Raw genomic sequence first — 144,179 nt, 5'->3', positions numbered from 1 at the left:
ATAAAAGAGTCAGAGGAAGGGGTCGGACGCTGGTGGCATGTATATTTGGGAGATACAAAGCTAGTGTAGTCAAAAGATGGACTCACACTGTAGGCATTTTTCAAGCAAAGTGAAACTGATGATAAAGTTTCTATGTGTGCTTGGATACTATTGATTTATTAGAGATAAGCACGTCTTTGACTCTAGCATTTGGGAGGCAGAGGTAGGTAGATCTCTGTTATTTCAAGGTCACCCTTGTCTACAGAGTGAGTTTCAAAACAGCCAGTGGTACAAAGAGAAACCCTGTCTTAAAGAAAAACCAAACCAAAACCAAAACAAGCAAACAAAAACCCAAACAATAAAACAAAAAAGCAAAACAGAACAGTAAAGCCAACCAAACTATGGACCAGCCACAGCTGTCATATTTAACTATTGAAAACTGAATGTCTTTCCCGTGGATCAGAGATAAACAAATAATAATGTTTATTCTTGCAATTTCTATTCAGCATCTCACTAGAGAAATAACCATGAAATAAAATGAGAGAATGAAATAAAGTAACACAGATTGGAAATGAAGAAATAAGTGGTTGATAAAGTGATTATGTATATGTAAAAACTTGACAAATCTGCTTAAAAAAACTCTACTAGAACCAGTAAAAATAATTTAACAAGGTTCCAAGATATGACCAATCTGCAGAAATAAATGTAGTGTAAATAGAATTCTATGTAAGACAAAATTGGAAATATCATGCAAAATTGAGTGTTCTATAATTCAAATATGTTTTAGTTGATAATTTAATTTTAACTTTCAGTGTTTTTTTTTTGAAAAGCAGACATTTGAATTCATAAGATTAACCAAGAGCTGTTTGTTAGTTGTGTGTGTGATGTGTGGTGAAACTTTATGTTCTAACCGATCTCTTTCTACTCTAAAATATTAAAGAATTCTGTTCTGTGGGCTCTAGATGGTTCAGAGTTTAGATTTTGGGTTGAAGTCTTCCATGAATCTTGTTCTATTTTCTGTGCACGGTGCGAGGAAGGCCATCCCTGTATGAAGGCCTGATCACTCCAGCATCTTTCAAGAAGAGTATCTTCCCATCTTTAAATATTGACAACTTTGTTAAAAATCACTTTGATGTACGACTTTGGCTCTGTTTCTCATAACTGCATGTCCATAAATATGTTACCCAAGCATTATCGGTATTACTTTCCTAATAAGTCTTTTAAAGGGGCAACACAATGCCTCCGACTTGGCCATTCTAACTTGAGCTTGTTTTGTGCTGTGCTTGGTACTTGAGCTTCAGTAGACATTGCCCAGTCAGATTTCCACTTTTGTTTTTATTTTTCCATCTCCGTTTCTTACCTCACCCCCAATAACTGACTACATTCAATTATTGCTTTTTTTGTTTGAATGAAAACTGATCTTGGCAACTTAGTCTTGTGCAGGTGGCCATAGATACAGCGATTGCAATGTCAGCCGTGTCAGCATTTCCCAGAACCCTCACCTTCCTCGGGCTCTTACACTCCTTTTGCCTCTTCTTTCACAATATTCTCTACACCTTAGGTGTGGGTTGATGTAGATATCCATTCATGCCTGAGGACTCTGATGACTTTCTTACCACTTCAACCAATTAGGAGTCTTGCTTTGAATTGCTGACCACCACAGAGAACAACTTTTCTGGCCAAGGTCAAGGACAGCACTAACCTTTGGATATAAGCAAAAACATTTCAAAGGTGGTTTGACCATGTGTCAGTTTAGCAAAACAACAGTAGAAGAGCTTTCCCTTGGGTCTATCACACGCAGAGGCATAGACCATTGGCCAGGTTTACAGTACCAGGCATGTATTTCCTCCTGTGGAGCAGGCTCCAAATTCAATTCAAAAGCAGTTGGGTAGCTCCAGTCTTGCCACTATTGTACTACTGGGCATAGCGTACCTGACTGGTTAGTGTTAAAGCATAAAAGTTCACTGATGAGGAATACCATGAACTGTCCTCCCCACCGCCACCTTAGAAGCCTAAATAAGCACCTTCTAGCACCATGAATTGTAGCCAACATGAAGGAAGGAAATCTTTAGGTTAGTTTTACCTTGATTTCTCTATGTCTTGCAATCAGATGTATTGGATCTTCAGCTGTAGGATTTGGGAAACCCATGAACAAAAAAATACAGTAATAAACCCTCTCCTTAAAACCAGTAATAGCCCGTAGTGTGTTTTGGGGGTGTTGGGGGTTTGGGTGAGTTGGTGATTGGGAGATTCTGGTATTTTCTGACTAATAACTCATAGGGAGGAATCCCATATCTGGTACTAATTTTAGTTTAATAACTCATATATTCTAAAGGAAGACATATATGTGGGATATCCGTTCACACTCTGTACTTTGGTTACATTTTAAAATTAGTTCACAAAGTAATAGTTTTCCATAGTGTTTTTCATACATCCTTAGTTTTGGTTAACCTAGCCTAACCCCTCCTTTCACATATAAGTAATGTTTTCAGCAATAGTTTATGGAGAACAACCTATAATCTTGGCAACAGTCTAAGTTATTTGGGGATTTTCCTAGGGACCCTTTGGACAACAACTCAATTAGATATAACCTAATCCCAGGAATAGAAGCTTTGTTTTAGGACAAGAGATGAACAATTGGGAGTGTCTTTCCACTATTATTAGGCTATTTAGATGGCTTTCATATGTGTATATATTTTAGGAAGTCTCTACCATATTATGTTTCCATACCAACCCTCAAATTCCCTTTAATTTTCGCTGTCTCTTCCCTATTCTCTCCCACAACCTTTTCGCCTATCCCTTCAAACTTGATACTCCCATTTCAGATCCTCCACCTTTCTTTCCAGTTATCCAACCATAATTTTCTATTCTATTTGTCTTTCCTAATGGTATGTATCTGTCCACATCTAGTTCCTTACTCTATACTTAACCTCTGTGGTTCTATGGATTGTAGCTTGGTTAGCATTGATATAACAGCTAATAGCTGCGTATAAGTGAATATATATCATATTTTTCTTACCAGTCTGGGTTACCTCACTGAACATTATTTTTCCTAGTTCCATACATTTACCTGTACATTTCATAAAGTCATTTTTTAACAGCTGAGTAATATTCCATTGTGTAAATATATCACATTTTCATTATCCAGTCCTCTGTTGAGGGATGTCTATGTCGTTTCCAATTTCTGGTGGAACAGAACAGCAATTAATATGGTTTAGCAAGTGTCTCAGGTCGGACGAAGTTTCTTGAGTTTTTCTTTTTGTATATGTTTTTGATATAGCCCTGTATCAGATGTGGAGTTGGTAAACATTTTTCCCCATTCAGTAGGCTGCTGCTTTGTCCAAATGACAGCATCGTTTGCCACACAGAAGCTCCTCACTTTCACTAGGTCCCATTCATTAATTGTTAATCTTAATTCCTGTGGTAATGGTGCTCTGTAACCCAGTCACAAAAGAACACACATGGTAGGCACTGATAAGTGGATATTAGGCAAAAAGCTCTCAATACCCACAATACAACTCACAGATCATATGAAGTTCAAGAAGAAGGAAGACCAAAATGTGGCTGCTTCAGTATTACTTAGAAGGGGGAATAAAATAATCACAGGAGGTGGAGGGAGGGATGTGGTGGGGAGAGGGGAGGAGAAAAAGGGGGCAGGATCAGGTGTGGGAGGAGATAGGGAGATGTATAGAGGGTCAGGAAATTGGACAGAGTTGTGTAGCAGCGTGGGATGGGGAACTGGGGTAGCCACCAGAAATCCCCAGATGCCAGGGACCCAAGAGGCTCCCAGGACCCAGTTGGAATAAAATTAGCTGAAGTATGCAACAGTGGTAGAAAGGGAGAAAGGTAGAAAGGGATAGGGGAGAAAGAATCTGTAGAGATCATATCCAGAGGTTAGGCAGGGCCCCTGGTTGAGGGATGGGGCCATCCACCCCTCTCAAAAATTTTAACCTAGTATTGCTTGTCTAAAGGAAATGCAGAGACAAAGAGTGGAGCAGAGACTAAAGGAAAGGCCATCCAGAGACTGCCCCATCTGGAGATCCATCCCATATGCAGCCATCAAACCCAGTCACTATTGCTGATGCCAAGAAGTGCTTGCTGACAGGATTCTGATACTACTGTCTTCTGAGAGACTCTGCCAGAGTCTGACCAATACAGATGTGGATGCTCACAGACAACCATTGGACTGAGCATGGAGGCCCTAATGGATAGTTAGAAAAAGGACTGAAGGAGCTGAAGGGGTTTGCAATCCCATAGGAAGAACAACAATATTAACCAACCCTCCCTCCCCCAGAGCTTCCAAAGACTAAAACATCAACCAAAGAGTACACATGGAGGGACCCATGACTCTAGCTGCATATGTAGCAGACAATGGCCTTATTTGGCATCAATGGGAGAGGAGGCCCTTGCTCCTGTGAAGGCTTGATGCCCCAGCATAGGGGAATGCTAGGGTGGTGAGGTAGAAGTGGGTGCATGGGTGGGGGAGCACCTTCAGAGAAGCAGCAGGTTGGTGGGATGGGATAAGGAGCTTGCAGAGAGGAAACTGGGAAGGGGATAACATTTACATGTAAATAAATAAAATAACCAATAAAAAAAGAGGAAGTCTTCTCTGGTGCCTATGAGTCCAATGCTATACTCCATTTTCTCTTCTATCATGTTCAGTGTATTGGGTTTTATGTTGATCCATTTGAACTTGAGATATATGCAGGATGATAGTAAGTATGGATCTGTTTGCATTCTCCTACCTGAAGCCATCAAGTTTAGCCAGAACCATCTGCTATATTTTTCTCAGTGTGTATTTCTGGCCTCTTTATGAAAAAATCAAACATCCATAGGCATGTGGATTTATGCCTGGGTTTTCAATTTGATTCCAATGATCAGCATATCTGTTTTTTTTTTCAAATGTCATGTTGTTTTTCCTACTACAGCTTTGAAGTATGACTTGAAATTGGAGGTCGTGATATCTCCAACAGTTCCTAACATATTCAGGATTGTTTTAACTATCTTTTTTTTTTTTTTTTTTTGTGTGTGTGTTTCCATGTGAACATGAAATTGTCTTTTCAAGATCTGTGAAAAAAATGTATTGGAATTTTGAGGGAAATTGCATTGAACCTATAAATTTCTTTTGGTAGGATAGTCATATTTATCATTTATAATGTTATTTTATTAATACTTATCCAATATTATTAATATTGTTATATTAATCCTGCTGATCTATGAGCACAAGAGAGAGAGAGAGAGAGCTTTCTATCTTTTGATATCTTCTTCAATTTCTTTCTTCAAAGGCTTGAAGTTTTTATCATATAAGACTTTCCCTTGCTTCGTCAGAGTCCCTCCAAGATATTTTATATTATTTGAGGCTATTGCGATAGGTCTCATTTCCCTGATTATTTCTTAGACCATTTGTCATTTGTGTGTAGGAGGGTTGCTGATTTTGGTGAATTAATTTTGTATCCAGGTATTTGATGAAAGTATTTATTAACTGTAGGTGTTCCCCCACTGGGATTTTTAGGGTCACTTATGTATTCTATCATATCTGCAAATAAAGGTACTTTCAGTTCCTCCCTTCCTATTTGTATCCCCTTAATCTTTTTCAGTTGTCTTATTGCTCTAGCTAATACTTCAAGTACTACATTGGATATATATGGAGAGAGTGGACAACCTGTCTTGTTTCTGACTTTAGTGAAATCAATTTGAGTTTCTCTTCATTTAGATTGAGGTTGGCTATGGGCTTGCTGTAAATTGCCTTTAATAAGTTAAGATATTTCCCTTGTTATCCCTATTATCTCCAGAGCTTTTATTATGAAAGGGTGTTGGATTTTTTTCACAGACCCTTTTCTTCATCCAATGAGTTGCCATGTGGGTTTTGTCTTTCAAAGTTTTATATGGTGTGTCACATTTATCAATTTGCACATGTTGATTCATTTCTACATCTCTGGGATGAAGCCTACTCAATCATTGTCAATGACTTTTTAAATGTGTTCTTGGATTTGGTTTCCAAGCATTTTATTTTAATTTTCACATCTATATTCATAAGGGGAATTGATCTGTAATTCTCTTTCTTTGTTGAGTATTGATATGGTTTGGTATGAGGGTAACTGTGGCCCTATAAAATGAATTGGGCAATGTTCCTTCTATTTCTATTTTGTGTAATAATTTGTGGAGTATTGACATTACTTCTTTGAAAGTCTGGTAGAATTTTATGCTACAACCATTTTGGCTGGGAAACTTTTAATGACTGCTTCAATTTCACTAAGGTGTTATCTAGGTCTGTTTAAATTTCTTATCTGATCTTGATTTAACTTTGGTAGGTATATATCAAGATAATTTCCTATTTCTTTTAGATTTTCCAATTTGGCGGAGTAGAGGTTTTTTAAAGTATGCCCTTAAAATTCCCTGGATTCCTTCTGTGTCAGTTATTATGTCTCCCTTTTCATTTCTAAATTTCTTAATTTGGATCTTCTCCCTCAGCTCTTTAGGTAATTTGGCTAAGAGTTTGTCAACCATATTGATTATCAAATCATGAACTGTTCGTTTGATCAATTCTTTGTGTTATTGTTTTCTGTCGGTGTTTGTATTTTACTGATTTCAGCACTGAATTTGATTATTTCTTGTGTTAAGCTCCATGTGATTTCTTTTTCTTTTTTCTGTTTTTGTTCCAGAGCTTTCTTGTATTAAGTAACTAATAAGAAATCTCTTTGATATTTATGTAGGCACTTCAGCACTATCAAGTTTCCTCTCAGGACTTTATTTTGTCCTCTAAACTTGGGTATGAAGTGTTTCTTTTCATTAACTTCTAAAAGCTTTTTTTCCAAGACAGGGTTTCCCTATGTAGCCTTAGCTGTTCTGAAACTCAGTCTGTAGATCATGCTGGCCTTGAACTTACAGAGATCTGCTAGCCTCTGTCTCTTGAGTGTGGGGATTAAAGGTGTGCATCACTGCTGCCTGGTATAATTCTAAGATTTAGTTTTTCTTAACCTTTGTCTTCACTCAGCTTTATTTTCATGCTATAGTGAGTTAATCTGTATCTATGTGCTTATGACTCATTGTTTCTGTTGTCATTGATCCCTAAATCCATGGTGAACAGATAGGATTCTGTTGTTTTAATTTTCTTGTATCTGTTGAGACTTACTATGTGTTCATGCATGTGGTCAATTTTGAAGGAAGTTCCATGAGGTGCTTACAAGGTGTATTCTATGTTGAGTGAAATGTTCTTTAAATATCTAAATATCTGTTAGGTCCATTTGGTTTGACCAAATGATGTCATTTAGCTGCAGAATTTCTCTGTTTAGTTTTTGTCTGGATGACTTTTTTTTCCTTTGCAGGAGTAGGTTTTGAAGTCATCTACAATCGCTGTGTGAGGGTCAATACATGGTTTAGTTGCAGTAATGATTCTTTTAGAAACCCGAGTGCCCCTTTTTTGGTGCATAGATGTCTAGAACTGCAATGTACTCTTAGGAAGTTTTTCCTTTGTTGAGTATGTAGTGCTCTGCCTTATTTCTTCTGATTATTTTTGGTTTGAAGTTTATTTATTTTTTTTTTGGCTATTAAAATGGATACACAAGTTTGGTTTGTGGATCCATTTGCTTGGAATACCTTTTTCCATTCTTTTACCTTCAGGTGATATCTATCCTTGATGTTAAGATGTGCTCCTTGGATGTCACAGAAGGACAAATCTTGTTTTCTAATCCAATCTGTTAGTCTGTGTCTTTCTTATTGGGGAACTGAGGGTTATCAATGAATAGTGTTTGTTGATCCCTGTTATTTTTTGGTTATGATGTAGATTTTTTCCTATCTTTTGATTTGCATGTCTGAGATTTAGATTTTGTGATTTCTTGGGTATGTTTACCCTTTTCATGTTGAAAGTTTCCTTCTAATGTCTTCTGTATAGTTGCATTTGTCTATAAACATTACTTAAATTTTATCATTGAATTTTCTTTTCCATTTATTGTGATTAAAAGTTTTGCTGGGTATATAGTCTAGACTGGCAGTTGTGGTCTATTAAGATCTGGAGAACATGTTTTCAAGCCCTTAGAGCTTTAAACATCTCCACTGAAATATCAGGTGTTATTCCAGTAGGTGGTCCTTTACATGTTACTTGTCGCTATTAATATTTTTTCTTGTTTTGTTTATTTAATGTTCTTGCTATTTTGTGTTTTGGGGAATTTATTTTCTAGTTTAACCTAGTTAGTATTCTGTTTGCTTCTTGTACCTTTATAGGCATCGTCTTCTTTAAGGTTATGGAAATTTTCTTCTATGATTTCGTATTGTGATGCAATGTGAATTCATTACTACAAATGGAGATTCTACCTGCCTTGCAGCTCAATGGCTCTTCTTTGGATATCAAAACAATACATATAAAAGAAGGAGGTGGAGCTGGGATTCAATATGCCTTCTGGTCGGTCTTATATCTCTTATTCTTGTCATCTCTCGGTTTGATAAAGGGGTGTGTGAATATCTATCTTTTCCCATTGACTTTCATCAGACTGGCTTACATTCTTCTGCCCATGGTGCAGCTGATCTACGTATGAAGAGATAGATAGAAATCATTATACCAAATACACACTATCTGGGTACAATGCCTTATTTTGCATTGTGCTTCCAGATTTCTTGGGATGGGACATGTAACAGGATGGGAATATAAGCAGTACTCTCCTTTGACAAGTGAGATATCCCTAGTCTTGATCACTGGCTGCAGATTTAAAAAAAACTCACTCAACCAGATAACTACCTTTGTTGGTCAAATATTTATATGATAAACATTATGAAGGCTACCATCACTTATTAACCACCTTGCTATTTGAGCTTCTAAATGCTCAAATATTAATACTGTGTGTCACTGTTTGTAGCTGATAAACTGCCACCCTTAGATTCAACAATCTGCCCATTGTCAACAACTTTTGGCATTGGGACATACACACATCATGACTTGAAATCCTAGCTTTTTCTGTACTTTGATTGCCTTGTAGGATTCAGGTTTGCCAGTATGTTTTAATATAGTTTAGTTTTTAAGTTTCTTTCTTTTTTCATTAAAAAATTAAAAACCTAAAAATAAAGTATTTCTGGGCCTTTGACTTGGGTTTCTTCTCCCTCCTCTCTTTGACTGAAGTATACATTTTTTTCTAGCTTTTCTTCAGTGCTGAAACTTTTATCTTTCATTTCTAATATTCTCCTGGTGGGGCTTGCCTCTGTGGTTCCTAATTGAGTTCCTGATTGAGTTTCATTTCTAATTTTCTCTTAGTTTGGGCTTTCTTGACAGATTCTTTTTCTGCTTTCATTTCTTGCACAGTTTTCATCATTGCACTGTTTTTGTTTTCATAGATTTTATTAATGGATTTATTTTTATCCTCTGTAATGTCTTTGAAGATATTCATAATAGCTATTTTAAAGACAAGATTTCCTATTGATTTCCTGGCTGGCGTGTTTCCAGGGAAAGAGTGGTGTTGGTGACGAGACAAAGGGGTGGGATGAGCAAAGAAGGTGTGGGAGAAAATCTGTTTCCTCCTGTACTTACCATAACATTTATAATGCAGTAATCATTTTCATTTAAAACAATTATATTCCACATAATTAAAATTTTAAATGAAAAAAATAGTTTTAACATGATTTATGAAGGCTAAATTGTCTCAGAATCTTTAGTTTGCAAATATCTTAACTTTAAAGGTTTCTTTTACCGGGCATAGAATTGTCACTAGGACGTTTTCAGAATGTTTTTATTTATGGTGTGTGTGTGTGTGCACATGTGTTCATATATGTGTATATGCATATGTGTGCCTGTGAGTACTCGTGTGTATGTGTGTTGTGTGTGCATGCACGGGCGTGTGTTTTTCTCTCTGTGTACGCATGTGTGCCTATGAACAGAAGACAGAGTTACCTGGTGTCTTCTCCCATTGCTTTCACTTCTTTCCTGAGGCGGAATGCAGAGCTCACCGATTCCTGCTAGGCTAGCTACCCGTCTCATCCTAGACATCCCTGTCTCTGCCTTCTGAGTACTGGGATTACAAGTGGCTTCTAAACATCCAAATTCTGGGCCTAATACTTGCATAGCAATCATTTCACAAATGGAGCCACTGTACAAGAGCCACTCCATGCCCCTGTACCAGTTTTGGATCTTTTTATTTACTGGTTTGTCAGGATCTAAACATGTTTCATTAAGTCCAAATTCTCATCCTTTCTGAAGTCAATGGTAATTCTTTATTGCTATAGATTCATTTTCCATTTTAACTTTTAATTAAAATTAATTAATCTTAGTCACTTACACTTTCATACCTATAGATCATTCCTTTGTACCCTGCCTTATCTCCTTCCAATCCCTATCAACAGATCCCTTCTCTCTACACACATGGATGTCCCTTCCCACATCCATGTAGTTTTTAAATTATTCTGTGATGCACTGAATTTAACCAGAGCCACCTGTGCGGTCATTTGTTCAACGGTCGACATTTCAGTCAGGTGAGCTCACTGGTGGTTAGGGACCTGCCGATAATAACTCTCGTCTAGAATCAGCAGTGAAGGACAGGCCCACAGTATACCTCATCTAAACATGTTTTGCTGACTACAGATGGACCCATTCTTGTACAGACCTAGTGCAGTCAACTGCAGCTGATAGGAGTTCGTGATTGCGAGATTGTGTCTTGCCCAGAAGGTGGTATCCTGAAGCGCTTCTCCCTAACTCCTCACTTGAACTCTTTCTGCTTCCTCTTCTTCAGTATTCCAAAGCCTTGAGTAGGGTAGTAGAAATGCCTTTTTTAATGCCTAGTAGTCAACTATCATTTGTTGTCACCACCATAGCCATGAGCCTTAGTGTCTATTGTTAGAAAGAGAGAATTCTCTGATGAAGGCTAAGAGTAGCATTTGTTCGTAAGCATAAGCATAATCATAATGTTTAGTCTTTTACTATTTAAATTTAAGAGCAGTATTAAATTCCCTTCTCGGACCTGTGACAGCCTATCTAGGACTTTTTGATCAGATTTATAAGTACTCTACCGGGTTTCCCTCCTGTGGAGATCTCACATCTAACCAAAGAGCTTTTACCTGTGTAACATTCGTATCCCTAGCGCACAGGAGGATCCACCTGAGATGAGTCTCATGGTTTGTAGGATTCGCAGCTGGGTAAGAGTGATGATTGATGGGTTGTGTGTGTTTTGTTCTTCCTCTCACTTCCCCTGGGTAGCACACATAGTACTTTCTGGCCCAACAAAAGTCAAGAGTGGGGAGGAGACCTTCAGATCCCTTTAAGCTTGATGGCTTTAAATTTTGCAATCCAGGTGTGTGATGACAGCAAGAGGGTCTTAATACTTAGTTTTTCAACAATGAGATTGTAGTGAGTTTAGTGAGCTTTTAATCTGTTTGTTTGTTAACTGATGTTCCTGTCATTACACTTCTTGCTTTCATTTACAACTTTCAATGACTTCTGGGAAATTTTCAGGACTCCATGCGTATCCATCTATATGACCCTATTTCCTCATGTCTCTTTGAGGGATTTGAAATACCTATGTCAAATATTTCTCTAGAGGCTCCCAAGTCTCTGTTCATTGTTCCCTGACTTGGTTACCATGTGTCACCATGTTTCAGATCTTTGGTTTATATTGCCAAGTTTATCATTACTATTTCTTGAGTTTTCTTTTGAAAAAATGTTTATTCATATTCCCCCCCACCATCTCTCTCTCTCTCTCTCTCTCTCTCTCTCTCTCTCTCTCTCTCTCTCTCTCTCTCTCTCTCTCTGTGTATGCATGCCATGCTCATGCACCACCATGCTCTTTTCTATGTATGTAGAGGTCAAAAGACAACTTTTAGGAGTCAATTCTCTTTCTACCATATGGGCTCTAGGGACTGAACTCGAGTCATAAGATGTAGCTACAAAAGCCTTTACCCGCCAAACCACATGGCTGACCCCTCTTTGTGTGTTAGCTAATCTGATATATCCTTCCAGTAGAATTTTATTCTAGATGTGACCATCCTGGAATAAAATGGTAGCTGGAAATATCATTTGGCTCTTGATTTTTAATGCTGTCCACTTGTTTTCTCACTTATGCGAAAATGTACAGTGCTGCTATTTGTCTTGGTCTTTCTCTGTGTCTGCCCTTCAGAACTGTTCTTTCTTTTCTTGTGGATCATAACTTTATTTTCAAAGTGTCTGGTAATGTCTTACTTGACGCTGACAGTGTAAAATCTGCATCATTGTGTGTACACCTTTCATTGGCGTCCTTTCTGAAGTGGCTAAGCTTTAATTTGTAAGCATTTTAAGGGGCATGGAGAATAGATTGCTCTTTTTATGCCTGATTTTCATGTCTTGCTGGGGAAAGTGCAACGTAACTGTTAACCTAAACCGGCTTAGTTGATATGTCCCTCATGATATTTCAACTGGATGTCCAGTTCCAACAAACCATGGATGCCCTCCCTGCCAGTACTACACCTCTTCAGTGCAATGGGAACTCCAAAAGTTGCCATGTCTGTAGCTTCACAGTGATTGTTCTCCACTATACTATTAACGGTAACTTAAGCTTGTACCATGTAGCGTTTAGGAAAAGACTGAAGCACATAGACTCCAGAGACACTTTTTCTGTGAAGCACTCTCTTGTTCTTTAAACACCAGGTTTCTCAATATCTGTCCTCGAAATTTAGCAAGATAGCCAAGCTCAACATGCTTCTTCCTTGTTTGTGTTCATCTTCCAGGAGGTGCCTCTAGGAAAGCAAACTGAAGGGACTTCATGCTTTATTTAGGAACTATAAGTGTTTACTGCTAACTGTTGCTGTTTCTTGAAGAAGTTTATAGTCTTTGTGTGTCTATCTATGCACAGAACACACACGCGCACACACACATACAAACATATATCTTTTACTACTGTATTTTATGTATATGTAACATATATTTAAGTCTATATTTTTGCCTGACTTTTTGGGGGTGTTTATAATAGGAGGGTAATCATAGTGCCAGATAACTTAGAGAAGCAGAAATCCCTATTTTGATTTTCGCAGTTATTAGCATATTGTATATATTTTGTTTACCCAAATGCTAATCCATCCTATTCCATTATACTTGATCTTTTTCATACTATATCATGTCAAATGCTACAGATAAGCACCTAAAATACAATTGAAACACATTCAAATCATTAAAATATGTTTACATTACTGATATGAAAGAAATAGGGGTATTATTAAAATGAAAAAAAAAAAAGCCACAAGAATGCCAAACCATTTCTTCATGTTGAGGACTGGAAGAGACAGATACTGGGAGATGAAGAATGATCACTTTTGAGAATGGACCTCATATAAGCAAGGTAAACACTGTCAAAATTATCCTTGTCATATTCAAGCCTGTAGACATTGCTTGAAGGTAATATCTTGTGCTGTACCTACATTCCCTGGCTCTTTAAGCATTAATTCTTAACAAAATTTCCAGTTTTATAGCCCTCCAGAACAAAACCATTGATTATTATTCTAAAAGAATGTAGGTAATTATATATACTTTTGACACTTCCATCTCATTTCTGACAGCTACACCTTTCCTCTCTAGAAGGCTGGGGGCTGGAGTGGCAGGTGCCTTGCATGCCCTCAGCGTGACATCTATGTTCCTCTGTCTTACTCCCACTTCTATTTCTTTCTAATGTTGGGTAGTCTTTCTTCCCTGGCCTTTCTTGCTCTAGACACCTTAGAGTGGAGGAAGGGTTATAGTAGTCTTGATACATTTACATGGGAACAGAATTATGTTTCATTACGTCCTTCTTCCAAAGGCCTATCATGTCTGAGTCAATAAACCTCAGCTTGCTTATCCAAAGTTGAGAAAGACAGCTTTAGGGGCAGTTTGACAGTACCCAGAAGATTTCCGTTGTATTACAATGTGACTTCTTGGTGGACATTCTAATGTACTCTGTAATACTGTAAATTGACTTACAGTTTTCATTGAGATGTCTGAAGGCAAGATGAGATGTTCAGGGTGTATGTGCTTGCTTGTATATGTACAACACGTGTTTATTGGCTAATGACAATTGATTAAATGTTAACTTTTTTGATATCAACATCCTCACCCTCCTGCTAAATTCTGTGGCACAAACATCTTCAAAGTTGATCTTCAACAAAAACTAAATACTCTCTCCTAAGTTATATTTTTAAAATGTTGTTTTCAAAGATAAAGAGCCTACCAGTAATTATTTCTCCCCTAGTTATCGATACTTTAAGAATCAAATGAATCCTTTAAAATCACCAACAATTTTCATATGCATATCTACCTGTTAGTTTTCCCATCCAATTCAAAGGTCTTTAAAGACTACCTAAAACTTCTACATGAAAGAAATATTTTGGAAGAAGAAATGCAAATTTTTCTTGAGGAAGGGAACAGACGTGCATTGTGCATCTATTTTGATGTGTTTTTCCTTTGTAGTGGAGTGTATTTTCTTCATATGGTGGCAACAATTTTGATCTCATATGGTCCTCTAGAACTGTGCCATTTCCTGACCTGTGGGAATCTATTTTCTTTCACTTGAATATTGGAACTTGTACCATTTTTCAAATTGAAAAATCAGAAAGCAAAAGTGACTAAAATTATTTCTAAGACTAACTCATGACAGGTATTGTATCTTGTTGAATCACAGCCTTACTCTTGGAAACTAGCAACCACATTGTAAGGAAGCCTAGGACATGCCGGAATATAATAATGTAGATAAAGTATATGACAGTCCCACACAAGGCTTTCAACACAATATTCAGAATCAAGCATTTGGCATGAATCTGAGAAGCCTTTGGAGGAGTCTGGGTCCCAGCCAAAGATTTATCTCCAGGCTTAAATCTATTGGAATAGAGGAAATAATAAATGTGAATACATTTTGAGTTTACTCTGTTAAGGCTTAGTTGAGCCTTAACAGTTTTCATGGAATTTCCCCCAAACTGTGTATTTTGAAGGAAAATCAGTGTTATTCTTTATGGTATTAGGTTTAGGTGGCTTCATGAGAAACAGTAAATAGCTGTAAACACTTTGGTTCCAGGAGTGAAGTGCAGCCCAACCAGATTAATTAATTAATCTAGGTGGTGGTGGGTCTAGGATTGAGGCAGGTGACATGAGTAGTGTCTTTACAAGAGTGTTAACAAAACCCCATAGAGATTCAGGTACTATCAGAGCAAATTTGCCTGCTGTTAATGACTGAAAGGGATGAGTAAGATGCTATAGGAAGCAGGAGGGAAAGAACTCTCATACACACTGGCACAAAGTTTAGCAACAATATCTCCTGCAGTAAGGTGAAAATAGGAAATGTACCTATTTTCCCTGCTAAGGAGTATTGCAGAAAGAGGCTTGAAAGGGACTTGCCTACCGTCTGTTTCTAACTGCCTGGAGTAAAATCCAAGGAAGAGAGATGAGCTAAAGAAAGAAATGTTATATATAAAGTCTCCAGGGCTTGCTGGGTTGGAAAAGAAAACTGTATCTCATTCCCAGCCTCTCCAGATGGCAAATGATGCTAAATTAAGACGTGGCTTCTGAGCAGAGATCAAATCCAGGGTGCTGTCAAGAGAACATGAACGAAAGAGAAATACCTTTTGTTAAGGCTTCATAGAGTTCTGAGCTGGCGTGTTATAGGTCATTTTGAAGAGACAAAAAAAAAAATCACCAATTTTGAGATGTTCCTCCCAGATTCCTTCTGCGAAATAATAAGTTTTCTGAGAATCTTAGAGTGGTATTCTTAAAGAGAGCCCATGTTTTGTTTTGGTTTGTTTTTTTTAAAGGCTTAACTCAATGAGGCTTTTGCATGTGGCTTTTGTCTAATGGAATAGATTATAAATTGACTCATAAGAAATCCAAAAATGGTTAATGGAATTTCACCACCTAGTACTGACAAGAATAGAGATGGTGTCTCTGGCAGAGGGAAGCAGGCATGAGCATGATTCAACTACAAGAATGACCTACATCTACGGCATAGCAAGGAGGTGTTAGTGCATCGAGAGTCTGTAGAGCAATAGGCCACGGAGAAGTCCTTGGTTGTGAGTCTGAGACCTAATCGAGGAACTGGGAACAGCACGTGGCTTTATTTTAGAATGATTATGGACCAGTGCCTACTGTGTTTTATCTGTTGGCTCCTTTTCCAATGAGCACACTTCATGCCTCTCCACCTACCATACCATCACTTGTCAGGCATATGTGGAGTAGAGAAATCATCTTTTCAGTTCAGTATCTTTATATCAACAGGATTAGCACTCAGGGGGAAAACCTCAAGGAGCCTTGCTCTGAGGTAGTGGTCCTCAACCTTCCAAACATATTAATATAGTTCCTCTGTTGTGGTGACGCCCCCAACCATTAAATTATTTTTGTTGCTACTTCAGAACTCTAAATTTGTGTGGTTATGAATCATAATGTAAATCTTTGTGTTTTTCAATGACTTAGGCACCAGGGTCATATGATCCCCAAAGGGGGTTGACCTCACGGGTTGAGAACTGATGTTCTAAGGACTTCGTTGGATTTGGAGACTAAGGCCCTGAGCTGTAAAACTGAGCTTGATGAGATTGGAAAGTGCTCTGGATAGAAGAATGAGAGTAACTTAGTTGTGTAAAAACTGGGATTATGGCCTGAAAGTGAAATTGTGTCAGATTATTTCAGTTTTCTCCCAGCAGGTACCATAATGGTCTTATGTCAAATTTTCTGCTAGAGCCTTGACACATCTGTCCTAATAAACCCTTGTCCCATTTCCTGAAACAGGACAATTCTTTACAACTACTTCAAGAGTAGAATCCTGTCCAAACCATGTGATGTGGCTCTTGAGGTTAAATTCTAGAAAGAAACAGACTCTGCCCTTTCCCTTGAAATAGCTGCATCTGGAATTCAGGATCTGTAGTGTGTGTGGGTGTGTGTGTGCAAGAGATCAAGTGTAGATGTTTTGTTTGTGGGCACCAGCTAGGAATTCAGACAAGGACCAGAATCAATTACTGAGTATGTGACCAATACATAAGCCAGCTCACAGCCTTTTGGTAGAGCAGAGATGAGCTATCCCTAACACATTTTGGGTGTTTGAGGGATAATTGTCCCTTAGAGTCTCAGGCACTTGAATACTTGTCCCCTAGTTGGTAAAAAAAAAAATGGGAAGAATTAGGAGGTGTGGCCTTATTGGAAAAGGCATGTTGACTAGAGTCAGGCCTTGAAGAATTTGAATTTCCTCCTCTTTGTACTTTGTTCTTTTCAGATGAAATTGTGAGCCCTCAGTCTCTGCTCTAGTCATCTGTCTCTTACTGACTCCACTGCAACAATATAAAATTTATCCTTCCAGAAATGTAAGCCCGAATAAACTCTTTTCTCTATACATATCCTTGCTCTCAGTGTTTTATTACAGCAATAGAGAAGTCACTAATACAGATTACAGGTGTGGTGGTTTGAATGAAACAGACCCTGTAGGGTCATATATGTGAAAGCTTGCTCCCCAGTTGGTAAAATTGTTTTGAGAAGGATTAGGATTGTGCTTTTGTTGGAGGAAGTGGGTCCCTGGGTGTGGGCTTTGGGGTTTTAAAAGTTGACACCATTCCTAGTCTTTCTTTCTCTCTGCCTCATGCTGGTAGATTAGATGTAAGCTCTTAGCTATTGCTTCAGCACTATGCCTGTCTGCTTGCTGCCATTTACCCAACCAGGATGGTTATGGACTCTAATTCTTTGGGAGATCCAAATTAGTAAATCTATTTACTATCGAGGAGATAGGCTGTTAGTCATGTGATCTGTTAGAGGCAAAGCTGAGGTTAGACCACAGTGTATATGAGAATTGAGATATTTCCATTCTTCATGTTACTCTTTAATGAGGGCATTGGATGATTAGAAGGACACCTATTTTAACTAGAAAGTCTATCAAGACTTGAGACTTGAGAAAACTGAGCCCTGTAGAATAAGGTCAAGGCTTGCACCTTGCAAAGGTGGAGAACTGTCTTGAAAGTTTTCTCCTGACATCCACAAGTATGCAATGGTACCTGAACACACACACACACACACACACACACACACACACACACACACACACATCACATACATGCATACACACTAAAATAATTCTTAAATTCACTATAAGTGCTATTAATTTGCTTCCATTTGAAGAAGTGACTTCACTGGAGGTGACTTCACTGCAGGTGGCTTTACGTTCAAGCACAAGCATTTATCTGTGCTGGTCCATGAAGAGACATGATATAGAAGCTGCACAGAATAAAGCATAAAATTAGAAGGACTCTGGGAAAGCCGTTTGGTTCACTTGTTAAGAAACATGCATGGGCAATTTTCACAGCTCAGAATTATCAGGGAGAGGAAAAAGGGAACAGGAGTGGATACAGCTTGTGTTGTATCACACATTTTTATTCATTAATATTGTCCCCAAAATATATGAAATGAAATGTAAAATACATTGCAATTTAATAAAACCATAAACATGTTTTGTACAAACAATATTGAACAGCCCCCACCAGAATTTTTTCCCTCTATTTATAAGTAATCTACCGTTGGCTGACTCATGATATCCTCTTGTGAGCAATGAATCCACCTCCTGATGTTTCATGGACCAGCAGAGAGAAACACTCTGTGTTTGGGTGAGACAGTACCTGGAAGGAATCCACTTCTTCAAATAGCAATCAAATAATTATGTGTCTCTTCCTTTTGGTTGAGTTTCCTGTCTTAGGATACTTATTTCTCTAGCTTCTGTCTCCTTCCCCTTAACCACGAATCTCTGTACAGGAATCAGGACTTTCTTATGTCACCATATGGTGTCAGCACACGTCACTCTCAAACTTTCCACATTTGTTTGTATACCAGAATTTTCTGGAGAGCTTGGGAAAGTTAGATTTCATGGCCCATCCTGGGCTACTGAACAAAGTGCTTTTGATACTGTCCTTTCTTCTCATGCTCAATAATACTGCTCAATTTTTAAAAGTTTTTCTCCAATATTTTGGAATTATGCATTAATTGGTGTCAAATCACTCTTCCAAGAATTCTTTTGCCAAGATAATTTTCCAAAATGTCTACAGCCTAGATGTTGTCCCAGTATTAAGTAACTGTTAATGTACCACTATGGTTTGTGAGAATGCCACCAGTTATCTGTAGTATAGAATTTAGCGCTGTCACCATTGACCATTGAAGACTTTCCAATGTATCTTAAATGTTCTCTAATAAAATTTCATACAAGTACCCTAGGTGAGAATTTGTGGCTTCTTTGGAGACTTAACTGTGCCATGTGACACAATTTTTTTTCCAGAAATTCCTATGAGAGGATATTTTGCTGAAGTAGGCATGTGAGAGGGTATTTTGCTGAGAACAGACTTGTGGTGTTTTTTTTTTTTGAAGTCTGTCTTGTGAGAAGGCATGTGATATTTGCTAAAACAGACCCTTGAGAGGGCACATGATGCTTAGAAAGAATATAAATATAACGCCACAGACAAGACGAGGTGCTCTTGCATTGGTACGCCTTGCAATACTTAGCTGGTCTTTGCTGCTCTTTGCTTTTTGTGTCTTCATAGAGAGAAATGAGCCTTGTGGTATTCCAGCTGCTTCTTGCTGCTTCTGTGGACTTGTGCTGATGTGGAAGAGCCTCAAGGGTTCTTTTGGATGGAGACGCTACTACTGATTTATGTTTGCAGATTGGACGGACTGATGCTACTGATTGAGTTTGGTATTTTGGACTGGACTGCTGATAACTTGATAACGAAAACTGGAATCATCCCAAGGAACTACTTGTAAACACATTTACATTCTCCTTGTCCTATTAACCACCTTCTTCTGCTACCTATGGTCGGTGGGCTAGAAGGGAGGTTGAAGCATTTCAGAATCCTAATTAAGATAGGTTTTAAAATATCTAGGCCTACAAGTACCAATAGACTAACAGACCTTTCTGTTTTGCTCCATGTTGCCATAAAGCATTGCAGACTATATAGATCAAACAGTAAATTCTTATTTCTTATAGTTCCAGAGGCTGAGAAACCTAAGAAAAGGTTACCAGGAGGCACATTTTCCACTTTGACTCTTATTCCTGTTTTATATTAATTATAACAAAAGGCAAGAAGCAGAGGGAGATATGGGGAAAAGGTCGACACATGACACCTTCAGAAGACACAGTTTCTTAGATGTAAGAGTATGGGGACCATGACTGGGCCTTGAGGTGCAAGAAAGAACATTAGACAGAAATAATACAATCTACAGAGAACTGAACATGAACCTTAAGGGGAAGGAGGTGTCCCTTTAAAACCCGGAGAGACGATTCATTAATGACAAGGATAAGGGTGGTAGAGTGGGAGATTTTCTAGTTGCTCTGACAAGATCCTGTTAGCAGGGAATCCAGAGCATTTTCTTTGTCTTCTTTGAAGAACAGCCTTCCTTCAGCAAACCTCCCTGAGCAGATCTCCTCTAGGTGTCTCTGGACCAGACATGAGAACAAAGGAAAACATTTCTTTTAATAACGTCTTCGTGGTTGCTAGAAGTTTCACATCACACGATTTGGTTCAACAGAGCCTATGTGACAAAAAGCACAGAAGAGCAAGGCACTGTAAGTTTATGTCTGTTGATTCCCAACACAGGCTAATTCCTAGAGCTCTGTCCCATACAGATATGGGGTAGGTTTGATTCTTTCAGGATGTGAGATCTGAAGCCAGATCAGATACTGAGGCCTGGGATCTAACAGGTCACAGTCAGTTGCCTTCTTTTGCTATCTATCACCACAGTGCAGAGATAACATTACTGTCTCCTCTTCTCATGAAGACCTCATCCTATTATGGTGCTCCACCCTCAGGATCTCATGTGAATTGATATTGCTCAGCTAGGGAGATTGAGCATTTGAAACTGAAAGTCTGAGGCTAGCCTGAGCTAAATTGCAAGACCCTGCCCAAAGAAACAGAAGCAAAACTGGTAACGGAAAATGAACAAGCAAAAACTGATGTTGACAAAAATTTCACATGTAGAAAGAAATTGCTAGAGCAAATGATTTGATTCTCACCCTTTTCTCAGACAGACTGTTGAGCGCTCAAAGCCACTGTCTTTCTACATCTTTGTCTCTGTCTCTCTCTTCTTCACTTGTATTTCGAAAAGTAAATGTCTTTTAAATTAGAGGCATCCTATTTAAGATCTATAGTGAAATCATAAAATAAGAAATAAATATGAAAATAACCTTGTCATTTGATCCATAGTACAAGGAAAGAAAAATATACCAGATGAGGGATGACACAGGCAAAGTGTCTACCTGCAAAGGCCTTGCATTCTTTATGTAAAATAATTAACAGCTCAGTTATAAGAGGAGAAATGCTCTTTTCTTCTTTGGACCAAAGGCTGGAACATGAAGAAAAACTAACAGATAATATTCACAGCAGAGGATACTTAGAGTAGAGGTTTGAATGAAAATGTTCTCTATAGACTCTGACATTTGAATATTTGGTCCTTGGTTAGTGGCACTGTTAGGGAAGGCGTAGGAGGCATAGCCTTGCTAGAGGACATAAGTCACTGGGGATGGACTTTGAGAATTGCTATTTTGAGTTCATTCTCTCTATTTCCTACTTGTGGTTCAGTATGTGAACTCTCAGCAGATCCTGCTGCCATGCCTGGTGCTTAATGCCACACTCTTATCCCTCTGGAACCCTAAGCCATATAAGCCCTTCCTTTCATAAGCTGCTTTGTTCATGGGGTTTTAGCACAGTAATAGAAAAACAAAGAAATGGTGTTGGAAATGCAAGTGAAAACCAGAAGAATAAACTTATACACATTCAAGAAAGTATTAAAATTATGAAGACACTTTAATACTCCAAGATGCTGATAAAATACAGAACGGTTGGATCTCTTGTGCATTAATTGAAGGATACACAACAATTCAACCACTTTGAAAAACTTCTCGCTTATTTCTTATAGTAATATATTTATTTTTTGTCTGTGACCAATTAATTCCGTTCTTCTTGAATCATTTGGAAGGGTAAAAATATACTTCCGCATAATGATACCTTGATGTTTTCATGGATGTAGAGTGATAATTAGGATTCTCGCAAATGCCTATGGACTTAGAAATTGGTGACTTAATGCTTATACCGTAGAGCAAATACATGCAGTAAAGGGAGACATTCCACAAGAATTCTGTCCTACATTCCCCAGAAATCATGCTGAAAGCAAAAGCAAGACAGCAAAGAGTAGAGGTTCAAACTGGTCAGAAATAACTCATGGTTAAAAATAATAATTTATGGAAATAAAAGTCAGACCAATAATGCATAACTGGGTTATGGGATTTCCTAGATAAATATATTGGCTAGTTCCTATTCATGCCACATGTTATTTATATATTAGCAATAAATGTAAAACAAAAGATTGCATGGGGTGCATTCAAACGACAAGGATATATAGGCAAGAATCTTAGTGCACCAGGTTGCTAATATCTCCGGACAGGAACTTACCAGGTATTAGAAGAGTCTCAAAATTCAGAAGGAAAATGAGACCACTATATAGGCCTCATTTTCCTTCCATTAAGGAAAAAGCATTTTAAAGGTATATTTTGTTTTATTTTGAGTGCTGAACATTTGTCTAAATATATGTCTGTACTCTCTATGCATGTAGAGCCTTCGGAGGCCAGATGAAGACAATTGATGACCTGGAAGTAGAGTTCTACAGTTCTTAGCTGCTTGTAGGTGATAGGAAGGGACCTGGTCCTGTGCAACAGCAAGAGCTCACAACTACTGAACCATCTTGCTAGCTCCCATGAGACAACTCTTTTCTTTCTGTTTGTTTGCTTCTTGAGACAGGATCTCTCAATGCAGCCCTGGGTGTCCAGGAATTCCCTTTGTAGACCAGGTTATCTCCAAACTCATAGATATCTGCTTGCCTCTGCTCCACTGAGTGCCACGATTAAAGGTGTGCACCATCACACTTAGCTAGCCAAGACAACTTGTAAGAAATCCTGAGGACAGAATGGGTGAAGCAAATATCCAGAACTCAATTCTCTTCTTAGCATATACTTTTATTTTTCCATGTCTAGGAACAGACTCACAGCCATGTTACTTACTAGACAAGGACCTTACTATTGATTCAGATCTCAGATCTTTGCTTTTTTTGTATATAACTCCCCAAAGCATTATTTACTTATGATTCTGGTAGCTCGAATAAGAAAGTCTACACACTGAGAGAGACCTAAGTGAGTTGAAGACTTAGGAAAGTAAATGAATATAATTATTGAGTTATATTGAATATTATTATTATATTGCCTGGTTGCAAATTAGGATATGATGGAAGCCAGGTTGGTAGAATTTTGGTAGAATTTGTGAAACACGAGGCATGGAAAAATCAAAGGATTCATGGAGTTGGGCAGTAGAAGAAGTGTCTTGCCCGTGAGATTACAGAGGACTTTCAATTAGTGAGAGCAAAATGTCAAGTGCATATCCACGTGAATACATGTTAAGAAGACACAGAGTACAAAATGATTGAAGAAGTCAAACTCAAAGAACTAAATGACTTGAATGACTAAAGGATAAATCTACATGTATATTTATATTACTATTTAATATATTATATAATCTATAGAATTATTACATATATACTACATTATAATAAATAATTACTTATGAAAGGGGCTGAGGATGTAGGTGGAGTGTTTGCCCAGATTCTGCAACACTGGATTCAATCCCTTGTACTACAGAATCAACAGTGACTCAAAAAGAATTATGATGATAGCTCAGTAGTAAAAGTGAATGCCATGAAAGTATGGTGATCTGAGTTTAGTCCCCAACTCTCACTTAAAAAGTGAGGACTGCTGTCTTTCCTTGAAATTGCAGAACTGGGGAAATAGAAATACAGGTCCCTGGGACAATCTGGCCATTCAGTCTAGCCCAGGTCCCAGTGAGAAAGAGCCATTTCAAAGCCAAGTTGAGTATCAGTTGAAGAAGGTACCTAAAGTTGACCTCGGGCATCCACACATAATCATGCTTGTGTTTACGTACATACACACTGACATGCACATAAACCTGTGTACATATGCACCTAAATGACAGACAGAGCTGTGTTTTGAAATTTGGATAACAATGAAGGTTAGAGTTCCAGAGAGAGCCTTGAGGAACCCGAAAGAGAAGTGGAGAGAGGAGGCTGCTGTTAGTGGGAGCCACTCGTAGAAGTTAGTCTAGTTCTTCCTCCCAGCCCTGTGCACTCAGCAATTAGAATCAGAATCAATATACGGTCAACGAATACCTTGACCATATAGCTGGCTGTTCTCTGACTAGCTCGTAACTTAAAAACCCCATTTATTCTAATCTACATCCTGCCACATGGCTGGTTACCTGTACTTAAGTACCACACGTCATATCTTCCCTGGGGGAATCTCCAGCACCTGACACTCTCCCAAAATCTTTTCTGTCTCCTGGATGCTCCACTTCCTATTTCCTGCCTAAGCTACAGGCCATCAAATCTATTGTTGACAGGTGCCACATCCACACAGACACGAGATATTTTCTCTACAGCCGTCCTTGATGCCTTTATCTCTCTTCGCCCCTGCAGTCAACAAGTCTCTGAGTCCTGTCAATCTGTTCCTTTTCTCCTTTCTCAACATTAGTTCCACTTTAATTGCCAGCAAAGTTTTTTTTTTAAATCATCTCTCCCTGATTTAGAAAATTAGTTTTCTAATTGGTTACACAGTGTCTTTTCTTGTCAGTCTAGAGTCTTCACTGCTGCTACTGATTTTCCTCAGTAAATTTCACCACGTCTTTCAAGCCCACTTATCTTTTTTAAAGCCGCCACTTAAAAATATCTACAACCCCAGTGATCTGGCCTTGGCTCTCCCATTTCAGTTCCATCTAACAGTAGCTCCTACCCTTACATTGCTGTGTCCCAAACATAGAGCCTTCTCACTCACTCTTCAGGGCCATTGTCTGCATCGTGCACTTTCTCTGGAACAATCTCTCCTCTAATATCTCCTTCAGTTAAAGCTCAGATCAAAAATCACCAGCCTAAGGAAGCTAGGTCCATCACTTCCCAGACTGGGTTTGTATGTGCATGTGTCTACACAAACCCATACATAGTAGTTCTACATGAAAGAGATTTTAGATTGGCTTACACATGCAGGGGCTGAAGAGTCCCATAATAAATATCTATGGACTGGAGAGACAGAAAAAAATTAGGAGCTGCTCAGTCTAAGTTAGGCATCTTGGAAAAGAGGGTTCAATGATGGAGCAGTAGAGCATAAATACCCAGAAGCCCCCTGAAGATCTGTTAGTGCAAGCCAGGGAAAGAGATGAAGAGGCAGGAGTCTGATGGTCACCACTGGTGGCAGGAGCAGCAAAAGCAAGATCAAGAACAGATATCAGTTCAAGAAGAAGTAAGCAACATGTGGCTGAGAGCTTCTCTTTTCTTATTTTTGCTCCATATATATATATATATATATATATATATATATATGCATCCATCACTTATCTATCAACTATCTAGTTATCATCTATCTAATTACCTATCTATCATTTATCTATCCATTTAACTATTATCCCTATCTATCTATCTATCTATCTATCTATCTATCTATCTATCCATCTATCTATCCACTTATTTGCTATCATCATCACCCATCACCTGTCTATATAATTATCTATAACCCTCCTCTAGATTATATATATATTTTTTAGATTATATATTTAAGTGAAGAAAACACACAAGTTTATCTACAATATGGTACATGTGGTACTGTTAGTTACAAAATGAGATCTAAGAAAATCTACTTATCTTTGCTTGTCTGTGAAAAACAAACTGTGGGAGTGATTAAAGTATGAAGTGATGTGAGCTGGTTACTGACTGACAGGGATGGAAACAACGAGGAGAGAATACAGGACTAAAAATGGATAGAAGCGATGAAGTGGGACCCTTCTCTAATGCTGTGTGTCTTTCTTGTCATGATGAGAAGCATTTTACTTCTTATAAAATTGATACACAGGAGAAACCCAAGTAGAATGCAAACAATATCCAGTGATCAAGCTGCATTGGAAATGAATACCCTGGCCATAACAAATGGGTCAAAAAGAAAAGAATAAATACAAAAAGCAGTGGAAGAAAATATATTAAACTTGTGGTGAGTAACTTTTTATTGAAGTGGCCTGTTCTTAGGGGGAAAATACAACGGAGTAAACACTATTAGCTACCATAGCAGGGCACAGGGATCCGTTCACTATATAGTTCAACACCCAACCTAAAGAACTGCACTGTACACCCTTTCTGAGCAAAGATATTTCTCACTGGGGTGTGTGCTAACAATCTTGACATGGCTTCATATGTGTTCTAAGACTGCAAACAAATGTGTTGATAGTGGAAGCCAGCTTCTCCGTTCCTGAGAACACAGTAGCGATGTGTGAAAGCAGAAAACTTCACTGAATGCAATGGACTATTTTGAAGCCTCCCTGAAATTCTTGTACATTTGTTCTAGGTACATTTGTATGGATGAAGTCAACAGAAACATAGGCACAAAGCATGAGTGTTCGGTATGCATCTGTGCATTGATTTCCTGCTAGCTTTGTCACTTTGAAAGGCGTCTCAGATTTAAAGAATATATCCATAGTTTGGCTTCTATCTACCAATTTTCAGCATAGGTTTAAAACAAGGCCTGAACAGGTTTGAAACACACACACTCAACCCCACAAACAAACACACAAACAAACAAGCAACACAAGATAAACTTAGATTGAGTTATGGTGCCAGAGTACATACTCAAAATGATGACAGATGACAGCATATTAAAAGACTAGAACTTTATCTGAAGGACCTCTTGATGGTCAAAGCAGAAAAAGAGGGGATAACAACAACAACAACAACAACAACAACAACACAACAGTGGACTATTACTCATAGAAGGCAAATATGCATGAGTTTCTACTGACACAATAATATAATTGAATAAATAAGGAATCATGGGAGAAAGGACAGGAAAACTTTAGAATAACAGTAGGATTCCAAAGAATAAGTGTGGAAGGAGTGGCAGACATACAACATTGTCACTTGATGATGCCAGAGAATTAACTGTTTTAGGGAGTGCTAAAACATTGGTGAATGCTAAAACTAATGTGCAATAATGCAATTCAAAATAAAATGTGTGTGATCTCAGGCCAAGTAGTATATGGAGAAACTCGGCAGACACTGGCATGATCTTTTAGCATTTAGCATCATCAAGAATGTGCACACAGACACCCTATTTTTCTTGATGTGATGTATCAAGAAACTTGGCTGGTTTCTGTGTTGACCTTTCCACATATATGCAACTCTCATCAGACCGTGATAAATCGTTGGATAAACTCAAGTCAAAGAGTGTTTAACACAGTGACTGACTATGTTTTTCAAAATTGTCAAGGTCACAAAAGAACAAGCGTGCCTGAGGAACATTGTGTGTGTGTGTGTGTATGTGTGTACATGTGTTTTAGTAGTTCAACAGTCTGTGTAGACCAGATAATTGAACTCAGTGTGGAGGACAGGGAAGGGCCCAAATTATAGGCTACACTCTGGTTTTAGAGCAACAGATGGAACTGTTAATTGAACATGAGCTGGTGAGTAATCCGGGGGCCTTTATTGATCATAGAACTTAAGGGCGTCTCCCAGTACTCTATTTATTTGACATGGCATTTGTCAAGACATAATTTATGTCTGTTTTTCCTAGAATGTAAACCCCATGAACACAGGTAAGTGTCACATCTATCTTGTTTACAACACCGTGAAAGTGCTCAATACACTGCCTTGTACACACTAGTATTCAATAAACATGCTTTGAGAAATATGCCCTTAACCTTCTGCTGATCAAGTCTATGGGAGCAGCATTGTGCCTTGTCTTTGCTCTGAACAGCTGTGCTGCTTGGCTGCTCTGCCTGCAGGTGACTGAGAGCTCCATGTGTCTCTCTCCTCTAAGTTGAACACAAGGTCAATATTTTACTTTATTTATTTACTTTACATTCTGATTCCTGTTCCCTCCTCTCAGTCCCCCAATAGTCTCTGGCCCCTTCCCCAACCACTTCTCCTCAGTGAGAATGAACACCCTGGCTAAGTATTCCCCTATGCTGGCACATCAAGTCTCTGCAAGGTTAAGCACTGCTTCTCCCACTGAGGGTAGACAAGATAGCCAAGTTAGGGGAATGGATTCCAGAGACAGGCAACAGTGTTAGGGATAGCCCCCACCCTTGTTCAGGATCCACATGAAGACCAAGATGCCAATTTCCTACATATGGGGAGGGGGAGTAGGTACAGCTGGTGTATGACTTTTGGTTGGTGGTTCAGTCTCCAAGAGCCCTCAAGAGTCCAGGTTAATTAACTCTGTTGGTCTTTCTGTGGAGTTCTTATCCCATTGGGGGCCCTCAGTCCCTCCCCTAGTTCTTCCATTAGAGTCCCCAGGCTCCGTCCACTTTTTGGCTATGGGTCTCTGCATCTGTCTCAGTCAGCTGCTGGGTGGAGCCTCTCAGAGAACAGCCATGCTAGACTCCTGCCTGCAATCATAACAGTATCATCAGTGGTGTCAGGAATGGGTGCTTGACCCTGGGATGGGTCTCCAGTTGGGCTGGTGATTGGTTGGCCCATCCCCTCAGTCTCTGCCCCATTTCTTGTCCCTTCATTTTTTGCAGGCAGGCAAATTGATGAATATTGGCTTAAAAGTTTTGTGGGTAGGTTGGGGTTCCTATTGCACCACTGGGGTTCTTGCCTAGCTATTGGAAGTGGCCTCTTCAGGTTCTATATCCCCATTGTTGTGAGTCTGAGCTAAGGTCACCTCCATTGATTCTTGGGAGCCTCCCTTATCCTGGGTCTCTGGCACTTCCTCAAGATGGCCCCCACCTGCCCTCTCAACCTGACAGCTGCAGATTTCCATTCATTCTTAGGATTATCTGGCCATCTCCTCTGTCTCTCCCCCTACCTGATCCTGAAAACCCCCATTCCCCTTTCCATCCCACACAGGGCCCTCCCTCCATCTGCCTCCTACAACAATTTTATTCCCCCTTCTAAGTGAGATTCAAGCATCTTTGCTTGGGCCTTCCTTCTTGTTTAGCTTCTTTGGTTCTGTGGGTGTCCTGTACTTTATGTCTAATATTCACTCATGAGTGAGTAAATACCATGCATGCCCTTCTGGGTTTGAGTGAGGTCTGAGTTACCTCATTCAGGATGATATTCTCAAGTTCCACCCTTTTTTCTACAAAATACAAGTTATCTTTCTTTTTTAAATAGCCGAATAGTAATCCACTGTGTAGATGTGCCACATTTTCTTTCTCCATTCTTCAGTTGAGGGAAATCTAGGTTGATTCCAGTTTCTGGCTATTATGAGTAGATCTTCTAGGAACATAGTTGAGCAAGTGTCTTTGGGGTACAGGGGTGTCTTTTGGGTGTACACCCAGGAGTGTTATAGCTTGGTCTTGAGGTAGAATTATTTACAACTTTTTGAGAAATTACCAAATTGATTTCCAAAGTGGTTGTATAATTTTGAACTTCCACAAGCAATGGGGGAGAGTGTTTCCCTTGCTCCACATCGTTGCCAGCATGTACTATTCCTTAAAAGTTTGATCTTAGCCCTTCTGACTGGTGTAATGTGTTTTTTTTTCTTTTCACTTTGATTACATTGATAGACTTTTGTATATTGAGCTACCCCTGCCACCCTGAGATGAAGCCCACTTGATCATGCTGGATGATGTCTTCGATGTGTTCTTGGATTCCATTTACGAGAATTTTATTGAAAGTTTTGCTTCAATGTTCATGACAGAGATTGTTCTGAAATTCACTTAGCTAAATCTTTGTGTGGTTTACATATTACAAATGGTAGCCTTATAGAACTCAGTTTGGTGATGTTCCTGCAGTTATTGTGAAATAATTTTCTTCTATGATTTTGTTGAAAATAGTTTTTGGTCCTTGGAGCTGTGTCTCTTCACCTTCTTCTATTCCTATTAGAATGGAGCCAGAACTAGAGAGAGAGCTACTGCCCGGGTCAGAGAGAGAGAGCTCAGGAGAGAAGCACAGAGCTGTATGTGCACAGGAACTGGTTGTGACTTTTTTTAAACTGCAACACTGGTATTTGGAACATATATGTTCAGAATTGAGATAACTTGGTAGATTGTTCCTTTGATGAGTATAAAGTGTCCTTCCCTGTCTCTTTCGATTAATTTGGGTTGAAAGTCTATTTTATTAGATATTAGAATGGCTACCCTAGCTTGCTTCTTGGGTCTGTTTTCTGGGAAAACTTTTTCCAGCCATTTACTCTGAGTTATGCCTGTCTTTATTGCTGAGGTGAGTTTCATGTATGTAGAAGAATGATGGACCCTGTTTTTGCATCCATTCTTTTAACCTGAATCTTTTTATTGGTGAATTGAGTCTACTAATGTTGAGTCTATTAATGACCACTGATTGTTACTTCCTGTTATTTGGATGTTTTGGTATTGGTGGTGTTGGTGTTGGTCTCTCTCTCTCTCTCTCTCTCTCTCTCTCTCTCTGTGTGTGTTTGAATATATATTTGTATATATGTGGTTGTGTGTGTGTTTGTACATACATATATAAGTCAGAGAACTTACCTTTGCTACCCCTAAGTTCTAGAAACTTGGATTTCCATATCCAGATGCTCAGGATTCTAAGCTTTGACAAGTAATGTCTTGTTGGTCTGATCTAGAGCCTTATTGATCCAGATGTTCAATGCATCTTTCTTATATATTTGATCATTTGTTAATATTGCTACACACACACACAAACACACACACATCTTTGATTTATAATCTGGTATTGTTATTATTTTGTTTTCCCCCTCTTTCCCAGGCCTGGCCACTGTAAGGTCTTTTAGGCTGATGTCTTTTCATGGCGTGTTGCTCTGGCCAGCAGCAAACGTGACAGCCTCTGAGTTTCATTGTCAGGTCCCCTGGCTTTTGATGCCCTCACAGTTCTTTTGAACTCTTCCCGTGACTGAAGCTTACAGGCCTGGCAGCCTTGACTGTGATTATCTGGCTTGTCACACAGCCTCTTCTTCCTCAGGCTTTCTCTCAGTTTCAACTCCTGATTGCAACCATGTTCACAGTGGCCTATAGCAGAAGTGGAGGAATTCTTCCATCTTCTCCTGCTGCTACCAGAGCTGAAAGCTGATAGTCTTGTCTTCTTTGTAACCACTTCAGCCTGTTCTGCTTCTAAGTTCCACAAACAGGCAAATGGCCATTGAGAGAAGCCTTTATTAGGGCCTAAACGTACAATATTTGGAGTAATACAGAGAAGTGTAGCCTCTAAGACCAATGAAAAATGACGGTAGGATGTTTACATAACCAGAAGAGGGGAGTGGCTGTACATGGATTACAATTTCACTGGCTGTAGTAGAACATTTACTTCCACCAATACAATCCTTGTATCAGAACCAATCATAGGAGTAGGCATAGCCTTTTCTGCCAATCTGAGCTATGTTGCTGAGCCACTAAAAGCGAGTGCCGTTCTTTCTCTGACATAATGAAGGATTGTGAAATGGTCTGGTGCAACCGGACCAGGGCCTTCTGGAACCGCAGCAGCAGGAACTACCGGCAACAGGTTGATGAGGCTTGTGTTAGCTGGCACACTTAGGTTGGATTAAGACATGCTACCAAAATAATTAAGGCTTCCTCCTGGCATCCAGGAAGTGTTCAAAGCATTCCAGATGACATGATGACAATCCAGCCAGTGGTCAGAGAGGTTGGTCAATTATTACCTTCCTTCTCAAAGTGCCTGGGCCCAAACCATGGGTTCTGACAGTTGTCAAAATGTCATATCACTCTGGCTCCAACATTTTAGCTTATTTGAAGAAAGGGTGAATATCAAGGGTGCTCATAATAAGAACTCAACAATAATGGAAAGATTCTTAACAGAATGTAGTAGTGCTTTACTCCTAGATGTAGTCTTGGGGAGAGCTGCTTGCTCTGATTTTTCTCACAAAAGTATTTTAGGTCAATGATTTACAACTTGTGCTTACATTTTCTGTTGACATTGTTTTTGATGACTAGAGAGCTTATTTTTGCATTAATTTTTCATTAAAGGAAGTTTTCAGTTCCCTAATACAGAAATAATACAGTTGAAAGTAAATTTTCTTCCTTCTCCTTGGAGAGATGGGAGGAGATGTCTTAGGAGGGTGAAAATCCTCTCCAACTACCTGGCCCTCCCAGACAACACCCTATCTAACAGTGTATACAGCACTAACAAGGAACTTCTAGTTCATGGTTTGACATCTGTGTTGTCTTGTATTTTGTATCTACCTAGAATAGCATAAATGCTCAAAACCTTGTGGGACTCAAGGTCTGGTACAAAATGTCTCCCTAGTGGCCTACATCACAAGCTAGGGAAGAACCATTCATGAGCCCATGCTTGAGTTATATTTGGTAAGAGAGTGGGATTTGAGTTAGTGGTGAGCTCATGTCCTATCCAAGGGGGTTATGAAGGGGAAGCAGACAAGAAGCCAGCGGGAGTTGCTATGAGTTTCCAAGGGCAGAGAGATAGTCGCTGTACGGTAACTGTAGTGGTGGGATCGAAGCAGGACATGTGTCTACAATAACTCATGTTTGACAAAGGCAGCATACAGTCAGATTCCTAAATCAGTTCTCTACATACCTTCTGTAACAAGACAGAAATTGGCTACTTTCCAAGTTTCTTAAAGATGCTGTCCCCAAACAGAGTGTGCGCATGCTCTAAAGCAAACTTCTCCTTACATCTCCAAGTCCATGACCTACAGCTTCTGTTTTCAAGTTGATGACAGATTTACTCAGATTATTACAAGAAATTGAGGACTGTCCCGAGACCAGAAAAATGTTCTTTCCTTTGGTACAGAGTTGCAGCTTTCTGACTAGAGGTTGTAGCCAGCAGGCCCTTGGTGGGAGCGTCCTGCCCTCTGCTGGATGTGGCCAGCACAGTGAGCCTGCATTGCCTTATAAAGAATTAATTAAAGCAGGAAGCATTTAGGCTTATCTGAAAATAAATATTTGCTTGCATGCTGATGAGGTTTTAATTAAGCAGGGAATGCATTCTTTCAGTGACGTCTTCCTTCTCAGAGGATTGCCAGGCACCCGAGAAGAACAAATGCATCCCCCTGCATGATAAACACTCTATGGCATCATTTCTAAAGAAATGGACACAATCAAAACTGAATCTATAGTAGGTGTCAAAATGTTTTGATGTGATAGGAAAAAATCCCAGGAGGGCCTGGGCTGATAAACTAATTCTCTAAGGTGCTAAAGCTCTCTAGTCTGTCTGGAGTAAGAGGTAGAGCTGCTCTGGGGCCTCAAAAATCACCTTAGTATTTCCCTCTGCTCAGTGCTGGCGTGGAGCTTAAGCACTCCCACAATGCACTGTTCACACAGGGTGGTGAGTGCTTCACCTTAGCAACATTGTGGAATTAGTGATACCCTGAAATTTAGTTTGGGTAAAACAGAGTCTCTGATGCTAATATAAGCCTAGAGAATGAAACTACTTTCCTAGACATGTATAAGGCAAGAAGGATGCCCTACAAATAACTGTTTGGTAAAGACTGAGGAGACAGAAAGCCTTGCTGTTCAGTGTTGATTGTGGCGTGTTCCGCTCAATGCACACACATGTCTATACCTCTCGCTTTTATTAAACATTGGCGGAATCGATTACAACCATGATAGCTTTACAGCAGCCGGTCTCTTCCAAAACCTTTCCCCTTTCCTCCTAGATTCATTTCGAGCCTTATTTTTTTTCCTTTAAAATCACATGGAAGTGGTTTCAGCAGATGCTCTCAGAGCTTTGGGGCCCTTAGCGATGCCTCAGCTTCCAATCCTAGCTCTACAGCTTCAGTGCTTCAGTGCTGTGGCTGTAATGAGAGTGGACAGCATCATCCAGGTCCTGACGGCCACCTTAGAGGTGAAGAGCGACACAGTGACAGTGATGACGGTATGAATATGGTCATTCTTTAGGAACAGCAATGGATCTGCTTGTAACTTAATTTGTTTAATTGATTTTGTTGTCTTCCTTAGCAGCTCTCTCTAATGAAAGCTCTCTTAAACTCCCATCTGGATGTCCAACTGAGGAGTCAGGCCAAGTACCATCGATCACCTTGCCAGCCTCAGCCAGTGCTATATCGATACGTCCAACAAAGTTTTAACAGTAGTTGCTGAAGGCACAAAGAAATGATAGGATCTCAACGCCCAGAATATTGGGCACTCAGGTAGGTATCTTTCTAAATAAATAAAAATGCAATAGGCATCTTGTTCAGGGAGTAGGGAAGGAAATAAGCAGAACGCGTCTTCTCTCCTTTCCTTCGGAATTCTATGATTCACTATTTATGCATATGTATTTATTTATGCACAGTACAAATTTATGAGATGCAGTGTAGGACTGCAATATATCTTTACGATGTTTAATGATCTGCTTGGAGTGACTCACATGTTCATCAACTCATGTATTATTTCTTCGGGTGGGTACCATTCAGAATCCTTTCCGTTAGCTAGTTTGAATGCTGCAATTGGATGTCACCAACTGGTTAGCCTGCTGTGGTATCAAACATTTGAAGTTACGCCTCCTGTCCAACTGAACCCCTCTACCCATTTACTCCCTGCCTCTGTCTTGGACTTTCTCCAATTTTCAGGCTCTAGTATCCACTGATGATTTTTGTATTTTTGGTTTTTTGGTTTTTTTTTTTTCTCTTTTAGCTCAATTTGAGCTTGTACATATAAGCAAGAATACACTCATCCTCTATCTCTGGAGTATTTCTCCTAATATATGCGCCCCCACCCACCCAGTTTCATCAGTGTTTTTGCAAATTACAAAGCTTTGCTCTACTTCTTATCGAATAGCATCCATGGTGTATGCACACCACACTTTCTCCTTTCATTCATCTGTTGATGGCAACCGTGGCTGCTTCCATTTCTTGGCTCCTCGGCGTGCTGATTTCATTTCCTTATTTTCTTTGGAGCTGTACCCGCTAGTGCAGTCGCTGGGTCATGAGAGTGCTATTTCTGACTATTCTGACGAAGTTCCACAATGTTTTCCACAATAGCTGTACAAATTTACATCCCCATCAACAGTGTGGGAGAGTTCCCTTCTCTCCTCTTCCAGACCAGAATTTGTTTTTAAAATCTTTTTGGTATGTCAATTGAAATTGAATAATAATGGTTTCTATGTTAACCAAGTGTGTGTGTGTGTGTGTGTGTGTGTGTGTGTGTGTGTGTGTGTGTGTGTGTGTGTTTTTGTGTGTGTTAAATGATAGATTGCTATTTTACTCCCTTGGTATGTTATGCAGTCAAACAAGTGTTTACCAAGCAGAAAAGAAGATCAAAATCTTTTTGGTATTTCAATTGAACTTGAATAATGATGGTTTCTATATCAACAGTCTCTCTCTCTCTCTCTCTCTCTCTCTCTCTCTCTCTCTCTCTCTCTCTCTCTCTGTGTGTGTGTGTGTGTCTTAAACAACAGATTGATATTTTACTTCCCTGGTATGTTATCCAGTTAGGCAAGTGTTTACCAGGGAGAAAGATCAGTAGTAAATGGTACTGTACTTTCTTTTGGCTTTTAAAATGTGTATAAGTTTTTATCAGAGACTTGCCAGACTTGCAGCAGCCTCTGTGGTTGCTGCAAATTGGTCTGTGCTCTCGATTCCCTGAATACGAGAGAATCCTAGCCTTGTGTTGAACAGCACAAGACAGCAGGGTGAATCCCTTTTGATTCATTAGAAAGTCGTGTACCCTAAAAAGGAACCACCTACCCGCTTTGCTCTGCTCCTCTCACATCACCGCATCCTCTATGCGCAGCCCTTTGTCTGAGGAAGATTTAGAAATGGTCTCAATCATTTTCTATATCTAGCTTGCCATTTCATAAAATAAAACAGCTGGAAAAGTCCCGAGGACAAAGGCCAGACATCACCAGCCACGTTGACTCAACTAGTTCAACATAAATATAGATTATTTATATAAACAGTTCAGCGTAGCAACAGTGGCCTTCATCGTCTCTTATAGCAATTCCACAAGCATGGGAAGACACAAAGAGTAGCCACACTACTCTTTGTTTATGGCCTCTTGAAAGGAAGCACTTTGAATATCTATTTCTCAATTTCTGTAGCTGTAATAAGATTTATAGACAATCTAAATATTTTTTTCTTGTGCTTGCTCAGCGCTCAGCACATTAGGAACATTCTAAAGAATGGAGCACGTTGAATTGAGCAACTTGGCCTAAAATAAAATGGAAGTAAGTGTAATAAGTAGTTGTAGATTGGTACTGAGTGACTCACGCACAAAAGCAAAATAACCAGGAGCTCTATGAAAGCCCCACAGGGGTCCATTTACCTCCAGCACTCGGCACCCAGTAGGTGTTCAATAAATACTAAGAAGTAAGGAAACAATAGTGTGACCTTTTTAACGATTTGGCTTGCAGTCGTTATCTTAAGGGTGTATTCAAGTAACAGCTACCTCATGACTACTTAGCCTCATGAGTTAATGTTTACAAAGTGCTTTGAACTTCTTGGAAAAAAGAATGTTTTTGTTGGCACGGTGGCATGCTTGCCAAGGTACTTAAATTCTTCCAGCTTCAGATGCCAGGGCTGTGCCCTCCCTCCATGCAAGGCTGGGCTCTCCCATTATTCCAGTCTTTGCTGCCTTCTCTAGCCTGCTCCAGCACAGGTAGGGAAGGGCTGGGAATGGAACGAGCTTTGAACAGAGTTCTTTAAGGACTCCAGGGAAAGTAACAATAGGGTCTGTCTTAATTCTTCTTAGAGTAATTGGTGTCAAGACAGGTTCAGGAGCCTGGTCAGCCACGGGGGAATTATGGGGCACACGCGGTTCAAGGAGGCAGCATGAAACTCTACCGTAATGGCACTGAGAGGTGTAGGGACAGCCTGGAATATACGGTGCAGTTGTGTTTATGAATTTTAAGTGGATTATACACATACTTTGACTAGTGTGGGGCTTATAGTTCGGTTATAAAATACTCATAAGACAGATTTCCCTTATATGGGCAAGACATATCTATTATAATTTCTGGTAGTATTTTTTTCTTTTCCATGTTTCATGATTGCAAACAGCAGTGTTCAAGTCCACATGCGGACCGCCGGTGCTGGGCTGGTTTCTAACCCGTTTGGCACCGTCTCCAAACACACTGCCTTTAGGTTTAGGAATGTGGTGAATAAACAGGCAAACAGCGGTCTGAGGGGCGCACGCTGTGGTTTCGATGGAGAATGGACGTCCACTGGAGTGAAAAATTCAAACAAGTTTTTTTTTTAGCTTGCAGGTTACAACATATTAACTTTCAATTAATCACACACAATAAAGCTTTCAAAGTCATACAGTTAGCAGGCTGCAAATAAATGGAATGGCTCCCGTGGAAGAGCTTACGTTAAAGGTAGCAACAACGCCTATTTTCTGCACCGAGGCCACTTGTTTTCTAATGCACACCGTGAGGTTTTCTGTGTGGGTGGAAAATTTCCATAATACATATTTATACCATAGCTGCTGTCCATGTGGCACATTTGCTGCCTCAGAACTGTTTCTAGGGACTCGAAATGAATGTCATGTGGGCAAAACCCAACATGGTATTCTGTTAAAGAGATAGACCCCCCAAAAAACCATGCCTGTTCTGCTTCAAAGAAAAACCCAGGTATGCATGGCTATAACGGAATGCTAGGAAGTTAACTAGAAATAGGGCTTCGGATTTTCAAACAAAAATTATAGACAGAAACTTCCTTCTATCTCGGATGCGTTAATTATATAACTGAAAAAAAGACAAGCTGAGCAAAATTTGTAGTTAGAGGATAACACTCAGCTTTTGGCATTCTAAAAACTCGCAGTCCACACAAAAGCAAGCCATACGGAAAACACCTCATTGGGAGGGGCTCCAGATATGAAATGCTTTCTTCCCCCTCCCCTGGTTTCACCCGTGAATGAACTTCTCTTTTGGATAGGGCTGAGACTTCTCATATGCAACATTGAATTTTATATTTATTTATTTATTTCTGTCTATGTGTAACTTTCAGGGTCTGGTTTGAAAGAAATAGATGGGAGATCCTCTAGGGCCAGCTTGTGTTTGCTTTTCTGTCTCTAAGTGTCTTGTGGCTTTGCAGGGGGCTTCGAACTCCCATGAGTGGAGCATACAAGACCTCATTTGCTCTGGCTTGGAGAGCAGGAGATGTTCTCACTGACGTTTGCCGGCCGCAGCCCTATGGTAAGTTTGAGTGGGGAAAATGGGGGTTGATTTTCATCGTGCATTACTCTAGTTGACTTGAGGGAGGGTAGAAAGGGAACACATTTTAACCAACTGTTGTATATGAAAATAAATAAATTATTGCTTGAGTTTCTTTCATTCATGTGTTTAATGAGTAAGGTGATTATATCTTTGGGTTTCTTTTTTAAATATTTTGGACTTCTACACTTTATTTGAAGAATCTGTTTATATATCTGAACACATATACACATATGTATAAATGTAATAACATATGGCCAGTGGATTTGCTGGTGGATTTATTTTCCATCAAGGGAATGCTGAGCTTGTGACACGTAGATAATTTTTTTACTATTGTCAGAAAGGTATAATGAGGTCAAGACTGTAGCATCATTGCAAGAAGGGCAAGGATAAGAGACAGGTCTAGAAAGCCGATATAAACTCACATTTAAACTGACTACACACTAGACTGCCAACATGACATTCTGATGATTTAGACAGCACAAGGCAACTAGTGGTAATTTACTCTGTGTGCATATGTGCAGATGTATGTATGTATGTATGTATGTATGTATGTATGTATGTATGTGTGTAAATTGATGTTTCTTGTTCTTTCAGCTCTGTATCATCTGTAAGGAGCAGATAATTAAACATTTTAATTGACAGACTATCACTTTTGTGGCTGCTAAAAGAACAAGCCTGTGAATTTCTGACTGAGGTGGTCAGAGCTTAGGCAGGAACAACTGACAATCAAGTCAGCTAAAAGGTGAGCTTTGAGCCAGACACAAAGTATTCCCTTAAGCCCTGTTGTGTCTGCATTACACTTTAGGGTTAGACCACCAGGGGTCAGGCCATTGTGTCTAGAGAGCCTTTGGTAAGTACTCTTGGCTGTCTTAGAAGACACACCACAGTGGATCTCAAACTTTGATGTAGGCTCCTGGAGAGCATTTAAATAAGCATAGGGCTGAGATTCAGCCCTGGTAATTCTGAGTATTCAAGTCTGAGGTGGAGGATTTATGCTTTGGAGAATATTTTGTAATGGATATAGGCATTAGAGAAAATGTGCCTCTTTTTCATTGTTCTCTCTCTCTCTCTCTCTCTCTCTCTCTCTCTGTGTGTGTGTGTGTGTGTGTGTGTGTGTACTCATGCACATTGACATGTGTCTGGATGTACTTACATATATAGAAACACATGGAGGTAAAAGGTTTATGTGGGAATGTCTTTCTCAAAGACTTCTTCATGTTATTGTTTTTGAGACAAGGTCTTGAACTAAACCCGGACTTTCCATTTTGGATAGGCTGCCCTAAGGCCAGTGAGCTCTGGGGATCCACCTGTGTCTGTGCCCTAGCACTGGGGCCAGTGTTATATAATTATTGGGATCAGAACTCAGGTCCTTATACTTGCACAGTGATTACTTTATACACTGAGCTGCCTCTCCGCACTCTTTAGTTTCATTTGTCTGAGACAGACTCTCATTCAATAATACAGGCTGGTCTGCCCTTGCTGATCATCTTGCTCTTGCTGCCAGAGAACTGGAAATGAATGACCATGACTCAGACAGCCTTGCTTCGAAAGAAAGTTCCATAGATTCTCTAGCCATCACATGTTAGAGGAGGAATGTCAGGTGTATCCTGTGTGGCAGGAAAATGTCACCAACAGGGACGCTAACAACAACTGGGGGACTAGGTCTTAGGTCACGGGGGTCAAAGGTCAATGTGTGCTGGTTGGGCTTACACTGGGCAGCGGGGATGTAGGTCAGTGTTGGCATGCTTGTTTAGCACACTTGAGGTCCTGGGTTAGTTCTGCTACAAACCATGATTTAGATAGGCGGCACATTTCCTCACTGCTACATGCCACCTCCCTCTCCCCTCTAAGACTAATAGTGAGTAACCAAGACAGGACCAATAATTACGATTATAATTGATCCCACAATGGCGTGTCAGTCAATAGTTCAATTGACTTTCCCTGGGAAGATCATTATGAGAGCCACTAAAAGTGCAATGCGTCTGATTCTGTGATTTCTTCACACTTACCACTCACCATGGATGGAGGCGATGCATGGAGAGAAACGAGGTAAAATAAAGAAGGGTACAGGGATCAAGTTAAGTACTATGGAAGTGCTGTGCACAGGAGGGTGTAAGGAACCAGTTGGCCACCTCCCAAACGCCTGGTCCCACGTCTCTCTCCAAATCGCAGATCTGGAAGTAAAACAAACAACACTGATATATCTCACGTGCTCTTCTTAAAATGGAATTGGGGGAACTCATAAGATCTGAACAGGACCCCAACAAACTGATACATGCAGAACCCGGAGGACGATGGGGTGAAGTGTCATACTGTCTTAGCTTCTCATCACTCAGATTAATCTTTGGTCTCTTCCAATCTCCAGCTACTGCAACATGGCATATTTGGTAATATTCAACATCTTATTTTATTTTTTACCCCTGACAGAATAGTTTTTGAACTACTAGCTAGCTATTTTAAGAAATTCTATTTGAATCATTAATTTTTTAGTTTCTTTCTCCGCAAACAAATTTTTTTGACTTAAATATAGTTCTTAGACAGCGCATTGCCAGTTCTACTTTATCTCTGGATATTACTAGTATATTCTTATTTTTACAAAATCATGAAGTCATGAAGAAAAAAAGGGATTCAACAGTAGCCACCATTTTGAACTCCTGTCTTGTAGAGCCTGAAAATATAATGAAAAGGCAGTAAAGTAGAAATTCTATCTAGGTTTGACTCCCTGTTCATGGTCTATAGTGATGGATAAACAAGACAATGCCATTGCTGTTTGCCTCAGTTAACTTCATTAGTAAAAACAAGTTTATGCGATCATACCATATTGTGTTCTTAGCTTATAGTATTTCTGAGAGCATTTGAAAATCTAGACAGTGCTCTTCAATCACCCTGCGTCCCCACTCCTTACACCCCAGCCCTGTTAGATGCAAAGCTGTAAACTTCTAGGCAGTACATTTCCTCATGCCAAATCCCGCCTAGAAAATCAGAAACCTGCCTTAGGATTAGACATCATTGGGGTTTGCCAGAGTATTGCTGTGCTATGAATCATATTATTGAGCTCATTTGAATATATGTGTATTAATGTACAGTAGTATGTACACATATATATTAATATATATGTTTATTTTTCCTCTCTGACTCAAATTAGAGTCAACTTGAATCCATTGCTTTCTTATTCTATAACCTGTTTTCACTCCTATTTCTATAACCTGTGCACTGCAAGTCTGCTGTTCTGAGCCCAATCATTGTTAATTCTACACAGCTTGATTTTTGATTTAGAATTTCTGCTTCATCTTATCATCCCAGACCTGTTAATATGATCATATGTTATATGATGTTAATAGCTAAGGGACTGATTCCATTTTCACTTGTGATTCTTCAGTTGAAGGGATGGATATATCATGTTGTTTCTACTTTTATTAAGAAGTGTATTAAATAGTCAACTTGCTAGGAGTACAGGTATTGGAGGTAATGTCTTCTTTTCCAATCATTTAAATTTTGCCAAGTTTATCTTTACCTTGAGCAGATACTTGAAGTGTTGTATTTCTATAAAAAACAGAAACACACACAATTCACTATTATGAAAGTTTGAATCTCAGCCCATTTAAAGGTATCCACTCAAAAGTTGTGAGTCAAACACAAGCTTCTGGGTGGAAGGCAGCGGTGTGCACACCATCTGGAATACAAATATGTGGTTAGCTCAGGGCTCTCCTTCCCAAGTCTTTTTCTTCCCTCAGAGATGTGAAGGAGGATTGCCCAGGCTATTTTAGGTGCCTATGTGGAAGCCAGGACTGGCTTTTTCTCTTACAGGTTTAAGAATGCTTTTCTTATTGGCTCGGTGGTAAGAGGTTTGCCCTTAGGAGCAGATGGAAACCTTGAGCAGCACTTCCTTCCTGTCTGCACTGAGGCTGCCTTGTTCTTTCTTTCTCAGTCTTCTTTTAGACTTGACTAGCACAGTTTGGGGTGGTAGTTGAGAGCAGAAGAGCCATTGGTCTGTCCTTCGGTAAGCTTTGTAGAAGGTGCCTTTCTTCAGGTGCTCCCATTTGTCCATTATTTTAATCTTGATATCAGGAGTCTGTGTGCCCAAGTGAATTTATGAACTGGGTTGGGTAGGGGGTATTGACTGATATAAAATTGAACCTTTCTGATCTTTATAAGACACTGTCAAGAGAAGGACAAGGCAGATAAATATGGGTGTGCCTGTCTGTACTCCTAACATGTGGACCCAGAATCAGGAGAATTTAAATGTTGAACCATGCCTGGGCTACATAGTGAGAACCTGTTCCTAAAATAAAAAAGGAGGGAAAAGTCAGTTTACAAGTTGAAATCTACTCTGAGAACTCATAGAACTCAATTATAAGAATATAATTTGGTATCCCAGAGGATGAAAAACACATCCCCCAACAAGAGATTAATGGGAAACACTCAACATCCCACAATTGTCTTTAAACACTATGCCCCCCCCCCAGTTGTATAATCCCAAAACACTGATCCAAAACATCCTTATGCAGTGAGTTAGAACAACAGAAACCTTCATAGATTACTGGGGACAACTCAGAATAGCACAGCCACATTGGAGGAGTCTGGCAGCTTCTTGCAAAACTGGATATAGTCTCAGTATAAAATCTGGCAACTTGTTGCTTGGTGTTTTCCAAATCAGTTGAAAATCATGCCTTCCACACACTGACACATGTGTGTGCATGTTTGAGGAGTTCGTTCAGAATTGGAAAACACAGAAGAGACTAGACTATCCTTGAGCAAGTGAATGGATAGACAAATGATAGACACATTCAGGGACATATTATTTAGAGATGAAAAAAACAGCAATTTTTATTGGGGTGAGAAAATACAGAGGAGACTTAACAGCATATTACTAGATAAAATGAGACAATATCAAAAGGTTTTACACACACACACACACACACACACACACAGAGAGAGAGCAATATGACATTGTGGTAGAGACAATACTCAGGCACAGTAAAGATCAGGGGTTAGGCAGGAGACAGAGATCAATGAGATAGAACTTAGGACTTTTAGAGTAGTGAAATCATTTTGTACAATGCTACAATGCTGATTGTTCACAATTATTTATTTGTCAAATCCGTAGAATATGGAACAGCAGGAGTGAGGGGTAATGTGAACTCTGGAATTGGAGTGAGGAGAGTGTGTCAGGTGTAACCTCTACATCATTGTGATGCAGGATGCTGGTAATGGCAGAGGCCGTCTGCCAACGGTGATTGAACACATGAGAGCTCTCTGAACTTTCCACTCATCATCTTTTTGTAAGTCTGTCTGTCTTAAAAATATACTAAAACTTATTTGATATAAATAATACTATTATAGTTAGCCAGACATATCAGACTTCATCATTTGTGTGGGACAGAATGATGTTATAGGACTCCACTCCTTGGACAGAGGTTGACTATAAAATCATAGGTATTATTTGATCCTCTTCTGTTTGCCGATATTTTATTTACTTTTTCGTTTGTTGGCGATGGTGTCTCAGTGTGTAGACCACACAGACTTTGCACTCACAGAGATCCATCTGCCTCTGCACCTTGGGTGCTGGGATTAAATATGTATGACCACCACTACACCCAGTTTTGCCTGTATTTCATTCTGAGGTGACTGGGCAGGAGCTCAGAAGGTGCAGAGAGCCCATCCCTTCCTGGAAACCTGATCCTAGACAGAAAGCACACTGTACCTTCCATTTTACGAAGAACTGTACATCACATTTAACCGTTCTGAGTGATGTAATTCTTCAATGACTGTTACTCAGAAAAAAAAAAAAAGGCAGCCCCTGGAATTCCATTTTCTTAGAAAATGTCTTCTGGGTTCATAACTTGAGTTGGCTTTTAAAGTAGGTTAGGAGAACCAGAAGCAACCTGAAATTCAAGCTGGTGAGTTAGACAGAGTGAGGGCGGGGTCTCGTGTATTTTGCAAATTGTTTGTAGCAAACACAGAGGCAACCACAGAAGGTAGGGCTTATTTACGATAAGGGCAGGGGAGGAGAAATGGGGTAGTGAGTTAGATAGAGAAGAAAGGTCAGATTGGCAGGCATGGTGAGACGCGCAGCAAGCAATCACATATCTGAAGCCAAGTCAGAGCTATGCAGGTATTAGAGCAAATAAGTTCCTCAAAACGTTGACTAGCTGCTTAAAGCAGGGAAGCACACAGAATGACTGCAGGTATGACCAACACACAGTATGACTGCAGAAATTTCCAACACAGGGCTGCACACAGCGTCACTGCAGATATGACCAGCACACAGTATGACTATAGAAATGACCATCACAAGGTTGCACTCAGTATCACTACAAGATGGGCCAGCACACAGTATGACTGTAGAAATGACCAGCACAAGGCTGTACTCAGTATCACTACAGGAAGGACCAGCACACAGTATGACTGTAGAAATGACCAGCACAAGGCTGCGTTCAGCATCACTGCAGGAATGACCAGCACACAGCATGACTGAAGGAATGACCAGCGCTCTCTGTGTTGGGAGTATGTTGAGAAAAGATATAGTGATTCTAAAACAATTTAGTTCTCAGACAAACATGGTTTTAATTGATTATATAAACATTCAACTTTGTCTCTGAAAAACTTTAGATTAGATGTTTTCATAGGAACGAGTTTTGGGACTTAGTCTAGCATTTCCTTTTTGTTTTTGCTATTGACAAAGTATCTCATTTATGCTAAATTATAAATTATGGGCTGGGGTAAGCACAAAAGCAAATGGAATTTGCCCATTTGCTGTTGCCTTACTTTCCATAGTCTAGATGTTCGGAGGTTTACAGCTTTACTATTGGTTGGATTTTCTAAAACATCTTACAGGACTGCGGAGGCCCACCTCTTTGGTTCAAACATTTCTTTCCCCAGGAGCATAGATGCGTTCACTTCTTCTTGTCTGTAGGCCTTGCTCCACACCTAGGAGAATATATGGTCTTTATTTTTACCTTCACCTGCTTATCTGGTTCTCAGCAAACCTCCCCAGAGTCAGGTCCTTATATACATGTTCTTATTAGAACGCATCTGAGTTCCCTGCACTCAAATCCCATGGGGAAGAGAGTGGACTGCCCCGGAGTGCAGACATCCAGAGGCCGCAGGAGAGACTGCCACCTCTGCACACCTCGACCCACATCCTGGTCCTAGGGGAAACTGCACAGTGCCTCTGGACAGAGAGATATAGGAACAGACAGCTGCCAGTACCTGTGGGTCTGGTCTGTGCCCAGGACTGAACTGATCCGGCCAAATAGCTCTTTGCACCCAAATCCCATGGGGGAGAGAGCTGGAACCTCAGAAGTGTGGATACTCCTGAGAACTCAGAGGAGACAACCGTCTGCTCACAGCTCAGACCCAAGAGGGAATCAAATAGTGCCAACTGTGCCCGCTGGGTGCAAGGACCTACATGAGCAATCAGGGGCAGGACCCTTTGATTCCTGCCGGCGCCTAGAGTTGGAAGACAGTCTCCAGGATCGCCGCTACAGGTGAGAACAGAGCACTTGTTCTCAGGAAAGGTTGAAAGAAAACAGGAAAACAGTTCTACAGGAGTGCTGACAAAGAGGCCTACAGCAGGGCCATGTCACTCCCAGAAACAGCAAGACAAGCGAACACCAGAGACAACCCAATGGCTAGAGGAAAGTTCAGGAATCTAATCAACAGAAATCAAGACTACTTGGCATCATCAGAGCCCAGTTCTCCCACCAAAACTGGATATCCAAACACACCAGAAAAGCAAGATTTAGATTTGAAATCACCTGTTTTGATAATGATGGAGGACTTTAAGAAAGACATAAAGAATGCCCTTAGAGAAATGCAGGGAAGCACAAGTAAACAAGTAGAAGCCCTTAGAGAGGAAACACAAAAATCACTGAAATAATTACAGGAAAACACAACCAAACAGTTGAAGAAATTGAAAATGGAAATAGAAACAATAGAGAAAGCACAGAGGGAGACAACCCTGGATATGGAAAACCAAAGGAAGACACAAGGAGCCGTAGACACAAGCATCACCAACAGAATACAAGAGATAGAAGAGAGAATCTTTCTTCATAGAAAACATCGACACAACTGTGAAAGATAATGTAAAACGCTAAAAGCTCCTAGCCCAAAACATACAGGAAATTCAAAACACAATGAGAAGATCAAACTTAAGGATAATAGGTACAGAAGAAAGTGAAGACTCCCAACTTAAGGGGCCAGTAAATATATTCAACAAAATATAGAAGAAAATTTCCCTAACCTAAAGAAAGAGATGCCCATAAACATACAAGAAGCCTACAGAACTTCAAATAGATTGGACCAGAAGAGAAATTCTTCCCGTCACAAAAAGTTAAAACAGCAAATGCACAAAACAAAGAAAGAATATTAAAAGCAGTAAGGAAAAAGGTCAAGTGACATATGAAGGCAGACCTATCAGAATTACACCAGACTGCTCACCAGAGATTATGAAAACCAGACGATCCTGGACAGATGTCTACAGACCCTAAGAGAACACAAATGCCAGCCCAAGTTACTGTATCCAGCAAAACTTTCACTTAACATAGATGGAGAAACCAAGATATTCCATGACAGAACCAAATTTATGCAATATCTTTCTACAAATCCAGCCCTACAAAGGATAATAGATGGAAAACTCCAACACAAGGAGAGAAAGTATACCATACAGAAAGCAAGAATAGAATTTCCTTGCAATGAAATCAAAAGAGAGACAAGCAAACATAATTCCACCTCTAACAACAAAAATAACAGGAAGCGACAATCACTATTCCTTAATATCTCTCAACATCAACAGACTCAATTCCCCAATAAAAAGACATAGACCAACAGACTGGATAAGGAAAGAGGACATAGCATTTTGCTGCATGCAGGAAACACACTTCAGAGACAAAGACAGACACTGCCTCAGAGTAAGGACTGGAAAACAGTTTTCCAAGCAAATGGCCTGAAGAAACAAGCTGGAGTTGCCATTGTAAAATCAAATAAAATTGACTTTCAACCAAGAGTAATTAAAAAAGATAAGGAAGGACACTTCATATTCATCAAAGGAAAAATCCACCAAGATGAACTCTCCATCCTAAATATCTATGCTCCAAATGCAAGGGCACCTACATTCATAAAAGAAACCTTACTAAAGCTCAAAGCACACATTACACCTCACGTGATAATAGTAGGAGATTCCAACACCCCACTCTCATGACTGGACAGATCATGGAAACAGAAATTAAACAGACATGTAGAGAAACTAACAGAAGTTATGAACCAATTGGATTTAACAGATATTTATAGAACATTCCATCCTAAAACAAAAGGATATACCTTCTTCTCAGCACCCCATGGAACCTTCTCCAAAATTGACCATATAATTGGTCACAAAACAGGCCTCAACAGATACAGGAAGATAGAAATAATCTCATGCATCCTATCAGATCACCATGCACTAAGACTGGTCTTCAATAACAACAATAATGACAGAAAGCTGACATATACATGGAAGGTGAACAATGCTCTACTCAATGACAACTTGGTCAAGGAAGAAATAAAAGAAGAAATTAAAGACTTCTTAGAATTTAATGAAAATGAAGATACAACATTCCCAAACTTATGGGACACAATGAAAGTGGTACTAAGAGGAAAACTCAGCTCTGAGTGCCTGCAAAAAGAAACAGGAGAGAGCATATGTCAGGAGCTTGACAGCACACCTAAAACCTCTAGAACAAAAAGAAATAAAGAAACCCAAGAGGAGTAGAAGGCAGGAAATAATCAAACTCAGAGCTGAAATCAATCAAATAGAAATGAAAAGTACTATATAAAGAATCAACACAAGCAGGAGCTGGTTCTTTGAGAAAATAAACAAGGTAGATGAACCCTTAACCAGACTAACCAGAGGTCACAGAGAGTGTGTGCAAATTAACAAGATCAGAAATGAAAAGGGAGACATAACAACAAAACTACAGGAAATTCAAAAAATCATCAGATCTTACTACAAAAGCCTATATTCAACAAAACTGGATAATCTGGAGAAAATGGACAATTTTCTAGACATATACCAGGTACCAAAGTTAAATCAGGAACAAATAAATCATCTAAACAACCCCATAACTCCTAAAGAAATAGAAGCAGTTATTAAAAGTCTCCCAACCAAAAGAGCCCAGGTCTAGATGGGTTCAGTGCAGAATTCTATCAGACCTTCATAGAAGACCTCATGCCAATACTATTCAAACTATTCCACCAAATTGAAACAGATGGAATGCTACCGAATTCCTTCTATGAAGCCACAATTACTCTTCTACCAAAACCACACAAAGACCCAACAAAGAAAGAGAACTTCAGACCAATTTCCCTTATGAATATTGATGTAAAAATACTCAATAAAATTCTTGCAAACCGAATCCAAGAACACATCAAAATGATCATCTATCATGATCAAGTAGGCTTCATCCCAGGGATACAGGGATGGTTAAATATATGAAAGTCCGTCAATGTAATCCACTATATAAACAAACTCTAAGATAAGAATCACATGGTCATTTCATTAGATGCTGAGAAAGCATTTGACAAAATTCAACACCCCTTCATGATAAAAGTCCTGGAAAGATCAGGAATTCAAGGCCCATATCTAAACATAGTAAACCAGTAGCTAACATCAAATTAAATGGAAAGCAACTTGAAGCAATGCCACTAAAATCAGGGACTAGAGAAGGCAGCTCACTCTCTTCCTACTTATTCAATATAGTTCTTGAAGTCTTAGTCAGAGCAAACAGACAGTGAAAGGAGGTCAAAGGGATACAAATTGTATGGGAAGAAAGCAAAATATCACTATTCGCAGATGATATGATAGTATACTTAAGCAACCCCAAAAGTTCCACCAGACAACTACTAAACCTGATAAACAACTTCAGCAAAGTGTCAGGGTATAAAATTAACTCAAACAAATCAATAGCCTTCCTCTACACAAAGGATAAACAGGCTGAGAAAGAAATTAAGGAAATGACACCCTTCACAATAGTCCCAAATAATATAAAATATCTTGGTGTGACTTTAACCAAGCAAGTGAAAGATCTGTATGACAAGACTTCAAATCTCTGAAGAAAGAAATTGAGGAAGATCTCAGAAGACTGAAAGATCTTCCATGTTCATGGATTGGCAGGATTAATATAGTAAAGATAGCCATTTTGCCAAAAGCAATCTACAGATTCAATGCAATCTCCATCAAAATTCCTACTCATTTCTTTATAGAGATAGAAAGAGCAATTTGCAAATTCATTTGGAATAAAAAAAAATCCCAGGATAGAAAAAACTATACTCAACAATAAAAGAACTTCTGGGGGAATCACCATCCCTGACTTCAAGCAGTATTACAGATCAATAGTCATAAAAACTGTATGGTATTGGTACAGAGGCAGGCAGGTAGAACAGTGGAACAGAATTGAAGACTAGAAATGAACCTGCACACCTATAATCACTTAATCTTTGACAAAGGAGCTAAACCCATCCAATGGAAGAAAGATAGCATTTTCAACAAATGGTGCTGGTTCAACTGTAGGTCAGCATGTAGAAGAATGCAAATCGATCCATGCTTATCACCCTGTACAAAGCTTAAGTCCAAGTGGATCAAGGACCTCCACATCAAACCAGATACACTCAAACTAATAGAAGAAAAGTATGAAAGAATCTCGAACACATGGGCACTGGAGAAAATTTCCTGAACAAAACACCAATGGCTTATGCTCTAAGATCAAGAATTGACAAATGGGACCTCATAAAACTGCAAAGCTTTTGTAAAGCAAAAGACACTGTTGTTAGGACAAAACCAACAAATTGGGAAAAGATCTTTACCAATCCTACATCTGATAGAGGGGTAATATCAACAATATAGAAAGAACTCAAGAAGTTGGACTCCAAGAGAGCCAAATAACCCTATTAAAAATGGCATACAGAGCTAAACAAAACATTCTCAGCTGAGGATTATCGAATGGCCAAAAAATACCTAAAGAAATGTTCAACATCCTTAGTCATTAGGGATATGCAAATCAAAACAACCCTGAGATTCCACCTCACACCAGTCAGAATGGCTAAGATAAAATACTCAGGTGACAACAGATGCTGGCAAGGATGTGGAGAAAGAGGAACACTCCTCCATTGTTGGTGGGACTGCAGACTGGTACAACCACTCTGGAAATCAGTCTAGAGATTCATCAGAAAATTGGATATTACACTACCTGAGGACCCAGCTATACCTCTCTTGGGCATATACCCAAAAGATGCTCCAACATACAACAAAGACACATGCTCCACAATATTCATAGCAGCCTTATTTATAATAGCCAGAAGCTGGATAGGTCCCAGATGCCCTTCCACAGAGGAATGGATTAAAAAAATGTGGTACATCTACACAATGGAGTACTACTCAGCTATCAAAAACAATGACTTCATGAAATTCATAGGGAAATGGAATGAACTAGAAAATATCATCCTGAGTGAGGTTACTCAATTACAGAAAAACACACTTGGTATGCACTCATTGATAAATGGATATTAGCCATAAAGCTCAAATTACCCAAGATGCAATCTGCAGACCACAGGAAGCTCAAGAAGGATGACCAAAATGCAGATGCTCCCACTCCTTCTTATAAGGGGAAAAAATATCCATAGGAGGGAATATGGAAGTAAAGTTTAGAGCTCTGACTCAAGGAACAGCCATTCAGAGCCTGCCCCACATGTGGCCCATATATATATATATACAGCCACCAAAACTAGATAAGATGGATGATGCTAAAAAATGCATGCTTTTAGGGACTGGATATAGATCTCTCCTGAGAGACACATCCCGAGTATGACCAATACAGAGGTCAGTGCTAGCAGCAAACCACTGAACTGAAAAGAGGACCCCATTTAGGGGAATTAGAGGAAGAATTGAAAGAGTTGAAGGAGCTTGCAACCCCATAAAAAACAACAATGCCAACCAACCAGAGCTTCCAGGGACTAAACCACTACCGAAAGACTATACATGGACTGACTCAGGGCTCCAACTGCATATGTAGCAGAGAATAGCCTTGTTGGGGCACCAGGGGAAGGGGAAGCCCTTGGTCCTGTCAATGTTGGACCCCAGTGCAGGGGAATATGGGGGAGGGCAATAAGGGGGGATTTAGAGGGGGAATACCTGTTTTGGGGAGGGGGAGGGGAGGGAATGGGGGCTTACAGACAGGAAACCAGGAAGTGGAATAACCTTTGAAATGTAAGTAAAGAAATATATAATAAAAAATTTCAAAAAAGGAACACATCCATGATCAACACACTGAAGTTTCTACCTTTGGTTTGTCCTTATCTTTTCACATCACTCTGGGGCACAATCCTGTTCCTTTATAAGAACCTGCTTGCCACCACTGAAAGCACAAAGGCCAACAGTGAGCGAGTGCTTAAATAGGTCACATGGAGAAGCATGGTGTTTTCTTTCATTTTCTTTTTAGAAGACATCGACACATATTTGAAAATGAAAACGTAGACAGTTATTTACACCCGATAAACTTGTACAGGAACAAAGTGTTTAAATTCTATTTTCCACTGAGTCATCACTGATTTATTTTTACAGAAAGAACAATTTCTTTCCACTCAGTCTTCTGAGACCGTTGGGTCCCCCACTCAGGAAGAGAAGTTGGCCCATGCAAGCAAGCTGTCATTGAGTCCCAGGGCATTAATCATCAGGCACACACATCGCTCTGCTTGGCTGTGCTAAGCCAAAGAGAAAATGCCTATGGCTTCACACTCCTCCACTCCCTTCTTCTCTCATCCCCTTCTCTCCGAAGGCAGTTTTGGCTGTCACCATAAAATTACCACAAATGCCAAGTTTTCACATGCAAAATGGGGTTGTGTTTATTTCTGGGAGCATCACATCCCTCAGAGTGGTCATCAGGGCATAGCCCTACTGGAGTTTTGGTTGTAGTTTTATAAATTTCAAAGTTACTGTCAGCATGAAGAAAATGTTAGTTAAAACTGGCACATGATTAGGTAGACTTGGGTCTTTCTGGAGCCATGAAGTATGCAGAAGCCGGGAGCTGTATCGGTCTCATGTACTCTTTTACCATAGCTTCTACCTGTCTTTTACCTTTTGGCAATTCATACTGCCATTGATTTCTGACGTGTGTACTGCCCCATTCCCTCTAGCTTTCATATATTCATTTAACAGAGAGGGTCAGAGGACTTGAGAGCTAGGGAGAACAAGCAACCACTGCTGGATTCTCTGTTTAGAGAGGGTTAAGAGTGAAAACCAACAAAAGGATTTTTTTTTTCAAGCCTCAAAGAATAGAAGTCTAGGATAAATAGACAACCAGAGAGCCAACCTATCATGGTAGGAAAACTGTGCTATGACAACATAGCATATAAGGACGCTTCAGGGTGCCTTTTGGAAAGAGTAGTCAGGGGACATTCCTTTGATCTAGAACGGGAAGGAGAAGGGTTTAAAACTGAGAGGCACTCTGCTTCTAGGCCTTCCTCCATGGGATTCACTGGATGGATGCATCCCAGAAACACTCAGATCACAGAACAGATATCACCCAGAGCAACCAAGCCAAATTTTGGCAAACAATGGGTATATATCTATGTCTATGTCTATGTCTATGTCTATGTCTATGTCTATGTCTATGTCTATGTCTATGTCTATGTCTATGTCTATCTATCTATCTATCTATCTATCTATCTATCTATCTATCTATCTATCTATCTATCTATCTATATCTTATATTTCTATTATCTTGCTGACAATCTGTAGCATTTACAGTCCCCCTGCCTCAGGAAGCTTGCAGGATGGGCTGAAGTTAGGGCAGGATGTGGGTTGTCTCTAGTTATGGAAGAGAAGAGGCAGTGGTAACACCCTGGTGATCTAGAGGCTTAGACCACAGGAGGTGTTTAATCACAGTGCAGGCCATGGGGGCTTCATTTCTCCATTTACTAAAGTAGTGCCACACTTGGTGGCCTTCCTGTTGAAGTAGCCTTGAACTGATGCCCTGTGATTAAATGGTACTTCAAGGATATCACGGTAGTTGACTCTCTGTTTCCTGGCATGGTTTCCTCTTCCAAATGAGAAGAAAATGACTGGGAAGACTGGGTCTGATGGTGTATCATTCAAATTCTATGAACAGTTTATCTACTGATGAAATTAACTGCTTTCCAAGTGTCACAGACTCCTTGTAGGTGATTTCCCTCCTTCAATAACTCCATATAGGGCTAATTAAGGACTCTTCACGCCCCTATGCAATCATTCCCCTGTGTCATTGAGAATGTTGAGTGTGTAATTTGCATGGCCCTCTCCATAGTTCTTGCAATTCCCATACACGTTAAATTATATTCACCACACAGAGACAGGCCAGGGAGATTTTGTTATTAGTAAATCTTTTTGTTTATTTAATATCACCTCCATTATATACCAAAAGGGATTTCAGTAGCTACACTAATGAAATTCAGAGAGCAATGCCTTGACCACACTCTGCACAACTCCTCTGTCCTTTACAATATTTTCACATGAAAACATTTATTGTGACAATAATTATTTTATAGCTCAGGAGTTGGTATGGGTTAGACAATGAAGCACAGATAAATTTGCATGAGATAAAACACTTGGGTCACAAGGCCCAAAGTCAAGCCAAACTACTCTGAGAGAACCAAAATAACATTGCATATGTTTCTTAGCTACATGGGTAGGTTACATCAAACAGGAAACAACAGAAGCTGGAGTCACAGAAGAACTTCACTCTTTGAGTGTACAAGCACTGATGTGATGATACTGACCCCAAAATCATGAAACTCAACTGGTGATGCAGTTACCATGGTTTCACTCTCATATTGGGGAATGTCCTGAGTAACTCCCATTTTGTTCTCCCTTAAACTCCAATGCTTTATATTTCTAGACAGAATATGGGTTTTTTTCTTTGTTTGTTTTCGTTTTTTTTTTTAACAAAATTTGCACGAAACAGAAGATACTTTGGGTAAGAAGATAAATGACCCCACTCTGTCATATAAGTGACCTTTCCCACACTATAGAATTTGACTGGGGAAAATTACACGTAGGAAGAAATGAGAATATCTGTGCTCTTTTGACACACTCGAAACAATACTGAGCCTTTTTAAAACTTGGGGAAAGGTAAGCATTAGGGGCACAGCTATTGTAAGCACGGAACTCCTTGGTTTGTGGTTGAGCAGTCATCTGTAATACGCAGACAACGTTGTCACACCCAATGAAAACAGTGAAGAAAGAGAAGCAAGCTAGGGAAGTGGGAAGGGTGGCTAAGTGTACTACTCACAGTGGTCTTCTGGCATTTGGAAAATGCAGAAGTTAGCATATTGTTTTCAAAACCTTAACGTGCCTCCCTTTGCCAGGGCATCTACGGATGGTGTTGGTTTTTAGATCTTTGCTCTAAAGAGGCAAAGGGATGTCTTTCTTTCTAAAGTAAGTCTGATTCTGTCCACATCGTGCTAATAGTCTGTACCTTTGGGTTGCTCAAGGATTTATACTAACATTTATTATGCACTTATTATTGTCTCAAGTATTTCTATAGTAATTTAATTTAAACGATCCCTGGAGACATTAGTTTTACATAGACATAAACATAGAGGCACAGAGAGACAGTCTCTTTGTTGCATGTTGCCCTTTTAGGGAACTTATAGCATTATTTAGACTTTTCCTTTATCTTGCCTTATGCATTCTGTTTGTCTCTGTGTCCATGTATCATATACATTTATTTTCTGCTTATGGTTTTCTCAAGATTCTTGAGTTATTTCTTGCCATCTAATGGTCATTTGTGAATATGCCCATCTCCTTGAATTGACTTGAGTTGTTTGAAGTCTAGAAGGCTTTTTTGTTTTTGTTTTTGTTTTAAATACCATTCTTGTCATTGTGCTTAGTAAGAAATTAGTTAAAGGCTTAATGGCTTACATGACCAATGATACTCATTTTGTCCATAGATCTGTTTAAGCTTTGTCTTCACTAAGGGATAGCAGCTAAGGTGGCTCCGAGTCTAAGGCTGGCATTATATGACAGCTCTATTGCTCACATGGTGTACTTGATCTTGTTCTCAATTGGGACCTCAGGAAGGACTATAGCTGGAATCTATATGCAGAATTTCTGTGAGTAGCCTGGGTTCCTCAGAACACAGTGATTGGCATCCAAAGATCCTAAAAGAACTGGAGAGAAACCTTTCATAATTTGCCTGTGAATGTCATTTGAACAAATGAATGAGCAATGCTTCATTTCTGTGGAGTTAATCAGATTTCAGTGGAGAGAATATCTCAAAACCTACTTTGTAAGGATGGCAAGCGGGGTGGGATTCAATGGTGGCACTATCTTTGAAATGTACCTTATGACCAAGTAGACTTTCCTCTCAGGCTCATCTCTCAATGAACATCTCTCTGAGATTTTCGTTTCTCAGTTTTATCAACAGCACGTTTCAATTAATGTTTCGGAAATATGTGCATTGAATACAATTTTAAAGGAGCCATCTTTTTGCACTGAGCTGGCTTAAAACAGAGGATGTGTAGCTCTTACAAAAAGCTCCATGCAGACTCTAAGAACCTAATAGAGACAACTGGTGGGGCTTGCCGGGAATGACACATGTAATTATGTTTTCATTTCAAGACTTCTTGGGGCAATAAAAGGATGTGCTAGACTGAACTTCTAAAGAACACACACCTTTGGGATCTCAGTGAGTGAGAAAGTCCATAACCCTTTCTACAGAAGCATCCCTAAACTGCCCAGTGCCCTGATGTTTGAAAATCATATCTGCAGGAACAGAAAAAGCAGAAAAGATGAACACTAAATGTGGATATTAGTTTGTGTTGACATTAAAGTTGACCTTACTTATCATAGGTGCCCCTCCGAGTAGAGCATGAAGATCTCCTATCACTGTTGGTCTTCTCACATCAAGACTAGGTCTGAGACACCAGGTGAGGCTTCCTCTTAAAGAGAACCTCCTGGACCAGTCTTGTATCATCAGTAGAGAGTGGGGAAAGTACACAGGTAGATGGAAGGGCACAGTTACACACGTGTTCCAAAAGTCATCTCTGTTATGGCTTACCTTGTCTTCCTTATCCTTCTGACTTCTCTGCAAAGTTCTTCATCCTCTGTCTCATTGGATTTCCCAGCCCATGCCAATTTTCTCTGCTTTCAGGACATACATACAGTCGCATCCCATCACCAAAATGATAACCTGTACAGAAGCCTGGCCCCTGCAAATCTCCCCACCCCACACTGTGTGTGTGTGTGTGTGTGTGTGTGTGTGTGTGTGTGTGTGTGTGTGTGTGTGTGTGTGTGTGTGTGTGTTCTTCTTGGAGTCTTATATGTTTCTCATGTTTCTATTGTGGCATAAGTGGAGTGAAGGCTAGCAATCAGTAAGTTCTGTAATAAGCACTTCAGTCAGATTTAAAATTGAAAAAGAAGTTAATATGCTCATGTTTAACTCTATTTGGAAAACATCTGTCAGATCAACAAAGTCACTATCATTTCTTCCCTTTCTCTGGCTACGTGTCCATACAACTACAGTCAGGAGTCTGTTTCCTGGTTACTTGTAGGAACAGTATGTCAGGCAACCTGTCATCTTCGCTCAGATGGGTTGTCAGAGTGTATTTGTCTCCTGGAGTTTGTGGCTCTTTTTACTTTGAAGCATTACTTTTGAATATACCTTAAAGGTAAAATTTACATACTCGCGCATCATTGTTTGCTTTGTTCCTCAATGGGTAATGTTCAGTAGTAGAGTCACTGGAAATTTCTTAAGACATGAAGAAGCAGCTCAACCGTGAGTGTCATAATATCATAATGTTGTGAGAACCTTTGAATATTTGGGTCAGATTCCCCATTGGGAAAGGGATCCAAAGGACTGTTTCTCAGTTCTCTAGCAGAGTTCAAGTTGTATCTTTAAGAACCATTATTTTGGAAAGCTAAAATATCCTGGTACTTAATGACTTTTCATTGCCAATGGCGTCAGTAGAATAAGAGGAAAAGAAAATAAAGTTTCCCAGTGTGGCAAGGTTTTGCGGTTTAATTTCCAGCTCTTGGAGCTGAACCCTGTTTGCTGGAGGTTTCCTGCAATGCTGGTAATAAAATTGAGGTCAGGCAGCAGAGCAAAATATTCAGACTCACTGCCACTGTCTTAGCTGATGACATCATCTTCCCGGTCCCTGATGATGAGTCAGAATTCTCGAGTCCCTCTCTTATCGTCCCTTAGTTGCCAACATCACAAACTCCTAATGTCCCATTGCTTTTGCTTTGGAGACCCTTCTCGCTGCTACTCTCAGAAGCTCACTACTGTTGTCATTCAAGTGCTTGTTACCCATTTTTTTTTCAGAGCTGAGGACCGAACCCAGGGCCTTGCGCTTGCTAGGCATGCGCTCTACCACTGAGCTAAATCCCCAACCCCTTGTTTCCCATTTTTAATGTTGTATAGCAGAAGTTGAGTTCCCTTCAGCATCCCTTCCTTGTGATAGATCTACCACCAAAACAGTTCCCCCAAAATTAATTACTACTAAAAATATAAGTAATTTTTATTTTTGTGGTATAATCATGTCTAAAGTGTCTAGTATGGTAGATATGGCTTCCTCTACAATCCCCCGTAAGGTACTTGGTTGTTATTACAAACACACTATACTCAACAATCACCAAGTGGCATTTATTTCTGGTCCTACCATTCAGTCAGCCCTCCTGACAGCACTCACCTAGCCACCATTCCTCAGTGTTAAAGCTGTCCTTCTCTTTTAAAGACAACTTCGGTCCCTGTCTAGAGGTGAAAGGCACCTCTCTGCCAGAGCCTTTGAAAGAAATTCTTTCATGCTCCTCCTGCTCTGTCCCGGTGGACAGCAGAGATCTTTTCCTAAATGGTCTCATGCAGGGCAGAGCTGAAGCATCTACATCCTAGTGTCACTGTCCTAGAGTTCTAGGCGAGGGGCCAGCATTAACTCAGCGAAGTTCTTTGGAATTGGACTTTTCACAGATTCTTCTTGAGAAGACCTTAAGTCTAATACAGCAAATGCGATACAAATGTATGGTCGGACTGCTATCCAATTACTCCAATAATGTTTTAAAAGGGGAAAAAACCTAAGAATGTGATTTCATAATGGCTCTTTAAAGCATGGTAGTCTATGAGCGTAGGTCACTGGGATCTCTAAACACGCACCTTTACCTACGGAGCCATGTTGCTGGCCCATAATTAATAATCTAAAGATCTAAACCCAAAGTATATAAATGGTGTCAATAATTGTTTGTACAATGAATCAGCATAGAAAGTCTTTAAAACATTTGGACTATACAACCTTATCTTAAATTTTTAGTGTTCCGCTTAAACTGAACTCTGCTGTGGTTTATTTATGACAAAAGAAACTTACAGTGTTTGATTCACTCTGCAGCTACAGTAAGAACTGTTAGATAAGTAAGCTAGCCTGAGATGTAGTGTTATTAAGTTTTCTTAATTAAAACCATCAGATTGCTTTTATTTTTATTTTTTTTAAAAGAAAAGCTTTTTCTGTTTCTTTTTTCCAAATCTTTTTCTCTACTAAAGAGTATTGATTTCAGAGCTGGCTCTCCTTGTACCTTGAAACTGTCTTTCAGTTTCCTGCTTTAGTTTTGAATGGCGTATCATTTTTCCATCAGTACCTCTGAGTATTTCATAATGTTTTGGGTAATGCTATTCATAACAGCCCTGCTATTTGACCTCTACCACACTTGTAGTTAAGGTATTGAGCACAGCTCTTCCTTTGAAGCTGGTGGGAGCTTGGTGTGCACAGATGAAGCAGGCAGCAGGGAGGCAGGGCGTGTCTACCTTCCCCTCTACTGGTCTCTTTCATCACTGTGGAAAAAAAGTGTTCCACCCTTCTGTAGATAAGAATCTTTTTTTCTACATTTCCTATATTTAACACTGAGACTAAGTGCAGTAAAGCAACAGCAGCCTTTCTCACCACATCCATACTGATAAGCAAGTCGGGCAGTTAGGACAGCATGGTAGAAATTGAGACTGGCAAACTGATAGATTTTGACAGTGTCTTCTAGTTCTTGATGGTAAATTCGAGAAGACAGATTAAGGCAATTTCCTTTGCTTCTCTGTCCCTCTTACAGAAGGAGGATAGACTGTGAGTTCACATTGGCCCCTTTCTTTGTATCTTGCTTGTTGGGACTTGATAGATGTAGGCAGTGGCTCAGCCACTGCTTAGTTCTTACGTTTGGTCACTGGATTGTTTCCAGTCTTCTTCTTCAGAGGTCTTGTTTAACTGTGTTGAATTTCTAATGCTCTACAAATTCCTTGGAAGTTCTTCCCAATGACTGAATGAACTTCTCTTCCATCAGAGTACCACCTCACTTCACCTGGATGCGCAGCATCACTGCAAGTTTGTCTTTGTCTAGATTCTGAGGGCTCACATACTCTAAAAGGACTGCAACAGAACTCCCGGGGTTGGGGATTTAGCTCAGTGGTAGAGCGCTTGCCTAGCAAGCACAAGGCCCTGTTTGGTCCTCAGCTCGGGAAAATAAAAGACAAAATAACAGAACTCCCTGTGGCAATTTGACTACTTTGGACCCCTGTCACTGAGGTAATAGCTTCACTGTTCACAGACCAGACCTGTGCATGAGACAGGCTAAAGTGACTGAACTTTCCATACTAAAGTTCTACTGTATGCTCTAGACTTACTGGGCAAAGTTGGATTTTCCCCACCTAGATCAGCTCCAGGTGCTCTGTTTAAAAACTCATTAATCTGGAGCAAGGCAGTGGTGGTGCGTTCCTATAGTCCTAGAACTCGGAGGTGGAAGCAAGTGGATCTCTGTGAGTGTGAGGCCAGGCTGGGCTATAGAGTGAGTTCTAGGACAGGCGCAGCTACACAGAGAAATCAACAATAAACAAACAAAAACCAAACAAACACTCAATAATCTGCAAAGGACACCCCAAAGACACGGTGCTTTTTTTTTTTTTTTTTTTTTTTGTTTTTTTTTCTGTTTGTTTGTTTGTTTGACTATAATAGGCTGCCATCAGACATGGTGGCAAACACCAGTAATCCCAGAACCCAGGGCAAAGGCAGGAGAACCATCAGTTCTAGGCCAGCCTGGGATACTTCAAAAAAAATTTAAAAACAAACCAATAAAACAACAAACAAACAAAATGAACTTTGAGAATGTTAGTCTTCCAACATACTCTGCAGAAGACTGAGCACTGGGGCTAGACAGGAAGTGGCTTCTAAATACTCAGCTGTGTTATAGTAAGTATGGGATGAATCTAACAGGTATTTCATAACCAAGAGATTTTTGTCGTGGAATGTATTTATGTTTTCTAATTGATTTAGAATTATAGTCTATGTGTTACTGAATATACTTTCTTTAAAAAGTCAGCTTTTTTAGGCAATGCAAACAGGAAGTTCTTATAAAGATTATCCTTAAATTCCTCCTTTTATCTAAGACCAGTGCTGATCAGAAAGACGATGTCACTGCTATGTGTGCTTTTAGAACCTTTTACCATTATATCAAAATAACCTTACATTTTCAGCTTCCCAGCCTAAAAATCGAGGGTTCAGGATGGGGAAATATTCATTAGTGCATAAGAGCTCTTTCATAGCCACGTGGTTCACAAGAAAGGGTATGCTAATTCATGTGTGCACATTGACTATGATCAATTTTATCTCTTCAGTATGTTTCTTTTTATAATCTTATTTTTTAAATATAAATTTGCTAACCATGATTAAATGTATTTCCTATTCTCTCTTAATCATTCAAATGGTTGAGTTAAAAAAAATAAAATCTCTAGATTTATTTAGCTCCAAGGACATGGAAGAGGAAACCTGTGTTTCATTTAGGGCTGTTTTCAATGGGCTTCTTCCCTGTACCTGAAGAATAAGCCATTTCCCCTTGCTTTCCTATAATTAGACTTTAGCATGGAAGACTTTTTTTTTTTGTCAGAATAGATGTCAAGTAATTTAGTAGATGTTGTAAAATCAATCAGAGTCTTTAAAAAATTTGTCCTGCCAAGACTGTGAAATACATTTGTACATATTCATTTTTGAATTGATGGATGGGTGACAGGCAGTAGGCAGCAAGATTGAGCACTAAACGCTCCTTGTGTCAGGCCTTAGCAGTCTCAGCAGCCTGATCCGCAGCCCATGAAAAGGCATAGGGAAAGAGAGAAAGCAGAAATATGTATGAGAGTTTGGTCTTAAGTCAGGAAATAGCAGCAGAGAATTATTTTTACTGGGAGATACAGAAAAATAGTAAAGCTAGAAGGCTGAGACTCTTGATGAATAAATGAGCCGATTATTTTATGTTTTATTGAAAAGTTACATTCTCTTCTGCCATGTCGAACTCTTAGAGATGAGCTGAAAGAGAATTACCATGAGTGAAGGGTTGGAAGGTTGGTTTTTATGAGGCACAATGAAAAATAGGCCAGGCTCAATTGATGATCTTCCAGTAGACTGGAGTGTACTTCCGTGGGAGGAGTGGCATTCTGGGAGGCTGAAGGCTAGTCCTCATCTGACAGCTCCTTCCAGTGGCCTATTGTATCTTCATGCAAGTGGCTGTTCCTTTTTGCAAACTGTTCATTTCAGTTAAATGTGGCATTGCATAAGGCAAATTTAATGTCTTCTCACCTTCTAGTGTAGTCAGAACACAAAGCAAGCTGAGGCGCAGAGTGCCTGAAGTCCTCCTTGCTAGGAAAATGCATCATTTGTACAGGTGGGGATGGATGCACAGAGACATTAGGGAGCATCTTCAATCTGGACTGCCAGCATTTGCGCAGTGCTCATTTCTTGCCTTCTCACTGCAGAATCCCTTGTGTCTTTTGTATTCGCAGTCCTGTCCAAACATCAACTCCGAAACAGAAAGAATGAAAATAGAAAAATTAATGCTAGTTCAGTTCCTTCTGTGGCATCTCAGCCTGCCCTACTTTTTCCTCAGACCTGGCTTGCATACCAATTTGGGGTGTTTCTCTGCAAATCTTGTTTCTGCAAGAAATAACATGTTTGTTTGCTTGTTTGTTTTAAGAAAATAGAATTACAGTTATAAACCTGTGCAAAACTTTCAGACTACAGTGCTTAGAGCAAACAACACTGAAATGTATTTCTCTCTTCACCCAAGTCCTTCAGGAGCCCGTGGAACAAGTAAATAATTAACCATCTACCGCTTGCTTGGAAAATGGCGCAGAGAGCTTCAGGGTGTGGAGCCAACAGTAGATGATCTTCAGTGTTCTCTATCGTCCACAAATTCCATAAGTATCATTTCTTCCCGCAGGGAAATCACATTTCAAAACTGGAGGAAGGGGAGTCTAGATTAAGCTAAGTTGTTTCATTTGAAATCAACAGAAGTCACTCCACCCCCACCCTGTCAGTATGTCCCTAAACACTCCCAACATCCATGTCAAACAAACTATATTTTTCTACCTGAGGAGTTCACCAGTTTAGGTGGTTCGGCGCTCCAGTTTCCTGGAACAGTGAGCCACCTTCCAACAGTGAAACCGTGAAGCAAAGTGTGGCAAGTGGCCAGCAAGGGACACGCTGGGGGCTGGAAAACGTCCAGAATGCAACTCATGAACTAATTATAATTTAAAGGGAACGCTGACCTTTCTGAAAAAGTCAAATCAGATATAAAGGCAGTAAAACAGCACGGGAGGAAATTCCAGATATAAAACAAGCAAGGCTACATCAACGGAAAGACTGGAGGTCCTAGGTCCACCTGGGCTTCAGTCATCCAGGGGAGGATGCTCAGAAAAGCCTAGTGCTTCATGCAAATTTGGGAAAGGTGAGGACTATGTTAAAGACACACTGAAAGTCACCAGAGGGAAACTTTACCTCAGTCTCTCTTTTGCCCTCTTGGAGCCAGGCCCCAAGGGAGGCATGGCACACCTTCTGTCCTCTCTGTCTCTTCTCCTTAATAAACTATCTGGCTTCTTATCTAGGTGTCTCTACAGACTTCTACACAGGGACATGGAACCTTCAGTGTACATTTGTACCTGTGATAGGATCAGTAGTTGCAAAGTAAATACAGTTAATTGTAGTAGATGTTGACTGATCAGGGCTATCCCTACATTGAAGAGAAGATTCCTAACACAGCTATTCAAAGCACTAGTGAGCAGACCATCTATGAAAAGGGACTCCACAGAGCAGCCAAGGGGCCACCATGCAGCCCCTGGATTTTCAGTTGAAAACTTGAGCCTGTATCTGGAGTGAATTGGGGAGGAGGAGACATTCCTTTGTGGTTGACCATTAGCTTGCTGTATATAGAAAGATTTTTGTTATATGTCAGGAGTGAGAAAACATATGCGGCATCCACACAGAGGTCTTGAGACCGCTACCATTTAGAGAGATGTACAACCACATAAGAAAGACCGGGGAATATTAGCAAGCCTCTTCCTTGTGACTGAATGTTGTCTTACACACTATGGAGTTGAATGCCATATCCCAGAGAGGAGCGACAGATCGATACAATCTGGCTGTTTCTTCATTCAGTTTCTTAGCTCATGGCGAAGAGCCAGGGATATATTTTGCTGTCTTTGTTCCGCACTGCACATGTGCTCAAGCAAGCAGCTGCTATGCCTTCTTTTCAGTGCTCAGTCCTGATCAGAGTCCTTCAAGAGGTCCTAGCAAGAATTTACATCAGTCCTGGCCAGTAATTACTGTCTCTTTCCAGACACAACTCTTACACATTCTGCATTTTAATGCTCCAGTGCTGTGGAGTAAGCAGGGTGAGGCTGAACTGCTTACTGTCATCATTGTCGCTGCCAGCAGCAAACAGTGCATCCTCTCAGCCAGGTACAGTGTGGTGTGTGACTGGAATCCTAGCCGTAGGGTGCACATACAGGAGGATCCGGAGTTCGAGGTCAGCCTGGGCTATAGGACATCGTGTCTGAAGCGTCAAAGAGAAAGGGGTCAAAAAGACATCCTTTCTCTGTAAAACGGTCAAGCAAATCTTTTTCAGATGCGGCTAATATAAGACGCAAGTTGTTTAGATGATTATACCTGGCCTAGACTGTTACTTACTGACACCCCAAGTATTTAACAATCACATTTTCTTTCTATTTTTTGGCTCTGTTTAAACAAGTATTTCTTGGGGAGATATTATATCCCCATCTCCCTAAACATGCCTAATATTCCTCCACCAAGCTGATGAGCGTCCTGCCAAGGGAACATGAGATATAGTTTGAAATAAAATGCTTCAGTTTAGTCTCTTTTATATGCTTCGTGTCCTTCCTTATCTCCCCAGACACCTCCGTATGAGGTTTAATTAAATCAACTATCCACTTAAAATGATTTTATTTCTTCATTTGTCATCTGGCCATCCAGATTTGATCACAACATTGCTTAAGGCAGTGGGGAGGTGTCACAAAAATATGTAAAGTGAGGTCGCTGTCCCCGAATGGCGGTGTGAGGAAGCAGGCGTGTATCAGAGGGTGTGTGTGTGTAACTGAGGCAAAAGGTGAATTGTTTCGGGGTTCAGGAGTGGTAAAGACACACGATGTGCTGCTGGAATAGAAAGATCCTTCAGAGCAGGGGGCATCTGAGGTGAACCATGTAGCGTGTATGCAATTCAATGATGAATGATAAAAAGTAGGTTACTGGCAGGGAAAACAGCTTAAAGATACTGAGGTATGCTTCTCCCAAGGAAAAGAAGGAGAGCTATTACATCTTGGCGCAACAAGCCCATTCGTTTAGGTTAAAACTGATAGCTGAAAACTCAGGTAAAAACTGCATTGTAGATGGGTTTGAACATAAAGATTGGGAATTAAAACTTAACTTGGCAGGTATGTCACAGCATGTTCAGATGACAACACGGAACATGTTAGAAGATGGATAGCTGGGAACCCTGAAGATGGGGAGATCATTTTGTGGTATCGGTGTGTGTGTGTCGTGCTGAGGGACGAGCCTTGAGTTCAAGACAAGAAGGAGCTAGATGAGCTGGTAGGGCATTCAACGGAAGAGGTGCTGAAATATGAGGTCTTATCATATAAGAAGAGACTCAGAAAGATGGGCTGGCAGATTGTATCTGTCACACAGCACTGCCCCAGATAGTCTGGTTCTATCTATAGCTTAGTGTACGAGCATCTTGTGGCAAGGCAAAGGCTGCAAAGCTATACTTTCCCGATTGTGCTACACATCTTCCAAACTTTCTATTTGGGATTTTAAGCTACTTCTTATTAATATGGGACACACCCTATAAATCAGTGATGCACATTCTAATTGACGGCACCTTATCAAGGTGTAACATGAAGTGTACATTATTACTATATTTCAGTTTTGCCTTAAAATAGCCATATTTATCACAGTCAAGATGAACAGTCCAGAGTATATATTTTGTTTAAACATTAAAAACACCATGAATAGTATTCAGCAAGCACATATATTGCTCTAAGTAAATAATCACAGAAAAATAAATCAACCTCCGGACCCTTAAGCAAATTATGAATGCATTCATCACTATTTCCTGAGAACTCTGATAAGTGTGTTTCTCTTTTAAGTGCTGGAAAGATACGAATAAATGAGAAGAGAGCAAGTTCTTGGACCAGGGGATACGTGGCTGGAGTTCAAAAGAAAACAAGGCAGTCACACTTCATTTGAATAAGGCAGAATGTGATGAATCATGGGAGGTGTTTTGGAGTGTCTAAGGAGAGAAGCTATGGCTTCCTGGGGCATCAGGTGGAGCTTGGAGAAAGATAAAGAAATTTAAGATGAGCCTGGGAGGATGGGTACCAATGTGGATAAAATGGATAAATTCTGGTGAACCATATGTTGTGAGCAAAAGTGAGAAGTTGGAAAGAACTCTGTGTGTTCATGCACAAAGTCAGGGCAGTGTCATTGGAAGGAAGGCTATGGGTAATACTAATTATCTTGGGAATCTTGGAGCAATTACTGTGTACTGGACATTGTATATCCCATGTGATGATACACAGCATCACTGGTCCTGATGGAGAAGATGAGCTAGGCACAGTGAAGCTCAGATCATTGAAGTAGCTAGATCCGCAGTGGAAGGACCTGTGCTTCACCCACTGGCCTTCCTTATTCCTAAGAAGGCACGTGAAAGGATACATGCACAGGGACATGTGACTGGGAGAGGATGGCAGCCAAAGGTCAGAGGAGTTACAAAAGATGTGACGAAATCTGAACTTAAGTCCACAGCTGAAATGATGTGATTTTCAGGACTTGAAAAATCATGTGACCCCCCACTACTGTTAGTGAGTGTAATTACATCATAAGGCCCTAGTAATATGTGGCAGGGAACTTAGGTTGTTTAGTCTATGGAACGTCTAAAGCCTTGATTTTATTGTAGTATCTTGCATTGTCAAAGACTCCCACCCATTATTATTTGATACTCATGATAATATGGCGTTTCTCCCTCCATTGAGTATATGGAGAAACATTCCAAATGACACTGGTCTTGCAAAAGTCCTTCAGAGGGTGGGGAGTTCAGATAGGGAAGTAGTAACTGTTCAGAACCTTCGAGTTTCTAAATCTGAGTCACTAGGCACCAATGTTGAGTTTTATTAAAAAAAAAAGATAATAAGAGGAAGAAATATGTTTGGTTGGGGGACAGTAAGGTGTGGTGGAAGGGTTGGCTCTGTGGGCTCACGCTGACGCATCCCTTCCCCCTGAAGAACCAGCCACAAGACCATGTAGTATAGAGTAGAGTTTATTCAGGACAAGGAGAGGGGAGTTGAGAGGGTAGTCGAGTTAGAGAAAAGCAGAGAGAGAGAGAGAGAGGGAGAGAGAGAAAGAGAGGGAGAGAGAGAGAGAGAGAAGAAGAAGAAGAAGAAGAAGGAGGAGGAGGAGGAGGAAGAAGAGGAGGAAGAGGAGGAGGAGGAAGAGGAGGAGGAGGAGGAGGAGGGAGCGAGCAGCCTCTATTATAGTGAGTCAGGCATACTTGGCTATTGCCAGGTAACTGTGGGGTGGAGCCTAGACTAAATGCCAACATTGTCCTTATTAAGTGAAGAAATTGGTCACTCTGGTTGATCCCTAGATCCCCAGGGTCTGAAGTACACGAGAATTTTCCTATACTTAATTATTCATTAAATAGACATTATGCTTCTCCCATCCACCCTCATTCTTATCTTTAAGTCAAATGTTTCGCATCACTTGGCTAAAGTGTCACTCATATTGCCCCTAATTCACCATGTATTGTTTGTAATATTTCAATACCTTCCATTGTATTTTGAGTCAATGTCCTGGCATACTAGGCTGTACCAGGAGTGAAGGGCATGATCCACTTCTAATACTATCTTGTCTCTAAAGAGTAGTCATGAATCATATAGTATGCCATAGATTAATCAAATGTAGTGGTTGAAACCAACAAGAAGTCAGTCTCTCACAGTCTTGAGGTTGGATGTCTGAAATCCAGGCACTGCTTCCCTGGGATTGAGCAGAATCCTTCCATGGCTCTTCCTAGGTTTTGATGGTGAGAATCCATCCTCAGTGCTCCTTGGTGAGCAAGTGCAAAGCTTCAATTTCAAAATCTGCTTCTGTAGTCACATTGGATTCTTCTCTACTGATGAAATCATTAGACCCATTGGACTGAAGCCTATTCGAATGATGTCATCTTATCATGATTCCATCTGCACATGCTTTTTTAAACATATCCAGTCTTACTGGTCCTAAGGGTTAGGACTTCAGGCTTTAAAAATAGATCTTTATATTTCCATTAGAGTCTTAAAGTCACGAGGACTAGGGTCGTATTTCCCATCTTCTAATGGTTAGCACAATTGTGGGATAACAGAATTGTAGCATAGTTAACTTGATCACCATTGAATGGTAACCTTGGCTGTACTAGGTCATGGTTGTGTACCCTTGAGCAAGTGTGTTGTTAGATCCACCATCCTGTTCTGGAAAAGGAACAATGTAGTCCTATCCTTGCAGTTAGAATAAGATTAAGAATATCTGGTAGATGCCTGCCTGTCATTATGGCTATTCAATAGAAAATGCTTATAGAGTTCTGTTGAAGGAGACTGTGGTGCACTGAGAATTCTACCACTAAACCACTGTCTTCAGTTTTCATCTGTAAGTAAAAGATGTTACGTGAGTTGACTCTGAGGTTTCTTCTACTCTGTGCCTTGTAAATTTATTTTCATGTGCCTTTAAGTGACAGAGGACAAGAGAATGAGAGTGAGCAGGTAAGAGATTACAGATTGTATATATTTTTGGAGATTCTAACATGGATTCATGGAAAGACACATGCTTAGTTTATGTCTCATGCATAACACCATGTACTATATTTAACTTACTATTTTTAGTTATTAAAATTTAAGAACTGTTTCTTGTTTCCTTAAGTCAGGCTTTGTGTTAGTTCAGGAATGACGGGAAGTGATGAATACACTGTTCTTCATTGTATGGCATTTAAATCACAAAGCAACTGAGATTTTCTATCTGTTTAAAATTGTAAATAGGCTGGGGCAGAAATAAAATAAAAGATTCTGGTTTTCTTAGAAGTTACCTTATTGCCCATCTGTAGCTCCTTCTGCTACACACACACACACACACACACACACACACACACACACACACACACACACACACGTTCTAGATTATGAAAACAGAAATGGAGAAGACGCTGAACATTCCATCAGTTTCTATGTGCTGACCCTCTGTGCTGATTCACTTACCACGTTCAAAGACATCCTCCACAGGTGGCAGAGTGAGTCCCAGCAGCAGACGGAGAGCAGATTGGAGGGAGGACTATTTGGAGAACTCTGAGGGAAAGCTTCCTGGGAGGTGTTCCTTTTGGATGTGGTTTAACATCTCCCTCCGTCCAATTGGGTTGAACTGGTGCCTCTTTAGTTTCTTTTGAGCTGGCATTTGAATGGAGAGAAAAGACAAATAAACTAGGATTGGGGGAACAACCTTGGGGAACAAAGAAGGAGTACATAAGCTCCCTAAGGGAGCTGCCTTCTGTAGAAGGGACAGAAACAAGGTCACTATGACTAGGTGAGATGTGGTATGAGGTTAGGTATCTACCAGAACCAGCAGGAGCAGGAAGAGTGGACTAAGGGGAAAACCACCCAGAGTTCACAAAAGCATTTGGTTATTCCATGTGTCTGTATGATTTCAGTTCTTAAGAAGGCTTCTAGCTTTCTAAGAAAGACTTGCCCAATTCTGCAGGGTTAACTGCCCACACCCAAGTGAAAGGGTGAGGTTATGTGAAAGGTGAATCTTAGTGGGGGGAGACAGGGAAAGAGGAAAGAACCTTTTGTTTATCTTTTCTTCTTATGAAAGATTTGGTTTTGAAATGTAACTGTGTGAGTGTGGTGAGGGAGAAAAAGGGTACAATGTGACTTAAGAGACACAGAAGCAGGCAGGCAGGCAGACACACACACACACACACACACACACACACACACACACACACACACACACACACTGAACATCATAGAAAGAATCAATAGGTTTTAATAGCCCAGGCCAGTGTCCCTTGCCTGTGATATCATTCTCTCCTCTGCCCTTGTTGTGTAGACACCTCATTAGACTTTTTTAGAGGAAGAAGGCCATAAAAGGATGAAAAACAAGTGAAATAAAAGCTGTTTGCTAACCAACACCAGGCATCCACTGTATGAAACAATAATTACTGTTAGTAAGCATAAACCAAGAAATGAGGACCTTAAAGCCAAGAGCTATCAACAAAATCTAACTGGCTCCTTAAAAGTACCTGTGGGTTATTGAAATTTTGAAAGCCGATTTAACAGTGTGTCAGTGGACACATACAAGAAAGGTTAAAACCCTTTACAACAGAGGCTTTGAGAATCATCTTTTTCTCTTTTTCTTCTCCAAGCCCATTACCAGTTGCGAATCCCACCAGTCTAGAATAAGATCACTACCACAATTTAAAGCCAAACTTGAAGCAGGTTTTAATTAAACACTGACCAGGTCGATGGACTTTTTAGCCAGATTCATCTCTGGGTTTCCAGAAAATGGCCTCAGTCAGTTTGCAGGAGCTTAAAATGGCAAAAGCCCACAATCACCACATTTTCCCACCAGGTCCAATCAAGGGCAAGCATACATCCTGATGTATTTTCTGCCTAGGTACCTCCTACCTACATCCAACCAGGGCAAGCATACGTCCTGATCTTGACTGTTCTTCCTGCCCACGGGCCTCCTGCCCACATGTGATCAAGCACATATGATGCAGATGGGTCAGTAAAACTTGATTAGGAGAGGGTAAACTTGTGGCTTGTTATGGCCACAATGGCCTCCAGCACTTCAAGAAGTATTTATCCTTACACAAGGGCCTTACAGGTTAGAGATATTTTTGCTTCTTGAATCTTTTAGGCACAGTAATTAAAACTGAAAATGTAACTTTGGTTCTCATGGTAACCCAGATTAATGGGTCACTTTGTTTTTTGAGCTTTTAAAAAATATCTGTCTGTTAGTATTCATACATGTATTGTTTTAAAAGCAAAAGCAGCTCATACCACAGGCATTGCTCTTCTGTCTTTGACTTAGAACTCTCGAACAACACATGAATACTTGTTTTACACTTTCCAACTAATGCAGTGCATTCTGTAGAATTAAAACACCACAAAGCATTTAACAATATCCAGCTTGATGCACAATTAAACCTGTGTTTTGTAGTTACAAACAGTTCCCCGAGAATCATTCTTAGACTGTCTTTGCAAACAGACTGGTTTATCAGGACTCTTAAAGTTAGAAATACTAGTTGGATACTTAATTTGATACTGTGAAATGACATCACTAATAAGGCTTGTAGATCTATCTCCTTACTCCAAGTCTAAGTGTCCATTTATTTGCAACTTGGCCAGTACTATACGTCATCAAATTCCTTTCCACCTGGTAGACAATAGTTATTCTGCTTCCTGGTACATTAAGAAGTTTGAACACTGAAAGGTGTACTGGCGATTCATATTTCTTCTCTAAACATTTGTTCATGGCTTTGTATTTTGAATAATAGTTTTCTAAAAAATACAATTTGGAGCACTCTATTTCTCTATTTACCTTCTTCTTCTTCCTTCTTCTTCTTCTTCTTCTTCTTCTTCTTCTTCTTCTTCTTCTTCTTCTTCTTCTTCTTCTTCTTCCTCTTCCTCTTCCTCTTCCTCCTCCACCTCCTCCTCCTCCTTCTCCTCCCTCTCCTCCTCCCACTCTTTCTCCTCCCTCCCCTCTTCCCCCTCCTCTTTCCCCTCCCCTCTTCCCCTCTTCTTTCTCCAATTGTATGGATGAACTCATGGCCTTGCACTCATCAGTTAGTGAGCTGAAGCCCAGCCTAAGCATTCCGTTTATCACAACCATGAAGTAATTGCTTCTGTCAAGTAATACCTGGTTGGCTCTTCACTTTCATCTTGTCCATTGGAGTGTTCCCTAGACAAATTTTCTCATCTTCATGCTGTTGAGACTCTCTGACTTTGTATGAATTATGTAGGAAAGCTATTCCTGACCTTACCTTATTGAAATATTCTATAGTCTCTGTTTATTATATACTCTACATGTGTGTACATGACTGCTTAAGTATCAGGAGTTTATTCAATTCTGGTAAAAGGTCATGACTTAATCCCCCTACCCCCATAGGTTCTGGTTTTATTTATTGGAAGGTCTATTCTTTTCCTAAGGAATTGAAATTACTTGATTATATCAATCCGTGCACATGCTTGGACATTTTGGGGTTTTCTGTATTCATTTGACAGCATTTGATACTATCCTTTTAAATTTAAAACAATTATTTTATTTTTTATTCTTCTCTCATACATTACATTCTGACTGCAGGTTCCTTTCCCTCCGCAACTCCCCGTCCCTCCCCTACCACCTCTCCTCTCCCCCAATTCCACTCCTCTTCCATTTCCCTTCAGAAAAAGAGAAGTCTCCCAGGGATAGCCGCTGAACGTGCGGCTCTTAGTTACATTGCATTACACAATAGTCATGAGAAGAGTTGCCTGATACCTCGTCGCTCCCCGCCACACCACCATCATGATTTTGCGATTTGTCTTAACTAGTCTTACACCTTTTCTCTTTCAGATAACTGCAAGAATGTTCGTTAAACATTATAAACAGAACTGGATTTTGATTTGCAGCACACAGTATTTTAGAGCATTTGAGGATACTAAGCATGGTTATTAGATAGGCTTCGCTTGTGGCAAGGGGTTATGCTTTCCTCAGTCTAGATTTAGAGACACCTCATAAAATTGTCGAAATGCTCTCCAGAGTCATGCTTGTTTATGATGTTATAGCTGTTTTGGATAATGGTCCCTTTAACCAGTATTTTAAGTCTCTTTGTAATATTGGAATATAACCATGACTAATTTTAATGATTAAGTGTATCTCTACAAGAGCTATAAAGTATCATATATAACAGGTGCTGTTGTAGAAGCGACTTACTTATCTTGTATCTTACTTTTGCATTTTATACTTTGGAAAGCTATCGATATGTTTGTTCTTTCCTCTTTGGAAAGGAGTCATAGTACGTTGACCAGGCTGGCTTTAACTCCTGGCTCAAACAATCCACCTGCATTAGTTGTCCTGAGAAGCTAGAATCCCAGGTCTCCTGTGTTCTGTGAACTGTCTGCTCTATACTGAGTTTTCTCTCTTGGGGTGTCTAGACATGGAAGCCTAGAATCATTAAATTATTTGTGGGTATGGTTCAGCCTTTCAATATTTAGCATGCATCTGGGGTTGTTGCGTGAAATACAAAAGGCATCTCTCGCTAGCGCCAACGAGGCACCGGTGCACAGGCCGGCCTGTTCTGAGCGCAGCAGACTCTGGCTCAGAGCTCTGAAAATGCTCTCTCCTACCCACGGCTGGCTAAACCCGATCAACACTCCCAATTTTCCATGACTATCTGGGGTACATTTCTCGAAAACCCACGCTCTGCCACCATACCTTTCTCTGGAACTCAGTTGAGTCACTGTCTAAAGGAAAACACCACACAATCTTAGTTTAGAATCAACAGGTAACACAATCGCTGGGCGCAAAAACTAGCATCCTAATTTTGCAAGCTATTCTATATTATAAATCCTCCGGTGGCAGATCTGGATCCACCACTTAAGCCGAAATCCTCCGGCTACCTACACTGTGCCTCCATGCTCTCTCCTGTCCGAAAGGAAGTTCCTTTCTCCTGCTTCCCCTCTTACTCTTCCCGACCTGGAAGTCTCACCTACTTGCTCAGTGAATTGTCTCATGAAATCTTTATTCATTAGGGGAAGGTTCTGCCACTTGGGGGTATTTCTTTTTAGATTTTATCTATACTATATGTTTCTGACCAAACCTGGCTTGCTGGAGATTCTTAAAAGTAAAACAAACAGCTCCACACTACAAGGCTGTCTTTGCAAAGCAAAAGTGGTTCCAATCCTGCTCAGGTCAACGTGGTAAATATGTGGAGAAAGACGGTTCTAGAAAAGTTTCAGAGAAACTCGATTAGGTTTCCTTCAACTGGTGGTGACACTGTTTGCTTTGTCTTTTTATTGAAAGAGACATTTTTCTAACCCCAGTTTTATCCCTCCAAAAGAGAACCGCGTCTGTGGAAACTGGGGGAGCTGTTCCTGGCCCGACACTTTGCTACAGAAGCGTCAATAGGCTATTGTTCTCCCTACACTGTGCAGGCTCCTTTCTGTCTTCTATGGGCCTGCTGTTTTCACTTGGCTTTTATTTTTATCACCTAAGTAAATTAGGCAGAATGGGAGGAACGCAGCACAAGGGACGAAGAGCATAGCTACTGCAGGTCACAACCAGTCAAGTCAGAACTCCGGTTACCCCTTCTCCCTCTTCAATGGGATGGGTAATTTTTTTTTTTATTAACTTGAGTATTTCTTATATACATTTCGAGTGTTATTCCTTTCCCGGTTTCCGCAAACATCCCCTCCCCCCTCCCCCTTCTTTATGGGTGTTCCCCACCCATCCTCCCCCATTGCCACCCTCCCCCAACAATCTAGTTCACTGGGGGTTCAGTCTTAGCAGGACCCAGGGCTTCCCCTTCCACTGGTGCTCTTACTAGGATATTCATTGCTACCTATGAGGTCAGAGTCCAGGGTCAGTCCATGTATAGTCTTTAGGTAGTGGCTTAGTCCCTGGAAGCTCTGGTTGCTTGGCGTTGTTGTACATATGGGGTCTCGAGCCCCTTCAAGCTCTTCCAGTTCTTTCTCTGATTCCTTCAATGGGGGTCCTATTCTCAAATCAGTGGTTTGCTGCTGGCATTCGCCTCTGTATTTGCTGTATTCTGGCTGTGTCTCTCAGGAGCGATCTACATCCGGCTCCTGTCGGCCTGCAGTTCTTTGCTTCATCCATCTTGTCTAATTGGGTGGCTGTATATGTATGGGCCACATGTGGGGCAGGCTCTGAATGGGTGTTCCTTCTGTGTCTGTTTTAATCTTTGCCTCTCTATTCCCTGCCAAGGGTATTCTTGTTCCCCTTTTAAAGAAGGAGTGAAGCATTCACATTTTGATCATCCGTCTTGAGTTTCATTTGTTCTAGGCATCTAGGGTAATTCAAGCATTTGGGGATGGGTAATTTAAGGACTCTCCTTTCATCTGGAAGGGTACAACTTCAAAACTACGGCATCGACTGCCTCTAAAACTGCAGAGAACACGTGCACTGCCAGATAATTTGGGGTAACACCTGGAGCTGTAGGCAGGCCATGATGAGTTTCAAAACATACCATCTCTCCATCTCCAAGTGACCCACATGCATAATGTCTGACAGACCTATTTCTGCCACACTCCATTCCACAGCTGAAGCAGGCAGAAATGAGAATGGAACTATTATGAAGTCGTCAGTGATGTTTCTCTGTGATAAGGAAGTGAATGGACACGGGAGAACATCTATTTTTACACACGAAGAAGACAGAGTTCACCTCCAGATTTCTTCAAGAAGTTGATCTTGATAAGGCTCTAGTTCCAGGGGTTTTCATACCCTCTTTTGGAACCTGCATAAAAGCATGTGTATACATAGACTCGTGCACACCCCCACACCCCCATATACCACAGCTTAATACAAAATTTAAAAGGAAATATTCAAAGCATTTAGATGATCTTTATATTTTAAAAGAAAGTCAGGTAACTTTCTGAAACTAAATTTACCTTCTACAGATTCAAATACCCACTAGTCTACTTTCAACTATTAGCTCTGAATTATTACTTATGTCCAGGGAGTCAAATAAAAGATTTTGGTACAAATAAAGCCCAAGGGCAAAAAATCAAAATAAAAAAAAAGTACAAGTGAACCAACCAAGAGAAACAAAATACTATGGTAGTCTAGAAAGCCAAACAAAGCCTTGAACAAGTAATGTCACCAAGCCAGAATGAAAACCTAACTAGATTGTTGCAGAAATCTCTTTCTATAGAAATCCTATTCCATGTTTGTGTGAATGACTAGATATTTTGAGCTAAGGGGTGTGGGGCCAGGGAGCCATGGGACGTGGAGGAGCAGGCCTGGATCAAAAGTGAGGTCAAGGCATGGCCAAACCTCAGAAATCTCATAGTGAGATTGACAGGACTAGGATCGTGTGCCCCCACCCACACTCCCGTACCTATGTGTCTCACCTTTACCTCACCAGAGGAGGTCACACAGCTGATTAAACTTCCTTTACTTTTATAAGGTCATTTTCAGCAGCACCTGGGATTCCTCCTCATGCAAACAAGGCATTCCCAGCACCTAGACCCAGCCAGTAACGTCCACCCACCTTCAATAAACCAAAAAGTTACTTCAAAGCTGTTCCCTGCACACTCACTGCTCAAGACCAAGATCCTGCCTGCACCCACCTGCTGGGCTAAGCTTCCTTCCCTCCAGTCCAGCCCAGTGTGCAGTGGGCCTGGTTACCCAGAGGGGGAAGCAGACAGAGGGTGGCAAAAGGAGTACAAAACTTTTTACAGGAACTGACTCTAATATTGCTTCGTGAACACATCTTGTCGAGTGACCACAGGGACTGCACATTTTCTAGCTTTATACTCTGCAAGGGTGACGAGGGCCTCTGCTGCACATGCGGACACTAGATAGTTGACAGGCAAGTTCATATGGAATTTAGGTTGTTTCCTTTGGAGGGTTTTCTCTAGAGTTCTTAGTGTGTAAAACAAGGCTCACTGGTAATAGCTTATTTGGCACTGTGTGTTGCACATGGACTCTTACATCTATTCCTTCTCAATGCTGTGTCTATATATGCGGGAACTGAGAGTATATGAATCCTATGTAGAGAGTATATAAATCAGCTCAGGCTGCTGGAAAATAGTCATAGCGTAACAAGTACCATAGTACAAGACACACCATACACTAGTTGGGTCTACACATCAGACATTTTTGTTTGTAGGATCCTGAAGACTTCCAAGTCCAAGATCAAGGTGCTGAATTATTCATCCGAGATCTCTCCCTACCTTTAGATTGCTACTTCCTTGGGTCCTCCTCTGGAAAGAGACCTTTCTAATGTCTGTTCATACAAGGACACAGACCCTTAGATCAGGGCCCCATCCCCTTGACCTCAGCTAACTTTGATTACCTCTTTCTCCAATGGCAGTCTACACCACCAGAAGTTAGGGCATTAACATATGCACAGAGTGGAACACATATTAAAGCATTCTTAAAGCAGAGCCAGGATTAGAACCTTGAGACCAGTCTGGTCTCCTCTGTCAGACCAGTGGAGTCTGTATTCTTTTTATTTTCATGGATGGTGAACAGGTTGGCCACAGTTTCCTGAAGAACTTCTTACCATTCCCCCTGTGTTCTGGACTCAGCATAGCTTTTTACCTGTTTCTACTAAATTTTTCTATGTCCCTCCTTAGGGTTCACTTCATTCATACCAAAGATGGATTTCTATATATAAACAAAATGCTTTGTGTAAGAGAATTACTTGCCCCAAACAATGGAAAATAAGTTTTTGGATCTCATAACACACAGTCTTTTAAAGAATTTTCCTTGAGGAAACACAATAGTCCTTCTGGAATCAATCAATTCTCTCTCTCTCTCTCTCTCTCTCTCTCTCTCTCTCTCTCTCTCTCTCTCTCTCCCTCTGTCTCTCTCTTTCTCATTAGGTTAGTTTTACTTTAATGATGATTCAGGAAATTACTCTTTAATTAATTTTTAAAGTGTAACTTTTTAAACTAACCTTTTATTCTTATGGACAGACATTTACATTACAGTTTGTACATTTAAAATATAAAACATAAACTTAAAGTTAAAAGATGTCTCTTGGTCTCTCAAAAAGGAGAGGATGCAGTACATCCGTGTAGAAACTGTTGTGAGTGTTTCTATCTATGACCCACATGTGGTATTTAGATCTTGAAAAGATGATCTGAGGAAATATGACAGGCCCCTTCAGGGAGTAGAGTGTGGAAAGAATTTCGAATCTGTTCCTTCTGTCCTCTGGACAGAGAAGCACACCTCAGACCTGCATGCTAGACATCGTGAACAGATAGATCATCTTCTGCATTCCTGCTCCCAGTAATGTAGAGGCTGAAAGGGAATGAGAACCAGGCATTTACCACTCTCTGAAGGTAAATCCTAGAGGAAAATAAAAGCATGCAATTTCTTAAAATCTACACAGTTACACACCTCTGTAAGCCAACAATTTGGTGTCTGAAAGCTACATTGTCATTGAAGATGAGTCATTTTATCACAAATGACACTTCTGATCAGATATCATTTAAATCGTGTAGTACGTGGCATGATGCAGGCCTCAAGAATTAGAACGGAGAGCTAAACCATAGAGATTAGCCAGTTCATAAATACATCTGTGGGTGTGGCCTGACTGATGTGTATGGGCAGGGAACAGACTGCTATTGATTTTATACTAATGGAATATAAAAGTAAATGTATTTATTGAAAGATGGAGCTTGTTAGGTGCATTTTACAACATAGAGTGAAACATGCTTCCTAATTTCTCCAGTTAATCATTAAGGTCTGCAATCTATAGACTAACACCTTATAGCACTGAATTCATACAATTTCCATTTTCATCTATAGAACTCGTCTCGATTTGATATTTTGAGGCATTAACACATTTTCCTGACTGTAAAGTTCCTAGAGGAAAAAGAATTGATGTTGTCCATTAATTGTGTTACATGTTTCATGTTTCTCTAATATCCCTTTCACACACACACACACACACACACACACACACACACACACACACACACACACACACACATTTATACTATGCATATGCATAGACACACGGGGACACCACTAGCACCTTTATTGTTAAGTTACCGACGTCACCGACTTTGAATTATACACACCTGTCCCCTAAAAGAATGTGTGTTGTAACCTCTGACTTAGATTTTTTATATTTCGGGGACACCATTTTGTCTCTATCTTAATCCAGTTCCAACAGTAAGGAGTCACGCTGTGGTAGAGCTTTCCCATTGTCTGATCTGGCTTCCTCTTTTCGTTAATTCTGAAGATTTTATGACTCACCCTCGGCCAGCTCTGCTTGAGCTGGACTCACCTCGACTTCTAGCGCACACATTCCAGTCTAGCTTGAAGCTTTTCTAATTCGTGTAAACTCTAGTAGTGACCTTCCAAACGACTTTTACGTGCCTGCTTGACTTCGGTGCTATTTCAAACTTCTCCTTTTTTACTTTTGCTTTGATGCTGCCTTCTACTTTCCTGCTTCTCTGCGAAACCCGTTATCTTCAACTACTTGAAAAAATACAAAATTAAAAAAAAAAAAGCAACTGTTTTTCAAGCACCCCGTGATGGCACACTGCCAGAGTGGAACCATCCTGTGTTATCTTAGCTTGACTCTCTCCTCCTTTCCCACCACTTTCTTTCCACCTAATGTGGCAGCTATGGTCAGTCCCAGATATGAGCAGCATTCTGCCCTAAATACACCGCCTTTCCTTCCCCTCCCCACTGTGCTCTTATAAAGGTGATGGGTAATTCCAGCATGAATAAAGCAGCAGAAGGGCAATTATGTGAATGTCGAATGGCTACAGCTCTAGGGACAGAATGCATTTTTGATGAACTTTAATGGGCTAGGCTGTACTTCAGGGAGGGAACACTACAAGGACTTTACCAGAGAACAACCTGGCCAGCACCTGTGACATTTACAGGCAAGAGAGTGAGCGAGAGCACAGTCTGTCTAGTGCACGGAGGTGCTAATATTAAATGAGCTCACGGGTAAGAAGCAAACGAGCGAACTTGAACAAGGTTGTTTTCTTTTCTTTTCTTTCAAGAAGTGGAAAAATTCTGTTTTGGATACCTGCAGCCGAAAAGTATCTAACTCTATGTTCCGGCTGTCTGAGGGAGGAAAAAGTACACTGATTTTTTTTTTTTTTTAATTGTAGTCAAGGAGCAGAAGTTTCTCTCAGGAACACTGGAGAGTAGGAGTGAACTCCTAGATAGGCCTTGTGTGACAGTGCCTCAAACCACAGCAGTCACATGGGCTCTTTCTGCTTTGCGACTTTTTGACTGCGTGTCAGAGGGCTGCGCATTTCACTTCCCCCCTCCTGCAAGGCCACGGAGCCATGCGTCGGTGGGATTAATCTTCGTCCACAATGTCTCTGCAAAGGCTTCTGCAACAGCAGAGCAGCAATGGTAATCTGGAGTACTGTACCGACAGTGCCTACAGCTCCTACCCCACACTCACAGGCCCGCTCACGGTGGAGGACAACAGAAGGATTCAAATGCTGGCAGACACCGTGGCTACTTTGCCTCGGGCTAAAAAACAGGTATGGCCGCAGTCCTGTCTAGAGCGTTCACGTTTGCTTAACTTCTGCTGAAAGTGCTGCTTGGCTCCTGTGTCTCTGTTAAGTCTTTGACTCCCAGCCTCACTCCCCATCCTGTAGAGTCATTGCGGTTCTTATTCAAAGAGGAGTTCTTTTCCTTGAGGAGAACCTCTGTCTTCTACACCACTTAACTTAGGAGTTAATGACAGAGTATGTGTGAGGGAGGAGATGGCATGTCTATGAGAGACAGTGTCCCAGCTGAAAGATGGAAAAATGGTCACTTAAAAAAAAAGTCACTTTAAAAAAAAAAGTAAGACTCAAATATTTCTTTTCATGTAAAGATGTGTTCAGGTAAAATGAAAGTTGTTGAGCACGATGAGCATGAAGGTCGTTTACGGGTACACAACCCACACCATCAGCCCTTCTCCGTTTGTGTATCTGTTGATTCTCTCCCTCTAGCCTCACCTCCTGGTCCCATCAATTCACAATCAAGGGAAGACTTCTCCTCGAACATGAAATTTATTGACCAAGGAGAGTCTTCATCCCCAACGCACTGACACCACCTTGGGCTCTTGGGAAGTAGGACTTCTGTGGGGAGGCGGATGTTGACTAGAAACCCAGCGGGGCTGCCTAGTAGCTAAGGCATCCAGGGGAGTCAGTAGCTGCTTTCACATTGTGTTCTCCTTAAAGGAAGCTATCAGACTAAATTCCGCTCATTTGATTAGGGAACACAGCAATAACAACCTCCTTGACCTTGTGCTCTTAAAGTAAGGAAATGCACGGGGCGGGGGTGGGGGTGGGGCTCAGCACTTGGTAAAGGCTGTTTGAAAATTTTTATTTCATAAAATTTCTGTAGAGATGAAAACTCACTTGGAAAAGCTTGTTCACTAGAGTGAACTTGTTCTGAATTTTTTGCTCTTTCATTTTTAAAACATAAAAGTTAACTCTATATCTGTTCGTGTACTTCGATCATATAACTTGCTATAAGGTCCAAGGTGTGTTTCTGAATTTACCTAAGCAGTCGTGCACCAGATGTTTAGAATTGATGAAGGGCGTGCCGTTGTGGCCTACAACACTGTGTATATTGTGTTCTCCTCTGAGCACTTCGACCTCCAGTATTCCAAAGTTCAAGCTTAGAGAAGAGTCAGGACCTGACTCTGATTCCTTGGCATTTTCCATAGTCATGAAGACCATGACATTGTTAACCAATATTTGATTATTTTTCTCAATCTAAAGTGCTTTCATTGTACAAGGTTTGGTGAACATCTGTATCAGTTTATAAATGGGCAACACAGGAAACGCCAACAGTGTTTACTCAGATTCTAAATAGAGAGCAGTTTGTTTCTCTTTCTATTTGCTGCAAAGCCATCAGATCCAATTCTGACCATTTGTTACTCTATGATTTGTTTTTTTTGCATACATTACTTGCCAGGTAAAATATCTGTTAATTCTTGCATCAGGGAGGGATCTTTCCAGATCTCCTTTGCAGCTCAGGCTCCCCATTGGGCCAGACCCCTGCCAGGGGAATCAGACTAACTAGATCAGCCACAGGGCGTGTTCCTTTCCTGGAGCAGGGTCACATCAGGGGACTGTTGGAACAGGTGTAGTACGGCACATATGTAACATGTCTCTGAAAACCCTCTTGGAGACAGTAGGGCATTCCTAAGCATGGGAATCCCTAATGTGGAGGCACAGACCCTGGTGTGTCAGAAAAATCCAGTGTGCCTGTGAAAGGTGAGAGGAGGGACAGACCTGTGACAAATGTCCTTGAGAAAATAGAGCAGTTGGCTTTTGCTATCCACAGAGCATTGGTTCCAAAACCACCATCTTTGAAAATCAAAGGTCAAAGATGGTCGGAGTCCCTGATATAAAGTGGCAGCATATTTAGCTATAAACTACTAAGATCATGTCTAAGGCAATAACATTGGCTATGTGAGTAGCTGTCACATTATAGCATTTAGAGACAAGAGGGCAGAAAGAAACTTATTCACGTTCAGTACACATGACCCATGTTTGGTTTCTATGGAGTATTTTCATCGGCAGCTGGTTGAATGCATGGATGTAGAGCTGACTATGATTAGACCCGCACCTAGAGCCACTGAACAATAGGTTTGAGATGTTGTGGATTTTACGAGCTTCTTTCTAGAAATGTGGCAGGTGGGTAGAGGGACTTTTCCTGTAGTTGGTGAAAAAGAAAATGAGACATTGGAGAGGAAGGGTAAGACTTGGTGATCAATGGCACTGAGGACCAAGGAGTCTCGGCTGACTTTTAAGCCTGAGTTAAGACAGTATAGATTGGGAAAGGATACTAAGAAGGACTGGATGGGTCTTAAAGGGGGTAATAGAAGGATTTATGTAAATAAAACATTTGAGCACACAGACTTCCTATACCATTCACGTAGGTACATGCTTTTCTGTCTTCTCTTTCTCCTCTCATACTTTTTAACACACTGGGTGATGTCCTTCCCCTAGTCTTAAAACCTTTTCTTACTTTTATATTTCCTTAAGGTAAAAAAAAAAAAAGAAAGCAAAGCTAAACCAAACCTTTTGGGCATAGACTCATGGTTCTTTATAATCCCTGTCAGTGAAACTTCACGCAGAGATATGTCAAATTTTATAATTTTCCATGAGGTTATTTGCCTCCTATTAACTTTTTTCTTAGAAAAAATGAACAACAATAACAAAAACAAAAGCCCACCCCTGTGGCCCTGTGTGAACAGTCTGCAACAGGATCCCGGTGAGGCGATTGTGGTAACAGGTGTTCCTCCGTGTGCTATTATTCTTGCCACTCTGAGGGTGACGTCAGTGTTCATACTTCTCCTTGTGGCTTTGGTTTCTGCAGAGCTATATCTGGCCAGCTTGTAGCTTCAACTTAATCTTCAGACTCTAGGGTTGTTTGCACTCAGAGTTGTTTAAAAATAGATTTCAGTGTGTGCGTATTATTTCAGTACCTGCATTTGTAGGAGGCACCAGACACATCAGGAATGCTTCTAATTTTGAACCTTGTTTTATTTTTTTTTGGGGGGGGCAAAGTTCCTGAAATATAAACTCCTGAGGGAGGGTAATGGAAGGGAAATTTTGTAACCATGCCATACCCCAGGGGTAGATACTGTACCTGACTGCCTCTCTCACAAGACTCTAATGAAGGTGGCTCTTGCCTAGTGCTTCGGTGACAACCAGGAATCTGGCACCCAGGTATGACATTTGACTATGAATTAGACCCAAATAGATCATCTTTGTCTAATTTCCTTTTGGTGATGAAACTATTGCTAAATAGGAAGCTTCTAGATGGCTCGTTTCACATACGATTTTGGTCAGGGATGGTGCTAGATGCTTGGGATAGGTACAGTTCTGGGTTGGGTTTCTGACCCCAGGGGCTTTCTTTGTACTGGTCCTTCATCAATAGGCCACATCAATACTGCAGTGTTATTTTTGGGTTAATACCCAACCATTTGTTGAAAGAGGTGTGGGGCTCGAATCAGACCTTCCTGGAAGCTGGAATGTCCTGTTCACCTCCCACATGACAGAATAAGTTAGGGAATGGATTTACTTCCATTATTTTGTGGTGTCTTTGGATAGTTTGAGAATCTTTTCTGTCTTACTGGCCTGCCTTTCAAAAGTAGAGGAGAGCTGTATTCATGAAAGAGTTGGGAGTAAAAGTGAGATAGGCAGTGAGTTGGAAAGGGCCAAGGCCATAACTCGAAACAAAGTACTTTAAAACAAAGAAAGAGAAAAAAAAGCCTACTTCTGAATCTGTACTCTCTTCTTATTATAGCCACATCCTGTGTGTGTGTGCGTGTGTGTGTGTGTGTGTGTGTGTGTGTGTGTGTGTGTGTGTGTGTGTGTGTGTGTGTGTAGCAGAAGTGAGTCCACAGAGCCAGGGCATGAACACAACAGTCTAACCTAGCAGCAAAAGTGGCTTCAGTGTTGGTCTCTGAGCTGCTCTGAGGCAGGTTATCTATCAAGCTGTGTTTCCGACTTCCTCTCCACTTTGCACACTGACAGCTGCTGTATTTGGTTTGATTTTTGCACTAAAGAGAGACCCGTGAATCACACCGCATAGCAGGAGACATTGCGTGTGGAATATTAATGCCTTGACTCTTAAACTGTCTCACTGAAAGCGGAGGCGCCTTCTAAGATCAGCCCCAGACAGCACTGGGCTCCTGGCTAGTGAGGAGCTCCTCCGCTGTAGTCAGAGCTGAATGTGTAGCTTTCAAGCCTGCCAAATTGCTAAACCTAGACTTCTCATATTAGATAATGTGTAATAAAAGACAGCTGTTGCCTGCATATGCTTTAGATTGCACACCAGTTCTCCATTCATGATTTTGCCGGGGGGGGGGTGGTGAGGGTTGGGACATCATTACAACTCAAAAATTCTGGCTAGGATGGCAGCCTGGTGAACACTTAGTCCATCCAAGTCTACATCTTTAAATAGGAGTAGTGCATGCTAGGGAGAGGGAGACAGGGGAAACGGTTCAGAAGACTGTTGGTAAAGTCTTGGGCACACTCTGAGTAATACAGGCAATTTAGCAGGTGGACAAGGCAGACACTTGAGAATTTCCTTTATTTGATTCTTTAGGGCAGCCAAGGTCAAAACTAGGAAGATGCTGTGTCAAGATGTGGCTGTCACCCCCACCACTAACCCACCCCCATCAGAGAGTATGATGGTGTATTTAAATTACTTTTTTATTTATATGTTCATCGCTTAAAATAGCCTCTTTACTAGTCCAGAATGGAAAATAATTTATAATCTGATTCAGTCTGAACTTTCTGTGTCACTCATAACCCAAACAAATCATTCCCAGGAGTAGTCCTCCCTTGCCTTAGTATTCAACTTTAGCCAGAGAGCTACACAGAACTGTTAAAAGGAGAGAGGCAAGGGACACCCTCTTCTGTATAGAGAACACTGTTTGGAGGGCCTAAAAGTTTACAGACTTGAATCTATGCAAAATAACCAATCACTTAAAAGGAGCGCAGAGGAAATCTTGAGGCTCCCAACAATTCTATAAATACTGGGCAGGAAAAGGGACATTTAACATTATGGTAGCCAGGTATTTTATCAATTCTTGCCAACTGTTTGATTTGTGAGGACCGATTAAATCTTTCCAACATTTACTCATTTAGCAGCAGTATTACGGTGTCACCCTTTTGCTTTGCTTTTCATAGCTCTTTTTCTGTACTACTTGATTTTTGAGTAGTTTCTGAATATCCTGTTTGGTTCTTTTTCAATCCTATGTTTGAGACTTTAATTTTTTTTTTCTTTTAAAAATTACCTTTGGGTTTTTCCTATGAACCTCGAATTTAATGAAGGACAAAGTTAGCAGGGATCTTGGTGCATCCCTTTGAACTGAATGTCTCACCGCCATTCACTTGCAGATGGCATCAGATGGCATCTGAGGCGTAGCTCAGTCTGCCTGTCTTACTATTTTTGAAGTCACAATTTATCCTTGGCCTCCTGTGAAGCACTGGGGTGGAAAGTAAAACCAGCGTAATTCCCTAGAGTCTCAAAGCACACAGATGACTATCTGAAGAAGTGAAGCGCTCCATCAAACGTGCTCTATGCTCCTCATATCCATGCCCTTGTGTAGACACAGGCGAGCCTCCAGGTGACTGACAAAGAGAATGATGTGACAAGGCACAACAGCAAGAGCAATGCTTTGAAAACATAAAGCCCGTAATTGGGTAATTATAGTTGACAGATTCAAAGATAGCTGAAATAAGTACTCGACAATATGAATTAAGTGTGAAATACAAGGAAATGTTGATAGTGCAAACAGATCGAGAAAATCTGAGCACACTGTAAGGGTGAGATGGACAATGCTTGCAAATATGACTTTGTTTTAAAAGTAGATTTCACAGGGATGGAGCCTTCCGATGGAGCCTTCTGACTTAACTGCAAAGTTCCCGTTCTTGTTAATCTCTCTCACTATGTCTGTCTCTCTCTGCGTCTGTCAATTTCTCTCTGTCTCTCTCTGTTTCCCTGTCTCTGTCTGTCTCTGTCTGTCTTTCAATCTCTCTGTTGGTCTCTCTGTCTCTGTCTGTCTCTGTCTCTCTGTCTCTCTGTCTCTCTCTGTCTCTCTGTCTCTCTCTCTCTCTCTCTCTCTCTCTTTGTCTCTGTGTGTGTACATTCATACATTCAATATTTTAGGCACAGGACCAGATTATTACAAACCATTCAAATTGCTGTAGCTATCCCATAATTGGTCCTTATAAATCAAAAGTTGAAACTTACTACAAGCCTAGAAGATACTTGTAGGTCTGAGCCCGTCTGCCTGAGACTCTAAGTCTAAATGACAACATAACACAGAGCAATTGTTACATATAAAATCTGTAGATGACGACACCATTATATATAGTGGCTGGTGGCTGAATTCTTAACACCAAGGCATCCCAGGAAATTGTACAATTGTTGGCATCTGGTGCCTGGCCATTTGAGTAATGCAGACTTCTGTGAAACTTGTCCCACATGCATTAATTTCTCGTATGTCTTTTCCGTGTGTGTTTTTAGCCTCATATTATTTTTATTTATCTGTACCAACTGCTTTGATCTACTATTTTATTTGTTTGCTTATGAATGACAATTGCAGGATGGTGGCATTTAAATGCGATGGCTTATTGGCAGAAAAGGTGGCTCCTCATTAAGATCACTTGTGCTCTTGTAGACAATCTAGGTTCTAGGTTCAATTTCCAATGCTCTCACGGACACTTACAACGGGTAGCCCTTGATTCCAGTTCTGAAGATCTGGTGACCCCCTCTGACCTTGAAGATACCATTCACCACACAGACAGTATATATATATATATATATATATATATATATATATATATATATATATATATATGTGTGTGTGTGTGTGTGTGTGTGTGTGTGTGTGTGTGTATCTGTATCTATATGTATGTATAGCAAAATCTTTTAAAATACAATTAGGGGCAAAGTTATGTTTTGAGTCCTTGGAACAATATTTAAGAAAGGACTAATTAGAAAGTAACATCTATTAAATATTTCTTTAACAAAACTACAACAATGTTAGAAATGGACCGCAGTCCTTACAACTGAGGTCTTCCCTTTTGCTGACCCCTTCTCTTTATAAGAGTTTGGGTCTGTCCCAGAAGCTTATGCTTATATGACTTTTCCCAAAATGTGCAGAGGAGTGGATGTTATGTTATTTATAGCATTATGAGGTTTCTTCCCTTTCTTGGCAGGAAGTCTTACTATAGTCTTCCAAAACTATTGTGAAATAAATCATAATCAGAATTGAGGTTTGGAGTCCCTCCCTCGTCTTTCTGAATCTATTTTTCATTTTCACACCTAACTATTTGTGGGTGGGTGGTGGTGTTGGGGACTGAATGAACATCGATGTGTGTGTACATGCACACAATGCTGTGCATGCAGAAGTCAGAGTTCAAACTGCAGTTGGTTCTCCCCTCTCACCAATCAACCCTGGGTGCTGAGCATTTTTAACCACTGAGCTGTCTTGCCAGCCATCTTCAGTCATACTTTTGAATGTAAGTTCATTCTTTATAGATTTTCTTAGCCTGGTAAAAAGAGTAACACATTGAGCTTTTATAAACATAAGCATTTCATCGGTATCTAAGAAAATACGGACTGTGTTGCCTTCACATTATTCTTTGTGGGTGTTTCAGTGTGGCCGTAAATTGCTTATTGTGAGAGGGTGACATAAGTGCTGCTTTGGCATAAAGCCATCGCTGGAAGTTTGAAGTCTGCTACTTGGTATGAAGCCACCCCCACTCTACCCCCCATATCTTACTATTCAAGCTTCTCCTCATCTTCTCAAAAGAATGTCTGGGAGTCCCTGATCTCTCAGACTCTCCTTTGCTGTTAAGAGAGGATGGACATTGCTAATCTTATTTAACAAGGTTTCCAGGGTGGTGATAAACAATGAAGGCTTTTGTGGTCCAGAGCAGTCACAGACATATCTTAAAGACTTGCCGTTTTATATTTTTCAGCTTGCGTTGGCCAGATCAAGCTCTCTAGGTGACTTCTCCTGCTCTCAAAGGTAAAGAAATTCATTGGTTTCTTTTCTTTCTTTTTCTTTTCTTTCCTCTTCTCTTCTTCTCTTTTCTTTTCCTTCTTTCCTCTTTTTAAGTCTCTGCCTGAGATAAGTGCTACACACACACACACACACACACACACACACACACGCGCACACACACTGCTCATACTACAGTTTTAGGAATGAAAGCTAATTCATTGTAACAGTTATTATTAATGTTAAATATGTGCTCAATATGACATTTTGATATTTATTCAGCTTATTTTTTATTTGCACTTACAGGAAGGTTGTTACTGTGGAAAAGCAGGACAATGGAACCTTTGGATTTGAAATTCAGGTGGGCAGTTTTTAAACATTCTAGATTTCCTAGGGAAAAACAGTCACTAATTTCATCACGATATTTGTAAAGAACAATGAAGTCAGGATAGGGATAGAATGACCATGGAGGCTAGATTTTACTTAGTGTGTGGTTTGTTGTTCAGTGTGTTGGGTATTATGGGGAGAGAAAGCATTCTATTGCCCTTCTATTTCCTTCTAGAAATGCACTTTGCTCCCTGTGCATCACTACGGTCTTTCTTAAGGATGACTCCAGACAAAGATGCTTGATATTTTACTACTTAAATAAGAAAGCAAAAGATTTTTACAGGAGTTTATTTTCAGCTAATCATATTCTTTTATTGCATGTAAATCACAGTCTAAATACTTGAGTTGGGCATGGTTGGTCATGACATTAATCCCAGCACTTGGGAGGCAGAGGTAAGGAGTTCCAGGCTAGTCAAGACTACCTTGTTTCAAAAAATAAAAATGAAAATGAAATACTTGTCAGATGGTATGTCTGTGTATATAGAATCCATACATGTTACAATTAAGAGCATTTTTTGGATTATAGTGAGAAATTTGTAACACACACACACACACACACACATCCCATAATAATACTTTATTCCTTGAAATCCCACTGGTGGAAGTTAACATTGTTCTTCCTAGGTTTCAGTGTGACTGTCCAAGAATATTTGTTGCCTGTCTTTTTATAATTATATTTGAGAAGATGGAGAATGCAGTCAAGTGGACTGTAGTCTAATTGAGTGGGGCAACTTAAGTCCCATTTCCCCACATCATTTCTGCATTTCTTTCCCACGTGCTTTGCATAATCGAATTCTTATGCTATATGTCAGAGTTTAGATCTTCGCTTCAGTGAATGCTGTTTTCAGAAAACATTGCCATGGTGGCAACCCCATAAAAGGGAACTCGTTTGTATTTTAAGATCAGGAGCAGGAAGCTGCTACATTAAACATGTTTTATGAGTAAAGAAACAACATGGGATGAATGAGGAAGTTGTGGGAGCAGAGGTCTCTGCTTTCTGAGCTCTGCTCCTTTAAAATTTGGTGAAATCTAGAATTTACCATAAAATCATTGAGACATAATTTCTGCAGAAAACAATGCACTGAATCTATCAGATTTTAGAAGTACAGAACCCTCACACGGACTATTTGATGTTCTCCGAAGAGATACTGCATGTCCATCATGACATCTTCAAGGTTGCCTAATGGTAGTAACTAGATCCCCGTCACTGCTTTCTTATGTTTCTCTCTCATCATAAGGTGTGTGTGTGTGTGTGTGTGTGTGTGTGTGTGTGTGTATAGAACCAAATTCAAAATCATCTTTACTAGATGACAGGCCACAGGAATGTGAAACCTGAGTTGCTCAATGAAGACCCGATGGCTTTACCTCTGAGCTACAGCACATACATGCCATCTCTTCGCTTAGCAGGGATGGCTTGTGACAATTTCTTTTTGAGCCAACAGAACACAAGGATGGGAGATATGGGTGGGCGATATGGTCATATTATTTGATCAAGTATTCTTTTCTGTGCCTTCGTGGCTTTTGGTTTCCCTTTTTATCTCTAATCCCCAAATTCACAGCTGCTATGGAATGCGCATTTGCCAGCTACAGAACTCCAAGTGCTTCTTGTCTTTCTTTGTGCTCACTTTGGTACTTATCGATGGAAGGTGGGTCTTCCTGTTGGTGTGGATTGCTGTAACAGTGACTTCTGAAAGGTTTATCAATCAGTGTTTGGCTCCTGCAGCACATGAATTAGATCGGCTTCCATTTCTATAAGGAGCTAAGCTCTGGTATGATCTGAGACAGGAAATTCTCAAAAAAAGGTTTCTGATACAGATGGGACACGTGTTATAGGCCCTCCTCTTCCTTTCAAGTAGGGGATTCTAAATGCACTACAATCTGAGTGGAAATCAGCATTTAACCAAGAGTAGGAGTGATCTACATGTGTGAATGATCATGGTGTCTCAGGCTTGGATTCTTCTAGAAGAAAGCAACTCTCTGGTGTGGATTAGTTTTTAATAATCAGATTTTAAAGGACAACTCAAAACACTGGGGTTTTTGTTTTTGTTTTTTGTTTTTTCTGAGTTACAAAACTGCTACACAGAGCAAATGTTTCCCTAGTTTTTAGAGTTTGAAGTAAAAACTAAAAACACCAACAATAGAACCCACTGAATTGCTTGTGTCAAACTGAGACATCTAGGGAAGCATGACTCCATTTTTATTTAGTTGGCTGACTGAGGAACTGGTGAAAATTCAGGGCAGGAGGGGTCTGTACGCTCAGAAATGAAATTGATTGAGTCAATTAGAACAAACCCAGGGCAGATTGTCATTATTTGCAGAACTCTGATTTAATATAATTACTGTTGGCCAGTCTCCCTGCTGGATGTTTTGTATCTCACACTCTCTCCCCCAATGCTTACTTTAGTCTAAACACACACAAGGATCCTTTTCTTTCAGTTGTCTATGGTTATTTCATCCCATTGAGAACTGAGACTCAATTTTTTTCTTAATATACAATGATGGCATCAGGTGGCCTCTTAGGCTTGAACATAGAACATTTTGAACTGCTCACATCCCACTGTCTTTCTCATGCCCGATGTTTTGTGAATGGAATTGGCTGGCGATGATCTGGTGGAGTTGCGAAATTGGTGCCTTCCATTCAGAGTACGGTGGGAAAAGCTATTCCAAAGTTGTCCTCTGCACTTATGTATTACTCCACGTAATGCTCTTGGTATGGTTTTAGGTTTGACAAATATTTGTAGACCTTTTGGAAGAGTTACTATGTATCCACTTATATTTTATAGACCTACAGACTTCAGAACCAGAACATCTGCTCCTCAGAAGTGTGCACTATGATCTGCAAAGTGCAGGAAGACAGCCCCGCTCACTGTGCTGGCCTGCAAGTTGGTAATGTAGCTCTGCTCATGCTGAAAGCCATTTACATATCAAGAAACTCTTTGATAGGAAGGTTAGGGAGCAGTTGCTGCTCTGAGTGTTCTTGAGTGACAATGTGCTTTGGGAGCTTGCTTGTTTTGCTTCATTTCCATGTCATTAGTTAAGTAACTAATAAAACGCTCATTTTTTTTTTCTGGGCTTCTCACAGGTGACATCTTTGCAAATGTCAATGGCGTGAGCACAGAAGGCTTCACTCACAAACAAGTGGTTGACCTGATCCGATCGTCGGGAAATCTGCTAACGTAAATATCCACTTAGTTGCAGTGGGGTTTCAAAGATGTTTTGGTGTCTGAGAATACCTGATAAGTGACTGACTTGTCTGGTTCTGTAGACACTATTTGTAGTGCCCTGGAAGGAATATAGATACATAGCTTTGGGGTAGGTATGAACATTTCTATGGGCTTCTTTTGTTTCCCGAGGTTTCATGAGTTATAGCATATCGTCAACACCTGAAGTCAGGGGATGGCAATAGACAAAAGTCTTTGTGGGAGGGACATTATTTACTGATATATTTTTAATGTCAATTTAATAAAACCGGCACACATTTCTTTGGACCAAGAGAAATAGTCTTGTTGCCACAGTTCATGAAATCTTCCAGCTATAACATTTTTTTCTCTCTCTCATATGCCTAAAACCTCTTGTCCCCTCCCCCATTTGTGAATGTTTCATAAGAAATAATGAAATTCTCTCACCTTGGAGCATATATAGTCATAGGTATTAATGTTCAATTTATCAGAAGACACTGGTCTTCCCATCAACTCAACGGGTTTAAACTTTTAGACTGATCTTAACCATGTCAAGGAGTTATATCTACAAACACACCCATTCGTATCCACAAAGTCATAACTATCTAAGAAAATAGCATTAGGCTTGCTTTCCCTGTGTCCTAAGGACCCAATAGGACCTTAATAATCAGTTATAAGGGAATTCATTATTGCATAAATATCATATGTACTGAGCAAATATTGAGTTTTTGATCTCTGTGTGCATTCTAAGGAGGCAAAAATAAACTCTGTAGAACTCTAAAATTTATAGAAAATTTCTAAAAAAAAAACCTGAATTATAAAAAATTACAGTTATTGATAACCACTCTGAGAGAGGCAGAATAGTGTAACAGGGGTGTCTACTGAGGAAGACAGGGGCCAGTTGAGCTTAGATATTCAAAGTGTTCCATCTACTCTGAGGAAGTACTTTTGGAGCTGAGACTAAGCAGAGGGGAGGAATGGATATCTGAGCTCCTGGTAGGATCATGTAGGTAAAGAAAGATGTCTTCGAGCTCTGGAAATGGATTTGGCATATCCTAAGGATGAAGTGAAATTGGCGGCTGGTGGATTAGGGAGACTGTATGAGTGATGAAGTCAGTGTTGGCCAAGCATCAGATCATGAGATGCATTGCTGTGCCAGGCCGTTTGGAATTTGTTCTGAGATGGGTAGTTTCAACATGACCTAATTCATTTTTCTTCACAGACTCTTGGCCAGTCCAGGTTAATCCCTTTATGTAGATGAAGTACCTGGGGCTAAGGAAGGGTTAGTTGAGTCCAGCCAGGTAGTGAGTGACACTGGGACCCAGTCTGCTGAGGATGTCGGGACTGCTCTTTCCAGTTATAGCTGTGCTTTGTGAGCTGCTACTAGAATCTTCTAGACTCTTCATGAGTACTTCAAAGGAAGTGTTGGGTGGGTGTGTCGAGTCAGATTTTAAAGATGATTGATGATGGTGGAGCTGAGGGTAGCCCTTTCAGTTTTAAGGAGTAAAAATTAGAAAAGCCTTGTCTCAAAGAAACTACGTAGAATCTCAAAGATTCTACGTATTTTTAGAGTCATAAAAATATGTCCCATGTAGACGAAGCAAGAAGACCATAGGTAAATAAGGGTAGAGATGGTTCTTAGAAACCCACAGAGGAATAAAATATGAGACAAGGTGAACAAAGACTGAAGGGAGAACCATCCCTACAGTTGTATGCGTCATGGCTTAGAGAGCTTAGAACACCATTAAGAGTCTAATGCAGCTTCTTAGTGATTCTACTGTCCAAAAACGAGACTTTATCTCAGTCAGAAACCACAAAGTATTTTCTGTATTATCGTCTTACTATGTTGGGTCTGAGTCTGGAAGAAAAGAGAAACCGTGGTTTCACATTTAGAAGTCCTACCATATCTTTAATTTTTTCTTTGCTTTCATAAATATAACTATAATTTAGTTGCGAGAAAGACTTAGAACAAATACTTTAGAATGTTTAAGGGTGTGATTCCAAGGTGAAATTAACCATCATCCTTAGATGGAGGATTTGTAGTCAAAACAATGCTCAAAACAAACCAACTCCTGAGAGAATAAATCTTCTATTTTTAGAAAATCTTTGATGTAGGAAGAGAAGAACAGTGTTAAACCAGTTACTCTAGATGGCCACTTATAAACTAAAGGTTTTCTGATAAAATAGCCATACACAGTTGCAGATAATCTTCCCTGTTTCAAGAAATAACACATCGAGTCCACTGATGCGGAAGTCCTGTGCCCTTTTTTTATTGATGTACCATCTGGCTCATAATAGATGCCGAGTGAATGTTTACCAAATAATTAAGATTATTGAGCCTGTCCAGGCAAGAATAGATTCTGGTGGGTGAGCAACATAGTGTCTTAGTGCCATAGTGCCATTAGCATGTACTAGTGCCTTCTAGAAAATGAGCTATGGTTTATAATTAGCCAGGATCTTTTCCTCCACTCTTTGCCAGACATTTTTCCCTTTGTCTTCTTTTCTTTCCTTCACTGTTGTTCAGAAGTTTGGTTTAGGTCCAGATACTCAAGTATCCACACTCCATAGTCAAGAGCCTCAGAAAGGGTGATATTTGTGTTGAATTTCTAGTATAGCCTGCTCTCCACTTGCCGAGCTTCTTAAGGATGGTATCTCTCTGAAGAGATAGCTCTGTTGTTTACCCCACCTTTTCCTTTCTCTTCAAACAGGATAGAGACTCTTAATGGGACAATGATTCACAGAAGAGCAGAACTTGAGGCAAAGCTGCAGACTTTAAAGGTAATTTGACTTAACACAGCATGTCAATTTTCATCCATGAATGTGTGAGTAGTAGAATAATGATCTATCTTGGGAACCCAGATAACCCTTGAAGGGGAAATTTCAGGATGCATCTAAGCTACTGACGGGTCAAGGACCACACAATTATCTTGGCAGGAATATCTAAGACTGTGAATATGTGTAAATCACCCTCTTCCTTCCCCATTCAGACTCTATGAGGCTCAGAAAGCCAGCGGGAAGGCATATTACCTGAAGAACTAGTCATTGACGCACCTGTGATCACTCTTGATTTACATTTCCTTGAAGGAGGAAAACAGAGGAAGAGTTAGCACTGAGTGCTGCAGACTGCTGTTTTCCCAGTCTCTTTCTTTGCCTCCTTTCCCTCTGAGCCTTTCTGAAAATGGACTATCACTAACGCCTTTGCTGTCCTTGAGTCTGCCTTCCCTGGCAAACACACTATTACCTTGAAAAGAAAGAAAAGGGTCACAAGAAGCAGTGTCTGCTCAGTGCAAATTCTCTGGCATGGCTCTTTGAAGGTTTTCACAGTTCCTTAGGTTGGTGAGTCTTCCAGCCTAGGAACTCCAGACACTGCTGGAGTGAGTTTAAAGGTGCTCTGACTCCTCCCAGGTCTTAGTACTGCCCCCTGAAGGACAATGGAGCTGCCAGCTACTCAGGGATAGTTTAACTACAAGCAAGCTACTTACTTGTGTTTGTGACAATCTGAATTCATTACTTTTTGTCATGAAGTGAGCTTATAAACTGATTTCAAGAGGACAGTTCACTGTGCTTACATTTTATCTAGAACCTTTCCCTTCCACCGTATTTATTCACTAGCAAGCCTCACTAATATTACCTTTGTTACTTTTGCCATAGTGCCCATTCCCTGTGACTTTCTATTTAAAATAAAATCATTAAGAATCCTTTCCACTCAGACTTTGATAGGGATTAATGTTTGTTCATGAAATAAGTAAGAAGAGTTGAAATTTTTATGGTTCTTGTTTATCTCACTGTGAGCATGTTTTTCATTGTTATTTAGCACGTCATATACTCCAGAATAATTTCCTTCATGCTTTCCCAAATACATTATCTAGCTAAAACAGGATAATCCTTTTTATTTTGAGTTTTGTCTTTTAGGTCAATTATTCAACTAATTTACTTTTCTTCTCTTATAGCATTGGCTAGGATCTTTAGTCTATTGTAAACTGTATTCTTGACTTAAAGGACTGCTTCTGAAATTTATGTAAAATTTCTCCTCTGTGGGTCTTTGTCATCCTGCATATTATTTCATTAAATGATGATAACTAGATCTTCCCAGAATGGTCCTTATATGTCTTTGCTACTTTTGAAGAACTGTTTTCTAGGTAATTGAAAGTATTCTAGGTTTATGAGATCCAAGTTTTGTTTCCCTACTTTTAGAGCTTCTAAATTTCAGTCAGTTTTCAATCATCTATATTACATTTTTTCCCTAAAAACTTAGTTTTTTCTTTTGCCTATTGAAGTCTTTAATTCATTCAGAAGTATTCTTGCCATATACTATAAAGTATAGGATAATTTGAATTTTTTCATATGAACAGACAGTTCTCCCAATATAATTTCTTTTGTACGTTGCTTTTCTCCTCACCTGAATTTCTGTGAAATTTCTCTTTTAACAAAGTCTCCATTTAAGTCCACATTTACTCACAGGGTCTCTAATGTGGTCGCTTGGACTTTTCCCTCCAACTCAGTTTGTAATAGAGAGAATACCTAACTGAACAATGTTCTTAGTCTGTTGATCATCTATCAAATTGTCAAGTTCCATGAGTAAACGCTAGAGGTGTGAATGACATTTCACTTTATATAGATAACTCAGTGCCTAGGGTATGAAATATTACATAGTATTTCATATTCTTGTTGCTATGTTTTCTTAACTATTTTGCTCTTTTTCTTTCCATCTTTCATAAAATCTGATAATTTACACATACAGGTCATATATTTTTTTTTGTTGTAGTATCCTTTGTACTTTAGGGTTTTATTACAGTTTTTCTATAAAAATAAATTTTATGGTTAATGAATAGATAATAGATTATTTATATGTTGTTATTAATAGTAAAGCACTTTGTTAAACCACATAATCTATACTAAGTTGTTTGTATATTATTTGGTGTGCTGTACAAGGACAATAATTTACAAAATGGATCTAGTTCCCTTCTCTTCTGGGCCATCTTGGTGAGGATTTTTGCTTAAGGTGAAGTGAACAATTCTGGCATCCTTACTGTCCTTTAAGGGTGGGTCTTCAGTCTTTTTCACATTAAGAATGGGTTATTTTTATGAATAGACTTTGGATTCAAGAGGTTCCCATTCAAATCACATTTTTATTAGTTGGTATTCTGGTTATGTATTACAGATTATTAGATACCCATTGTACCATCCATTTGCCTACAAAATTCATGATGTTCTCATTTGTAATCGCTGAATAGTATTCTATTGTGTAAATGAGCCACATTTTCTGTATCCATTCTACAGCTGAGGAACATCTGAGTTGTTTCCAGCTTCTGGCTATTATAAATAAGGCTGCTATGAATATGTGTCTTTGGGATATGGTTGGGCATCTTTTGGGTATATGCCCAGGAGCTGTATAGCTGTGTCTTTAGGTAGAACTATTTCCAACTTTCTGAGGAACTGTAAAATTGATTTCCAGAGTGGTTGTACCAGTTTGTAATCCCACCAGCAATGGAGGAACGTTCCTCTTTCTTCATGTCCTTGCCAGCATCTCCTGGCATTTGAGATTTTGATCTTAGCCATTCTGACTGGTATAATGTGGAATCTCAGGGTCATTTTGATTTGCATTTCTCTGATTACTAAGGACTTTGAACATTTCTTTAAGTGTTTCTCAGCCATTCTAGATTCTTCTGCTTTGAATTCTCTGTTTAGCTCTGTACCCTCTTTTAAAATGGGACTATTTGTATTTTTTTCTGAATTTAACTTTCTTCAGTTCTTTATATTTTAGATATTAGTCCTCTCTTGGATGTAGAGTTAATTAGTGAAGATTATTTTCCCCAATCTGTAGATTGCCCATTTGTCCTATTGATGTTGTCTTTTGCCTTACGGAAGCTTTTCAGTTTCATGAGGTCCCATTTATCAATTGTTGATGTTGGAGCCAGAGCCATTGGTGTCTGAGTTCTAGGCTCTCTCCCACTTTCTCTTTTATTAGATTCAGTATATCTGGTTTTACATTGAGGTCCTAACTTACTTGAGCTTTGTGCAAGGTGATAAATGTGGATCTATTTTCATTCTTCTCCATAAAGACCAGCAGTTAGACCAGTACCACGTATTAAAGATGCTTTCTTTTTTCTACTGTACATTTTTGACTTCTTTGTCAAAGATCAAGTGTTCATTGGAGTATGAAAATAGCCTTGAATGACCTACATTTTTGTTTCTAAGGTTCCCTTTTAGGTTACTAAGTTTACAACATGAGCTGGGGTTGTTCCTCCTTTTTTTTTTTTTTTAAACTCTGATAGAATTTTTGTAATGTCATTTGAATCAGCAGGACTCAGGGTTCTTTCTGGAGGGAATACTTTCAAACCATGGCTTCAGTTTCTTTATTATTAGTAAAGGTGCACAGATGTCTTTCTGAAACAGTTTTAGTAAGCTCTGTGCTCATCAATAAAGTATTCTAATTTTTAAATGTATAATGGGGCCTGCCTGATTACCTAATAAAACTTCATTCTTAACATTTAGTCCCTGCTCTAGCTATGACTTTTATCTTCATTTTTATGTATTCTATTCATGCTTTCTTTTTACCTTCTTTATTATTTTCTCTAGGGATTTTCTCATTATCCTTCTTCTGTGTGTGTGTGTGTGTGTGTGTGTGTGTGTGTGTGTGTGTGTGTGTGTGTGTTTATGTATGTGCCTGTTTGTCTTCCCCTCTGTTTCCTTGTTTCCTGACTAGTTTTCACTACAACTTAATTAGGTCCAGACTCCTACCTTAATTCATACTGTTTATAATTAGCTCTGATCTTTATATCTACAGATGTGTGACTCTAGCTCTGTGCACTGTCTTTATTACTTCCCACATTATCTTGTGGGCTTCCATTAGAAATGTGTTAGGGACTTTTGATCTGCCTTCCTCAATAATGACTTCAGCAGCATCCTTGTTATATAGAACGTGTTCTTTTTAATGAGCTTTTAAATGTGATTTATACTTTATTGACAAGAGGTTCTATTTTGTATCTGTTCTTATTTCTCTCGATATTTTTGTGCTTATGAATATTGATTTTATGTTTCCATCAGAATTTATAGTATTCTTATTTCGGTGTCTGTTTCGGATTCTTCCTGTTTCTATGTTGCTGGGAGAAATCCATGCCTTGATTAGCAGCTCACTGCCTTTCCTGTCATTGAGCACCCGAGGATACTGTGGGCTTGAAAGTTAGTATCCTATCTATGGGATGGCTGAGCAGTTCCCTTCACACAGGGAATCAAAGCTCTCTTTCCAGGTCTAGGTCCAGCAGCTTGGCTGCCTCTCTCAGACAGTAAATGACTAGCGTGACTCAGGTCATGAAGGGTTGCTTTGTTTCTCTCTCCCAAGGTACCTCCAGCTGAGAGCAGCCTTTATCAGTCTACTTTTCTGAGTACCTAATATTCAGTCAGGGTTTATTTCTCAAGAAGGACATTTTTGCTGAGTTCGTAGTGTTAAATAGACACTTCGAAGCCACACATTACCTCAGGATCTAAATTCCTACCTAATGCTTGATGCTTCAACTTGACAGCTCTTGAAGTTTCTGTTCTGGTTACTACCTCACATTTGTGTCTAACAACCAGTCTTGAAATTATGAGATATGTACTTAATCCCTCTGGGCAGAAATGACTGGTCTGATCTATAACTCAAGGTAGGCTGGCTTTCCTTTTACACGATGACATTTATTTTGCATCTTGTATGTGTAAGCATTCTAATCACAAAGACAGTGAACAGCCCTATTTCTTCACTGGAAGAACTGTGTCCCTTCTGACTCACATTTTCAGGGATTTCTTTTGTCTTAGCTTCTGCTTCAGATGCTTAGCACAGATAGTGAGCTAGTTAAAGGGGCTACTTTTAAACATATGTCTGTTAACTGCTAGGCCTAGTGTATACCTTGAGAAATATTTTTTCAATGAAATTTTCTTTTCCAGCCTATAATGAAATTATGAAATTAAGTGACATATTATCTGTTGGAGCAAAATAAAAAGATCAGGTACTGGGGGAATTTGTCTTTAGGTGCTATTTATTTGTCTTATGTAGAATAAAAATACTGGGGCCGTACCTGGAACCCACTCACTGTGTGATAGCTTAAGGTCATTTAAGGAAGCTGCTTTTTACATATTATTCAACAATATTCAACCATTCCTTCAGCTGCCATGGATGGGTCCAGTGTCGATGTAGCCATTGACACAAGGCCAGATCCACATGCACCTTCAACGCTCATGTGATATAAAACATTTAGATGTGACTAAATGTTTAACAACCTTGAGGAAAATAGAAAAATGTCTCAGATTTGAAATGTCTCTGCTCTTTACACTGAAGTTTTCTTAGTACAAGTCATGGCACACTTAGATGACGAGGCTAGACCAGAAAATTGGGGATCATAAAGCCTTCAGTCACAAATATGAATTATCTGAAAAGCTCTGTCTATGAACTTTGGAAAACCAAGTTCAGAAAGGTAATATTTTTTGTCCTTGTGTCTTTAGTTTTGACTAACCACCTACCTTTTTCCTTTGCTCTGTTCTCCCGTAGGAGATAAATATCTTTAGCAAAGAAGAAATGCGTAGGTCCATAGGCTAGCTCTGGCTAGTCCTCTGCTTCACAGGCCTCTGGTCTTGGTTTTCACATAACTATAAACTTATAAGAGTAGTCACAGATGCAGCCGCCCTTCCTGTGACTCCTATAGCATATTTCAGTTCAGCAAAACTAAAACAAAAAACAAAATAACAACAAACAAACAAACAAACAAACAAAAAACACCCAGAAAAAAACAAAAAAACTAACAGCAACAACAAGTGATCTGAGCTAAGCTTCTCACTGCTTCCATTGTTTGACTGAATGTTGTCAGCCACAGAAACGCTTCAGTTGCCGCTGTGAGCCTAAGTGCTCTGTGGATTGAGGAGTGATCCCTACTCCTCGTACTCGTTCAGTGATGTTCTTGCGATTTTACTTTCTTTCCCTTCTTCCATTTCCTTCTAAATGCACATTAAAAATCTTTCTATTTTAATCCTCATTCCCTCCCTCCAGGGGCTGATATACGGAGGATTGCTCTTTTGCAATGAGGCCATCTTTCTTATGGATAAATGTCCTTGGCAAGCCAGAGCTGTGCCCACATGGTGGCCTTGCTATCAGGACCTAAAATAGCAAAGGCAAGGTGAAGCAGGGGGCAGGAAGCAGGAAGGAGAGTGAACATGTAACACCTGCCTTCCCAGATGGCTTCTTCTCACTTGGCTTTGGCTTCCATTGACTTGGCTAGCCTGTGGACTGGACCAGGCCAGGCCTTCTGTGCCAAGTGACTGCTCTCATGGTCCGTTCTTTCTCATGCTGGTCACATTCTTCCTATTTGCTACAGTAGCCAAGGGAAGAAGCAGTTTTGAAGTAAAGGGGTGGGCTGGAGACACAGCTCAGTTGGTAGAATGCTTGCCTAATGTGTTTCATGTCTTGGGATAGTTCCCCAGAACTTATCAATCGCATGGTGGGGTACATACTTGGGAATTGGAAGTAGGAGACTCCAAAGCTCAATATTATCTTCAACTGCCTAGTGAGATCAAGAGTCCGTCTTAGCCTGGGCTACATGAGATGACATTTAAAAACAAACAAACAACCAATAAACAAACAAATAAAGTTAGGGCGCTTAAGTGTGTTCCAGATAGATGTCAAATGAAAAGATTGTTTCAGAGCCCAGACTCATTGGTTGGTGATATTTACTAAGCACTTACTAACCTCTAGTTGCTGCTCCAAAATTTTCTATCTGTTAACTTATCTAGCTCTAAAACTCTAAGGTTTCTATCCAATGTTATCTATATCACTCATGTAGAAATGCTAGTAAGCAATTTCAAACCTGAAATGACATGCACTTCACCAGTTTTCTTTCTTTTTTTTTTTTTTTTAAGAGAAGACTTGTGGGTCCTTGAGAAATCAGTATTCCTAATACTCTCTATAACTCAGCCTATGTCTCCAGAGAATGGGAGTGGGGTTGTCAACAAAGGAAGTCCCCCCTGCCTTGCCCACTTGGATTTCCTAAGACTCAGAACCTTTCCCCCCTTCTCTTTCTCACAGCAAACCTTGAAGAAAAAATGGGTGGAGCTCAGGTCTCTGCACTTACAGGAACAGCGCCTGCTGCATGGTAAGCCCAATTTCCTGCCAGGAAACCACATTCTCGTCACACCCTCTCCGAGTTTCTGCCTCCAAATATTTTCAGAGTATCACTATTACAGTAAAAGTTTGCTTAGTACCAATGCAGGCTATGGGTCTGTGTTTTGCTGGGATGAATGCTGAGGTGATGGTGCTTGGTGGAGGTTGAGTCACACTACACTCTCTTCTCCATACAAACTGCATATGAATATGAAAACATGCATGGACACAGGGATGTATGCATTTGGAAGAGGTGACCAGTGATTGGAGAAGACCCCGAGGAAACATTGCCTGACATTCATCAGCCACTGAATTAGATTTCTGAAAATGATTCTGGCTGGGGCTAGTCAATCAGAAATGGCTGTGTATTTTATTGGTAGAGCAACAACAGTTTTCCAAATCGCATTAGTTATATGTGAAGGGAATCTCAGAACCAAGACAGACATGCAAGATTATTATGTTAAGATGCATTTGCTATCTATGCGTTTTGAAGCAAGGAGTTGAATATAGTCAGCTGGTTTGTTCTTTGCTAGTCACTTGAGGTGTGAACTTCGTTTTTAGGTCAGTTGAGAAAGGGTCCTGCTATATGGCCCTGCCTGTTTTGGTGCTCACTAAGTAGTCCAAACAAAACTCCTTATGCCTTAGCCTCCCAAGCATGGAAATGTCAGTCACGTGCCACCATAACCAGTAGGAGGGAACACGACACACAAATAATTTTCTGGAGTCACTAGCCGTTTGGGCTGGAATGTAGTTCATCTCTTCTTTAGAGAACACTCAGCTAGCCTTCATTTAGCAACTGGAATGTTTGTTCAAATGATAACTACTTGGCAGAAAAAGATTCAACTTAAAAATCATTTAAAATAGAGTCATAAAACCACAAAAATATACAAATTCACGAATAACACATATGTATGATATATGATATGTCGTGATGTAATGTGGGCATTGTACGATGTTTAAGTCAAGATAAACTAGGCATTTATTTATTTATTTATTTATTTATTTATTTATTTATTTACAGTATATCCCTTCTAGCTTTTGGAAGTTATAGTACATTTCTTGTTAGCTGTAATCACCCTACCATGTAACACACCAAAGTTCTCACTCTACCTAGTTGTAATTAGTGTCCATAGATTGAGATGTTGGGACATCTTTCTCTTTGCTGGCCAGGCTCCGGTAGCCACCATTCCACTCTCAACAACCATCAGAACATTTTTTAGATTGCACCCATAATGATATGATTTCCTGTTTGTGTACTTGTACTGGTATTTTTTCATTTAACACATCCATGTTCATACATGTTAGCACAAATATTTTTTTTTCCTTTGGTTTTTGTGGGTGAATGGCATTTCACTCTGCATCTACAGTGTTTTCTTCCTCCATTTGTCAGTTGACAGATATCTTTGCATATCCCATGTTTTGGCTACGATAAATAAGATGAGCTTGTAAGCATAGGTTTTGTTGAAACGCTGATTCTGTTTCCTATGGATCTACATACACTAGTGACAGTACTGGATTATATGGCGGTATGCTGGTGTTTGTTTGTTTGTTTGTTTGTTTGTTTGTTTTGTGGAGCTTCCATGCGGTTTTCCACGGCAGCTGAACTGTGTGAGGTTGTTTTTCCCCCAGCTTCGCCACTGATTTTTATCTTGTGTCTATTTGGTATGAGCATCTTACAAGGGTGAGATGACTCTCATTGTGTTTTTAATGTGTGCTTGTCAGTTGATTAATGATGCCACACATTCTTCTATACCTGTTGGCCAATTTCATATCTTCTTCTGACAAATATCTATCCAAGTCTATTCAACAATGCATCTTATAGTCTTTTATTTTTTTCTGTCTTCCGAAGATCCTTTATCTTCTTAATTATTGCTTAGGCACGGATTAATGGTTTAGAGACTTGATTTTCATTTTCAACTAGACAAGTTTGAAACTTAGGCAAGTTACTTCTCTTTTTAAAATTATTTATTTATTCTGTACACACACACACACACACACACACACACACACACACACACTTTTTGCCACAGTGTCTGTGTGAACCATGTTATGAGAGTCAGTTCTCTCCTTTGACAATATGGCTTGCAGGGGTTGACCTCATGTTGTCAGGTTGGCCCTTACTCACTGAGTCATCTCACTGGCCTGCTTTTCTATTTTAAGAATTTCAGTTAATTTTTGTTGTTGTTGCTGCTTTGAGAGAGGTCTGTTTTGTTGAATGCCTCTTTGCCTCAGCTTTCTGGTGCTAACCACCAATACAGGCACCGTCGTGCCCAGCTCTATCACACTACATTCTGGAAAAATCGGAAGAATTTTTGGCTGCAGCAGGGGTAGGGGGTTTGTTTGTTTTGAGAGAGAGAGAGAGAGAGAGAGAGAGAGAGAGAAAACAGAGGCAAAGGGAGACAAAAAGAAAGACACAGACAGACAGACAGACAGACAGATACACACAGAGAGAAAGAGACAGACAGAGAGACAGACAGAGAGAGACACACACACACACACACACAGAGAGAGAGAGAGAGAGAGAGAGAACAGAGGCAAAGGGAGACAAAAAGAAAGACACAGACAGACAGACAGATACACACAGAGAGAAAGAGAGTAAGAGAGAGAGAGAGAGAGAGAGAGAAGAGAAGAGAAGAGAAGAGAAGAGAAGAGAAGAGAAGAGAAGAGAAGAGAAGAGAAGAGAAGAGGAGAGAGAAAGAGTGTGTGTCTTTCTTGAAGCCTTGTTCAGCTTCCCGGTTTTCATAGACACAGAGTGTTCCAGAAGCCTTTGCTGAACTACTGAAGGTTCCTGAACAGCCCAGTGTACAGTTTCCACAAGTACAGGAACAGTCCTGAGTAGATCTAATATCAGGAGATGTATTGCACATTTTTTAAGGGACTAGAGGTGTTCTTTCATTTGCTTTTTCTAGAACTAGAGGAAGTACCCAGAACACCAGGGTCTATCAAGCAATTGCTCGTCCATCTGGATTTATCTGCTCATTGTAAGATTAAAACAAGCAGGTTGTAGTAACTGAAAGGAAAGCACTGCGTAGACTGGCTGTGCTTGGCTTCATAGATCAAATGGGGGTAGAGCAGAGTCTCCTACTTTGTCAACCCGAGTCCCAGGAGAGCAGAGTAACGAGGACTAACACAGGATGCCTTTTGGAGGGCTGGGAACCCTGTGCCTTTTTTGGAAACAAGTCACATTCTTAGTTATGCTTTTCTGAGCACACTCGCTGGCCAAGCAACGAGAAGCAGGTGGGCAGGGGAGAATGTGACTCACAGTTCAGTTTGGGGAACCCATGTGTGGGTTGTGAAGCACTGACCAGAAAACTTAGCCAAGCAGCTAGAACTCTGGGGACAGAGATGCTTTCTAAGCATCCTAGAACATGGCAGCCATTCTAAGAGGAAATTAGGAATATCGAGACTGGGAGGGATCATTGATTTCATAAGCCTTCTTATAAGCATGTGTTCTGATTTGTAGCTGTTTTTCCCACACGCTTTTAGATAGCTTTATAATAAACTTCCAATTCTTTACAGAGACAGATAATGAGAACCAGAGAAGAGTTTTCTGAGCGTTTATTTTCACCTCCCTTCTGTGAGCATTTTCATAAGAGTTTCCAGGGTTACACAGTTTAAGCAATTAGCACTTGGAGGTTCACAAAGTCACATTGTCTTAGCGTCAGTTGTGTTGAGCTGATCTCACGTCAAGTACGCTGCTATCTGCCACTAAGATAAGTCAGCTTACAAAAATGGAAGTTGTATTCGACTCAGTGTTCAAAGGCTTCAGTCCGTAATGAACTGGCTTGGGTCTGTGATAGTTCGTGGCAGAAACACTCAGCAGACTAAAATTGCTCTGCTAGTGGCTAGAGAGTGAGAGAAAAAAAATGGGGCATGACACAGAAGTTTTAATCCAAGACTGTGTCCCCTGTGACCTAAATTTTCCTGGGAGGTAACGTCTTCGAAAGTTTTCACCATCTCCCAATAGCATCTCCATTAGCATCTCCAGGTGAGCCTCCTGGAGTACATTCTAGATCTAAGTTATGGGCATGAATTATCTTGTTTAAATGTATTCCCTTAGTAACTAGTCCATGAATGCTAGTTTGGGGAAACCTCCTAACCATATTTGTGCAAGTGAAAACTTGGGCCAAAGTGTTTGTTCTTCCTCTCTTGTGTTCTTTAAACTTGGGTGTGCTTTCTTGTAGGGACTGGTGGTTGAATCCATCTCATAATAGACTCTTCTCTTTACTGTAGGAGATGCGGCTAACTCCCCAAATTTGGAAAACATGAACCTCGATGAGTCCTCTTTGTTTGGAAATCTACTGGGGCCGAGTCCAGCCCTCCTGGACCGGCCCCGATTGTCCAGTGAGAGCAGCTGTAAGAGCTGGCTGAGCTCCCTCACGGTGGACAGTGAGGATGACTACAGGACCAGCGTGTCGGAGGACTCCATCCGGGGTGCTTTCAGTCGGCAGACAAGCACCGACGATGAGTGCTTTCACTCTAAGGATGGGGATGAAATTCTAAGGAATGCTTCTTCCAGGAGAAACCGGAGTATCAGTATCACTAGTAGTGGGTCCTTTTCTCCTTTGTGGGAGAGCAATTACTCAAGCGTGTTTGGGACTCTGCCCCGGAAAAGCAGACGGGGAAGTGTCCGGAAACAAATTTTGAAATTCATCCCTGGCCTTCATCGTGCTGTGGAAGAGGAAGAGAGTCGCTTTTGATGGGTGGCAGAGACCTTTTGAATCGTCTCGTCTCGTTTCACAATCCTCCACCTCCCAAGATGAACTCCTGGCTTAGTGGGAAAGTGCAGATAGAGTGTGTAGCTTACATCCCATTTCAGGGCAGCATTGACCTTTAAATTCTTATACTGTTATTTTTGGGTCTTATATCAGGGTTCTGGTTGTTGTTGTTGTTTGTTTGTTTTTGTTTTTGTTTTCCCCCAATCATTAGAGCTCAAGTTCTAAGCTGACATCAGGGGAGGAAAGTAATAGGTTAAATAATGTAATAATATGTCTGTTCATTTTAATGCTGGCCATGAAAGTACAAAAATATTTATTATACGAACTATGCATGTAAAACGTGGAGAATTCTTGGAGTCACGTGTGAATATGGACTGACAGAATATAATTATTGGGTTGCTTTTCATATGTTAATTCGATAAACCACAAAACCTTGTATTTGGTTAATTTACTCAGTAGCCTCTGAGGGAGCTACCACAAGAGAGAATTAAAGTTGCTTTCAAACCATTAAAGGAACATACAAAATATGGCCATCAGCGTCTTCTCACTTTAGCAGTGACAGTGAAGCAGGAGAGAAGCATGGTATTGGGTGCAAAGAGAGTACTTGGGACCGGTACCCTAAGTAAGCCACTCCTCTCTCTAAACAAAATGAGTGAGACTCATTAGTTTTAGACCATTTCAATGTCTATTTTCTACCTGAACATGGATGCCAAGCCCAGAAATCTCAGGCTCCTATAGATCTGTGATTATATTTTGCTGCAAATATCTAAAATTCTAAAGATGAAGAGTGGGGTAAGAACTTTCCATCTGTATGTGTTTCTCCTGCTATACCTCATTAAACATTCCACATAGGCCTCACCTCAGCTCTCAGGTCCCTGTTAGTAGTATTTGTATTGTATTCTCACCTGTCAATCATACTGTTATTTCAACATCCGTTAAATTCTTTGTTCTGGTGACACAGCTGATCATTACCTATATGCTCAAGTAAATAGTCTGAACCATGTGATAAATACTTACGTTGATTCTAAGCTCCCCCCCCCGTGTGTGTGTGTGTGTGTGTGTGTGTGTGTGTGTGTGTGTGTGTGTGTGTGTGTGTGTGTGTGTGTTTGTATGTTTTTAATGGAGCTGATACATTTAAGTGAATTTCTAGTTGGTCTATGGAAAGCAATTTTGATAAAAAAAAAAGTGAGGTATGGTTTGTAAGTTAAGTAGTAAAATATCTAGGTGGGACCTGCTGTTTATAAACTCTTCGAACTAAGACACGTGCTTGTTTGTGTGTTATGGGGCATACTTCTCAGGTATACCAGCGGTGCTGAATGTCAGACAGTCTAAAAGCACCTAATGTGACCCCGGAACAATTGGAGACGGGATACAAAAACAAAATCAGGGACGCAGAGCCTGTGTCACATGGCTGGCCAGTGTCCTGGCTAGAAATGGAAGCCAGTTCTTCCTGGATCTAGCTACTCTTGGCCTCTTTAGAAATCTTTACTCTTTTTGCTGGTTCTGGTCGAGTTATATTAGAACAACTGAACCTTTCTCATCATGGTTGTGCGTGATATAGGGACTTAAGAAGTCAGAAACTCAAGTCTCACCAAAAAAAAAAAAAAAATCAACAGTGGCTCTTAGGTTGTCTCAGACGAATAGTTATGACACAGACACATGTGGGAGGGAGTAAGATCAAAAGAAGCTTTACTGTGGGAAGATGGGGAAAAGTGATAAATTAAAGGGGAAACTCCTGACCATGGTAGGGATTCCCAAGAAAGGCCTTGCCTAGAAGTGTTTTTATTTTTATTTTTGTTTATAGGATCTGCAGCAGATATTGGCAAAGGCTGAGGTAATTTCGATTGAGATAGGTCAGTTCTCTAGGGTACCATGGCCTATGCTAATAGAGGACCAATGCACTGAGCACATCCTTCTGCTCCAACCACCGGGATGATCCCTCCTTCTTTGCATGCAGCCCACTCCATCCAGGATACTTGCAAAGATTTAGCTTTGCTCATCTCTGAGTTCTGTTAGTTAGCTATCGGCCTTGACCTGTCTGTTAGCTGATAGTCTAGGTATATTGCTGGCTGCAAATTAAATGACGATCTCTATATGACCAGCTTGTACTTCTATCATTTCAGAGGGATAACTCAGTCAAAGCTACGGAGGTGTAGCTGGGTCTGGCTGTCCTTTTTACTTCATTTTCAGGTCTTTGCTTACAGGGTGATCCCCTTTCTGAACTAGACAGAAGCTTCTTATTGGATGTCCTTACCCACAATTTAGTGTGTCACAGCTGAATCACAAGCAAGACTACAGGAAAGGGAAACTGCCTTGTGTATGTTCCCTCAGTGCTGCCCCCAATAAGGGATTGAGCTGACTCAGACACTGGAATGAAGTCACAACAGACATAGGTACAGAAGAGCTGGATGGAGGGGCTGGAATGATGGCTTAGTGGTTAAGAGCACTGACTGCTCCTCCTGAGGGCCTGAGTTCAATTGCTAACAACCACATGGTGGCTCACAACCGTCTTAATGGGATCTGATGCCCTCTTCTGCTGTGTCTGATGACAGCTACAGTGTACTTACAGGATGGTGTAGGTCACATGCTTTGATGAAGTTGTACCAGCCACCAGGAACCTCAGCATGCTTGAGACAGCTGAACAAGGATGTTGCTCAGCTAATCTTGGTAAGAGGTCTCTGCAGGGTAGCAGTCTAAGACTGTAGTCATCCCAGAGGAGAAAGCTGAGCCTGATACTTTCACACAGTCACCATCTGTATTCCGACCAGGGGTAGGTCTTGCTATTCCTGTGGGTCTCAGACACTGGGGTCTTTTGACATGACAGCACTCATGTAAACAGTATACATCAGCTCTAGACTTTATCTGTTCCTCAGGACATTGGCCATCTGGCCCGCCATTACTGACCTTGCAACCTAGAGTCTGTGTTCTTTGTGTCATGTCAACATGGTTGTCTCATACCCAGCTCCCAGCTCTCTCCATCTTCCTTGTCACTTCTGACCAAATTGTTTTAATCACAACCTTTGTTTTAACCCCAGTATCTGTTTTATTTCCTTCTCCTTGGGATCAAAACGGAAACTTCACCATGAGGCCCTTTTCTTCACTGCCTGCAGAGTGGTAGCTCCAGCCTCTGCTCTATGCATTTCTCACTGTATATAATACTTCTAACTCACCTGCGGAAAATATTAAAATTTAAATTGTAGAAATATCTTGTTGTCTCTGATGAGTAGGAAACCAAACATTTAGGGTGATCTCTTTTTAGCTTTCATTAGCAAGCTTTCAGATATAGTACATAAGTACTTGAGTTCTACATTTCCTTACACTAATTAATTGCACTACATTAATGATTCCTTTAGAGCTTGTAAAACAGTTACTACTGAGCTAGTGCAGCATTTCCCCCCATCTTTTAGGACTATCATGTTAAAGATCAGCCTACATGAGCACAGCATCTTAACCTTACCTCATGGCATACGGGGAAGAGATGTGCATTTTTATGAGTCAAAGCTTCTCGAAAGTGGGAACCCATTTCAGAGCCACTTCAGATCATCCGGGCAAGCAGAGCATAGGTTACCCGGCTTCTCTTGTGGCTTTAATGCAGAAATGTAAACTTCTGTTAGTAAATGTCAAATGCAAAGTGGGGACAAGGAAGGGACAGCGCAAGTATCAAGTTCATCTGTGTTGAGAATAATTAGCATCAAAAGGTAGATCTGGGTTCTTGGGGTTGGAGAAGAGGAAGCAAAGCTGGTTAACCAGGGGACAGGAAGGAAGGCTGGACCATATACTTAGTGTTCCCAAGCAGGTCAGTGGAAATGTGGGGAAATCTCACACCATGTTTTAGTCTGCATCTGACCTGGTTGAGACATTAGAAGAAGCTTCTGTGTCACCGAAACTCACTTGAATGTAATTTATGGGGGAAATAACTTAAAAGCCTGTTTTACATTTTTTTTTGAATTCTGAAGTTGTCAAGTCTGTAATGTTGGTGCACTGCATTAATTGACAAATTGTCATGAAAATACTGTTTTCTAGAAAGGTGTCTGATAAACCAATTCTGAGTCATGCCTATTCTGAACTGCATAATCACTGAGCAAAAAGAAAATGGCAGGAAACAAGTAGGAAAGGGAAGATGTTCTCTTTTAGATTTTGTCACTTTACATGTCCGAGTATCCTATCTGCATCCATGTGGTGTACTGGGTGCTGGTGGAGATCAGAATGCATCAGAGTCCTATGGAGCAAGAGTTATAGATGATTGTTAGCCTCTGTGTAGATGGTGGGAACTGAAACTGGTTCTCTGCGAGAGCAGCCAGGGCTCTTAACCACTGAGCCATCCCTCCAACCACTTTTTTAAATAACAAGTTTTAACTCAAAACATTCTACTTTTAACACTTTTATATCTCAGGTGGTAACAGACATCAATTTGAGTCAAAGAGGCTGAAGTTGGACCTAGTTTTTGTGCACTTTTTCTTGAAAGGTGTTTCTGACAGTAAACGAAGTACAGTAACCAATATAGAACTAGAGCGAGCCCTTCAGGTCACAACCACTGTTGCTAGTCGTCTACCTGCATACAGAATTATGGACTACAAAATGAGCGTATTTATGTTTTGAAATAAAGAATGCTTTTCGTGGGTATCAGCAGGTTCCCTTCACTTTCTCCATGTCCTTCCCTAGTGGGATTGAAAAGTTTCTCTTAAAGGCAGATTTAAGGATATCTGCCTGACTGCCTTGAGACTTCTGTGATGCCATTTGTGGTACTCTGAGTGAGAGTGGCCCCCCATAGGCACTCCAGTTTGTGGAACTATTCAGGAAAGATTAGGAGACGCATCCTTGCTAGAGGAGGCACGTCACTGGGAGTGAGATTTGAAATTTCAAAACATTCAATTCTACCTTAATATTCCTCTGTCTTGTGGTTGTCTTTTAAGATGCAAACCCTTAGTTATTGCTCCAGAGTCAGGCTTGCCTGCATGCTGTCATACTCTGCACCCCCCGCCCCCGCCTTGGTGGTCATAGTTTCTAATCCTCTGATATAATAAGTACTAAATTAAATGCATCCTTTTGTAAGTTACCTTGTTCATGTTGTTCTGTCACAGCAATAGAGGAAGTAAGCAAGACAATATTAAAAGGCACCATGGTGCTAGGGGTATAGATGAGGAAGAAAGCTGTTGTCTAGTGTGTACAAGGCTATATGCTCAATCTTATTTCTTCAAATAAAAAGATCAGGCCAAGTATTACTACTTTTTTTTGAGAGTTCACAGTCATTAATTTTTAACCATGACTCAGAAAGGTATGACAAATGTAGAGACTGAACGGGGTCACATGATAGGCCGAAGTATGGGTCTGTTTAGTGTCTCAGCAACTTACAGTTAAGATGCTGCCCAGGTTCAAGTTCAAGGTCTCCTCTGAACTATAGAGTGAGATTTCACTGGTAAACTGTTGGTTATCGTAAGAGTGTTGTCCCCGTGGCCATATGTGGGACCCTGTCGCCTGGGGCTCTCCACGAAGTTCTCTTGCCTGGCCTGGTGCACAGGTTCAGGAGAAAGGAAGAGAACTCAGGCAGGGAGGGGGGACTGCCTCCGCTGCCTCCGGCTGGTTCTGCTCCTTTCTGCTGCTGTTGCTTTGGTCGCTCAGGTCAGCCTGAGCGAGCAGGAGAATGACCAGCCTGCAAAGGGTGCAGAAGACTGTCTGGCCACGATTTCCAGATAGCAGATCACTTCCCCAAGTGGCAGTGTTATAGCTCTTGTGACAGAAGCTCTCAGATGATGGACTAATTCCTGCTCACTTTTAATCCTGAACATAATTCTATTTTTTTTTTCTTTTTTCTTTTGGAGCTGGGGACCGAACCCAGGGCCTTGGTGCTTGCTAGGCAAGCGCTCTACCACTGAGCTAAATCCCCAACCCCCTGAACATAATTCTTAAATACAGTGTTTGAATGTGTCAGTGTCTGACATGAGGTGCTTCCTATTGGTTTGGCCTGAGAGCTTGGGAAGACCTCATCTACATATTTGGGGGCGTGGTCCTGCTTCTATGACTGATCTGTCTTAAGCCTATGTGACCTGTGGTCACATCCTCACCTGTGGAGGACGGGCTTTGGGCATTGCCCTACATGACTGGTCTGTCTCAAACCTTTCTTCAGGGATTTGTAGGGGGCTGCAGGGAAGTGAGAAGACCCTGATCTCCTGGGAGACTGGGAATGTGCCTGCCATCCCTTTTAGGGTCTCTGGGGATTCAACCTATCTCAACCAGGAATCAGGGTACCTTTCACAGCCCACCACCCCACAGATGAACTCCCTTGCCAAAGTCAAATGACTACTGAACTTGTGGAAAGTTACACAATAGTAAGGAAAGCATGATGTCTAGCTAGATTAATCTAATGTTGTTTAAAACCAATGTTATACGCTCAAACTGTACAACCGATGAAAAAGTCATCTAATCTACTCCCACAGGTCAAACCAACTATACTGATAACCACTATTTAATCCTTAATTAACAACCAGGTTCCTTACAGATAAGCTATTGCTGCCTATCCCAGATACATAATTAACATGGCATTTCCTTCCTCAGCCATTCAAAGCAGACTTAAAGGATGCCTTTTATGAACTAAACTCCTCACACACCATTACATTTCTAAGATCATAACAACAGACTATGATGTGCTCCCCAGCAAACCATTACAGGCTTAACCCACACTACCCACCCTAGGCAGACATCCCCCTGCTGGGGTTCTGCTCCTCTGCTGTGATCACCCTACAAATTTTTCTACAGTGTTGCCCACATAGATCCAGCGGAGACTGAACGCCATATCCTTGGACCTTCCTGGGACAACAAAGCTGCTTTTCTCCAGACACCTCATCTGACTGAAGACTCCTGAGACACAGGCTGAGATCCATAGATGACATCTGGGACAAACAGACGACAGATTTGGTACTTTCCAGCTACAGATGAACTTTCTTGTCAAAGACAAATGGCTACTGAACTTGGGGAAGTTACATGACAGTAAAGAAACATGATGTCTATCTGGATTAATCTAATGTCAATTATACCCTCAAACTGAACAACTGAACTTCTGTCCCAAGAGCTGTAACACTGCCAGTTGGGGAAGAGATCTACTCTCTGGAAATTGCCAGAAGCTTTCCTGCACCCTTTGCAGGCTAGTCAGTCTCCTGCTGGCTCAGCTCAGCAAACCAAAGTGGCAGTGGCAGAAAGGAATGGGACCAACAGCGGAGGCATATCAGTCCCTCCTCCCTGCCTGAGTTCCCTCCCCCTAACCTGAACCAGCGCACCAGAGCCCCACACCCATATCGTTCCAGTCATGTTATTTCTTCAAAGCTATCAATGGAAAGGGAGGGAGAGGCCACAAGTCAGGCAGAATCTTAAGTAGCTCGGTTTAGTCATAGGTGATAGACCATAATCTTTGGTAACACAAGCACTGAAATGTCTTCCCATGCTCTTTGATAGACAGTATAAGACGGGGGAGGCATCTTGACCCCGGTGCTGTGTGTGGAAATATAACCAAAGGGTGTGCATTAGAAGCAAGACATGGGATCCACCTTCTAGAAGCACAATGCTCTATTTACACATTTGAAAGATTATTTTTACTATGTATTTGTGTGTATGAGTGAATGCACCTACATAAACCAGAATAATGTATCTTATACCCTGAAGCTAGAGCAGAGACTGAACTGGAGCAGAGACTGAAGGAAAGGCCATCCAGAGGCTGCCCCACCTGGGGATCCATACCATATGCAGCCACCAAAGCCAGACACAATTGCTGATGCCAGGAAGTGCTTGCTGACAGGAATCAGTGCTTGCTGATATAGCTGACTCCTGAGAGGCTCTGACAGAGCATGACTAACACCAATGTGCATGCTTGCAGCCAACTATTGGACTGAACATGGGGACTCCAGTGGAGGACTTAGGAGATGGACTGAAGGAACTGAAGTCATTTGCAACCCAATAGGGAAAACAACAATATCCACAAATCAGACCCCTGCCCCGATCTCCCAGAGACTAAACCACCAACCAAAGAATACACTTGAAGGGACACATGGCTCCAGCTGCATATGTAGCAGAGGATGACATTGTCTGGCACCAATGATAGGGGAGGTTCTTCCTGTGAAGGTTTGATGCCCCACCATAGGGGAATGCTAGGGCAGTGAGGCAGGAGTGAGTGGCTGGCTGGGTGGAGAAGCACCCTCACAGAGGCAGGGGGATAGGGGAAGGAGGAAGGGATAGGGGTTTGTGGAGAGGAAACTGGGAAGGGGAATAATATTTGAAAAGTAAGTAAATAAAATAATCAATAAAAGTTTTAAAAAGAAAGAATTTTAGAATTAGAGACCTACTCACAAAGCTGAGTAGGAATCTGAAACCAGCTCTGTTGTTGAGCTCTTAGTTTTGTCGTCATTGTATGTGGAATGACAGGGGAATCTCAGAGAGGCTATAGACAGCAAGCGCTTCACTTCAGATCCAACTTACACAGTTTGTCCAAGTTCAGTGACAGGTATGTCTTTAAGATCATAGGACTGTGGAAACATAAACAAAGCATGTGTTATCAAAATTATAAGGCAGAAAACAAAATGATCAAGCATGAACAAATGTCAGGAGACCAGATGGGTACATGCCTGTCAGCCCGACACTTGGGAGGCTGAGGTAGAAGAATTGTCTCTAGCTTGAGGTGATCCTCTGCTCTATGTTGAGAACCAGGCCAGCCAGGACTTTGAAATAGACTCTATTAAAAAGGGGTCTAGGAGTGAGACCAAATCAGGAGACACCAAAAGTGAATTTAGTAGAAAATGAGGAAAATATGAAGTTTGAAAAAAAAATCTTACTTTTTAGGAATAACTAAGAAGTAATTTCCACAATTTGATAAAACATCTTTAAAAGCTTGCAAATAATATAATAGTTTCCAAGTATCATAATGATGTGAAACTAGGTATGGCCTTTCCATGATCAGGCACAAATCAACAATATTATTTCTAGCTCAATAGAAAAATGCTGGAACCAATACTAAATATAGCAAGAAGTTCTCAGGGGGCAAGGTCAGTACAGAGCCAACGTTTTCTTATACAATAGCCATCAACAGTTGGAACTGAAAATTTTCAAAACTGCCACATTGTGCCAAAAAAAATGAAGTGCATAGGTGGAAATCCAGAAAAATGTGTGTGTGATTTCTGTGTGAGAAGCTACAGAGGGCCAATGAAAGATAAAAACAATCCATGACGACAGAAGTTCAGTGGGTAAGAAGAAAGACTCAGGAGTTTTAAAATGTTACCTGCTTTTAAATTAATCTATAGTTTTGTATCACCTCAATTAAATGCCAACTAACTTCTTGTGGACATATGAAAATTTATTCTTAAATTTACATTAAGCACTTAAGATGTCCAATAAAATATTTCAGAGAAGGACTAAAGTAGGGGAAGTTAGAGTATACTATTTTCAGTTATTATAAAGCTTTATTGTTCAAGCCAACATGTTATTTTTATAGATCTTATCTCATCAGTCCACATTCTTTAGTATAGTCTTAGTCCAGAGACCTCTTTGCAAATACTATATAGCATAGAAAGGGGAGAAAACAATAATTTCTGAACTGTAGTTACCTGATGGACATATCTGAGAGTTAAAAACTTCAGGGTTATAGTTAATGATGGAAGGAAAGCTCCTACTTTTTTGAGAAGTGATCCTCACAGTATTTACAGCAGGAAATATCTAGCTATCCTATTCTAAAGGGGTTTTCTAGAAAAAGTTTTACATAATTCTAAATGACTAGTTTTCTTTTGAACCATAACTGACTTGGGAGAGGGGAAACATGCAACAGTTGTCCATTTAGTCATTCAGTCCCACCTATAGAGAGGAGGATGGAGATGCTCTCCTGAAGCTCACAATATGGAGAAAAATCTTGCTGAAAAAAAATGAGATCCCACAAGCTGAAGCATGCTCCGTAACCTTGAACCACATCTTTACCTTAAGGAAGGTCTATTTATAGTAATTCTTTTTATACAGTACTTCATTTTGAGTGACGAAGACATCATTACAAGACACATGAAATAATGAAGTATATAGTTTGAAGAGAAAGGTGAAGCCTTAGAATGAGATCCAGATATGGCAGAGATGCTGTAATTGCAAGATTGGAGACATAACAACCAAGGTTGGCAGTATCATGGAATATTATGTATAAAGTGGTCAATATGTGAAAATATATGGGCAGTGCAACCCCAAAAGTAGAAATTTTAAGAAAATATAAAAAGAAATGCTAAATTTTTAAAAGATATTAGCAGAGGGATTTAAGAGCACATCACAAAGGATCATTCAACACAAACAATTAAGACCTTACTGCTTCTATTTAAGGGTAATTCTAAGTATGAAGACTGACTAAGACAATATATCACATTAATAGAATACAGAACTAAAGTTATATGATCACTTAAACGATGTAGAAAATAGTTGAATCCAACAGTACTTGTAATAGAAAACTCAGTAAAGAATAAGATGGACATTCATCAATATAGTTACGGCCATATGTGAGCAATTCATAACTGATATCATACTCAGTAGTTGTAGTGGATTAAAATGCTTGGCCCATGAAAAGTGCTACTATTAGGAGGTGTGTCCTTGTTGCAGGAAATTTGTTACTTTGTGGGTGGGTTTTGAGGGCTCCTGGTGTTCAAGCTCCACCTAGTGTGGAAGTATCAGTCCTTTCCTGGTGGCTTCAGTCAAAATGTCAACCTCCTAGCTCCTTGTCCAGGACCATGTCTGCCTGGACTCTGCCATGCTTCTGCCATGATGATAATGGACTTAAGTCAGTCCCAACTAAGTATCATCCTTTATAAAAGTTGCTTTGGTCATAGTGTCTCTTGGCAGCAATGAAACCGTAACTAAGACAGGAGTGAGAGTAATCAAAGCTAAGGAACCAACGCTTAGCAAACAGTGAAGGCCAACAGCTAACTAAGCTTAGCCAGAGGCCAATCAAGTGGAAACTTCAGTCATCCCCAACTAGGTGGGCAACACGTGAATCACGCAGTCTCCTTGGTTGGGCTAGTAAGACATGCACAGAGGGCAAACACCCTTCATTGACTCAGTCCATGATAACTAGAGAATTAGCAAATCTCAAGAGGGATTACTTCGACATCTGTCAGGTGTTTTGCCATGGCCCTGTGGTAATTCCTAGACAAAGGAATTCTGTGGATCTTAACTCACAGGAGAGCAGATGCTCTCACAAGTTGCTTTCACTTCATTACTCACTTTCCTGTAATTCTTCTTAATAATGCTTGTTTCTGCTTTGCACGCTGCCTCAAGAGTACTTGTGTTTAATCATTATTGACTCAAGACAATGAACTGTCTCTCATTGATCTTTGGTGACAACATTGTGAGTGTCTAGCACCTTAGGACCATGGGTCAAATACAACTGAGCAGAGCCAGTTCCTTGCCATACAATAGCAAACCAAACACCCAGAATCAAAAACAAAATCCCTGAACCAGCACAAGATTAACATAATATTAGTTGTGTTTCCAAGAACTAGCAATATGTCATGTGAAGAGGAAATCTAGAAAGCCAGTCTCACTACAATAGAAAAATCTAGAAACAAACTTAAAAACGTGGAAGATGTATACTGACAATTCAAAATAGAGATGTACTAAACAAGAAGTAGTAGCTAGGAATTGGAAATAAAGGCATTGCCATGCGCACAACAGTTTAGAGAAGTCATAGCTAGTAGAGATTGATTTATATGATGGGTCGTAAAAATCTTTTAGCAAGGAAAAACTTGGGTAGGCTCATGGTTTTGTTTTTGTTTGTTTTACATTTAGTCTCCAGGTAGCAATGCTATGGAATTGTAAGAAGTGAAGCCTTGCCTGAGGAAGTGGGTAACCAGAGGTGGGTCTTATGACTTCTTTCCTCCTGCCATGGCTTCCTTGCTGGGCTGAACTTGGAAGAGTAAGCTAAAGTAAAACATTTCTTTCCTTCAGTTACTTCTTGCCAGGTGTTTTTTTTTTTTCTTTTTTTTTTCGAGCTGGGGACCAACCCAGGGCCTTGCACTTGCTAGACGAAGCGCTCTACCACTGAGCTAAATCCCCAACCCCTCTTGTCAGGTGTTTTAGTACAGCAAAGTAAAGTAACAAGTACAAAAAAGTGGAATATAGAAATGTTGCCATTGCAAGCAATGCAATTGAAACAATAAGAAAGACTAATGGAAGAACTGGTCAGAATCAGAATCAGATTCTGCCAAACTTTTAAGTAAGAGATAACAACAATACATCCAAATTAATTAAAATATGAACACAGATTATCATATAAGAAATATGAACATCAATATATTAAAGATATATAAACATATAATAATAGCAAAGAAAAATACAACGATTGATCAGATAAACACAGACACAAAAATTCTAAAGAAAACATTTTCAAACAGAGTTAGAGAACTTGTCAATAAGATCACACTTCACAAATAAACTGGTTTTATTCCAAGAACGTGAGGATAGTTCAACATATGCATATCAGTATATGCATATACTTAAGGACAACATTCGTAAGAGCATCATAGAAATAGAGGAAAATACGTTGACAAAATTCAGCATTCCTTTCTGATAAAAGTTCTGAAGAAACTAAGAATAGTGGGAACACGCTTCAAACAATTTAAACAACATATAACAAACCAATAGCCAACATTATTCTAAATAGGGAAGAATAGTACTTCTACAATAAGACATTAGATAACATTTTCTAGCCTCTAAATTATTATTCAGTTCAGTACTTGAAGTCTTAGGTACACAGGTAAGGCAAGAAAAAGAACAAAAGAAATACAAGGGTTGGAGAGAACTCAGCAAGTAAAGGCAGTTGATGCAAGGCCTTGTGACCTGAGCATAATTCCTGAAACCCTCATGATTAAAAGAAAGAAACAACTACAGCAACTTGTGTTTTTATTTCTGTATTTCACTGTGGCACACATGACACTGCATATGCTTAAGGACAATCAAGAAATAGATGTAAAATAATATTAAAAAGGAATACGAGTTGGGACAAAAAATATGAGTGCTCCTATCTGTATACAAAGGCCTTTACTGAAAAGTCTTGAATGACCCAGTGGGAAAGCTCTGCGGTCTGATACATACGTCATCCGAGAAAGGGATACAAAATCTACACACAAAAATCAATGGTTTTCTTATATACTAATGATGAACTTGCCACAAAAGAAATCTTGAAAGATAAAACAAAACATCCTTTTCTAATCCCATTCACAAAGCCTTGGAAACGACCCATCTCCCAGTCAAGTCATTAACCTAACCAAGTAAAAAGCAAAACAAAACAAGACAAAACAAAAACAAAATAACAACACACCAAATCCAAAACCCAAAACCCTAGACGCTAGAAAGACCTTCAAAGATCATGGATTGGCAGATTCAATATTGTGAAAATGGCTATGCCACAGACAAAAATCCACACTTTTAACACAATTTTTAAGTCTTCACAGAACTAGGAAATATAGTCTTAAAATCTATATGGATGCAAAATGTGTTATGCAGCCAATCAATCCTTAACAGAAGGAACAATGCTAGCGGCATCATAATCCTTAATCTCAAAGGATTATACTACAAAGCCATAATAAATGCAACAGCATGGCATATTCATAAAAATAATAGAGTGCAGCAGAGAAGAAGAGGATATGGTTATAAACTCACATATGTACAGTCACTTGGGTTTTGATGAAGACATCAAAAACACATAGGGGAAAGACAGTCTTTTTCAACAAATATTGCCAGAGAAAGCAAATATCTACATGTAGAAGAATGAGACTAGATGCATGTTTCTCACCCTGCGTAGACAAAAATACTCATAAGAAGAAAAGCTTTAATGTAGGATGCAAAGCTCTGGCACCTGAGGGAAGGCATTCTGAGATACAAGTGTAGGCAAGAACTTGTGAGAAGTGTTCCAATGGCTTAATAAATCTTCCTGAGAATTTACAGGATTTATAGGGTTTCTGAAATTGAAAAGTGGCACAATAAAGGAAACAATCAGCAGAGTGAAGAGACATCCCGTAGAATGGGAGAAGACCTTTGCCATCTACACACCGTCTGACAGGGAATTACTCTTCAGAATCTGTAAAGACTCCAAAAATTACCCTTCTCCAGGAGAGCAATATCAACAAACCAATAAAAGTAGTCTTCAAAAGAAGAAATATCAGTCAAATTTTGACTAAAATTCTCAATGTTTGTCCATGAGGGCAGAGTAAATCAGAAAGGCCAATAACAAGTAAACAATCACTTGAAAGGCTGACGAGGAGGTGAAAATGAGAGGCCACTGGTGGGGGTGCAGCCTGGCAGCGCTGCTATAGAAATTAGGCTGCAAGTTCCTTAGAAAACTGAAAATACAATTATCATACTATCCAGCTGTTCCACAGCTGGGCAAGCACCCACAAGGATGTGAGTCCCACACCACAGTTACATGCACCTTTATATTTAGTACTGCACAATTTGCATCACTCTGGATGTGGGGCCAGTCTATATGTTCACCAAAAGATGAATGGATAGAAAATGTGATACATTTATTCAGTGGATGTCAAGTGAAATACCCCAGGCTCAGAAGGACAAATGTTACAAGTTTCCGTTCATATATGGCAGCTTCATAGGGAATATGAGCCTAGGGAAAGAGGTCTAAATGGAGAGGTAAAGCAGGAGAACATAGAGCAATGGGACAAAATTTAAACATTAGCTTTTCTCTCATCTGCAGAATCTAGATTTAAATGTATCTATTTACACATATGAATTTGCATGTAACAGGAAAGGCACTTCTCAGGTTACTTCTCAGGGAGTGAAGAATAGGAGATAGGAAAGTAAAAATGTATAGACGAATGGAGAATAGGGAGAGAGCAGGGCAATTAGGAGGGGTAAGTAAAAAGAGGAAGATACAGTGTGGTGTGCTGTGTGTGTGTGTGTGTGTGTGTGTGTATACATCATAACAAAACTCATTATTTTAGATGATAACTAAATCATTAATTTAACGGAGGTCCTGAATGGACCACAGCTTTGGTCACTCCTCAAAGACTTAACTCAATAAAGAAGGATGTCCAAAATAGATTGGATCAAAGTATAAAGCAAGAGAAAAGCAAAAGTAAAGAGAAAACATGTTTGGGGAGAATTTTTTTGTATCAATTATATATCAAGAAGGATGGCTAAAATCCAGAAGAAATGAAAAAAGAAAACCATTTGATAATAAGAAAAGAATCCTGTTTCTAAAATAGGGAAAGGAATCAAATAGATCTTTCACAAAAGAGGTCACACGAATAGCCACAGAAACATGGAACATATGTTCAATTTTTCTAATCATGAGAGAAATGCAAATTAAAAGCACCGTGAGAAATAACCTTATTCCCATCAGCCTGACTATTCTAAGAATGATAAATGATAACGAAGGTGGGCAGGATGTAGAGTAAAGGAAGTCATCCTTCCTCACACACCACCGGTGGTGTAGGGAAATAGCACGGAGGTTCCTCAGCAAACTGAGAATGGAGTCAGTTGTCTTACAGTTCAATCTGATCGATGAGTCACTCCCTTGAACAACTGATATCAGTGAACCAATGAGATGCCAGCATTCCTGAGTTCATTAACACAATATCTGTAGCATTGAGGCATCTTTAGTGTCCATCAACAGAGGAACTGAGTCTTTAAAATCTGGTACTTATCCATGACAGAATATGATTCAATGCTAAAATGCCCTTCTTTAGCCTGGAGTTGTATGTGATCACTGCTTAAGGTAAACTTTCCAAATAAGCAATAAAAAGAACTTTCCTTGCACCATTGCGACGGTCATGTGACACTAATCAACATGTGCTAACCAACTTCAGAACACTGATGCACAGAGGACAGTGAAGAGAAGATTGCTCTTTCTTCATGTGGTGGATGACATTTTGTAATTATTTTCTCTTAAAATGTCCAGAAGTTAATCAAATGGGTCGAGTCTCCCAACTTCATTCCTATTTTATAGAGAGAAAACGAGGAAGAAAAGAGTTGACCAGAAAAAGACAGTCTCTTTTCATAAAGGGACTGCTTTACCCTACCAACTGTCATTTGTGTTATGAAAAAAAAAACGAGCTTAACGAAAATATTGATGCTCCTTTGAAGTAAAAAGTACAAAGAGCATGGACATAGGCAGTGGCTGAGAGTCTTGTCTCGGTGAGCTGAATTTGAAGAGCCAATTGTCATTTCCTTACCACAGTGTGCTGCCCTCTTAATCTGCTTACAAACTAGACAGATCCACTGGTTAAAACAGGATGTGGGTAAAGAGTCATACATGAAACTTGCTGGCCCAGAGATGAGCTCAGTTGTCTGAGCTGCAGCCTTAAGGCAACCACAGGCTGGCAGTGTGTCAAATACATATTTTCAGGCACCAAGCCCCAGAGATGCTGCCCAGTAGGCCTCAGTGGAAGAGGATCACACCCCCAAAAGATTTTCCAGAAGACTTAAGATGGAAGGTCAAGGTAACAGAGCCCCAGACCTTAGTAGGCCTCCAGAGCTCACCACAACTTACTCATGATACAAGTACCATTCAGGCTACAAAACCCAGCATGTAGGCAGCATCACCTACTGAAACTAAAACGAAGGCCTAATCCATGAAGGTCCAAATAGTTCTGTGACAGTTCCAACCTTGTTTTTCAGTTTCCATACTTCAACGTTTGGCTAACTGTTCTTGTTAACTGAATATGCCAACCTAGGACATGGGTTTTATGCTTAAAGCTCAACCTGAGACAGGCTCAGGGCTACTCCAGAATCCCAAACACCCAGTGTTGTGATCACCTGGATACTAGATTAGATTCTATTGGCTTACACGCATGTCCATGCAGTTTTTTTCTGGTCAATGTCCTACAACTGTCAAGGAACTATAGTCTGTGATTGACTGCACACACAAAAAAATGTTAATTTCTTTATGTGCTCTGACATGGATTAACGGTGAAACCTAATACTACCGAGGGAGTAGAAGAAAATGTCAACAAAACTAAACATTCCCTTGGGAAGAAACCTGGCTCCTGATTATTGTTGTAGATTTCTCATGGTAGTTTTGTAAAGTCATTTTCAATCTCATTGTGTGACAGAAACCTCTGATGGTGGCTGAGCATGACTCTGATCCATGGATATAGCTAAATGTCAATCACTATACATGTCTTAAGCACAATAATATTATTTAGGTTTCCCCTAGTTCCTTTGCTTATCCAGTCCCAGGTTCTTGGCCAACCAAAGAATGTAAGACAGAGTTTCCATGCATGGAGTGGGGCTTAAATCCAATCAGATAGTGGTTGGTTATATCCACAACTTTTGTCCCACTATTGTACCCGTATGAGGTGTTTCTAACTGGGCTGGTATTTACTTTTCTCCTTTGGTAGTGTGGGAAGAGTACCTTCCAGTAGTGTGAACACTATTCAGTGGGGCCGAAGGCTCTAGATAAGCATCAGTTGACTTCCCCATTTTCAACGATCTCTGTAGGCAATACCTTCAGCAATAGGGGCTGAAGTTTACCAGTTCTTGGAGAGAAACAAAGAGACTTGGCAATAGCTTGAGTGGTGTGGGAATTTTCACAAGGTAGACACATGCAAATCCCGGAGTTTGAGGCCAGTATGATCCACAGAGCAAGTTCCAGGTCAGCCAAGGAAACAGAGAAACCCTGTCTCAAAAAATAAATAAATAAAACAAAGCAAAAGCAACAACAACAAAAAATAAATAGTAGAAAAAGAAGATTCCACTGTCCTAAGTTTCTATGTGACCCCTCAGTTGGTCAGTTTCACTTTTCCCATATTTCCTCCTTCACCTTCTTCTTCCCTCCCCTTCTCTTTTTAATCCTTCTGTTCCCATCTTCCCTCCCACCTTCTCCATAACTATCTACTATATTTCCTCTTATTTGGGAAATGCTTGTCTCCCCCGAATCCCTGACACTATACTAACGTCTGTGGTTATAGGCATTGTAGCAAACACATGCCATATTTGTCTCTTTGGGGGTGTAGGTTACTTCACTTTGGATATCATCTTCTAACTCCATCCATTTACCTGAAAACTTCATGATTTCAGCTTTTAAAACACATAAATAATATTGTGTTGTGTAAATGTACCACATTTTCATTATCCTTTCATCTGCTGGTGGGCATCTAGGCTGTTTCTTGGTATTGGGAATTGAGCAACAATGAACATGGTTGAGCAAGTGTCTTTGTAGTAGGAGGGAGTATCCTTTGGATACAGGCCAAAGAGTGGAGTAGCTGGGTCTTAAGGTAAATTGATTCTGATGTAGCTGAGAAATCGCTACACTAATTTCCATAGTGTTCCACTGTTCAAGTTTACATTCCTACCCCCAATGGATCCCTGTTGTCCCTACCCTACATTCTCACCAGCGTGAGGTACCTTCTGTTTTATTGACTTTGCCCACTCCTACTTGTGCAAGTTGAAACCTCAAGGTGGTTTTGATTTGCATTTTCCTGATAACTGAGGGTGCTGAACAATTCTAAGTGTTTCTCAGCCATTTATGTTCCATCTTTTGAGAACGGCCTGCTTAGATCTGTTTTTAATTTTAACTGGATTATTTGTTTTCTTGATGAGCAGGTTTTCTTTAGTTCTTTGTACATTTTAGATATTAACCTCATATTATTTATATAATTGATAAAGATAGTTTCCTATTCTGCATCCCACTGCTTTGTCTAAATGAAAGGATCTTTTACAATAACTTTTGAAAAGTTTTTACAATAACTTTTCAGTTTTATGGAGCTCCACTTCTTAATTGTTGATCTTAGTGTCTGTGGCAGATGTCTTATTCCTGTGCCAGTCAATTAAAGGCCATTCCTCCACTTTCTCTTCCATCAGATTCAGTGTTCCTGGTCTTATATTGGGGTTCTTAATCCAGCTGTATTTGAGTTTTGTGCAGGATGATAAGTATGGATCTATTTGGTTACATTTAGCCACTCTGTCCAGCACCATTACTTGACAATACTATCTGTTTTTAAGTGTGTATCTCTGGGTTCTTCACCTATGATCAGGTGTCCAGAAGTGTGTGGACTCGTGTCTAGGTCTTCAGTTTGGTCCACCTGATCAATGTGTATATATATTTATGCTGTTTTTCTTACTATTGCTCCATAGTACAATTTTAGATCAAGGATGGTAACACCTGTAGCAGTTCTTTGGTTATTCAGGAATGTTGTAGCTATCATGAACTTTCTGTATTTCCATATGAAGGTGAAAATTGTCCTTTCAATTTCCATGAAGAATTATGGTGTAATTTTAATGAGAACTGGTTTTGGTAGAATGGCCATTTTTGCTATATTAGTCTAGGCAATCCATGAACCTGGAGGGCCTTTCCTTTGCTTCATCTCCCAGTACCTAAAGACACTTCCTACCTGGGATGCCCATTGCCTCCCACCTGGCAGGGACTCAAGTAGGTGAATCACACTACCAGTTCTATTCTACATTGTGATCTTTATATTCTCACCCTCAGCCTGGCAGCAGCCTACTTCCAGATGCCCTCACCCATTCCACATTAACTTCACTCACTGGAGATTTCAACTCTTGGTTCAGACCCATCGTCCCCCTAGCCCTTTCATCCTTGTCTCTTCAGAAAATTCTTTGCCTTACTGCACAATGTGATTGCTGGATTCTCCTTTTACATTGCACTTCCAACTCCCTGTAAATTCTACCCGTAGGTGTGAACAGGATCTCCTTAGCTTTCTTTTAAAGCCTCTTTCGATCTTTTCTTTAGTCCATCTCTATTCCTCTCTGCCAACCACTGGCATGCAGGAACACTTTCTGCAAGACAATCCACAGCCTCCACTCTGCTCTAAGATTCAGAGTGGGCAACGTACTTACTCCCAGACTAAGATAAGGCAGATATCACCACCTAGAACTACAGTCACTCCAACTCCAGATGCCTAGACCTAGCATCGAAACTCAATTAACAGTTGTGTCTCCACCAAAACCCAGCAACCCTACTACAGTCTACCCTGAGAAATGCAATGTAGCTAAAGCTAAGACAAAGACTTCAAAATAGCCATTATCAATATGTTTAAGGACTTTAGAGAATAAATCCTTAATGAACTCTGTGAAATATAGTGGAAGGAAATGATAATGACAGTTCAGGACATGAAAAGAGACATATATTCACTTAAAGGAATCAAAAACTGGGACATAAAAACTGGAAATTGAAAATTTGGAAAGTCAAACAAAACCCTTAGAGGCAAGCCTAACCAATATTCAGTAGAATTCATAAAAGAGAGAATATCAGCATTAAAGACAAACAAGGTAAAAGGAATAGATATCGCCGTCAAAGAAATGTTAAATCTAAAAAACAATCCAGTCAGAGAACATCCAGGAAATCTGGGACATGATTAAAAGAGCAAATATACGAATCATAAGATTAGATGAAGGAGGAAAACAGAGATCAGAGTCTCAGAAAATATTTTCAATAAAATCATGGAAGAAAACCTCACTAACCTAAAGAAAGAGGTGCTTATAGAGGTCCAAACAGCATACAGAACACCAAATGGACTATACCTGAAAGGAAACTCCTCCTGATACGTAATAATCAGAATACTGAATTACAGAACAAGGAATGATTATTAAAAGCTGCAAAGGAAAAATGTACAGAGCAAAGAAAGAATTTAAATGCTGCAAAGGAAAAACATACAAAAAAGAGAGAATTTAAATGTTTTGAGAGAAAAAGAACAAGTAACACATGAAGGCAGATAAATTAACATAATACCTGCCTTCAAAATGGAGATTCTAAAAGCCAGAAGGGCCTGCATAGATGTTCTACAAAGTGCCAACCTAGACTACTATACACTGAAAACTATCAATCACAATAGATGGAGAAAAATATTCCATAATAAAATGATATGTAAGCAGCATGCATCTACAGATCCAGCTAGAAGGTGCTAAAAGAAAATGTTCAGTCCAGAGGTTAATTATAAATAAGAAGACAAAAGAAATAAATAATCTCAGAAGAACAAATCAAAATAGAAGGAAATACTCTCATAACACAATAACACAAAGAACAGGAATAAACAAATATTGATCATTGAAAACTTTAACTTTGAGCAATAATGCTCTTAATTCCCTAATAAAAAGACACAGACTAACAGATTGGATTATTAAACAGGATTCAGATTTCTGCAGAATCTGAAAAACACACCACACCATCAAAAACAAATATCTCTTCAGGGCAAAGGGTAGAAGAAGATATTCCAAGTAATGGAATCTATGATTCTAGCTGAAATCTATAATTCCAGATTATGTCTAACAAAATAGGCCTCATACCAAAATTAAAAGAAGTAAGGAGGAAGTAAGCAGTCATCAGTGAAAAATACACTAAGAGGACATTAAATTCTAAATATTGTATACAAAATACAAGGGCACCCAAATTCATAAAAGAAATACCACCACAAGTAATGCCACATATTGCCCCTTCTTTATCTTGCTTTATACCTGTAGCTAAGATTTCAAACACTACAGTTACTAAGAAGCAGGAAGTAGACTGCTTTGTCTAGTGTTGTTTTAGAGAACTTACTTTCAGTATTTCTTCTGTCTATTATGGATTTTTATCTGCCATATTAAGGTATGTTCATGCTATACTTTGTCAAGAAGGGATGTTGAACTTTGTGACAGGCCTTTTCTGCATGTTTTTAAATGACTGTATAACTTCTGTCCTTCCATCTATTTATGTAATAAGTTATCTTAATTGACTTGGATATTTTAAAATATCCTTATATCCTTTGAATAAAACAAAATAAGCCTTAATACAGAATCTTTTTAGTGTATTCTAGAATTTGAATTTGGTTTGTACGTATTTTGCTAAGCAGATTTTTTTGTATTTTTGTTTATCAGGATGATTAACTTATATATTTTCTGTTGTGTGTCCTTATGTGGTTTTGATGTTGGGTAATACTGGGTTTATAGAATGAGTTAGGTATTGCCATTTCTTTTCTGGTTTTATCAATCAGCTTTTAAAAACTTTGTTGGTTATTTTATTTATTTATATTTCAAATATTATCCCCTTCTTGGTTTCCCCTCCAAAAACCCCCTATCTCACTCCCCCTATCAATCAGCTTTAAAAGCACTTTCCTCTCTTCTTTAAAAGTCTAGTGAAATTTAGCAGCGAATGCAGGGTCATGCATTTTCTTTCTTCAGTCCTGTTTTGTTGTTATAGATCTATTTAAGTGGTTAATATCACCTTTATTTTTATTTTGTTGGCTCTGATTTTCTAGTCACTTGTCCATTTCTGCTATGTTCTTTAGGGTTTTGGAATGTAAACTTTGAATACATGAATGAATGTTCCTTTGTATTTTATTGGAATCTATTCTAGTACTCCTTCTTATTTCCAAATTTATTAACTTGGGTTGCTTTTCTCTCTTGGATAGTTTGTCTAAGATTTTATTGATCTTGTTTTAATTTTAAGAACCTACTCTTTCCCTGTTTCACTTATTATAGTTCTTTTAGTTTTAATTTTATTAATCCATTTCTCTGATCTTTACTATTCTTTTTAATTACTGCTTTGAAGCCTGTTTTATTTTTATAACCTTGAGCTGCATCTTTAAGTTAACTTATTTCCTATATCCCAATCGTTCTAACAAATAATATTTCCTCTAGCTGTGTAAAAATTTAAAACTCTCTACAATTTCTTTGATAACATACTGGTTATCCAAGAGAATATTGTTTAATTCCCAAGTCTTTGCAGTATTTCTGTGATTTCCCTTATAACGTGATCTGATAAAAGAAAGTATTTCAATTTTATTTTTAAGATTGTTTTAAGTTCTACCATATTCTCTTTCTCTCTCTCTCTCTCTCTCTCTCTCTCTCTCTCTCTCTCTCTCTCTCTCTCTCTCTCTCTCTCTCTCAAACTGACTTAATGGATCAAGAAACAAAATCTGTCCCTCTGTTATCTATAACAAACACATATTAGTTTTAAAGATAATCAATGCCTTGATTTAAAGAGATGTACAAAAATACTCTCATCAAATAGCACCAGGAAGCAAGCACGCATTAATATCCTAACATCTGACCAAAGAGACTTTGAACTAAAGCAAATCAGAAGAGATGAACAAGAATACTTCCCCTAATCAAGGGAATGGTTAATCTAGGAGATATTATTATTCTAAACATATTTGTACCAAGCTCTGATGCACCCAATTTCATAAAAAAATCTCTCCTACTGCATGTAAAGGGGCGGTTTAACATGAAGGAATGGTAGACTTTGTCAAAGGACTTTTTCAGCGTCTAATGAGATCATTATGTGGACTTTACTTTCAATATGTTGATATGATAGGTTATATTGTCTTAGAAATATCCTCAACAATAAAAAGACTTCTGGGGGAATCACTATCCCTAAACTCAAGCAGTATTACAGAGCAATAGTGATAAAAACATTATGGTATCAGTACAGAGACAGACAGACAGACCAGTGAAATAGAATTGAAGACCCAGAAATGAACCCACACACCTATGGTCACTTGATTTTTAACAAAGGAGCCAAAACCATCCAATGGAAAAAAGATAGCATTTTCAGCAAATGGTGCTGGTTCAACTGGAGGTCAACATGTAGAAGAATGCAGATCGATCCATGCTTATCACCCCGTACAAAAGCTTAAGTCCAAGTGGATCAAGGACCTCCACATCAAACCAGATACACTCAAACTAATAGAAGAAAAAGTGGGAAGCAAATCAAACACATGGGCACTGGAGAAAATTTCCTGAACAAAACACCAATGGCTTATGCTCTAAGATCAAGAATCAACAAATGGGATCTCATAAAACTGCAAAGCTTCTGTAAGGCAAAGGACACTGTTGTTAGGACAAAACGGCAACCAACAGATTTGGAAAAGATTTTTACCAATCCTACAACTGATAGAGGGCTTATATCAAAATATACAAAGAACTCATGAAGTTAGACCGCAGGGAGACAAATAACCCTATTTAAAAATGGGGTTCAGAGGTAAACAAAGAATTCACAGCTGAGGAATGCCGAACAGCTGAGAAACACCTAAAGAAATGTTCAACATCTTTAGTCATCAGGGAAATGCAAATCAAAACAACCCTGAGATTCCACCTCAAACCAGTGAGAATGGCTAAGATCAAAAACTCAGGTGACAGCAGATGATGGCAAGGATGTGGAGAAAGAAGAACACTCCTCCATTGTTGGTGGGATTACAGACTGGTACAACCATTCTGGAAATCAGTCTGGAGGTTCCTCAGAAAATTGGACATTGAACTACCTGAGGACCCAGCTATACCTCTCTTGGGCATATACCCAAAAGATGCCCCAACATATAAAAAAGACACGTGCTCCACTATGTTCATAGCAGCCTTATTTATAATAGCCAGAAGCTGGAAAGAACCCAGATGCCCTTCAACAGAGGAATGGATACAGAAAATGTGGTACATCTACACAAGGAGTACTACTCAGCTATCAAAAACAATGAATTTATGAAATTCATAGGCAAATGGATGGAACTGGAAAATATCATCCTGAGTGAGGTAACCCAATCACAGAAAAACACACATGGTATTCACTCATCGATAAGTGGATATTAGCCCAAATGCTTGAATTACCCAAGATGCACAGAACACATGAAACTCAAGAAGGATGACCAAAATGAATGCTTCCTCCTTTTTTTTTTTTTTTTTTTTTTTTTTTTTGAGGACTTTAAAAGAGGAATAAATCCCCAACCCTCACCCTTCTTTAAAGGGAGGGGGACTTAGGGGAGGCAAAGTTTAGAACAGAGGCAGAAGGAACACCCATTCAGAGCCTGCCCACATGTGGCCCATACATATACAGCCACCAAACTAGATAAGATGGATGAAGCAAAGAAGTGCAGGCTGACAGGAATAGGATGTAGATCTCTTCTGAGAGACACAGCCAGAATATGGCAAATACATAGGCGAATGCCAGCAGCAAACCACTGAACTGAGAATGGGACCCCCATTGAAGGAATCAGAGAAAGGACTGAAAGAGCTTGAAGGGGCTTGAGACCCCATATGAACCACAATGTCAACCAACCAGAGCTTCTAGGGTCTAAGCCACTACCCAAAGACTATACATGGACTGACCCTGTGCTCCAACATGTGCTGACCTGTGCATAGGTAGCAATGAATAGCCTAGTAAGAGCACCAGTGTAAGGGGAAGCCCTTGGTCCTGCCAAGACTGAACCCCCAGTGAACATGATTGTTGGGGGTGGGCGGTAATGGGGGGAGGATGGGGAGGGGAACACCCATATAGAAGGGGAGGAGGAGGGGCTAGGGGGATGTTGACCTGGAAACCAGGAAAGGGAATAACAATTGAAATGTAAATGAGAAATACCCAATTAATAAAGATAGAGAAAAAAAAGAATGTGGAGCAAGGGAACACTCCTCCATTGCTGGTGAGAGTGAAAATATGTACAACCACTTTGGAAATGTATCTGGCAGTTTTTCAGAAAAATTTTAATAGTTCTAGACCAAGACTCAACTATACCACTCCTTGACATATATCCCAAAGATGCTCTATAATATCACCAGGACAGGTGTGTTCTGTTGTACACAATTGTGTTCACAGTAGATTTATTTGTAATAATCAGGAATTGGAAACAACTTAATTGTCCCTAAACTGAAGAATGGATAAAGAAAATGTGATACATTTACATAATGGAATACTATTTCTCCATTAAAAAAAGGACATCATGAAATTTGCAGGCAAATGGATGGAACTAGAAAATATCCCAAGTGAGGTAACCTGGATCCAGAAAGACATTCATTGTATGAACTCACTTATAAGTGTATATTAGACACAAAATATAGGATATTTATGCTACAATTTATAGACCTGAAGAAACTTACTAAGGAGAACAGCCCAAGGAAGGATGCTTAAACCTCACTCAGAAGGTGAAACAAAATAGAAATTGGAGGTGGATGGACAGAGGGAACTGCATGGGAATGGGAAGGGGGAGGAGAATCAGGGAAAGGAAAAAGTGTGGGCAGAGCAGGAGTGGGGAGTGAGACGGCTGGGAGAGAGAAGGGAAATTGAATGGGGGACAGGGGGTACAGTGGCATCCCTGGAACAAGCCAGAGGCCTGGAATGGGGTTGCTCCTGGAAGGATATGGGTGTGACTCTAGCTGGATCTCCTAGCAGTGGGGAATATGGAGCCTAAAGTGGCTCCCGAAGCCAGGTGGGACTCACAGAGGAGGAATAAAGACATCAAGTCACCCATGAAACCTTTGACCCTAAATTTTTCCTGCTTACAAGAAGTGCAGGAACACAGATGGAACAGAGATTCAGAGAACGGCCTATCACTGACTGACCCAGCTCGAGATCTATTTCATGGGCAAGAAACAACCCCTGCCACTATTAATGATTCTCTCTTATGCTTGCAGATAGACCAGCATAACTGCCCTCTGAGAGGCTCTACCCAGCAGCTTACTGAAACAGATGCAGAGACCCACAGCTAAGGATTCAGCAGAGCTCAAGGATTCTTGTGGAAGAATGGACAGAAAGGTTGAGGGGTCAAAAACAAAAAAAGCAGCTACAGAGTCAACTACCTTGGGCCCATGGGGGCTCACCGTGACTAAACCACCACCCAAAGAGCATGCATGGGTTGGAATTAGACCCCTTACATATTTCTAGTAGTTGTGTAGCCCGCTCTTCATGTGACTCCATTAACAATTGGAGCGGGGGTTGTCTTTGACTTTGTTGCCTGCCTTTGGATCCCCTTCCCTTCGCTGGGCTGCCTTGACCGTGGCCTCAGTGGGAGAGTCCGTTTTGACTTCATTTGCCAAGATGGGTTAGTACCCATGGGGTTTCCCCTTCAAGAAGGGGAGGGAAGAATGGGGGAATGGTTTGTGAGGGTGGGGCTTGAAGGAGAGAAGGGGTATTTGGGCTGTGATAGGGATGAAAAGTGAATAAGTACATTAATGAAAAAAGAAGATTAGCATATCCATAAACAGTAAATGATTTCAATGCCCTGCTTTCTAATAGAAAAGTCATGGGGACAAAACAAAACAAAACAAATACAAAAACAAATGGGGAAACATCAGAATCTAATTGACTTCATTAAATATACTTTACAGATATCTATAGAATGTTTTTTGTCCAAAAACCAAGCAATGTAAATTCTACTCGACATCACACTGATGCTTCATTCACTGAAACAGGCCACATTGTAGGAATAATTTTTTTTTTTACAAATTCTAAAAGATTGAAAGAACTTTGTATCTGACCATAATGTAACAAAACTTAAACAAACAAATCTCTAATAAGTACACAATTTCATGTAGATTAAACAACTCATGACTGAAGAATAAGTGAGTCAGAGAAGAAATAAAATTTTCCTGTAACTAGAGGAAGTGAAAACACAAGAAAACCTCAGAGATACATTGAAAGAGTGCTGTGGGGGAACTTTATTCATTTTGTTTTTACTGAAATATATTTTCATCCAATATACTTTGCTTACATTTTCCTGCCCCAAACTCCTTCCAGTCTCTCCCTCCTCCCCTTCCTCTGAATCCACACTCATTTTTCTCTCCTTAGCAAATATACAATGTTCCAAGAAATAATAATAAAACAAAACAGGCTCTTATTTTCCCTCACAGGTTCCTTGCCCTGATGTACTGTACAATCAAAATATAAGCAGAAAGCAAATCCTTTACTCCTTAATGTTCTCTGGTCAAATACTTTGTTTTATGGGGACAACCATGACTAGTGCAAACCCCATGAGATGGATATTTGAATGTTCATTTAACAGGGAAGGACATTGAGGCTCCTAAGTGACAGGCCTCAGATCACATGGTCCGTCACATGGTTGGGAGGCAAAGATGCCCTTCTTACTCTGTACTTTACATTGTTTTCCAATGTTATCCAACTTTCTAATCCTGCTGTCCTTATTCATCTGTAGATCCTACCTCCCTCTTTTTTCCTGGAAGGAAACTTTGATTCTAGATTCCAGAGACCAATGGTGCCTCTTGCTGAGAATTAATGAAAAGAAATGATGTTTATAGTATCAAAATGTATCTACTCATCCACCACTTAGTCATGCAATTTACCTTGGTTGTTTAACTTAGGTCCCATAATATCACTTGTTTGGTGACATCTACATTTTAATTCAAATGACACTTTTATTTATTCAAAGTATTTGCAACAGAATATCTTAAGTAACTGGTTAAGACTGTTCAGAGCTTGAAGCCTTCAAACCACTTTCACTCTATCTACTATGGCTAAAGTGACCTACTTCCCACACACATTAAGTTGGTGAAACAATATCTACAGTTACATCTCCTCATAGGAAAAAAAGATTTATATAATTTTCTATAACCGAAGTCTACCTTCATGACATCTTTATTGAATTCTCTTTGCATGATTTATCAGGCTGTCTTGAGGGCCACAGATTGAAGGCAGAAGCTTTCTGTGGGAAACCTTAGACAATTCTACTTTCAAGGCCTTATTTAGTCTCAGATTGTATTCTCTTCTTCCATTAAGGAAAGAGATTCTCGGGCATTCTATCTGTGATGCAAATGTAGCTTGAACAACTTTTGTGCGGCACTATTCACCGTCATCAATACAAAGCTTTGAGAGACATAATGCAATTTTTTTTTCAAAATCTTTCTGTAAAAGGTACAAACCTCTGCATTACTTGACAGCCTGACAAACAGTCTGCAGATAGCTAACAAAGAGAAGATGGAGAGCAGAGAGGAGAGGCTAAAGCTGCCACTGTTTAGGGCTAAGTTTCCAGCACTTTTAAAGGTGGCTTACCAGGCTCCCTTTCACTAAGAGAACCTCCTGAGTGAACCAAAAGATTAAGTTCATTTTTTCCCCATTGAGAAGCTCATTAGAGGGCTAATAAATATGCTTTTTCTGAGAGACTCAGTTTAAATTTAACTGTTAACAAAAGCACTTACTTCATCAGTCTTGGCCACCTTTTGAACCCAATCAGCTCAAACTTGCTCAGTTCAAAAGTACAAAGAGCTGATGATTAGAAAGAATCTTTCTTTGCATTTTCCAGGCATGGTGAACACACTCTCTCTCCCTAGGCCATTGTTTTGCAACTTCAGAATTTTCTAAATTTTTGTCATTTGTGCATTGTCCGTGAATGCTGTGGACTAGATTTTTACTGAGTTTCTGGCATTTGGTGGTGGGAATTAATGAAAGTGAAGAAGTGTGTGATCATGTGTAGAATGTAAACAGAAGTAAAAGAACAGATTCAAAATCAGAAAGAAATGGAAAATGCAGCAAGCCTGGGATCCCTTGTTCACAAAATCTAGAAACAATATGGGACCCTTGCTCATATGCCTGCAAGGGTCCCACAGTTTATTTGTACATCTGGTCAACCCTCATTGTTATATTTTGTTTTATAAGCATGCTTTGTGTTTAACATTAGCTTTGAACTCATACTATGAGCTAAGCAGCTGAAAACAGATAAAGGAACTTCTGCCTTGATTCCTCTATTTTAAATGCCACATAAAGCACTTTTCTCCTTTTACTGCCAAAATACCTTTACAATCTGACCAGCTATTAAAGTGACTGTTTCTGCCTTCATTCTGAAATTGCATGGCATGCAGGAATGTATTAATGCTTAAATGGTTCCTTTCTCTTTTCTGTTCCCACCTGTGCATAACTAGATTGGGCTTCAAAACTAGAAATTGGATCATACCGCTGTACTCACTTATCCGATTGCTGCCCACTGAAGTTGGATTATATTAAAAACTCATTCTCACGAGTGCACCTTTATAGTCTGCCTCTCCTTATATGCTGGCTGTCTAACTACATTCTGATATCCGTGTGTCACACACGCTGTCCTTTCTTCCTGAAATACAACTATGTTCACCACTGTGGTTGTCTTTGCTTTTATTTTTCTTTCCTCTCTGGGAGCCTTCTCGTCATTAGACTCTTTGTTTCTCCAAGAGTCTACATTAATTATTCAATGTAAGTCCTTGTTGGTTCCTATCTCTCTTGCTTTTGTTTATGCTACTGTTCAGTTTGCTTTCTTTATAATACTTATTTTTGTCTGGAATTATCTATCAATTGACTTCATTGTTCAGTTACTATGCAGATGCTGGGTAAGTGGATGAGGAATGAATATCTAAGAACGTTGTACATTAAGAGAGAAGATGAATGTGATCCCCCACTAAGATGAAGAGTTTTCTATGTGCTGGCTGTGGCAGGAAGATTTATCTCAAGCAAATATAGTGTTATAAATATGAAGATAGTTAATTAATCCATTCATTTAGCAGTTTGATAGCAAAAACTTTACTCTAGCTTCTCAGCTACTCAGCGAAATGATTGCCAGAGACTTCATGTATAGCACATTCAAATAACATATTTTGAATGTTACCCAAAGGTCCTTTGGTGAACTCAAGGTAAAGAAAAGCCACACAGAAAACATGCTCCTGACCATCTCCCCTAGGACTTGTTATAACTTGGTTTGTCTTGTAGAGCTTAGTATGGTATATAAAACATTTGTTTTCTCCAGATTTAAAAATTCTGAAAGGAAATCAAATGGCAGAAATAGAGGGAGGGAAAGGTGTAGGAAGGGCTGCCCTTTGGGAATGCCTGGACTTTTCTCTCTATTTGAAAACTCCTGTTTTCAATCTGTGCACCAAGCAGATGACCAAGCACCCACTTTTCTCACCATAGATGATGATAGAAACAAAGCCCTGGGATTTTAATCATTTTGGACTTGTTAGTAAAGAGTATCATAGATATTTGTAAAAGCATAGTTATACTTACAATAGTCTCTTAGAAGCTTCCAAGTGACAGAGACGATTTCCAGTTACCCACTTACCATGGTTCATTCCAGAAACTCTTTAAATTAAAAAGAGGGCCTCAGCAATCTCATAGTCACAATTTTAAAAGAAAGTTCATTTTATTTAATCATGTCTGTAATTTACAACATCGTCAATCTTGGAACTGTTGACCCCTGACATTATCTATGTCCTTGTTGCACATCTGCTCAGATTATCTTAACCCATACAGCTAACTCCTTTGTACATGTGGCAGTTAATACATGTGGCAGTTAATACATGTGGCTTCTCATTATCAAGGCGTTTCCTGCTCCATGGCTTTTCTTTCCTGGTTTCTTTCCCTATTATTTATTTATTTGACTTCTGACATCTCTAACTCTATTATCTAATAATTTCCCTGTGACTTATCTAATTTATTTTTATTTATTTATTTTACATTCTGATTGCTGTCACCCATCCCAGTTGCTTCTCCCACAGTTCTCTCCTTTCCCCCCTCCTCCCTCTCCCCTCTCCTGAGAGAATGGAGGACCCTCTGGTTATCTTCCCTCTCTGGCACATCAAGTCTCTGCAGAGCTAGGCACGTTTCCCACTGAGGCCAGACCAGACAGCCAAGTTAGGGGATTGGATTCCACAGACAGGCAGCAGCTTTAGGGATAGCCTCCTCTCCAGTTGTTTGGGACCCACATGAAGACCAAGCTGTACATCTGCTACATATAGGTGGGAAGCATAGGTCCAGCTGGTGTATGGTCTTTGATTGGTGGTTCAGTCTATGAGAGCACCCAATGGTCCAGGTTAGACTCAATTGGTCTGCCTGTGGAGTTCCTATCCTGTTCAGGGCCTTCAATCCTCCAGACTTCTCCATAAGAGCTCCCAAGTTCCATCCATGTTTGGCCTTGGGCTTCTGCATCTCTCTGACTCAGGTGCTGGGTGGAGCTTCTCAGAGAACAGCCACACTAGGCTCCTGTTTGCAAGCATAACAGAGTATCATTAGGAGTGTCAAGCATTGGCGCTTGTCCATGGGATGGGTCTCTAGTTGGGCTGGTTATTGCTTGTCCATTTCCTCAGTATTTGCTTCAATCCCAGTCCCAGCATTTTTTTTTTGTAGGCAGGATAAATTTGGTGTAGAAAGTTTTGTGGGTGGGTTGGTGTCCCTATCACTGCAATGTGATTCCTGCCTAGCTCACACATGCTGGCCTCTTCAGATTCCATATGCCAACTGCTATGACTCTCAGCTAAGATAACACCCATTGATTCTTGGGAAACTCCCTTATCCCAAGGAGATGCATCTGTCTCCCAAGCCATCTGCAGATTTCCATTCATTCTCTTGGCCATCAGGCCATCTCTCCTGTCCCTCTGATACCTGATCTTAAATGCAACCCCCTCCCCATTCCCCTCCTCATTTGTCTCCCACCCAGTTTCCTCCCTCCATTTGCCTCTTACAACTATTTTATTCTCCCTTCTGAGTTAGATTCAAGCATCCTCACTGGAGCCTTTCTTCTTGTTTAGCTTCTTTGGGTCTATGGTAAGTAACATGGGTATCATGTATTTTATGGCTAATATCCACTCATAAGTGAGTACAGGCCATGCGTGTCTTTTTGGGTTTGGGTAACCTCACAAAGGATAATATTCTCAAGTTCCATCGATTTGCCTGCAAAATTCATGATGTCTTTTTTTAAAGCTGAATAATGTTACAGTGTGTAAATGTACCACATTTTCTTTATACACTTGAGAGACATGTAAGGTGTTTCCAGTTTCTGGCTATTATGAATAAAGCTGCCATGAATATAGTTAAGCAAGTGTCTTTGTGGGAACATCTTTTGGGTATATGCCCAGGAGTGGTATAACTGGGTCTTGAGGTAGAAAATTTTCCAGCTTTCTGAAAAACTGCTAAATTGATTTCCAAAGTGGTTATACAAGTTTGCACTCCCACCAGCAATGGAGAAGTGTTTCCCTTGCTCCATATCCTTGTTAACATGTGTTATTACTTGAGTTTTTTGATCTTAGCCTTTCCAGTGGGTGTAAGATCAAATCTCAGGGTCATTTTGATTTATATCTCCCTGAGGTCCAAAGATTTTGAACATTTCTTTAAGTGTTTTTTGGTCATTTGATCTTCCTCTGTTGAGAATCCTCTGTTCAGCTTTGTACCCAATTTTTTTTTAATTGGGTTATTTGGATTTTTGATGTCTAACTTCTTGAGTTCTTTATAAATTTTGGATATTAGCTCTCTTTCAGATGTAAGAGATGAAATGGTGAAGTTTCTTTTGCAATACGTATGCTGCTCTCATGTTTTAATGACAGTATCCTTTGCCTTACAGAAGTTTACGGTGTCACGTAAACTTGGGTATGTTGTACCTTCCTTTTCATTGTAATTTCTTTCTTTATTTCTTCCCTGACCCAGTGATCATTGAGTAGAGAGTTCTTCAGTTTCCATTAATATGTAGGCTTTTTGATTTTTCTGTTTTTATTGAAGTCCAGCTTTAATCCATGGTGGTCTGATGAAATACAAGGCTTTATTTCAATTTTCTTATATTTCTGAGGCTTGCTTTGAAACTGATTACATGGTCAATTTTGGGGAAGAATCCATGAGCTGCTGAGAGGAAGGAATTTTCTTTTATGTTGGATGAAATGTTCTACAGATGTCTGTTAGGTCCATTTGATTCATAATATTAATATTTCCTAATTTAGTTTTTGTCTGGCCAACCTGTCAGTTGGTGGGAATGGGGTGTTGAGGTCTTGCACTATTAATGTGTGGTACAACAGACATCTGATGTGTATCCTGGGCTGAGTGTTTCTGGATCAGCAAGTCTGATGAAGGTGTGCAAAGAAGTGGTGGCAAAATAGAGGACTGATGGGGATGTCAAGTGGCTCAGGACAGCTAGGGGTGACCCAGAGAACTCAGTGGGTAGGGGAGATGGGTATGGGAAGTATTGTAACCTGTGTGCTTTTGGATCATCAGATCTGTTGAAGGTTGGTGGAGAGGTGGCAGGTTAATCCCCATGACTTATTTAAAATCATTCTAGTCCAGTGGTCCCTAACTTGTGGATGGCAACACCTCTGGAGGTTGGAAGTCCCTTTCACAGAGGTCACCTAAGACCATCACAGAGATGTTTACATCACAGTTCTCAACAGTAGCAAAATTATAGTTATGATGCAGCAACAAAAATAATTTTATGGTTTATGTCACCATAATATGAGGAACTATATTAAAAGATCACAGCACTAGGAAGATTGAGAAGTATTGTCTTAGGAAAACAGAGGCAAAAGCAGCATTAAATGAGCCCAGAGTTCAGGAGCTGGACATGAATGGAAACTGAGTTATTTAGCAATTTTGTCAGAATTGAAACGTAGCATCTTAGAGAGAGGATTATTAAGACTTAAGAAGTCAAATAACTTACAAGTTTCAAAGTACAAACAATTCAGAAGTCTTAAATTCCTGATACTGAAAGGATTTAGAAGGTCCTTATGTAATAATATTTTACCACCAGCATCTTCTTGAGAAAAGAGATTCTCTTCATTTGGTCTGCCTGAAAATCATGCAATGAATTACCCATGCTGGAGTGGGTGGCCTTTTGATGATTCAACTGTTTTTGAGTCATCTGTTATCTCTTTTTGTAATATAAATTCATTTTTCTTTTTTTATTGGGCATGTTTTATTTACATTTCGAATGCTATTCCTTTTCCTGGTTTCCCAGACATAAGCCCCCTATCCCACACCCCCTTCTTCTATAAGGGTGTTCTTCCTCCCCAACCACCCCGTCTTCCTGCCTCTCCACCCTGACATTCCCCTACACTGTGTATCCAACCTTGGCAGGACCAAGGTCTTCTCCTCCCACTGGTGCCCAACTAGGCCATCCTCTGCTACATATGCAGCTGGAGCTATGGGTCTGTCTATGTGTAGTTTTAGGGTAGTGGTTTAGTCTCTGGAAGCTCTGGTTGGTTGCTATTGTTGTTCTTATGGGGTTGCAAGCCCCTTCAGCTCCTTCAATCTTTTCTCTAATTCCTCCAATGAGGACCCCGTTCTCAATTCAATGGTTTGCTGCTAGCATTCGCCGCTATATTTGTCACATGCTGGCTGAGCCTTTCAGGAGACAATTATTTCAGGCACCTGTCAGCATGCACTTCTTGGCTTTAACAATATTGTTTAGTTTTGGTGGCTGTATATATATGGGCTGGATCCCCAGGCGGGGCAGCGTCTGAATGGCCATTCCTCCCATCTCTGCTCCAAACTTTGTCTCTAAATCCCCTCCTATGAATATTTTTGTTCCCCCTTTTAAGAAGGAGTGAAGCATCTGCACGTTGGTCATCCTTCTTGAGCTTTATGTGGTCTGTGTATTGTATCTTGGGTAATTTGAGTTTTGGGCTAATATCCACTTATCAGTGAGCATATACTATGTGTGGTTTCTTTTTTGTGATTGGATTACCTTACTCAGGATGATATTTTCCAGTTCCATCCATTTGCCTATGAATTTCATAAAGTCATTGTTTTTGGTAGCTGAGTAATATTCCATTGTGTAGATGCACCACATTTTCTGTATCCATTCCTCTGTTGAGGGACATCTGGGTTCTTTCCAGCTTCTGGCTATTATAAATAAGGCTGCTATGAACATAGTGGAGCATATGTCTTCGTTGTATGTTGGAGCATCATTTGGGTATGTGCCCAGGAGTGGTGAGGCTGTGCCCTCAGGTAGAAAAATGTCCAATTTTCTGAGGAACCTCCAGACTGATTTCCAGGGTGGTTTTACTAGTTTGCAATCCCACCAACAATGGAGGAGTGTTCACCATTCTCCACATCCTCTCCATCGTCATTCTGACTGGTGTGAGGTGGAATCTCACGGTTGTTTTGATTTTAATTTCCCTGGTGACTAAGGATGTTAAACATTTCTTTAGGTACTTCTCAGTCATTCAATATTCCTCAGCTGAGAATTCTTTGTTTGTCTCTGTACCCCATTTTTAATAGGGTTATTTGGCTCTCTCTAACTTCTTGAGTTCTTTGTATATTTTGTATATTAGCCATCTATCAGATGTAGGGTTGGTAAAGATCTTTTCCTAATCTGTTGGTTGCTGTTTTGTCCTACCTAATGACAGTGTCCTTTGCCTTGCAGAGGCGTTTGCAGTTTTGTGAGGTCCCATTTGTTGATTCTTAGAGCATAAGCCATTGGTGTTTTGTTCAGGAAATTTTCCCCAGAGCCCATGTGTTTGAGGCTTTTCTGCACTTTTTCTTCTATTAGTGTGAGTGTATCTGGTTTGATGTGGAGGTCCTTGATCCACTTGGACTCAAGCTTTGTGCAGGGAGATAAGAATGGATCTATTTGAATTCTTCTACATGTATAAAAAGAATCACTCCAAAAGCAGAGCAATGTTTTTATCTTACTTGCATTTCTTTATCAATGTAAACCTGCCAAGTACTCTAATTGTAATTTTATTTATTAAGAACAAAATCTGCAGGACTGAAGAGATGGCTCAGTGACTAAGATCAAGCACTACTCTTGCAAGTACCTGGAGCTCTGTTACAATAGCCTAACGGCATGCAACTGTTTGTAATACTGACTCTGGGGACTTAGAATTTCCTCTGGCTTAATCAGGTACACACACACACACACACACACACACACACACACACACACACACACACGCATGCACTCACACTTAAAAAAAATCAGAGAACCATGTATTAGGAATAGGAAAAGCATATTTTGTATCTCCTTCATCCTTAGTTACAAATCATTTCCTTTAAACAAAGTAGCTATCAAACTACTGGGACACTTGCTGCTCAAGCACTCACTGCATCCGTTCCTCCCCTCTACCTGCACTTGATGCTTGGAGCTGTGTGTCCATGATTCCAATCAATAAACACTGTGAAGTCATCCGGTTCACAAAATCTCTTCTGTGGTGCTAAGAGTAGACTCTAGGCTAGCTACATTTTAGTAGGAGCCCTGAGTGCTGAGGGGCTCCTCAGATTGCATCGTGAGTTTTGTGGAGTTGGAAGGATGTACCTACAACTGGTCCTACAAGTCTCTCCCTTTGGAGCAGTCCACATTTAGCCATGAGAGATTTGTTGGAAGCAATGTTAGTGTTCATCATAGTTCAGGAAGTTTCTGATCCAGGTAGGTAGAACTTACCTGGGGGGTCTCTGAATGAATGTGTCTGTCCAAATGTGGGGGTAACATTCTGTCCTGAAACTGGTTTTATAAGAAGTACACAAGTTATTGGTTTTTACTTTATTTATTTTTATATGATGGAAGTGACAGTTGCCAAGTTTGCTACATGCTGGACCTATAGACAAAGGTCCTAAGGTGTTCTTTGTTTACTGTTTATAGCCATCATTCTAGGTAAAAATGGTAAGAGTATGGGCAGACAGTGTGTGAGGAATGCCGTGAAGATAAATAATGACATCATAAGTCAGCAGATCCACCCTGTGGCTGACTGAAACAATGCTGCATGTTGAAACCAAGGTCCTAAGGTTCAACTCCTGTCCTCGGGTGCCTACCACACTTTCCAAGAGTAGGAAACACAGGTGATCTTTAGCATTACATTTCCTTCACTAAAAAACGTGGAACCTCAAGTCATTCTTTTGTTCACCATGAGTCAAGGTCAAGGATCAAATGCCCAAATATTTAAAGCATCATTTCACTGGCATGCTTAATAGATGTTAAACAAGAAGTTAAAAATTCACACACACTGGGTTGAACTACTTATTCTACTAAAGAACCTAGAAACATTAGTGTGCTTGAGCTCACTGTGTTTCCCAAAATGTCAGAGCCTGCAGTGTTGCCCACATGACTTTGAGGATGGATGTGTTCTTGCCTCCTGAGTTTTGCATTTAAAAATTGTGAAGTGATCAACAAGAACCAGGATCTCTAAGGACCCAGTTTTTCTGGCATGGAATATGGATAATGATTCTTCCAACCGTCTTGCTGAAGAAACTAAACAAGAATGATGTTGCAAACACGTGTTATCTTTGTGGGCATAGGAGCAATGACTCAAGGTCAGAAATCCATAGTTACTGTTTTTCTATTTGGGGGGCTGACACGGTCTTGAAAATGATCTTAAAAATTAAACTCCACTTAAAATATTTAATAACTTATGACTTGAGAAATGACTAATCAGAAAGGAACAGCTATTACTACTCATACTGATATCAGGAGAGTCCCAGAAAATGGATAAAGGTGCCCACTTAAGACAAATACCAGAACCAAAGCTTTGCATCAATAACAATGAAAATAGTTTAGTATGTTAATACTCAGGGTCTTTATACTCATACATGGCATACATATATATCTGTACTAACATATCTGCCCACTGTCCACTTGCATATTGACACATGTTCAGAGGAAAAAGTATACAGGGCAAAGACACATAGTGCAGTGCTGTAGAAAAACAGCTCAAAGAATCAGAGATCTTTATACTAGAAAGGGGAGACTTGAGGGAAAGGGGTGGG

General features: G+C 40.0%; 1 protein-coding gene and 1 long non-coding RNA gene across 4 annotated transcripts; one reads left to right on the top strand and one right to left on the bottom strand.

Annotated features, from left to right (window-relative positions):
• The first annotated feature begins 36,417 nt into the window (after positions 1-36,417).
• Cytip (cytohesin 1 interacting protein) lies at positions 36,418-106,561 on the top strand. 3 transcript variants are annotated; one of them, XM_032903318.1, is made up of 9 exons: positions 36,418-36,498; positions 37,935-38,035; positions 87,604-87,653; positions 87,933-87,987; positions 90,797-90,899; positions 91,096-91,189; positions 93,901-93,970; positions 101,244-101,310; positions 105,552-106,561. In XM_032903318.1, the coding sequence occupies exons 2-9, from the start codon at positions 38,000-38,002 to the stop codon at positions 106,016-106,018; spliced, it is 942 nt and encodes a 313-aa protein (XP_032759209.1). In that variant the 5' UTR covers positions 36,418-36,498; positions 37,935-37,999; the 3' UTR covers positions 106,019-106,561. The 3 variants fall into 3 exon arrangements, with proteins under 3 accessions (XP_032759209.1, XP_032759210.1, XP_032759211.1); XM_032903319.1 differs by lacking the exon at positions 36,418-36,498 and having other exon boundaries at positions 37,752-38,035; XM_032903320.1 differs by lacking the exons at positions 36,418-36,498; positions 37,935-38,035 and adding an exon at positions 79,420-79,638.
• Positions 61,314-62,534, bottom strand: LOC116901427. The gene is made up of 2 exons (XR_004387990.1): positions 62,447-62,534; positions 61,314-62,315 (listed from the first exon to the last, which is right to left on the bottom strand). It is a non-coding gene; the product is annotated as an uncharacterized LOC116901427 (long non-coding RNA).
• Positions 106,562-144,179: the final 37,618 nt, after the last annotated feature.

The sequence above is a fragment of the Rattus rattus genome, chromosome 5 (assembly GCF_011064425.1).
Source record: "Rattus rattus isolate New Zealand chromosome 5, Rrattus_CSIRO_v1, whole genome shotgun sequence".
Lineage (NCBI taxonomy): Eukaryota > Metazoa > Chordata > Mammalia > Rodentia > Muridae > Rattus > Rattus rattus.
The sequence above is the reverse complement of the archived record's forward strand: the minus strand, read 5'-3'. Positions and strand labels throughout refer to the sequence as shown.

Coding starts and splice junctions, on each gene's coding strand:
- Cytip (XM_032903320.1), top strand. CDS start 79,465: ATGTCTCTGCAAAGGCTTCTGCAACAGCAGAGCAGCAATGGTAATCTG. Junction 87,654..87,932: donor GACTTCTCCTGCTCTCAAAG/GTAAAGAAATTC, acceptor TTGCACTTACAG/GAAGGTTGTTACTGTGGAAA. Junction 101,311..105,551: donor GGAACAGCGCCTGCTGCATG/GTAAGCCCAATT, acceptor TCTTTACTGTAG/GAGATGCGGCTAACTCCCCA.